This window comes from Hyaena hyaena, unplaced genomic scaffold (assembly GCF_003009895.1).
Source record: "Hyaena hyaena isolate Hyena2069 unplaced genomic scaffold, ASM300989v1 scaffold_944, whole genome shotgun sequence".
NCBI lineage: Eukaryota > Metazoa > Chordata > Mammalia > Carnivora > Hyaenidae > Hyaena > Hyaena hyaena.
In genome coordinates, this window is record NW_024081577.1 from 591,491 (window position 1) to 735,669 (window position 144,179).

The 144,179-nt window shown below is 44.6% G+C and overlaps 1 protein-coding gene, 2 long non-coding RNA genes and 1 pseudogene across 3 annotated transcripts; 1 reads left to right on the forward strand and 3 right to left on the reverse strand.

Annotated features, from left to right (window-relative positions):
• Positions 1–62,014: 62,014 nt before the first annotated feature.
• LOC120223071 lies at positions 62,015–74,118 on the reverse strand. The gene is made up of 3 exons (XR_005526185.1): positions 73,904–74,118; positions 63,283–63,416; positions 62,015–62,993 (listed from the first exon to the last, which is right to left on the reverse strand). It is a non-coding gene; the product is annotated as an uncharacterized LOC120223071 (long non-coding RNA).
• Positions 74,119–74,222: 104 nt separating this feature from the next.
• LOC120223070 lies at positions 74,223–75,001 on the forward strand. The gene is made up of 2 exons (XR_005526184.1): positions 74,223–74,365; positions 74,716–75,001. It is a non-coding gene; the product is annotated as an uncharacterized LOC120223070 (long non-coding RNA).
• Positions 75,002–91,352: 16,351 nt separating this feature from the next.
• On the reverse strand, positions 91,353–121,124 carry LOC120223064 (arachidonate 5-lipoxygenase activating protein). Its single transcript, XM_039221111.1, has 5 exons — positions 121,007–121,124; positions 114,040–114,139; positions 103,772–103,842; positions 99,229–99,310; positions 91,353–91,830 (listed from the first exon to the last, which is right to left on the reverse strand). The coding sequence occupies exons 1-5, from the start codon at positions 121,074–121,076 to the stop codon at positions 91,668–91,670; spliced, it is 486 nt and encodes a 161-aa protein (XP_039077042.1). The 5' UTR covers positions 121,077–121,124; the 3' UTR covers positions 91,353–91,667.
• A 16,678-nt stretch (positions 121,125–137,802) lies between these two features.
• On the reverse strand, positions 137,803–140,136 carry LOC120223067 (annotated as a pseudogene).
• Positions 140,137–144,179: the final 4,043 nt, after the last annotated feature.

A 144,179-nucleotide genomic window follows, 5' to 3' on the forward strand; every position in this document is an offset into this window, starting at 1 on the left:
GTAGTTCTGAGAGCAGGGCCCGTAGGACAGGGACACAGCTGTGGACCCCACGTGCCCATCATCTCGTGGTCTGCAGATCTTTGCAAAAGTGGAAGGCACAGGGAAGCAACCAAAGACAAAGCTCGGGGTCCGGGTTCAGTGAGAGGGAGGCGGCACTCTCAGGAAGGGAGAGAGGGAGCAAACCAGGAGCAGAGGTCTGGGGCCTTTTGGGGACTTTGGACATCCCAGCTGTCTAAGAGGTGGCTTGAGGCAATCTTATCGTAACGTTCAGGGAGCCCTGATAATGAAATGAAAGCCTGGAGGGTTTGAGGACTTGCCCAGATCATCACACCCCCAAGCCAGTACTCTTTGCCATATCATGAATGTACATGACACCCCAGATCACTCCACTCTGTGAGACTTCCCCAGCAGCCTCTGGGTGACAGCCTGACAGTCACATGATAAACGCCCAGCCCTGTCTGCCCCAGCTCTCTCTATCTTGAGTACCAGTTTCTGCCTGTCCTCTCCCTGTTGCCTCAGTCTAAGGGAGAGCTCATTTTCTAAAGGTTCACTCTCATATAGTCAGTGATAGGACTTCGCAGATCCATCCCTGACTTATTGATTGTGACAGCATGTTCCAAGGAGCGCGCAGTGAACGGGGATCTCCCCTGGGAGGATCACCCCAGAGCAGCCTCGGTGCTCTCTGGCAGTGCCTTCCTGCCCAGAGCAGGCAGGCACAGAGCAGAGACGCAGGTCATGAGGCCCTTCTTGGACCCTTTACAGGAGGCTGGAAACAAGTTTAAATCACCCTGCAAAGCGGAAACATTCACAGTAGCTCTTTGTGACTTCCTTCATCACATGCTTATCACACAGAAGTATGTGCCAAGCACTGAGTTACATGCCTAGAATTCAGTGGCGAGCAAGATTGACACACGGTCTTGTCTCCAGGCAGGAATGTGGGGAAGACAGACACGTAGCGGTTATAGCAAACTGCAGAAGCTGTGTGGGGGAAGCACACAGCCCAGGTACTGACAGAGGGGCTGGGGGCCAGGCTGGCGACAGTTAGCTGTGACAGGAAAAGTTGAAGGTGCCAACACAGGGGTCAGCAGTTGGTTTGTTGGCTATGTCAGGCTGTGAAGAAGTTGGTTCTCTGAGAATCAAGAGTCGGTCTTCAACCCTAACTCCGGGGAACCCTTCAGCAAATGGCTACAGAAATGACATATACTTGAGCATTCATCCCTCCAGAGATCCCTGGCTGGGTTTGTTTCACCTCATTGAGCCTGGTAAAACCATGCATCATAGTATTGAAACCACTGATCCGGGAAACAGACCCAAGTAGGCCTCTTGCTAGCTGGGTGATTGGGCAGGTTCCATAATCACATTGCCCCTAGACTCAAATTCCTCAACCACAAAAATGGAGATAATGATAGGATTGCCAGTAGGATATGTCAGTCAGGGTTCTCCAGAAAAACAATCTATCTCTACCTCTTTCTATCTCCTTCATGTATATCAAGAGATTTATTTGAAGATGTTGGCCCATCCAATGTGGGGGTTGACAAATCAGAAACCCATGAGGTATGCTGGAAACTTAGGCAGGAGTTGATGTTACAGTCTTGAGGCAGAATTTCTTCTCCTCCAGGAAACCTCAGTTTTTGTCCATAAGGCCTTTCGACTGATTGGGTGAGACCCACCCATGTTATGGAGGGTAATCTCCCTTTACTTAAAATCAACTGACATTATGATGAGCACTGGGTATTGTACGTAATGAACTCTTAAATTATACACCTGAAATTAATATTATACTGTATGTTAACCAACTGGAATTTAAATAAAAACTTGAGGAAAGAGGGGAAAAAATAAAATAAAATCAACCAATAGTAGATGTTAACCATATTTACCAAGTACTGTCACAGCAACACCTACATTTGTCTTTGATTAAAGAGCTGGGTGCTAGCTTCTGCACAGCCAAGGAAACAACCCAGAAAATTAATAGGCAACCAACGGAATGGGAAAAGATAGTTGCAAATGACATATCAGATAAAGGGTTAATATCCAGAATCTATAAGGAACTCACCAAACTACATGCCCGAAAAACAAACAACCCAGTGAAGAAATGGGCAGAAGACATGAACAGACACTTCTCCAAAGAGGACATCCAGATGGCCAAGAGACACATGAAACAATGCTCAGCATCCCTCCTCATCAGGGAAATACACATCAAAACCACACTGAGATACCACCTCACGCCAGTCAGAGTGGATAAAATGAGCAAATCAGAGAACTCGAGATGCTGGCGAGGATGTGGAGAAACGGGCACCCTCCTACACTGTTGGTGGGAATGTAAACTGGTACAGCCCCTCTGGAAAACAGTGTGGAGGTTCCTCAGGAAACTAACAATAGAACTCCCTTATGACCCAGCAATAGCACTGCTAGGAATTTACCCAAGGGATACAGAAATGCTGAGGCATAGGAGCACATGTACCCCAATGTTCATAGCAGCACTCTCCACAATAGCTAAAACATGGAAAGAGCCTAAGTGTCCATCAACAGATGATTGGATCAAGAAGATGTGGATTATCTATACCATGGAATACTACATGGCAATGAGAAACAATGAAATCTGGCCATGTGTAGCAACATGGATGGACCTTGAGGGTGTTATGCTGAGCGAAATAAGTCAGGCAGAGAAGGACAAATATCATATGTTTGCACGTATAGGAGGAATAGGAGGAACTTGACGGAGGAACAAGGGGAAGAAGAAGGGCGGAAATGGGGGAAAGGGAGAGAGGCAAACCATGAGACACTCTTGAATGCTGACAAAAACTGAGGACTGATGGATGAGGGGGGGTGGGGGGGATGGGCATGGAGGAGGGCACTTTGGGGATGAGCACTGAGTGTTATGTAGAAACTAATTTGACAATAAACTATTTGTAAAAAAATAATAATAATAATAAAAAAAAATAAAGAGCTGGGTGCTATAGCCTGGTCAAGTCAAGACATAAAGCTAACCATCACAGAGCATTAAAATGAGGTAAGGTAAGCGTAACACTTATCCTGCCACCGAGAGTGTTCAATATGTTGAAGAGAGATTCTTATTTGAAGAAGGAGAGAGAGAATCTCAAACAATCTCTATGCTGTCAGTGCAAAGCCCTAGGTGGGGCTTGAACTCAGGAACCATGAGATCGTGACCTGAGCTGAAATGAAGAGGCAAACTCATCCAACTAAGCCACCCAGGTGCCCCAAGAGATTGTTAATTTTAATTTATTCAGAAATATTTGAGCATTGGGGCGCCTGGGTGGCTCAGTCGGTTGAGCGTCCGACTTCAGCTCAGGACATGATCTCACAGTTCGTGGGTTCGAGCCCCGCGTCGGTCTCTGTGCTGACAGCTCAGAGCCTTGAGCCTGTTTCAGATTCTGTCCCTCTCCTGCTCATGCTGTCTCTCTCTCTCTCGGAAATAAATTAAACGCTAAAAAAAAAAAAAAAAATACAGAAATATTTGAGCATGTACTATGGTTGTTGAAAGTACATCTGATTTCTCACAGATTGTGAGAGAATAATAGTACACCCAAACACTACTTAGTTTGGTGTCCAGGTTTAGTACCCTGGTCTACTCTGAGCCAGCTCCTGACTGTCTGTGCCTCTGAAAACCTCTCTTTGTACTGGCCAAAGGGTATCTCTTCATCACAAACTTTGCTGCCACAGAAAACTATTAATAAAGGACTCTGTAAATGCTGCCAGAATTCTAATCTTCACTCAGACATTTAGGGAAGCTCAGCACTATGTATCTCAATATTAGAGCCAATATGAGTGCCTTTATTTTTAACCAAGACCTTTATTAGCATTTTTATGAGATGTAATTCTTCAATATCTTAAAGAAAAGCTGAATCTTATTTCTTCTTACTGGATGAAATTCCTTTTATCTTCTTTTTTTTTTTTAGTTTTATTTATTTATTTGAGACTGAGAGAGAATAAGAGCTGGGGAGGGGCAGAGAGAAGAAGAGAGAATTACCATGCTGTCAGCATGGAACCAGACATGGGGCTCCATCCTACAAACCTGAGCCAAAATCCAGAGACTCAAGGGAGTCTCTTCTGGCTCAGTGAGCAGAGATTGCAACTCTAAATCCTGAGGTTGTACGTTACAGCCCCATGCTGGGTGTGGGGATTACTTAAAAATCAAATCTTAAGGGGCACCTGGGTGGTTCAGTCCCAACTCGGCTCAGGTCATGACCTCAGAGTTGGTAAGCTCAAGCCCCGCATCAGGCTCTGCTCTCAGTGCAGAGCCTTCTCCGGATTCTCTGTCTTCCTCCCTCTCTGCCCTTCCCATTCCACTCTGTCTCCAAAATAAATGTTTTTTAAAAAAGTTTTTAAAAATCTTTTTTAAAAAAAAGAAGTGAAGCTTATTCACCAAAGCAAAACTCAAGAATGACGATGATCTGCTTGGCAATTGGGAAGCCACATTAGAAATTAGAAATATTTAGAACAGGCAGTTGGACATGCTTGAAATCAAAAGTTACCAGAAAAAGGAGAGGAGAATCTTAGGAAGGTGTTCGTTAGTGGATGTTGTGAACTGAGGAGAATGTCATCTCTTGAGAGGCCCGAGCTGCCCTGGGAACAATCTGGTCCAAACTCAGGACCAGGATGTGGAGAAACCGGCAGATTTAAGCTTCCTCGTGAGCAGGGAGGCTATGCGATCAGAAACTCAGTGGTGTCTAGAGAATGGACCCAAGGACGGAGTGAAATGAGAGACAATGTGCAGACATGTTCAGCACCAAGACTGAGGCAGCCCAGCCAAGCAATTGGCAGTGCCTGGTGATTCGCCTTCCCAGCTGTAGTCTATGCGCCACGCTTCCTTCCATTCTGCTTTGAAACAGCTCTAAGAATCAAAACATATCTAGGACTCAAAACACACCAACAAAACATATCAGAGAGAAGAAGGTAAGAGAATGAAAATGCAGGGGCACCTAGGTGGCTCAATTGGTTAAGCATCGACTCTTGATCTCAGCTCAGGTCATGATCTCATTGTTCATGGGATGGAGCCCCACATCGGGCTCTGTGACAGCATGGAGCCTGCTTGGGATTCTCTCTCCCTCTCTCTCTGCCTCTCCCCTGCTAGTTCTCTCTCTCTCTCTCAAAATAGATAAAATTTTTTTTAAAAAAAAGAATCAAATTGCAGACATTCTACTCACAGAGAAGCCAGTGATCCCCTTGTGAGGTGGCCAAAGATACTGAAGATAGTTGTGATTTGATTTCTTTTGTTTTGAGGGCTCTTGATCCAGTACTATCCAAAATGAAAGAAAGAGGTAATAAAACTACCAATTTCTATAACAAATGTTTATTGTCTGTGGTGTTCTAGGAGTTGAGGATACAGCCGTGGACAAAAAGACAAAACTGTGTGACCTCATGAAACTTACTTTCTGGCTGGGAAAGATTTACAAAAAGAATTAGCATGGTATCTATGCTGTTGGAAAGCCGTGCATCCTGTGTAGCAAATAGAGCAGAGGATGGAGGCTGAGTGCTGCTGGGGGAAGGTTTGAGATTTTAAGAAAAGAGGTCAGGGAACCCTTTGCCACAAGGGCGACCTTTGAGTAAAACCCTAGAGCAAACAAGGTGTGAGCCAATTATCCATCTGGAGAAATGAGGTCCCAGATACAGAGAAACAGGATGAGGAAAGGCCCTCAAGTAGAGCCCCCTTGGTGAGCTGAGGTGCAAGGAGGCGATGGCGATGAAGGTTGGTAGGCTTACCAAGGAGAGACCAGAGGAGATGCAGGGTTGTGGGTGCAAATCGTGTGGGCACTAGTTGCCCCATATAAGGATCTTAAAATGACCCCCTGAGATCCCCTCTTGTGAGCCCCAGAGAGGCCAAGTCACAGCCAGCACGTGAAGGGGTCAAGACACACACACGTGTGAGTGTGCGGTTCCAATGTCAAGCTCTTCCTGCTGCTGCCGGCTCATGTCCCTCTGCCACACTTCACAGGGCACCACTCTACAGGGACGAGGCGTGTGAGCATGGGAGTCAGCCACAGCTCCACGTGCACCACTGTGTGGCCCTGGGCAACTTACTTCACCCCTATGAGTCTCAGTTTCTCATCTGTAGAATGAGTCTGCTAATACTTCATAGGCCCATTGCAGGGTCAGGTAAGCACGGAGAGGGCGAAGAGCCAAGGATGCTTGTGTGTTTCCGAGGTACTCTGGGGCTTTTTATCTAATCGCATGGAATAAAAAAAAATTTTTTTTTAACTTATGATTCACACATAGAAACAGGTACACAAAGAACTCAAACCAGATCATAAAAAGCAATAGAAAGAACAAAAGGACAGAAACAGGCACAGAAACGGGAGATGTGACTAAGAAGGAAGCAGAGAAGGAGGCCCTGAGTAAGACAGCAGGCAGGAGTCCCAGAGTGGGGATGCAGACATTCAGGAAGGTGGGACAAGCATCAAGCAGACAGGGACAGACGCCGCCAAGCGTGGGAACCCACCAGCAGAGCGTGCCTGGCATTTGCAGCCCACATGTGGCCTCTCCTATTGCATGCCACTTTCACCACATCTGAGGAGCCCCTTAAGCTCTGTCCTCGCTTTATTCTGCAGCAATCAGAGGCCACCTTGCAGGCTGACAGGGTTCTGGGGGCTTTGGGGTTTGTTGTTCATTTGTTCCCAGGCAAAGATGTATAGAAGGACTACTTATTTAAACATCATAAAAGCCATCTGTGAGAAGCCCTCAGCTAACATCATCCTCAGTGGGGAAAAACTGAGAGCTTTCCCCCTGAGATCAGGAACACGACAGGGATGTCCACTCTCACCACTGCTGCTTAACATAGTGTTGGAAGTCCTAGCATCAACCATCAGACAAGAGGAAATAAAAGGCATCAGAATTGGCAAAGAAGAAGTCAAACTTTCACTTTTTGCAGACGACATGATACTCTACATAGAAAACCCGATAGACTCTACTAAAAGCCTACCAGAACTGATCCATGAATTCAGCAACGTTGCAGAATACAAAATCAACGTACAGAAATCGGTTACATTTTTATACACCAATAATGAAACAACAGAAAGAGAAATCAAGAAGCTGATCCCATTCACAATTGCACAAAAAACCATAAAATACCTAGGAATAAATCTAACCAAAGATATAGGAGATCTGTATGATGAAAACTATAGAAAACTTATGAAGGAAATTGAAGAAGACACAAAGAAATGGAAAAACATTCCATGCTCATGGGTCAGAAGAATAATATTAAAATATCATTACTACCCAAAGCAATCTACACATTCAATGCAATTCCAATCAAAATTGCACCAGCATTTTTCTCAAAACCAGAACAAACTATCCTAAAATTTGTATGGAACCACAAAAGACCCCGAATAGCCAAAGTAATATTGAAGAAGAAAACCAAAACAGGAGGCATCACCATCCCAGACTTTAGCACTACAAAGCTGTCATCATCAAGATAGTATGGTATTGGCACAAAAACAGACACAGACCAATGGAATAGAATTGAGAACTCAGAATTGGACCCACAAATGTATGGCCAACTAATCTTTGACAAAGCAGGAAAGAGTATCCAATGGAAAAAAGATAGCCTCTTTAACAGATGGTGCTGGGAGAACTGGACAACAACATGCAGAAGAATGAAACTAGATCATTTCCTCACACCATACACAAAAATAAACTCAAAATGGATAAAGGACCTGAATGTGAGACAGGAAACCATCAAAACCCTAGAAGAGAAAGCAGGAAACAATCTCCTTGACCTCAACCACAGCAATTTCTTACTCGACACATCCTCAAAGGCAAGGGAATCAAGAGCAAAAATGAACTACTGGGACCTTATCAAGATTAAAATTTCTGCACGGCAAAGGAAACAATCCATAAAACTAATAGGCAACTGACGGAATGGGAAAAGATAGTTGCAAATGACATATCAGATAATGGGCTAGTATCCAAAATCTATAGGAAACTCATCAAACTCCACACCTGAAAAACAAATAATCCAGTGAATAAATGGGCAAAAGATATGAACAGACACTCTCCAAAGAGGACATCCAGATGGCCAACACACACATGAAACGATGCTCAGCGTCCCTCCTTATCAGGGAAATACAAATCAAAACCACACGAGATACCACCTCACGCTGGTCAGAGTGGCTAAAATGAACAAATCAGGAGACTCTAGATGCTGGCAAGGATGTGGAGAAAGGGGCACCCTCCTACACTGTTGGTGGGAATGTAAACTGATGCAACCCCTCTGGAAAACAGTATGGAGGTTTCTCAAAAAATTAACAATAGAACTCCCCTATGACCCAGCAGTAGTACTGCTAGGAATTTACCCAAGGGATACAGGAGTGCTGTTGCGTAGGGGCACATAGACCTCAATGTTCATAGCAGGACTCTCAACAATAGCCAAAACATGGAAAGAACCTAAGTGTCCATCAACTGACGAATGGATCAAGAAGATGTGGCATATTTATACAATGGATACTACATGGCAATAAGAAAGAATGAAATCTGGCCATGTGTAGCAACATGGATGGAACTTGAGAGTGTTATGCTGAGAGAAATAAGTCGGGCAGAGAAGATACAGAAGAACTGATACCATATGTTTGCACATATAGGTGAATTAAGAGGAAGCTAATGGAGGATCATGCGGGAGAAGAGGGGAAAAATAGTTGGGGAGAGGGAGGGAGGCAAACCATGAGAGATTCTTTTTTTTTTTTTTTTTTTTATTTTTTTTTTTTATGTTTTATTTATTTCTAGGAGAGAGAGAGAGACAGCGTGAGCAGGGGAGGGTCAGAGAGAGAGGGAGTCACAGACTGAAACAGGCTCCAGGCTCTGAGCTGGCAGTCAGCACAGAGCCCGACGCGGGGCTCGAACCCACGAACCGCGAGATCATGACCTAAGCGAAAGTCGGACGCTTAACCGACTAAGCCACCCTGGCGCCCCAAACCATGAGAGATTCTTGAATGCTGAGAACAAACTGAGGGCTGATGGGAGTGGGGGAGAGACGAAGGGGGGTTGATGGGCATGGGGGAGGGCATTTGTGGGATGAGCACTGGGTGTTATATGTAAACCAACTTGACAATAAACTATTTAAGAAAAAAAGATTAAAAAATTAATAAATAAAACAAAGCATCATTAATTTGCCAGGAACATTGTAATTACAAGAAATGCTTAAGAAAAACAAACAAATCCAAGAGCATTCTGACTACATTTTGGTTCTTTCTTTCAATGTCATCTTATTTATGCCCAAAAGCATAAGATCCAAATTAAATCGAAGCTGGTGTTCTTTGTTAAATGAGCCATTAGTGTTCATCACCAGGTATCCTTCTCACCAAAGCACAAGTTCTCTTCTTAGGGGACCGATGATTGCTTTGTAACACACGCTAGTGATACTTGAAAACAAGAGCTGCATTCTCATGTCAGGACCTGGGGAGGGGCTGAGATTTTTACCTCCGTGTGAGCAAAGACCTTTCACAGATGCTGACAGAACACATGGGTCTCCTGGGTCAGAGATGGAGAAACCCTGTTACTCCCAGCAGCCTCACTCACAATGTCAGTATGTTTGCACCAGCTCTCTGCCCCAAGGCTACAGAGCAACACCACGGCCTGGATGGTGCTGGGCACCCACTGAGTGGCACAGCAGCAGGGGGACCCAGGGCCAAGGGCTGGCACTTTTGAGTGAGCAGAAAACCTTGTAGCAAGCTGCTGACAAGCTTTTCTCCCTCCTCCTTGGGGAGTGAACGGTCGCAGTTGTGTGGTAGTCACGCCATAGGCACCTTGACCTACTTAGGTGTCTCTGATAAGCTCAGAAGCCCTGCGGCCTGGCACACACAGCGAGAACGTGCAGGGAGGCTCACACCCATGCATCTGCCTCCCCAACACCCTCATCTATTCAAGTGACCTCCTCTCCAGTCATCACATTATACAGGAACTTTAACTAATGTCCACGCCACTTGGTAGACAACGGAGATGCTGGCCTGAGAACCATATCTCCCAGGCAACCCATTTCTCTCTCTCTCTCTTGAGAATCTAACACTTCTCAGAAGAGCAAATTAGAATTAAGTATAAAACCAAGGCTTTTGAATCATATTCATTTGTTTGGCCTATGCTAGCTTCATTTATAGAGTCACCGAGGCCAGGAGATGTACTTGTTCTATGGCAGGGCAGTGGGAGGTGGGAGGGTGGGGGCAGCTATGTGCGCCTTGTGGTTATGTGTAGCTCTTAGAGCAGACGACTAACCAAAGTGTTGGCTGGTAAGTGTTCTGGGATCTCTATTAACAACATAGCGTACAAATGCTTTTTAAAATGTCGTTAAACATCTTTCCTCTAAGCGCGGTTGAACTTAGGTCCCCTTGATGTGCACAGTGTGGAAATGCGTTATGCAAGGTGGCAGTTCATTACCCAGGTCTATTATTTGCCTGCATTCTGATGCTTTGACTCGTGGGGACTTGCTGGCCCTAGAGGGTCTGACCCCATCTCTGAAGGTTTAATCAACTCCTAATGTTAGTAAATAACCAGCCCAGAAAGATGCTTTTTGAAGGCCAGCTAATCCAGAGCCCACACAGATTCCACCTCCTCTACTGGGCTCTTGCACCCTGGGCCCCCCTCCACCTGCACAAATCACCCCAGAGCCAAGGACCAGACAACTGGGGTCAGCCTTATGTCCCAGAGCCTGCTGAAATTACTCAAACTAGCCTCACGTCTTCCTTCCCATGGAAGCTACAGTGGAGACCCTTGCTCACAGTTCTCCCCTCCACCCTCTGTCTCCTGACTGATGCTGGTGCTTTCCTGTGTGGCCTAGCATGGTGTGGCTGGCCTGTTCTTGGATACCGGGTCTGATACTTTGCCTTTTAATGGCTGATATCTCCTGATCTGTTGGACTTACCGTGACCTAAATTTTCTATTAATACACTATATTTAAATTTTTTAATGTTTATTTATTTTTGAGAGACAGAGCAGGGGAGAAGCAGAGAGAGAGACAGACAGACAGAATCCAAAGCAGGTTCCAGGCTCCAAGCTATCAGCGCAGAGCCCGACGTGGAGCTCAAACCCAAGAACAGTGACATCATGACCCAAGCCAAAGTCGGACACTTAACCGACTTAGCCACCCAGGTGCCCCAATATGCTATATTTTAAAACAGTCAGTAACATTTGTACTTGGCCTTTGAGTGAGAGAGAATACAGTGTTGTGTTAGAGTCCCCTGCTTCTCTATAGGTGCAATAGGTAGATTTCGCTCAGCTGGTCTTAATATCCCAGAGATCCAGATGTTATACCCACCTGGCACTTCTGCTGGGTGTTCCACAGGTAGCTCTACCCGCACTGTATAAAACTAAACCCTGAAGCTCCCCCAAAGCATGTGCGCGCGCGCGCGCACACACACACACACACACACACACACACACACAGCCTCTTCCTCCCACAGCCTCCCTGTCTTCGTACATGGCAACTCCACTTGTTAAGCTGCTTAAGCCAGAAAATGTACTGTCATCCTTTGTCGGAGACCGGATCCAGCAGGTCCAGGGGTCCCTGAAGGATGGACGGTGTGGGCAAGAGGGAGAGTGAGAGAGCCCCGGAGATTCTTTCTGATCACCAGGCAGACATCTCTGCCCTGACTGGGGCTCAACTTTATTTCATAAGTGTTTGGGGGATGGCACAGAAGTGGCATTTGCCTTAGACAATGATTTCTGATGACAAACGTCTTTGATATGTAAGAATTTCCTAGAAATCTAGAAGACTCCTGCATAACCTTTATCAATAGTGATTGAGATGCTTATCCTATGGGGAAGAAGGTATCTTTCGACAAAGTTTTTAGCATAAAAAGGGTGAAGTTACTTCTTTTAAGGTGGAAGTATCAAGAAAAACAGGTCTTCCAGGAAACACCTTTGCTCCCATAATGACAAAAGTAGTTCCTTAATAGGTTCCTTCACAGGGAGTAATCAGCATATACAAGGCCAGAAAATGCTCCAAGCAGAAACAAAGGGGTGAGGGTGGATATCTGCCCTTAACTCTAAATTAGGCTCTTTGTCTCAGGGCCAGACTCAAGTCCCTTTTATTATGTTAAGTCTTGGATCTGCGAGGCCCATAGGAAGAGCCTTTTATCCACAATGTTTTCATCTGAAATCTCTTTGGAAAAGGCAGGGACACGTCTTTCCTTATGAGCAATCTGTGTGGGGAATATCAGTCTGATCTGGAATATTGTGAGGCCTGGTCAATACCAGCAGCCTCATTTCCAACATGAGCCAGTAGTAGCAGAAGGAGATACCAGTTTTCATTTCTCATGGCAGGAGCTGTGCAAACGCTACCATATCCTTGCACAACTGCCATCCAGAGAGGCCGGTGCGACTCCCGGCAGTCTGCCTTTTAGCCATCAGAGAAGTGTCAACATCCAGGAGCAGATGCTTCTCACCTCTCACTGTCAAGATGAAGCTTAGCGTTTACTTCGCTCTTCCTTCTCAGGGTAAGTGAGGAGGTGCATGCCTCTTCCATGCTGTTTCTGTTCCTCCTCCATCACGGAAGCTTGGACAGGTCGGCGCCCCACCTCACCCTTTCCATTGCTAGCCTTGTTTGCCGACAAGTTTCTGGGATATTGTGGGGGAAGGAGAAAACTAACTCAATTTGCAGAACGGTGTGAAACCTTGGACTACCGACTCGTACAGCTAGTTAGGGTACTTGCAATCAAACTCAGAATTATCCAACCAATGCATGACTACATGGCCATATTTCCCCCAGATTCATTGTCGCTTATGTTTCCTCCCATCTCCATAATGACCTATAACCCCAAAAGAGTCACAGAGAGCCATAATCAACAGAAGTGGAATGAGGGTGCTCTTGGTACTTATGTATGTGGGTTTCTTATCTCCTTCTTGTAAGCCCTTGAAGTGTGACACTTGCATCTGGCCCCAAAAATGGGCCCAGGTGGATCTACTATGGTCTCCCAGCATTCTTGGCACTTAGGTCCCTGGGACTACATCCCAACAGCTAGGCCCCAACAGCCAGTATCCGTGCATCACCGTGCACAAGGCAAACATGAGGATACACAGCCCTGCACAGAGAACATGGGGGGGGGGGGAGGTGAGGGTGTGAGTGGGAAGAAGAGCACCAAGGCGACGGTGCCCACACTCAGGTTCCAGATGTCCTCTGACTCCAGCTCCCAGGTTCTTCAGAATTGTCCTTTTCCTCCCGGAATCTTGCAGGTGTTCCTTAACTTCTGCCCCAAAACAGCCCACACAGAAGACAGACTCCTCCCTCTCTTTTTTTGAATAAGAGGGGCAGTAGGGGACAGGCAGAGAGAGGGGGAGACACAGAATCCGAAGCAGGCTCCAGTCTCTGAGCTGTCAGCACAGAGCCCCGCACGGCGCTCAAACTCAGGAACTGTGAGATCATGACCTGAGCTCAAGTCGGAGGCTGAACTGACTGAGCCACCCAGGCGCCCCAAGAAGGCGCCTCCCTCTTGATTTCCCTGCAGCATCTGCCCCTCACCCCACCCCATCATCAAATACACCAAACATTTCTCTTGAAAATTGAGGCCACACAGCCAAACATGGCAGCAACACACATCAGATCTTGAAATAGACATATTAAGCTTTCTGTGCGTAAAAGATCTTTTGGCCATTTCCACCACTACCTACTTTAGCCTCTCATGGTGTCATATCCCTGCTGGGGCATCCTCCCCTCCAGTGTCTTCTTGCCCCAGACTCCCACTCACAGGAAGTTGTGACCAGGAGGGGACCATGAGGGGAGAGCCCTTGAGATCCTGCTCATGTTCTGTCTTGACTTTGGTAATGGTTACACAGGGGTTTGCTTTATAATTATTTTTAAAATGTTTATTTATTTTGCGGGGGAGGGAGAGAGAATCCCAAGCAGGTTCTGCACTGTCAGTACAGATCCAGACAAAGGGCTCAATCCCACAGACTGTGAGATCATGACCTGAGCAGAAATCAAGAATCCAAAACTTGTAGGTCGCTCAGTCAGTTAGGTGTCCGACTTTGGCTCAGGTCATGATCTTGCAGTTCATGGGTTTGAGCCCCACGTAGGGTTCTGTACTGACAGCTCAGCTCAGAGCCTGGAGCCTGTTTCAGATTTTGTGTCTCCCTCTCTCTCTGCCCCTCCCCCGCTCATGCTCTGTCTCTCTCTGTCTCAAAAATAAATAAAAACCATTAAAAATTAAAAAAAAAAAAGAATCCGATGCTCAACCACCTGAGCCACCCAGGTGCCCCAAGTAACTATTTTTGAAATGGAACATAAATGACTTGCTCACTCTTCTATATGTGCAATACATCTTACATGGAAAAAAGGGAGGAAAAAGATTCCCATTCATTTTTTATATAGAAATCAGCTATTTCTTGTTTACTTCCTCTAACCACATCTTAGAGCCTAATCTTCCATTCCATAGCAGTGTAACTGGGCAATTTGCTAAGTGAAGGCAGTTCTTCCCTAAAGAGGAATGTCTTAAGATAAGATAAAATTTGGTGGGATGGGCACACTGTTTTGACAGCAGCCTGGGTCCGGTATGGCCAGGATGTTGGGTGTGAGGGGCAAAGGCAAGGGACGAAGATGACGAGGTCAGCTGTCAGCTGGGCTCAGTCTGAAGGGCATTGTGGGCCAGGCTGTGGGATGCGGGTCTTATCTTAGGGGCAGAGGAGCTGGGGATCTAAGCGGAGGTGTGCCCGATCAGGCTGGATCAGGGGCTACGATGGGGTTAGTTTAGAGGATGGGGGGCCAGTTGGGAGGGGATGCAATGAGTTCGGGTAAGAGAGTGGGCATGAGCTGGTGCAGCAGGATGCAGAGAAAGGGATGGACAGGATTTGGGCTTCGGGACTAGAGTGTGCAGGGCTGAGTGACCTATTCAGTGTGGTGTAGAGGGGAGAGCCTGAGACACTCACTGTCAGATTTCTAGTTGGTCCTGTCACTCTCTGAGATGGAGAAGGTAGAGGGGGGTAGTTGCAGATGGGCACACAGGCAGAACGCAAAGGAAACAGGGACTGGAGACTCTCCCTCAGCCCCGAGGCAATAGCGAGAACAGGCTGCTAGCTCTTTCCCTTTTCACTCATCTAGGGAGCAAAATCTACCTCTGGGTTAGTTCAGACGGCAAGGAAGCAATCCTGCCCCTCGGTCCCTATCACCATCCTAGGCAGGGATGAAAGTGGAGAAACGGCAAGAAAGAGAAGAAGAGAAAAGAAAGGAGCCCCAGGCAGTACAGGCAGAGGTAGGCTGGAACCAGGAGAGGGAAAGGGGAAGGGTGGACTTGGGGAGGATGGATAACAGCTGCTGTGGCTGCCATAGGAAGCAATTCTTTCCAAAGAGTGTTTGTTCACTCATTCACTCTTTCATTCAACCCTCCATTAATTCAGGAAGTGTTGGTTGAGTACCTACTATGTGCAAGCTCTGTGCACAGACTCCATGGATGTTCCCCAAAAAACAGATCAGACATGGTTCTGACCGAGGTGAGGTTCATAATCCATTAGGTGAGGCAAGTCATGAGCAAATAAATGCAAATTAAAAATATAATTTCAAATTTTGATAAAGGCTATCTATCCTTTAGGCTATGGGAGTAACAGGATTTTGAGACGTGTGTGTGATGCTCGAAGGCAGAGTCTGGGAAAGCTTCTTAATGGAAGGATAAAAATTTCCTAGCCAGGCTGTGATAGTCAAAATAGGTAGTAACTACCGACCCCAGATCTCTATAGCTTAACATTAAAAGTTAACCTTTTAGTCACATTAAATTGGCTGAGGATCCGGGTAACCCTTCAGGACAGCTGCCCCCCACATGTGACTCAGCGGGTCTACAAGGCTTTGATTTTATGACAACTCCACATTAACTTGTCTCCCAAGACCACTGCGGGGGGAACAAAGCATGGAAACATGCACGCCATCTCTGACTGCTGCTGAAGTGTCATGCATCCACTGACATTTCACTGCCAAAGCAAATCTCATGACCACACCTAATTTCAAGGAGACATGAGCCTGGAAGGAGAGAGAACCAGAAATCTTGGTGAGTACCAGTAATGTCTATCTACCACGTAGGCCAGCAATGGGGAGAAGGGTATTCAAGGGGGGCAAAGAGCTCAAGAAACATGGGGTGGATTGCCGGGAGCCGCACTGGCCTCTCTGGATGGCAGTCACAGCAAGGAAATGGCAGTGTTTGCAGCTTCTGCCATGAGAAACGAAAACTGGTATCTCTTTCTGCTACTACTGGCTCATGTTGGAAATGAGGCTGCTGGTATTAACCAGGCCTCACATTATTCCATATCAGACCAATATTCCAAACACAGATACCTCATAAGGAAAAGCATATTCCTGCCTTTACAAAAGAGATTTTAGATGAAAGTTCTGTGGATGATTGTAAAAAGCCTCTTCCTATGGACCTTGCATATCAAAGACAATTGAGTCTGGCCCTGAGACTAGAGTTAAGGGCAAATATCCACCCACACCCATTTGTTTCTGCTTAGAGCATTTTCTGGCCTTGTATATGCTGATTGCTCCCTGTGAAGGAACCTGTTGAGGAACTTCTTCTTTTGTGATTATGAGAACAGAGGTGTTCCCTGAAAGACCTGTTTTTCTTGATACTTCCACCTTAAATAAACAAGCTGTTGACCCCTGCCCAGAGAGAAGTAACTTCACCCTTTTTATGCTGAAAACTTTGTCTGGTATGCTAAAGACACCTTCCTTCCCAATAGGATAGGCATCTAAATCCCTTACCTCAATCACTATTGTAAACGTTATGCATGAGTCTTCTACATATCTATGTTCTGGGAAATTTCTTACATATCTAAGAAGTTTGTTATCAGAAACCATTGTCTAAGGCAAATGCCACTTCTGTGCCATCCCCCAAACACTTATAAAATAAAGCTGAGCCCCAGTCAGGGCAGAGATGCCTGCCTAGTGATCAGAAAGAATCTCTGGGGCTCTCTCACTCTCTCTCGCCGACACCATCCATCCTTCAGGGACCCCTGGGCATGCTGGAGCCAGCCTCCAGCAGTGGATGGAGTGTAGTGAGCGAAGGTTGAGGCAGTGAGAGCTGATTGAAGAGGTGGTCAGGCTCAGCTCGTATACAGGAGGATTACATGTTCTATTCGAAGTACAAATGAATATTTTAAAGCAAGGGATTTGGGTGTATGATTCATTGTTTAAGAAAGTGGTTTGGGCTATTCTATGGAAAAGTGGGGAAAGAAGCTATTTGAAACAGTCAAGGCTAGCAACAATAGTGGCTCACAGTAGAGTAGTAGAGAGGGAGAGACGTGATACACAGGAGAGGTGGTAGAAGTGGTGAAGTTGGATGGTAGATAGGAATGGAGGAAGAAGAAAGGTCAAGGATTGCCGGGAGCCGCACCGGCCTCTCTGGATGGCAGTTGTGCAAGGATATGGCAGCGTTTGCACAGCTCCTGCCATGAGAAATGAAAACTGGTATCTCCTTCTGCTACTACTGGCTCATGTTGGAAATGAGGCTGCTGGTATTGACCAGGCCTCACAATATTCCAGATCAGACTGATATTCCCCACACAGATTGCTCATAAGGAAAGACGTGTCCCTGCCTTTTCCAAAGAGATTTCAGATGAAAACATTGTGGATAAAAGGCTCTTCCTATGGGCCTCGCAGATCCAAGACTTAACATAATAAAAGGGACTTGAGTCTGGCCCTGAGACAAAGAGCCTAATTTAGAGTTAAGGGCAGATATCCACCCTCACCCCTTTGTTTCTGCTTGGAGCATTTTCTGGCCTTGTATATGCTGATTACTCCCTGTGAAGGAACCTATTGAGGAACTACTTTTGTCATTATGAGAGCAAAGGAGTTTCCTGGAAAACCTGTTTTTCTTGATACTTCCACCTTAAAAGAAGTAACTTCACCCTTTTTATGCTAAAAACTTTGTCAAAAGATACCTTCTTCCCCATAGGATAAGCATCTCAATCACTATTGATAAAGGTTATGCAGGAGTCTTCTAGATTTCTAGGAAATTCTTACATATCAAAGACGTTTGTCATCAGAAATCATTGTCTAAGGCAAATGCCACTTCTGTGCCATCCCCCAAACACTTATGAAATAAAGTTGAGCCCCAGTCAGGGCAGAGATGTCTGCCTGGTGATCGGAAAGAATCTCCGGGGCTCTCTCACTCTCCCTCTTGCCCACACCGTCCATCCTTCAGGGACCCCTGGACCTGCCGGATCTGGTCTCCGACAGCAGACACCGCCAGAATTCCTATCTGCAGAACCTCAAGGGCTCCCACATGGGGTTGCAAGTTTGAAAGGCTAAGTGTGCACCCCACCAGAGGCACAGCTGTTCAGGTGGAGGCTGCCATTGTGGTCATCTCAAGGGTCATTGCCACAGTCCTATACAACCTGCATCAGCACGGGGGCCTTGGGAGTCAGTCAGGAGCTGGAGGCTCCAGGAGGGCCCACAGCCTCTCACTTCCCCAAACAGAGTTCTTCCTCCACCCAGGGACACGGGGTTTGCAGGGCACCTCCCCAGAGCGGCAGAGGGGTCTGGAGCAAAGCATCAGTCTCTTGAGAGGGTTCTGCTGGAAAATGATGGGCGCGACCTGAAACAAGGTTAGGCCTTCGGTCCCAGAGCCTGGAACCATGGCCGTGGCAAGAGGTAAAATGCTAGATCCTGCTAACCTTTGAAGGAGGTAGGAGAATGGAACAGACCACAGATGTCTAATCCTTTGTACTTTTAATGTTTTTTTCTTACAGACCTCTAGGAGCCTTTTGCCACATCCAAGCCAACTTTTCCCCCTGAGTTAATCCCCGTGCTGTGTGAGGGGTTTGGGTTTGGTGCTGTGGGGGAGACAGCAGTGCCTCAGTTATGGTTGTGCCCTACAGAAGCCCAAAGTCCAACGGGACAGATGAAACGGGGCCGTGGTTGTGACAGTGTCTGAGAGAAAGTGATAAATAGAGCTAAAATGTTATGTCGTTGAGAGGAAAGAAAGGTTTATGGATAAGATTGTCAGATAAAATCAAGATACCCAGTTAAATTTGCATTTCATATAAACAATACTTTTTTTTTAGTATAAGTAAGACAAATATTTATGCCATATTGTACTAAAAAATTATGCATTGTTTAGCATTGTTTATCTGAAAATCAAATTTCACTGTGTGTCCTGGGTTTTTATGTGCCCAACCTGTCTCCCCTATTTATGGAAGACTCCATGGTGTAAATATTTTATCTAGGTTTTCAAACACGGGCAGGACAGGGACATGTGGAGAACCATGGTCAGCCACACAATCGGATGCTCTCTGACTCACTGCACAGTTGCAAAGGGAAACTCTGCAGGCTCAACAAGAAGAAATTTTATTCCTGCTCCCTGTCACTGAGACCTGCAAGCAGCTGGGAGGGGCAGGTCAGTGCTGCAGTCCCCAAGGGTTGGGTTGTGCTGAGGTGGCAAATAACCCTCAGCGTCAGCCTCTCAGGTCCTCACTCCAGGACCCAGGCTGATGGGGGAAGGGGGGGAGGGGAGGGGGGAGCAGGAGGGGGAGGCCACTATCTAGGACATTGCCAGTTGCCATGGCAAAGGGAAAGAATGTTGCAAAGCATAGGCTTTTAAAACTTATAGTCACTCCCATGCAGATGCCTGAGCTCAACATGACCAGAAAATGCCAGCCCACCTCATGCCTGGGACAAGAACAGCCCTAAAGATTCCCTCTGTCAGCCTGTTCCCATTTCCATTTGTACTGACAAGGTGGCTTCAAATGTACCTGCACACCCCCCTCTGTAAGCACTCCTCCCCCCCCCCCCCCACCTAGCTAAAGGCTGTCACATTCTGACACGCAGGGCAAAGAGCTTTAGTCCCATTGTGCCTGTCCTAAAGGCAAACATGGTACCCTCAGCCTCGGATGGCATCCTAGAGATGACCAGCAGTCTCGAGCATCTCCAAGGTGCTGGTGCGAACCCTCGAGGCAGCGGCCTGCTCCTGGAACAAAGGGGCTGGCTTCAAGTGATGCTCTGAAGAATCCAAGGGCAACCCTGGAGATTGGTGTTCATGTTCTGGGCCCTCAGGTCCCCAGTGGCCATGGGAGCTCTTGTTCAGCTCCGCAGGGGTCCTGACCCTCCCTCCCCAGGAGCATCAGGGAGCAGATCCAAGCCTGACCCCGAGAGTCTCTGGCACCAAAATGCAGCCCTGCATTTAAAAATCAACACGGAAAGGAAATGAAAACCACTTGCCCAGGGCCACCCAGACCCAGAAACGGTTTACGAGGCGGTTTCTGGAAGAGGCATGACTAATGTTATTGCTGAAAGTGCCCTGGCTGCGTGCCAGGAGCGCAGTCACCGTCACCTCCGCCGCAGCGGACAGGTGCGTCCCACACAAAGGGGCCTTCTGTGCGCAGGGGGGACAGCAAGGGGGACAACAGGGCGTAAGGAGTCAGACAATGGTGTGTATGTGGGAGCCTGGGGGAGGCAGCCCCTGAGGGCGGAGGGGCGACGGCCGGGGGCGGGGAGAGCAACGGGAGGCAGAACCTTGGCCTTCCCCTGCCCCTCCCCCTTGGTCACCCTGGCCCAGCAGGGGGAAACCTGGAGCCGTCCTTGGGCTGCCAAGGATCCTTCACACCCGAAAAGAGGAGAGGAGAGGCAGATCTGAGCCGCAGGGAACAAAAGGCTGGGTGCAGGGGCCCTGGCGGGGTAGCCCCGTCTGTCTGCCCTTCGAGACTGATGTGCCAGCAAACGTGGCTGATGCAGGACCAGGTCATGAAACAGCGGCCCTTGTACTCATCACGTACTAGGCCGCGAGGTACCCACTGCGCTTACATCACCTTCGTTCCTTTCGCCCTCACAGCAAACCCTACCGGTAGGGATTTATTCGCCCCCAGGTACGCCCCCAGTTACAGAGGATGAAGCTGAGGTTCAAAGAGGTTAAGGATCTGTCCAAGGTCACCCAGCTGAGGGTGAGGTTCATATCCAAGACTTCCCTACAGGAAAGCTGGGTCCCACAGCCGTAAGTCACACCCACTAATGCTGCCTTGAATGCCATCCCCTTCCCAGAGCAGGGCCGCTGGAGAAAGGACAGTGGGTCTCCCAGGCACCTGTCATAAAATTGAACCAAATGCCAAAAAACTTAGCAATCAGGAAACATAATATTTTAATGCAATGTTTTAAAAAACCAAAATTAATAAAATATCCATGATGAACAAAAATATCAAAATTGTGAATAAAGGCAGGCTCCAGCCTGCGTTTGTGGGGCCTGAGAGTAAATCCTCCCTCACCTTCCCTTGCACTGGCCCCTCCCCCTGCACTGGCCCTGCCACAGAGGGAGGTTCCTTCCACCTGCCCCCTAGTAGTGCAATGCGCACCCTCGGATACATATCCCCCAAAGTATCTTTATCCCAACAGACAGGATCCCTGGACCCCGCCTCTCCTGCCAGTTAGATCATAAGAGCTGTTGCAGTTTCTAGAGCCTCCTCCACCTGTGTGGCCAGCACTGGACAAAACTATAAAGCTCTTCAGCATTCTGGTTTCCCCTCTCAATTCTCATGTCTGCCTCTACCCCAGGCACCCATTTTGCTCATAGCTGGGTCTCCATGAACAGATTAAACCGATGGAGGTTTCAGCCAGTGGCACTCTTGGGTCTCGGCCCCAATTGCCATTGGCCAACGGAACAGGAGCTCTGGGGTGGCCCAGGTGTCTGTGTTCTAAGGCTCTCCTGCTGATTGCCAAGTGCAGCCAAGATTAAGAGCCAAAGACTGAAGGAATTACTTATTCCTGGGGCTGGATTTGCATTTTCATAGTGGACACTTAAAAACAATATATCCTGGGGTGGCCTGGTTGGCTCAGTCCCCTGAGTCCCCAACTCTTGCTTGCGGCTCAGGTCACGATCAGGAGATCGTGGGTTTGATTCATGGGTTTGAGCCCAGTGTGGGGCCCTCTCTCCCTCTCTGCCCCTCCCCTGCTCATGCTCTCTCTCTCTCTCAAAACTAAACATTAAAAAATTTTCTTTTTAAAAAGCAAAAAATCCTTTAAGACCCATCTCTGAACTCAAATTATGATATTCAGGGTCCAGTGTGTTAGAAGATCCTTCCAGCATTCCTCAAGCATTGCCCATAGGCTGGTTCTTACTCAGAATAGCACCTGTGTCTTCTATCTCATTTATCTGTCAGCAACACTGGGGCAGCTCCCAAGCCTTTCTTCATCCAGTGGCTTACTCTTCAGAATGCCCAACAAGGAACAAAGTTACCACTTGCTCATCTTTGCATCTCCAGCACCTAGCACTATGCTGACTACAAAAAATATTTGCTGAGTCAACCAATAAAAGATGAATTGTTATTTATTTCTTTCTTCAGCTGCTTATGTGACCTTGGGTTACATCTGACTTTCACAAACAGGGCATTGTGCGGCTGCCGTCCCCACCCCCAGGCCGCTCAGCATCCCCCCTCCCTGTCATGGGAAACTCACCTGTCTGACCACATGAGGGGCTGCCTTACCCTCTGATCTTTGGTTGGGTGTGGTCAGTGGGAGCTCTAGCAGATTAGACAGATTGAGGTCACCCTGCTCGGCCAAAGTGGGTTTATTATGCCAATTTGGGGGCGATGGTTGGAAAGATCTGGGATCTTGAAATCTGGGATGTCCTCTAGTATTTCAGCCCTGCTGACCCCCCGAATGCTCAGCACTTACAGAGGTGACTCAGAACCGGCACTTCCCCTGAGGGGCAAGATAGTGCGTCAGCCTTGCACCCACACCACTGTAGTAGGCAGAGAAAGGGCCCCCCAAAGATGTCCATGTCCCAGTCCCCAGGACCTGTGAATAGGTTACCTTAAATAGCAAAAAGGACTTTGCAGATAGAATCAAGTCAAGGACCATGAGTTGGGGAGATTGTCCTGGGTTATCTAGTAATCACATGGTCATATGGGTCCTTAGAGTTGAATGATAGTTCCTAGCTAGGGTCAGAGGGCCATGTGACTGTGAAAGAATGGTCTGAGAGATCAATGTCACTTGTTTTAAAGACAGAGGAAGGGGCCACGAGCCAAGGGACGTGAGTGGCCTCTAGAAGATGAAGAAGTTAAGAAAACAGATTCTCCCCTAGAACCTCCAGAAAGATTTATGGCCCTGTCAGTGATCTCAGCCCAGTGAGACCTATGTTGAGCTTCTGATTGACAGACAGAACTGTAAGAAAATGAATTTCTGTTGCTTTCAGCTACTAAGTTTGAGGTAATTAGTTATAGCAAATAGAAAACCCACTTACCATTATACCCAATGCCCTGCTTGGGATCTGCCTTAGTCCTTTCGGTGGCAGTAACCAAATACTGGAGAGGGGTGGCTTCTAAGCAACAGAAATTTGGTTCTCATGTTTCTGGAGGCTGCAAATCCGAAGTCAGGGTGCCAGCGTGGTCAGGCGAGGGCCCTCTTCTGCATCACACACTTCTCGTTATGTTCCTATATGGCAGAAGGGCCAAGGATTTCTTTAGAGCCTTTTTTATCAGAGAATTCATCTAATTTATAAGTCTCCACCCTCATGACCTACTCACCCCCCAAAGTTCTCACTTCTGAATACCTATGTTGGGCATTAGGATTTGGTACTGTAATTTATTATATGTGGTCATCTTCCATGATTCCCGGCATTTTTGTAACTTCCTAAGTGATAAGAGCTATAGGGACATCTTTGTTCCCAGCTCCTATGCCTGGGTGGCTCAGTCAGTTAAGCATACAACTTGATTTCAGCTCAGGTTGTGATCTCATGGTTCATGGGATCAAGACTTGAGTCAGACTCTACACTGAGCATGGAGTCTGCTTGAGATTCTCTCTCTCCTTCTCCCTCTGCCCCTCCCTTGCTTGCGTGTATGCACTTGCCCTCTCTTTCTCTCTCTCTCTCTAAACAGAAAAGGAAAAAAATGACAATAAAATAGTCCGAAGAGATAAAACTGAAGTGGGTGTCTTTGATATTCATAACAAGCCTTTTTCCTCCACATCTGAGTTTATGTCAATGAGGTGACTTTTGGAAAGGTGCCAGGAACCTGACCATGCAATAAGATGGCTAAAAATTGAGATCAGTAACCAATAGCCAATGATTTAATGATTGCATCAATGCAATGAAGCTTCCATAAAAACCCCAAAAGAATAGGGCTCAGAAGGCTTCTGGGCTGGTGAACAAGAATGCATCCACATGTCAGGAGGGGGGTACACATCCCAAACTCAGACCTTTCTAGACTTTGTCTTGTGTATCCCTTCACCTGTTGAAGGGAAGGAAAAATTTTTCTTCTGCCCTACACATCTTCCAGCTGGACTAAGAATTAAGTTGACATGAGACAGAGTAACTGGAGGAAAAAAAACGGTTTTATTATGTGCACAAGTAGGTTCAATATAATGAGATTGAGTCCCAAAGAAATAACCAAAGTAGGCAGTTTTTCTACTTTTTAGACAAGACAGTAAATCTGTGAAAAGTTGACAGGACAAAGAAAATTGAACTTTGGGAGCTTCAATTAGTAAGGACTTCTGAAAAGAATTTGCACTGGGGGAGTAAATTAGTGAAAGTAACAAGAGTGGTTTATATAGCCTCCTCTGCTATAGATTTCTTACCTCTAGTGATAAGGATGTCTCTTACCTCCTGGTCCAGGGAAGGCACCTTTCACATAGGAGATTTATCTCCTGCTTCTAGGGAGACAGAAGGGAGTGTCCTTTTTGTACAGGCTGGCTCTTAAACAACTTTTATTTTAAATAGCCAATATGCTGGGGCACCTGGGTGGTTCAGTCAGTTGGGTGTCTGACTTTTTGACTTAGGTCATGATCTCACAGTCTGTGAGTTCAAGCCCCGCGTCAGGCTCTGTGCTGACAGCTCAGAGCCTGAAGCCTGCTTCAGATTTTGTGTTTCACTTTCTCTGCCCCACCTCTGCTCACACTCTGTCTTTCTCTCTCTCAAAAATAAATAAACATTAAAAAATTGGAAAAAAAATAGGCAATGTGTCAAAGTGACACATTTGGAGGCAGCCTGCCCTTGGTCTGTACATGGTGCATTTGTTTTCTTAAATATCCTTTGTAATAGACCGGTAATCTAGTAAATAAATTGTGTGGGATTTTTTTTTTTCTGAGTTCTGTGAGCTGCTCGCAATTTAATCAAACCAAGAAGGGAGTCTTTTAGCTCATGGGTCAGAAGGACAGTTGACAACTTGTACTGGCATCTGAAGACATGGGGCAGTCTTGTGGGACTGAGCCTACTACCCGTAGGATCTGACGCTTGCTCCAGGTGGATAGCGTCTGAATTGAGTTAAATTGGAAGACAAAATCGGAGGACACCCAGCTGCTGTTGCAGGATGGCTTAACGTTCAGGAAGCCCACACGTCTGGAGTCAGAGGCAAGGTAGCATTGTGGGAGAGGGCTCAGAGTAGAGGAGGCACAGGAGTGTCACTTTCCCTAGATTTCAGCACATACATTTTTAGGGGACACATAGGGACACAAAGGCCATAGAAGGGACTTTGTGCTTTCTGTCCCTACAACTCTGGCTTCTGCAGGGTTAGAGATCTTGGACCCCAAAGGGGATGTGCTCTGGCCAGGGGACATTACAAGGGGGCCTTTGAAGTACAAGTTATGGCTGCAGCCAGGACACTTTGGACACCTTGTGTCCACTGGCCAACAGGAAGAAGAATGGCCATCGTGGCGGGGGTAACTGACACTTGTCAGCAGGGGGAGATGGGACCGCCTTTATTCAGTAAGGATGGGCTGGAACATGGGCGGAACTCAGATGCGCCCCTGGGGTGTCTCTTGGCTCTCTCTTGCCCTATTGCTACTGTGAGTGAGCACATGCAGCATCTGTCCTGGCCCGATGAGGCTGTGGTCACCAAGGGCCCCAGGAATGACGAGATGGGTCACAAGACCTATTGAGCTGATAGCTTAGGGAGAGGGAACATTTTAAAGAAATGTTTTAAGTTTATTCATTTTTTAAGAGAGAGACAGAGTGCAAGCAGGGGAGTGGCAGATAGAGAGGGAGACATAGAATCCAAAGCAGGCTCCAGGCTCAGGGCTGTCAGCACAGAGCTCGCCATGGGGCTCAAACTCACAAATATGAGATCCTGACCTGAGCTAAAGTTGGATGCTTTAGTCACTGAGCCACACAGGTGCCCTGGGAGAGGGGAATTTAAAAAGCAGAGCAAAGAAAAAAAGACACTGGTAGTGCTGGTGTGGCTTGCATCGCACTAATAGAAAAGGACGTTCTTCCCACTAACCTCCTTCTCCTAAGTTTCTCCTTAGGAAGAAAGGCCCACAAGAACCATGTTTCCCACACCTGCTTGGAGAAGGAATTCAGCCTGGCATGGAGATGGGGTGGGCGGGGGGTGGGGGTGGGGGGAGACCGTGGCAGTCAGGGAGTGTGCCGTTCAGCTCAGCCTCCAAGTTCAGACCTGCCTCCCGTCTGCAGGCTCTGCCCACTTTTACTCTTTCCCCCTTTGTGCTTTACACATATTTTCCCCAACACATCTCTTGCACGTGTCACCCATCTGCTTCTCAGAACACCTAAAATGGACCAAGGGTGGAAGTGGACCTTTCCTTGAAAGGAACTAATGTCCCTACCAGCCAGTCATGCATGGAGGCAGCCAACCCTGGACAGGAAAGGAAATGTCCCCCTCACGTCCAAGCCCAAGGCCCACCTCGGTCCTTATTCTGAGGCATAGAGATCTGGGGAACATTCATGATGGTCCCTTGAAGACAAGTCTAGAAGCATGCAGGAAGCTTGCCTTGTAAGATATGCCACTGTGGATCTGGATCTACAGGATAAGTGACATTTTCTGTGTTTTGCTTTCCTTCTATTTACCACAGAGCCATAGGTAGAGCCCCATTTGTAATTTCAGCCTGGTCTCTGCTCTACAAAGAGGCATTAAGTGAGGGACTTGCTCTACACTCGGAAGGGCAATGTCCCTCCCCACCCTGTGGTCAGAGTAAGGTAATAGCTGTGCCGCAAAACGGGTCCCACAAGGGGCCTCAGCGGCAGGTGGCAGCACAGTGGCAGGATGAGGAAATGGGCTGGGGACCCTGAGACCTCTCCCTAAGGCCAGCTCTCAGGGGAATGTTGCAAGAGGTACCAAGGTCCAGCGGGAAAGCCATTGGGAGCTTGTGATACCATAACTGAGGTTAAACAGAAACGTACAGGAGTTAAAGGGCCCCTAAAGCCTCCAACCAGAGGGTCAAAAATTCACCACATTCATGCTACTTGGCTACCCAATACTTGTCTGGGTTTTTTCCTTGTTTCTTGTGGTTGGAACAACTCAGATTTTTCCAAGCCTTCCAGGCCCTGACTCTCAGCTTTCCATCAGTGTTTCTGCAAACTTTAATGACCGTAGAATCTCCAGGGGGCATTTATTAAAATGGAGATTCTTGGTGGAGCTCAGAGACTCTAATCTACTAGGTCTGAGGTTGGTCTCAAAATGTGAGGTTTTTGGGGCTCCTGGGTGGCTTAGTCGGTTAAGTGTCCGACTTTCGCTTGGGTCATGATCTCGCAGTTCGTGGGTTCGAGCCCCGCGTCGGGCTCTGTGCTGACTGCCGGCTCAGAGCCTGGAGCCTGTTTCAATCTGTGACTCCCTCTCTCTCTGACCCTCCCCTGCTCATGCTGTCTCTGTCTCTCTCTCCTAGAAATAAATAAAACATTAAAAAAATTTTTTTTTAAAAATGTGAGGTTTTTTTAATGTATTCATTTATTTTGAGAGAGAGAGAGAGAAAGCGCAAGTGGGGGAGGGACAGAGAGAAGGAGAGAGAGAATCCCAAGCAGGCTCCACAGCAGTGTGGAGCCTGATGCAGGGCTTGAACCCACGAACTGTGAGATCATAACCTGAGCCAAAGTCAGACACTTAACTGACTGGAGCCACCCAGATGCCCCACAGCGGGGTATGAGTTTTAAAAGGCCACCCAAGAGCTTCAAATGCACAAGACTGAAGACCAAACTCAGTTGAAGCCAGTGGTTCTCAAACTTTGGCGTGCATCAGAATTTCCCACAGGGCTTGTTAAAGCACAGATTTCTGCCTCCTGATCTCCAGAGTTTTCTCAGCAGGTCTAGGGAAGGCCCAAGAATTTATATGTCCAACAAGTTCTCAGATGGCAATGATGCTGCTGGTCCAGGGACCACACTTTGAGGACCTTTGCTTTAAGAGATACACCCCACTCTCCTCTCAGTCTTACTTTTACTGGGAAAAAGTGATCATATTATGTTTAATTCTCCGGACCTTTCCAAAAAGACACAACTGTCAGAGGCTGGACTCCTGCAGATCTGCCCTTGTCAAGTTGATTGGGGTCAGGCCACAGCTCTGTCAGGCCATCAGACCAAAGTGTTAAGTAACTGAGTCCTGGAGCAGATGTGGACACATTTATCTATCAAAGAGGCCTTAAAAGTGATAACCTGTTTGGAATGAGGGTCTAGAAGACCTGTCTGAGGTGTTGACTTCTTAGCAGGTACACTAGTTTTATTTAGATAGAATTTTATTTGGACGGGGTTGGTGGTGAAGGGTAGAGTTGAGGAAGACTATGGTGGGGAATCTAAACTCCAAGCCACCTCTGAGAGCTGTCCTTGGAATGGGGTGACTATCAGCCCAGGGTCAGAAAGGGAGAGGTAAGCTGAAAGAGAACAAGAGGTAAGAATCAGCACACAGGAGACTCCCATCCAGTGGCTGAAATCACAGGGGGACAGGAACAAACAGGAGAGGGGTGGGTTTCAACTCACAGGATAAAACAGGGCAACAGACCTTTGTAGAGATGGCCTGAGCCTTAAAGCCCCAGCTGGCCCAGGGGCCCTCAGCTCCGCTGACTTGTATTCCCACCACGCTAGATTCCCTCCCTCCTGTCCCCACCTCCGTCACCACAGTAAATCGGGGGGGGGGGTTGATAAATATAAATGATAAAGGAAAGTCCGGGATAGCCTCCCCCCCTTGTAGAAGGTGGTTCTCAAGGTCTGAGTATTTGGACAGAAGGTAAGGAAAATCCTAGGTGTCACCTTCATTTTGGGTTTCCTTTTGTAGCAGGAGATATTAAGGGGGTCAGAAAACCTGGAGCAAAGGACCCCCAGCATAATAAGGTGAAATTCAGCAAGATAGGAAGCAAGGCAGTAAGTCCCAACCTGTCCCACACACAAGTACACACTCACACACACCCACACACCCACACACACACACAGACATAACTGTTCAAGCTGTAGTAATTACGAGTACCTTTTACCAAAAATTTTCAGTTTTCCTCTTGGGCAGATGACAGAATTGCATTTCCTAAAGGCCCCTCCACCAGAAATTTTGTGTGACTGTGTGACTTGATTTGAACAGTGAAACGCAAACACTTCTCACACTTCTGTGAGAAAATTTCAAGAGCCAGAGAGAGATTCCCTGCAGTATTTTTACCTCTGTCTTATTGATCAGATCAGCTTCTCCATCACACGGGTCCCAGAGAGAGGACCAGACAACCAGTGATAAACATTTAGAGTGAGAAATAAAAAAAAAAAAAAAAAAAAAAAGACAATGCTTTGTTGTTTTAAGCAGTGAGTTGGTGGTGGGCCGGGGGGGGGGGGGTGCTCCTCATCACAGCATCATGTCATGTCATCTCTGCTACCTGATGCAGGGTATGTTGCTGGCCTTCTCGCCCACACCTGTCATGGGTGCCCTAGGGACTAAGGACGACTAGCAGAGATCTGAAGTTTAGAGACAGACTCTGTATGAGCTCAGTGGGGACTGGTCACAGACAAGGAGATTGAAAATCAAATGTGACAACTGTCAGAGAGGAGTCCCACGCCACCAGCACCCATATCCTCTCATTTATGCATCAGTTGTTTGTACAACAAACATGAAATAAAAGCTATGCCATCCACGCCAAGAGTTGTTCTAATGTTCAAAAAACAAGGATGAATCACCACAGCCTCCATCCTGGGGAAGCCCATGGTCTGCTGGGGTGACAGGCGTGAAAACAAATGGTCACTATGCAAGTACGATCAAAGACCCAAGCCAAAGCACCAAGGGGAGCACCAGGAAAGAGTGGCCTTCTGCACAGGGCAGCTGGAGAGGGCTTTGCAAAAAGCCTGGGGGTGCGCTGGGCTCCGGGGAGAGATGGGCATTGTCCAGGTGTATACAGAGTAGGAATCCATTAGCATCACGGGGTCAGGCCCCACCTGTAGTGAACCTCCATGTGAACCCAGGGCCCAGCCTCTTCTGACAGTGCAGGCCTCTGGCCCCTGGAGGTCACTGACCGGCCGTCATTAGCTGTGCCAGGGAACAGCCTGTCCACAGGAATGTCACAAGTAGAATTGCTTTCCAGCTGGGGAACTGACAGGTTGTTCCCAAGACAAGTCTCATTGACCATGTCAAACGGAGTCAATTTTAGCACAGCCCTCGCTGAGGTGTTGATTGGCTGGGCCTCAGCTTTCAGTGTTTTCCAGGTCTAAACACCGAGGAATAAGCCCACAGTCTGGAGGAATAATGTAAGGATTACAAACCATTGCCACAATCTGAGATGTGATGTGAGGGCATTATGCAGAGTTTCCCAGAGCCTGGGGGAGAGCTTGCTGTGCAGAAATGAATGCCACAAAGATAGATAGCTGATAGATAGAGATAGATAGATAGATAGATAGATAGATAGATAGATAGATAATATATGTGATAGATAGGCAAGATTAATAGGTGATTGATAGATAAATAGATGATAGGTAGAATAGATGGATAGGTAAAATGATAGGTATATGATAGATGGTTGACAGATAAGTGATAGATAATTGATAGATTAGGTATAGATAGATAGATACATAGATACATAGATGACCAAGGTAAGAGTACATAGCCTAAGATTTCTGGGGTCTCTTGGAGTGACCCAGTTTCTAAAACAAAAGTCTTAGCACAGACTGCCATCATCTTTTAAATTTGTTTTATCATCACGTTTTTCAAAAGTATGAAAATGAAGTATTTTATTTTGTCATATAATAATTGCTTTTACTTAAAATATTAAGTGACAGCAGATCAGGAAATTCCAGGTGTACAGGTGGCCAGAAACTCACACTGGACTCCATCCAGACACAGGTCTGACTTTTGCCCTGGTAGGATGTGGTGGCATCTCTGTTGAAAGGAAATCAGAACGTCAATATATTTGAAAATACTTGGAGTATGACAGCAGGGGACACATTATTTCCCTGCCTCTCCCAGCCCTACCCGTCCCTGAACATCAGAGGATAGACCATTTGTTGAAACTGAATCCATTTTACTAATGCCTCAAAATAATGACCCAAACTTCACCAAGACACCCTTTGCTGGGAGGAATGACTTGAACTCTGGTGAATGACTTAGATGAAGCATGGGGGCTTGGTGATCTGCAGTCACATGCCAAGGACTCCAGGGACAGCAGTAGAACAATCAGCTCCCAATATAAGAGAAACCAACGTGAAACAAAGTACTGTCATTTCGATAGCAATTTGCCTAGCAAAATTTGCCTTCGCGGGTGACAATCACCCTTTTATTCAGGGACAACCACAAGGTCAAAGCAACTAAGCGATTCTTTACATGAATACATACATTGGTTCTCTTCTTTGATAAATGGAAAACTATCCAAACCTAAGGCTTTCTCTGCTTCTCTCCACCTTTCCTCCTGATCTCCGCTTGGACTAATTTCTCTCCCTTTGTTCTCTCATTCATATCTCTCTCTCTCCCTCTCTCTCTCTCTCTCTCTCTCTCTCTGATTTTCATTCCTACTTGAAGACATGGGAGTTTGGATCAAGTGCCTTCTACAATGTAAAATCCTGTTCCCCAAAGTGACAGTAATGGTCTGTGGAACCTCTCTGGCCCTAATTACTTGGCAGTAGAAACCTCTGTGGGCTGCTTCTCCTGCAGTCAGTCCAGACCATAATTATCACAAGCCCAAGCGACTGAAGCCATGTACTGAGAAAAGCATAGCACTGGGCCCCTGATATGCCTGCTGCTGACTTTATGTGTGCGCAGAAAGAGAACAGGAAGGTGAAATGTGGAGCAGGAAGGACCCACAGATTCCACACATTTTGAAAACCAAAGTCAGTTTATAGAAAAAGAGAATTCATTTCTGCAAAAACAATATTATGATTTGTTTGGGCCAAATCATCGAGTCTTCGTTGGTTTTAGATCAACCTGCCCAGAGAGAGATCTTGACATCTGGGCTCTAGAACTCTGCCACAAAGGGACAAGACATCAGAGGACACCAGTGGCCCGTGGACAGGACTTGGCTTTGTCTAGCCACAGAGCTAAACTTTTAACATAAAACACATCAGATTTAAAGTGAGTAACAGTACTAGTTTGCTGAGGCCTCTACTGCTCTGAAAGTGTGGTGATGAAGGCCCTGAAGAGAAGAAAACTAGCTTTCTCTGTGGCTCTGTTCTAGTACATTGGGCTACTTTTGGCTAGAATTTTGCAAAATCCAATCATGGGCCCTGGATTGTCATCCTGTGTTTTTCCGGGTTATGATTATTATTGAGCTGATCTCAATCCTGTGTTTCTTTCATAGCTTCTAGAACTTGGAAGAGAAAGTCCACTTTCAAAAGCTTTTAATTTGCCCTTTTTTAAAAGGTAACACATACTGCCTGATAAAAGACATTCATTGCTGTATCCCCAGCACTTAGGACAGTACCAGGCACTGCATGGGTATTTGGTACATATCTATTAAAAGCTGATTTAATGAAATAGAATAGACATGTTAGGGAGTAATTTGTTCATAGGTCTTGGTTTTCTTACTAAGTGTTCCGGCAGTCATTCCCTCACCAGATCCATTAATTCAACAAATGTTCATGGAGAACCATCTTCATGCCGATTTGGGACTCCCCAGCCAGGGTGGTGAGCCAAGCAGGCAACCAGCCTTGTTAAAGTCACTGCAAACGATGGTCTCCACCCTTAAGCTGCTTATAATAGGGTGAGGGAACGGAACAGATCAGAAGCAATTAGAAAACAATTAAGTGTTAAATTATATGCTTCTGAGTAGCCCAGGGTATTCTCACAGGGAGAAGATGCTAATGCAGTCATTGCTGTTTTTGTGGAAGAAGTGGGCTTTGGCGGGGGCCCTTGAAGAATGCTCTGGATTTGGGAAGCACAGGGGCTGGAGTGGAACATACCTATTAGGAGGCAGTTACCTGGGAGCCACCCAAGGAAAGCTGAAGCCTTGAACATCCAGTTACACATTGGACCAGAATCACTCCCAGTTAAATAGCCAGAAAATGCTTTAAAGATTTAGAAGAGTTTGAAGCGGACTTGGAGAGAATAGTCACCTGCTGCCACAGAGGCTAATTTCTCTTTCTCTAAAATACCAGAACATGACCCTAGGGGTTTTGCCTTCAGGTCACTCTACTGGGGGAGTCGCTGGAGGCCTCCCCCAATTGCTGGCCCAGGCTGACTGTTCAGGAAGCTCCTGGGGACATTCTTTCCCGGTCCCACCCATGGTCTCTTCTTCAGTAGCTCTGGGATGGGATCCAGGAATCTGTATGTTTTTAAAGTCCCCCAGGTGATTCTATTCATCAGCTGGGTTTAGGAACTACTTTCTTAGATTTATTTCAAAGCCATTCCCTTTCAGGATGAAAGGGAAGGCATCTAATAACCAAAAAAAATAGATACAACTTCTATCTGCGAATCCCGGTACAATGAACTTCCTGGAGAAGTCCCAGGGGAAAGAAATCAATCCAACACAATCCACTTCCTTGACCTTCTAAATGAGTCAAAATGGTCACAATTTGGCTAAAATGAATTAAATTTTGCTTTTATGGCATAGGCGCAGCCTGATGAATGAAAATGAGAGATTTTTCTTTTTATTTAAAATATTAGGAAGATGAAATTGTGAGCAAATTGGAGCAAAACTAGATTAAGGTACTAGTTTTTCTTATTTAGTTATGTCAGTTTGTGCCTCCAGTTCCAGAAAAACATCCATTGGTGTGTAAGGTGTTCCAAGCATAAAAATCAGGAACAGCGTATCTCTTCAGTCACACACACAACTTGGAGAATAAAGCCATATCTGTTAGCATTAAAAGGGTTAAACGCATGGCTTTGGATCCTGTGTGACATGTTCCATGTCTCCATCTCTCCATTTTTTAATGGGTGATGATTATTAATGTTTGAAGATATGTTCCTCTTCTTGGACTCACCTGGCAAGTCCCTGGTTCTATTTTCTTTTATGTAGCTAATATACACTCTGCACTGGGGATTGGTTTGCATTTTTCTCTTTGGGTGTTCAATTCCTATTAATATTGATGGGAGTTATGTGCTCAAAATATACCCTCAAATTTTTTCTTGGCCAACACGCATGTACACACCACACACACACACACACACACACACACACACACACACCTCCTCCTCTTCCCACTGTGTTCTTGACCCTTGCTTAATCCAAGACATCAGCGTTCAATTTATTTGTGACATTTCTAAAATCTGACTGAGGTTCCCTGAGGTCATCCATCTATGTGGAAATTAACTAGTTTCTCCCATTCTGAAGGAGTACTGATTTCAGAGGTGTTAATGGCTCAGAGGATGTACTTAGTCTCTGTAGACCTAACTGCATGACCTAGTTTATTATTCATTCAGGATTAGTTCTGAATCGCTGGGAGCAAATCTCAATGTATTCATTATTTTCTGCTTAGAGCACGTGATCATGTAATGGTACCCAGTTCTTGCCTGAAATGTGTCTCCACATTGTTTTAACAAATAACCAGCTCAATAATTATCATGGAGTTATAGTAACACTGAGCAGAGGAGACATTGCAAGTGTGCGCATCAGAAAGCTGAGTTGTAAATATTCCCATCATTGTTGCTATGATGTCATCACAATTTTAGCGTCTACTTTAATGATAGACTAGGATTCAAGATTTACTTCCACAGAAACTGATAAGTGCAAAAGGTAAGGCACAAACACCAAGGCTAATTATGTCTACAGTCATGTTACATTCGTCACAATCCTACAGAAAAAGAAACATCAAACTAATCATTAAACTGACAAGCTAGACTCCGTCTCCCCCATATACGTGCCTTAGAAGGTTCAGAGCCTTCTTTTCTGTTAGAATTCTTCTCTGTAACATCAAATATACACTTTTCCCCAGAGCTGCCTATGTTAGATTATTCTGATGAGTTGGCACAGACATCAAAGGCCCTTTCTGGAGGCAACTTCGTGGCTTTATTCACTCAATGAGCATGTATAGAGCAGGGACTTTGTGCCTGGCACCTTGCAAGTGGCTGAGGGTACACTGGATAAAAATGGACATAGTTTCTGGTCTCATGAAGGCCCAGACTAGCAAGGGAGACTCAGGAAAATCAAGTAATGACAGATCAGCGTATATCCAGAGTTACGTAACACTGCGCTGAGTGTTAGTGCAGATGAGCAGCTCTCTGAGACAAATGACAAGACATGTGGCCTCGATTGAAGGTCAGGGAAGGTGTGAATGAGAAAGGGGTGTGCCTGAGCTCAGACATGAGGGATGAGCAGGATCAAGAATGCCACACAGGTGACATGTGCCAAGAACGGGCGGAAGCCACAGCCCTGAGATCTTATGTGCAAAGAAGACAAGTGTGGCTCAAGCCAGAGCTGAGAGGACCTGGTGTTAAAGAGCCTTGAGAGCCCCCTTCAAGAATGCTTTCTTTATCCTCAATGCAAATGGAACCTATCAAAGGTTTTAAGGAAGATTGATGCAATCAGATGTACACCCAGGAGAAATGTTCAGAGAGCTATGTGGGAATACACTGAAGAAGTGCAAAAGCAAAGGGAGACACGGAGACTAGTTAGGAAGCCAGTTTAGCCATGAGTAGTTGGCATCAGACTAGGAAAGTGGGTAAAGGGCAGCTGCAAAAAAGGGGACCGATGCAAGGGCTATACAGGAGGTAGAAGAAGCAGGCTTTGGGAATAATCAGATTTCTGGGAAGGAACTGGGGTGTCTAAAAGAACTTCTACACTTTTGACTTGCATAATGTGATGAAAGTGGTGTCAGTGGATGAGACTCTCTGTATGAGGTGGCCACAAAGCATCTGAATGGTGATGTTGAGCAGCCACAGATGAGAGATGTGAACCAGAAGACACTTAGAATTCATCATTGTCTAGCTGGTCGTTGACATCATGGGTGTGAAGGAGTAAGCCAAAAGAGAGAATAAATCTATGGCCATACCACCCTGATGGGGTGCCTGGGTGGCTCAGTTGGTTAAGCGTCCAACTCCTCCTTTCACCTCAGGTCATGATCTCAAAGTTTGTGGGTTCAAAGCCTGTGTTAGTGTTATACCCAGATCGCAGTATCCTCACCGACCAGAGACCACCAGGGAGACCGAGTCATGCATGCAAAGGCAAAGGGCTTTATTACGGGCTTAAGCTCGGGCTCACAGACTTCACCAGCGTATGGGTCCGTCCTGAGAGCCTCGAACAAGGGCAGAGTAGGGTTTATATGGGGTTTGAGACGGGGGAGTTACAGAAGTTGTGACATGGGAACAGTGATCCAATCATAATAATTCAACATCATTGACAGCGGGTTTGACCATACACATTGTCTAGAGTATTCGTTACTTTTGGCAGGATCCAATTACAACATTTAGAGTACCTTTAAATTCAACCAATCACAGAGCGAGCCTAGGGTCTTGTTCGGCGACTAACAGGTTAACTTTAACATTAGGTAACAGGGTCCTATCTATAGTTTCTATCTCCAGGCCTCTCCCTTAGTAATGTAGAGGGTGGTCGCTGGCCTTTCCTGATTGGGTGTTGCAAGGGTGGTTTCTCCTGCCTTGGGCAATGTGTAACTGCCTGATAGTTTCGGGAAAGCTGAAACTCAGGCCTTCTAGTTCAGAGGGGAAACTTAAAGCCTGTCATGGAGTCAGTTTGGTTTAGACATTTAGACTTGTGGCCTTACATTAGCATCAGACGGGGCCTTGACTCAGGCCCCGAGTAGGGCTCCACACTGACAGCTCGGGGCCTGCTTGGGATTTTTCTCTCCCTCTTTCTCTCTCTCTGCCCCTCTTCCACTTGTGCTCTCTCTCATGCCCAAAATAAATGAATAAAAACTAAAAGAGAGAGAGAGAGAGAGAGAGAGAGAGAGAGAATAGAAGGAACCTTGTGTTCTGGAAAATAATTCTGCAATGTAGAAACGATATTAGTCATGGAACTCCAAATCAACATTCCTATATTTAATATGCACACCGATTCGTTGTTCTATGCAATCCATCTATGATTTTAACAGCTAAATTAAAGGGTCATTGCTATTTCTTCATAGTAGAAGCCTTCAGAAATAGGTTTCGTTATGGCAGGCCACTAATAACTCAGGATTCCAATTTTTTAAAAGTCATTTATCACAAAGTTTCACTCAAATACGCTTACTTGTGCGCTGGTGCATTCTGAGAGATCAGGCTGACGCAGCGAAGTAGGAGGCTGGCTCAGTGTCTGTCGTGATTAAGATGGAATGGGCCCCCGAGTTCTATTTTCATGGCTCTCTCATCCAAAATCAACGACGCGTGCTCCAGTCTCTCTGTTCATTTATCTTCCTCACTAATTTTATTAACCTCAATCAAGGAGGTCCGGGATACATATGATCTTAGGGAAAAGATCTCTATTTTTATTTATCAGCCCCCTGAGAACATGTTGATCGAGGTACAGTATAATTATCAGTCCATTAACTCACAAGCCAACTTTTTGTTCTCATAAACAAATGCAAATTCAGGTTCTTGAACACTCTTGAAAAGCACACCTCTCTCTTCCCAGAGAAACTCTCTTCTTGAGTTTTTCTATAAACAAAGTGCTGTTTAACCTGCATGTTTTTGTGTTGCCTTTCACTGGTAGGCCAGCATTCAGTTTCCCAGCGCACCCACTCACTACCAAATTTGGTCCATCTTGGCTCGTGCCGGGCTGGGAGAAAAAAAGATATAAAGCGATAGGTATCTCTTCCTAAGCCAGAGTGTTCCAAGGGGGTAACACCATGCCCAGACAGTGGTAGAATGTAAGGTATGTACAATCATATCATGGATGTGAATGTCCAAAACCTGGTAGCCCAGAAGTTGCTGCCAGACTTCCAAGGAAGTCTGCAATTCTGATAACTGTATCCACACAGACTACAATTTACAGTCCTTTAGCAATCCTTTCCATTTCCTCAATGCCTCAGCTTAGCTCTCCCTTCTGGGAATCCCCTTGGGCTCTCTCCTTTGAAGCTCCTCTCACATTGTTTCCATGGTACCCTCCACTCCCTTCATCCTAACTTACACTCCCTTGTGAATGTGTTCTTACTTAAGTGTATCCCCTCTACACTGAAAAGGCTGGGTCAGCCTCCACAGGACCATCGTTGTCACTGTTGTATGCCTCTTTCCTGGAGTCATTTGGTAAATACATGAATGAACAAATTAATTGCCAACCTTCCCTGCCAGGTCCATATCCTCACTCTCAGATTCTATGTGGGAGAAGAGAATCCAGCCAAAAACAAAACAAAGAAACACAAAGAGATGTTTATTGGGTGCAAATCCTATACCTCATCTAATCTATTTCTCTCCTTCTCTTGCCAAAGGGCAGAGAGGACTGAGTCTGCAACCCTCCCGAGGGGCACTTTGTTCTTTGTATAAACGTTCACATGAGGTAGGGGTGGGGAATGTTCCATGAGGTTCATGTGAGGAGCTGGTCCATGAGTGTGAAGGGCTCTAGGGATATGGCCCCAAAGGGAACCACCAGGCCAGGCCATGTAAGATGAGAGTGTGACTATACCTCTGAGAAGTGGTCCATCTCTGAATTCAGGAGCCTCCCTTAAGCTGGACAATTCCAAGTACATAACTAATGGGTCACTTAGCCTTTGAGGAGGGCATTTAGACAATCAAGGCCACCTAGGCAAGTGGATTGGCATTGCCACTAGATCCTGGGGCATTCTCCTAGGCTTTATACCTAGAAGACCCCATGTCCAATGGCTCCTTTTCAGACACCGAAGAAAGATCATAACACCATGAGCAAACATCTTCTTGACCAAGGAATACTGAGGCCAGTCCAGAGCCACAGCCCTATCCCTATACCAGTGATGAGGAACTTATGGTCCCATTCCAGACATAGCCTTGTAGCTCATACAAAGCAATGGTTGGGGCTGTCAGGGCTGGGGTAAGGCTGGAGACTCTCTAGAGAAACATTACAGAGTGGTCCTTGATAAAATTGAACTTCCTGGCACATCTGCTCCAGGAGTGTGATGTGACCCTGGTTAGAGGACAATGGATTGGCTATGGGATGGCCCCATAGGACTGGGGGACTGTGTCCCAGGGAAGCCAAAGTCCCAGGGAATGCTACATTCTACACAATAAGACCTCCAGGTGCTAGAGGCACAGTTCAGGATGGCTCAGAGCTGGATAGATGCTCTTTCTGTCTAGTCTGGGCTTCCCCAGAAACAAAGCCTACATCAGAGACGTGGGTCCAGTTCACTTATTTGGAAAGTGATCCCAGGAAGAAGGAGGGAGGGAGACAGGAAGGAAGGCACGTCAAGTATCTCACACTTCTAATCTGAACTGGAATAATACTTGGCAAATTCCAGTAGCTTCCAGGAGGCAGGCAAGTAGACAGCCACTGGGCATAGAGGCAGGACACTGTGTCTTGCCCAAGGGTCCTTTGGGGCTACGCACACAATCAGAGCCACATCAACTTATTACTTGTGTGTGGGACACTTCAGCTCCCTGGAGCCCCTGTTCCCTGACTGGGGAACATCTCTAAGTCAGGGTGAGAATAACACCTAACTCTTGGGGCTATTTCCAGGATAAAACAAAATATAAGAAAATATGTAACATGCCGGGACACACATTACAAAGAAGCTTCAAGGTTGGGTATCGGATTCTTTTTTCCAGTAAAATGCAAAATAATACAATCTCTGCAGGGGGGATTTGGCAGTATTAGCTAAATCACACGTGTATTTGCTTTTTGAAGCAGTGATTTCGCTTTTAGGAATCCATTCCAAAGATAAGCTAGCAAAAATATTTAATATGAAAGGACAAATATACTATTTTTTAAATACCTGAATTTTTAAAAAGCAAAAGCAAGTTGAAGTACACTTCACTCCACACCACACAAACAGGAACTATGCCAGCACGTTTCATACACCATTATTTTATTGTAGATGTCTAATGAGGTATACCCTAAGGACAAGGGCTGGAAAAGAGAAAAAAAAAAAAAACTAAACTGTTTTCAATGAACATTGTCATTCTGAGATTACGCACGCATATGGTAGGATAAAGCAATTCCAGCGTGGAAGAAAGAAAAGACATCTACAGAACCAACAGGATTAAGTAAAAACCTTATAGTTCTAAAATGATCATATCAATATAAACTCATGCTATATTTTATCTTTAACAAATAAAATGTATGATTCCTGGTTCTGTCCACTGAAAAGGCAGGAAGGCATATCTTGGTGGCTTCTAAACACCTGGGCTCCTTGGAGAAGTGGCTGATCACAGGTCAGAGGAAGAATCTGGACCATCCTGTCACATAAGGAAATTAAAAAAAAACTATTGAAGACCAACCTGTTGTGTCAGATGTCAATTGAAAAGACCCCCATTGCCAACGGGACACTTTGAGCACCATTAAGGATATGAAATGTAATAGATTTAAATACAGAAAATGTTTTTCATGATAAAAACTCATTGGTTAATATTGGAGGTATTAGGGAACCACTCCAAAACTTTAGAAAACTTTGGTAAATCAAGTGAAAGAATCAAGCATTTATCCTTTCTTTCCTAAATGCTCCATATGTCTGAATAGCCAAAGAGTTGATGAGAGGAATTTTTCTATATGAAAGTGTGTCAGCTAATAAATGAAGAAGGAATGATAGAACACAACCATTCCTCAACTCCTAAAAAATGAATGGATGAATGAACAATTGAATTGTGAAGTTAAACATGTGATCTCATTTACATTAGCACCAAGAAGACATAATAGGTACAAATCTAACACAATACACACAGGAACCATATGAGGACAGCGACAAAACTCAAATGACAAATCAAAGAACGTCTAAATAAATGAGAGATATATCATGTTCACAGGTAAGAAGAATCAATATTATTAAGTCAATTCATCCCAGCTTGATCTATAGAGTCAATTCGATCCCAATCAAAATTCCAGCAGGTTAAGTTGTGGATATCAAAAACCAGATCCTAAAGTTTTTATGGAAAGGCAAAAGACCCCGAAGAGCTAACAAAGTGCCGAAGAAGAACACAGTTGGAGGACTCATGCTACCTGACTTCAAGACATACTAGAAAGCCATGCTAATCAAGACAATGTGGTATTGGTGAGAAAATAGATAATAAAATGGAATACAGTGTCCAGAAATAGACCCACATAAATACAGTTAGTTGATCCTTGACAAAGCAGTGAAATAACTTAATGAGGAAAGGAATCTTTTCCACAAGTGATACTGAAATAGTTGGACATCCACATGCAAAAGAATAAACCCAGAATTTACACCTCTCTGAGAAATGAGCTCTAAATTAATTATGGGCCTAAATGTAAAACATGGAATTATACAACTCCTAGAAGACAGCAAAGAAAATCTAAATAACCTTGGGTTTGGTGATGAGTTTTTAGATACAACATGAAAAGCATGATCCATGGGGGAAAAATCAATAAGCAGGGCTTTATTTATTTTTTTATTTATTCAGCTGTGGGTGAATGTAAATTTTTTTTTTTTTTTTTACAAATAGTTTATTGTCAAGTTGGTTTCCATGTAACACCCAGTGCTCATCCCCACAAGTGCCCCCCTCCATGCCCATCTCCTCCCTCCTCCCACATCCATCAGTCCTCAGTTTGTTCTCAGCATTCAAGAGTCTCTCATGGTTTGCCTCTCTCCCTTTCCCCTACCTTTTCCACACTTCTTCTCCCCCATGGTCCTCCGTTAAGATCCTCCTAATCCTCCTATACGTGCAAACATATGATATTTGTCTTTCTCTGCCTGTCTTATTTTGGTTAGCATAACTCCCTGAAGGTCCATCCATGTTGCTACACATGGCCAGATTTCATTCTTTCTCATTGCCATGTAGTATTCCATTGTATAGATAAACCACATAGTCTTGATCCATTCTGCTGTTGATGGACACTTAGGCTCTTTCCATGTTTTGGCTATTGTTGAGAGTGCTGCTGTGAACATTGGGGTACATGTGCTCCTATGCATCAGCACTCCTATATCCCTTGGGTAAATTCCTAGCAGTGCTATTGCTGGGTCCTAGGGGAGTTCTATTGTTAGTTTCCTGAGGAACCTCCACACTGTTTTCCAGAGGGGCTATACCAGCTTACATTCCCACCAACAGTGTGGTAGGGTGCCCATTTCTCCACATCCTCGTCAGCATGTAGAGTTCTCTGATTTGCTCATTTTAGCCACTCTGACTGGTGTGAGGTGGTAGTTCAGTGTGATTTTGATTTGTATTTCCCTGATGAGGAGGGATGCTGAGCATCGTTTCATGCCATCTGGATGTCCTCTTTGGAGAAGTGTCTATTCATATCTTCTGCCCATTTCTTCACTGGGTTGTTTGTTTTTCGGGCGTGTAGTTTGGTGAGTTCCTTATAGATTTTGGATATTAACCCTTTATCTGATATGTCATTTGCAACTATCGTTTCCCATTCCGTCAGTTGCCTATTAGTTTTGTGGATTGTTTCCTTCGCCGTGCAGAATCTTTTGATCTTGATGAGGTCCCAATAGTTTATTTTTGCTCTTGATTCCCTTGTTTTTGGGGATGTGTTAAGTAAGAAGTTGCTGCAGTGGAGGTCAAGGAGGTTGTTTCCTGCTTTCTCCTCTAGGGTTTTGGTGGTTTTCTGTCTCACGTTCAGGTCCTTTGTCCATTTTGAGTTTATTTTTGTGTATGGTATGAGAAAATGATCTAGTTTCATTCTTCTGCATGTTGTTGTCCAGTTCTCCCAGCACCATCTGTTAAAGAGGCTGTCTTTTTTCCATTGGATAGTCTTTCCTGCTTTGTCAAAGGTTAGTTGGCTGTATACTTTGGGTCCACTTCTGAGTTCTCAATTCTGTTCCATTGGTCTATGTGTCTGTTTTTGTGCCAATACCATACTGTCTTGATGATGACAGCTTTGTAGTAGAGGCTAAAGTCTGGGATGGTGATATCTCCCGTTTTGGTTTTATTTTTCAGTATTACTTTGGCTATTCGGGGTCTTTTGTGGTTCCATACAAATTTTGGGATAGTTTGTTCTAGTTTTGAGAAGTATGCTGGTGCAATTTTGATTGGGACTGCATTGAATTGTAGATTGCTTTGGGTAGTAATGACATTTTAACTATATTTATTCTTCCTATCCATGAGAATGGAAATGGAAAACCATTTCTTTGTGTCTTCTTCAATTTCCTTCATAAGTTTTCTATAGTTTTCATCATACAGATCTCTTGTATCCTTGGTTAGGTTTATTCCTAGGTATTTTATGGTTTTTTGTGCAATTGTGAATGGGATCAGCTTCTTGATTTCTCTTTATGTTGCTTCATTATTGGTGTATAAAAATGCAACCGATTTCTGTACGTTGATTTTGTACCCTGCAACTTGGCTGAATTCTTGGATCAGTTCTAGTAGGCTTCTGGTGGAGTCTGTCGGGTTTTCTATGTAGAGTATCATGTCATCTGCGAAGAGTGAAAGTTTGACTTCCTCTTTGCCAATTCTGATGCCTTTGATTTCCTTTTGTTGTCTGATGGCTGATGCTAGGACTTCCAGCACTATGTTAAACAACAGTGGTGAGAGTGGACATCCCTGTCGTGTTCCTGATCTCAGGGGGAAAGCTCTCAGTTTTTCCCCGTTGAGGATGATGTTAGCTGAAGGCTTCTCATAGATGGCTTTGATGATGTTTAAGTAGGTTCCTTCTATCCCAACTTTCTCGAGAGTCTTTATTAAGAAGGGATGCTGTATTTTGTCAAATGCTTTTTCTGCATCTATTGACAGGATCATATGGTTTTTATCTTTTCTTTTATTGATATGATGGATCACATTGATTGATTTGCGAATGTTGAACCAGCCCTGTAACCCAGGAATGAATCCCACTTGATCTTGGTGGATGATTCTTTTGATATGCTGCTGGATTCGATTTGCAAGGATCTTGTTGAGAATTTTTGCATCCGTATTCATCAAGGATATTGGCCTATAGTTCTCTTTTTTTGTTGGATCTCTGTCTGGCTTGGGAATCAGAGTGATGCTGGCTTCATAAAATGAGTCCGGGAGTTTTCCTTCGACTTCTATTTTTTGGAATAGCTTGAGAAGAATTGGGATTAATTCTGTTTTAAATGTCTGGTAGAATTCCCCAGGGAAACCATCAGGTCCAGGGCTCTTATTTGTTGGGAGATTTTTGATCACTGATTCGATTTCTTCACTCGTTATGGGTCTGTTCAGGTTTTCTATTTCTTCCCGTGTGAATTTTGGTAGTGAGTGTGTGTTTAGGAATTTGTCCATTTCTTCTAAGTTGTCCAATTTGTTGGCATATAATTTTTCATAGTATTCCCTGATAATTGCTTGTATTTCTGAGGGGTTGGTTGTAATAAGTCCATTTTCATTCATAATTTTGTCTATTTGGGTGCTCTCTCTTTTCTTTTTGATAAGCCTGGCTAGAGGTTTGTCAATTTTGTTTACTTTTTCAAAAAACCAACTCTTGGTTTCATTGATCTGTTCAATTGTTTCTTTGGTCTCTATGTTGTTTATTTCTGCTCTAATTTTTACTATTTCTCTTCTTCTACTGGGTTTAGGGCGTTCTTGTTGCTCTGCCTCTAGCTCCTTTAGGTGAGCTGTTAGATTTTGGACTTGTGCTTTTTCTAATCTCTTGAAATAGGCCTGGAGAGCAATGTACTTTCCTCTTAGGACTGCCTTGGCCGCATCCCATAGATTTTGAATTGTTGTGTTTTCATTTTCATTTGTTTCCATATATTTTTTAATTTCCTCTCTAATTGCCTGATTGGCCCATTCATTCTTTAGAAGGGTGTTCTTTAACCTCCATGTTTTTGGCGGTTTTCCAGACTTCTTCCTGTAATTGATTTCAAGTTTCAAAGCATTGTGATCTGACAGTGTGCATGGTATGATCTCTATTCTTTTATATTTATTGAGGGCTGCTTTATGTCCCAGTATGTGATCTATCTTGGAGAATGTGCCATGCGCACTTGAGAAGAAAGTAAATTCCCTGGCCTCAGGATGTAAAGTTCTAAATATATCCGTCAGATCCATCTGGTCCAATGTGTCTTTCAAGTCCATTATTTCTTTAGTGATTTTCTGTCTGGTTGACCTATCCATTGCTGTAAGCGGAGTATTAAAGTCCCCTGCTATTAGCACATTCTTATCTATAAGCTTGTTTCTGTTTGTGATTAATTGTTTTAGATATTTAGGTGCTCCCATATTCGGTGCATAGACATTTATGATTGTTAGTTCTTCCTGATGGATAGACCCTGTAATTATTATGTAATGCCCTTCTTCATTTCTTGTTATTGTCTTGAATTTAAAGTCCAGTTTGTCTGATATAAGTATAGCTTTCTTTTGATTTCCAGTAGCATGATATATATTTCTCCATTCCCTTACTCTTAATCTGAAGGTATGTTCCAGTCTAAGATGAGTTTCTTGTAGACAGCATATAGATGGATTTTATTTTTTTATCCATTCTGCTACCCTATGTCTTTTATTGGATCATTCAGCCCATTTACATTGTGTTATTATTGAAATATATGGGTTTAGACTCATTGTGTCCTTTGTGGGCTTCATGTTTGTGGTGGTGTCCATGGTATCTTTGTTCCTTGCAAAATTTCCTTCAGAGCGTCCCCCTCAGGATTTCTTGTAGGGCTGGCTTAGTGGTGACAAATTCTTTCAATTTCTGTTTATTTGGAAAGACTTTTATCTCTCCTTCTATTCTGGATGACAGGCTTGCTGGATAGAGGATTCTTGGCTGCATATTTTTTCTGTTCATCACATTGAAGACCTCCAGTCATTCCTTTCTGGCCTGCCAAGTTTCAGTAGATAGGTCTGTCACCACCCTGATAGGTTTCCCTTTGTATGTTAGGGCCCTTTTCTCCCTAGCTGCTTTTAAAATTCTCTTTGTCCTTTTATTTTGCAATTTTTACTCTAATATGCCATGCTGAAGATCGATTCAAGTTACGTCTGTGGGGAGTCCTCTGAGCCTCTTGTATTTCAACTTTTACTTCCTTCTCCAGGTTGGGGAAGTTCTCTGTTATAATCTGTTCCAGGACTCCTTCAGCACCTTTCCCTCTCTCTTCCTCTTTTGGGATTCCTATGATATGGATATTGTTGTGTTTGACCATATCGCTGAGCTCTCGAACTCTTCTTTCATGTTCCTGGATCAGTTTGTCTCTTTTTTTCTCAGTATCTTCTTTTTCTATAATGGTGTCTTCTAAATCACTTATTCTCTTTCCTGCCTCTTCAATCCGTGCATTGGAGGCCTCTAATTTATTATGTATCTCATTTATTGCATTTTTTAATTAATCATGCCTATTTTTATTCTCCATGTTGCTTGTAGCCATAGTTTCTTTGATGTCCCCTATGCTTTTTCAAGTCCAGCTATTAATTTTATGATTATTCTTCTAAAATCTTGTTCAGTTATGCAGCTTATATCCGTTTTGAGCAGTTCATTAGCTGTCTATTCTTCTTGGAATTTCTTTGGAGGAGAGCTCTTTCATTCGTCATTTTAGTTAGTTTTCTGTCTCTTGTTAAAGACTTGTTATGCTCTCTGCACCTGTGAGTGCTGCTGTACCCAAGAAAACTCTTTGACTGTCTAGGGCCTATCCTTTTGGAGAGTGTTTTTTGAATGGTATCTTTTGGTCTCTCTTGTTTTGACTTTGGTTAGTTTATTTTCCTACTTTTGGTGATATTTGGGACTCTCTACCATGTGTACTTTGGCTTGTTTCTTGAGGTAGCCCTGGAGAAGAAAACAGACAGACAAACACACAGTGAGCAGAGGCACACAAGCGCACAGACAAATCCAACTAACCTGCAAACCGAGAGGGAAAACACAAAAGTTAAGAGAAAAGATGGAGAAGGGAAGGTGAATAATAGAAAATTAAAAAATACATAAAAAGGTCAAAAAGAAGAAAAGAAAAGGAAAAAAGAAGAAAACTGATGGACAAAGAATGGTTTAAAGCATATAACCATATTTCTCAGCTACAATTAAATAGCCCGGTGTATGCAGTGCTGGTTGAAGAGCATAGAGAAAGAGAGAGAAGACAGGGCAGGGATGAGGCAAAATTGGAAATAGAACAAACAGGCAGAAGGGATAAAAAGCTTTTTTCAAAGAGCTAAAGGGTGGAATATGGTTGGATAGGTGAGAGAAGGATGCTGGTGTTACCCAGAGAAATTATATAGTCTAATTACTCCTGAAAGACAGAGATGAAAAGGTCGGTAGGTGTAGAATTTAAATCTACCGAATGGACTAAATGTGATTGTTTAAGCAAGCTGGTGACCAGAGTTAGTCAGGTCAGTGTTCCAGAGGGGGAAAAAAAAAAGAAAAAAGGGGAGGGCAGCTCTCAAGCAGGGATGGGCATGGTGCATCAGGCAGGAGTTCTGCTTTGGGGGTTGTTGGGAGGAGAGTGGCGGCGCTGCAATCCCTTCTTGAACCAAGCACTGCACCTCACTTTTCTGGGTGTGTAAACTCCCTGTGCCGGGGGCGCAGTCAAAGTGGGTTGCCCTCTTTAACCCAGGCCAGGCCTCGTTTCCAAGTCCCAGTCCACATGTCCCACTGAAATTGCCGTAGACACAACCTCGCAGGCGATCCAATCAGGGCAATTCCAAGCCTCTTGCCTGGCCCTGGAGGTGGAGCCAGAATCCCTGCTACCTTCTCCTCCAGGTCGGGTTGGCGAGCTTGGGCGTGGGTTTGCCTGCGGGGCGCGCCGGGCCCACTGGAGAGAGAGAAACCAGGTCCCTCTGTGACTCATCATCCGAAACACGAACTCGTGGGCAAATCTCCAAGTTTTTAAGCCCTTCACCTTCCCTCTAGAGTTCCAGCCTGTCAAGAGCGCAGCGACCCAGTATGCACGCCCGTGCGCGGCTCCTCCAGGAGTCTGGCCAGCCAGAAGCACAAAGAAGTGGTCCGTGCCAGCAGCCCCTCCTGGACGAGTTGGCGTGTGGGGACCTGGCACACAGGGATTTGGCACACACGGTCCTTCTGTGCCCCAAGGGGAGGTTTTTCTGTTTCCCAGTGACAGGGACCATGTCTTGAGCGGTTTCCGACACTCTCTTTTTCCCCTTTCGCTCCCACAGTGGGGGATCTCCCCCATCCCTGGAGTCTCCGATCCCGGCCCCTTTTTATCTTCCCCAGTTCGCACTCACGTTAAAAGGCTTTCTCAGTGGATTCTGTGTCCTTTTTCTCCCAATCTCTTGGGTTCTGTAAAGTTTCCTATGGCTTCAGACCTTTTCCGTGTGAGATATGGGGGCGAGTGCAATGTACAGAGCTCCCTACTTCTCCGCCATCTTGCCCCCTCCACTCTAGCAGGGCTTTATTAAATTAAAAACTGCTCTGCAAAAGACACTGTTGAGAGAATGAAAACATTAGCCACAGATTGGGACTAAATATTTGCAAAACATGTAATTGACAAAGGACTTGTACCTAAAATAGTTAAAGAACCGTTAAAACTCAATAATAAGGAAACAAACAACCCACTTTTAAAATGGGCAAAAGGGGGCGCCTGGGTGGCTTAGTCGGTTAAGCGTCTGACTTTCCCTTAGGTCATGATCTCGCGGTTCGTGAGTTCAAGCTCCGCATCAGGCTCTGTGCTGACTGCCAGCTCAGAGCCTGGAGCCTGTTTCAGAGTCTGTGACTCCCTCTCTCTGACCCTCCCCTGCTCACGCTGTCTCTCTCTCTCCTAGAAATAAAAAAAAAAAAAAAACATTAAAATGGGCAAAAGATATGAACAGACACTTAGCCAAAGAAGAGATACAGATGGCAAACAAAGATATGAAAAGATACTTCCCCTCATGTCATTAGAGAATCACAAAGTAAAACAACAGTGAGATTTTATTATGCACCTATTAGAATGGCCCAAATCAAACAATCTGACAAGATCTAAAGCTGATCAGGATATGGGACCACAGCAACTCTCTTTCTTGATGGTAAGAATGCAAAAGTGATACAACCACTTTGGAATACAGCTTGTCAGTTTCTTAAAAACTAAACATATTTTCACAAGATGATCCAGCAATAGTGCTCATTGGTATTTATCCAAGTGAGTTGAAAACTTATATCCACACAAAAACTTGCACACAAATATTTATAGCAATTTCATTCATATTGCCACAAATTGGGACCTTTAGTAGTTGAATGGGTAAACAAACTTTGGTACATCCATACAATGGAATATTATTCATCAATAAAAAGAATGTGCTAACAAGCCACAGAAAGAGATGGAAAAGACATACACATGTTGCTAAGTGACAGAAGCCAGTCTGAAAAGGCTACACACTGTATGACTCCAGCTATATAACATTCCAGAAAAGGCAACACTGTGGAGACAGTACGAAGACCTGTGGTTGCCAAGAAGGGTTTAGAGGTGTGGGGTAGGTAGAGAGGCGAGCACAGAGGATTTTTAAAGCAGTGAAATTATTCTGCACGATCCTTTAATGGTGGATCCATATCCTTATCCATTTGTCAAAACCATAGAATTGTACAAAACAAAGGGTGAACCTTACTGTAAAGTATGGACAAAATAAGCCTGTATCAATATTGGTTCATCAGTCATAACAAATGTAACACACTAAAGCACTGTGTTAATCATAGGGGAAACTGTGAAAAGCCATAAGGGGGTCTCTGGGAAACTCTGTACTGATGCTCAATTTTTCTGTAAATCTGAAACTTTTTTAAAAATAGTTTAAATTTACGGGGCGCCTGGGTGGCTTAGTCGGTTAAGCGTCCGACTTTCGCTTAGGTCATGATCTCGTGGTTCGTGGGTTCGGGCCCCGCGTCAGGCTCTGTGCTGACTGCCAGCTCAGAGCCTGGAGCCTGTTTCAGTCTGTGACTCCCTCTCTCTCTGACCCTCCCCTGCTCACGCTGTCTCTCTCTCTCTCCTAGAAATAAATAAAACATTAAAAAAAAATTAAAAAAAATAGTTTAAATTTTTTTAAAAAATAGGAATTGATCTAGGCAATAATCGTTAACAGCTGCCATCCCTACCAAAAAAGAAATAACCACACATTACGTACCTCCTGATGGAAGAATACAATACCACACATAAAGTAATCTCACCAAAAAAAAAAAAAAAAGCAAACCCAAAACAAAAGAAGACTTGAATCTCATCAAGCTCTTACCTCTAACTTGCAAATGGTTACAGAAAATACCACTGTACTGAGGAAATACGGAGAACAAAGCTTTATGTCCAACAACAACAGAGGGGTGCAATACAGACTCTAGGAAATCCTGCGGAATAAAACACAGTTTCTTCAGCAAATCATTTGTAAGGAAAAATAAGACAGTGATAGAAGGAAGAGACTTAGGAGCAGATCAAGCAATTGCCATTTAAGGATCTGATCTAGAGCCTAGCCACATAAACAAATGATGGGGAAGAAAATACAAAACCTGTAATAACAAAGATTCATGAAACAGCTGGAAAAACCTAATACTAATTCAACATTTTATGATATTAAAGAGTTACTATTGCTATTTTCAGATGTGGTAATGACATTGTGGTTTTATGTTTAAAAGTAGCGTCATCTTTTAGAGAGAAATACTGAAATACAGATATAGATGAAATAATTTTGTGATCAGAGTTTGCTCCCAAGACTGTAGCAGGGAGGAAGAAGGGATCAGAGAACAGCTAAACCAAGATCGACTGGAAATTGGATTTTTTTGTTGTTGTTAAAAATGGGTGCATGGTGGCTACAGGGAATCCTTCTATCATTTCAGGGGTCAGAAAAACAACTATTTTTGTTCTGCTGATGAGCTGAGAAGGACCTTAACATTTTTAAATGTTAGGGAAAAGCTAAAAGAAGAATATTTCATAACATGTGAAAATTATGTGAAACTCGAATGTTGGCATACACAAATAAAGTTCTATTCGAACACGGCATCACCATTTACACGCTGTCCTTGGCTACCTTTGTGTCACAGCACAAGTAGTAGAGGCAAAGAAAAATACTGCTGTCCATCTAACCCTTTCTCAAAGAATCTCCCCCTTTGGCCATTTGGCAAAACACACTCCCTGCCTCATTTACCCTCCGTGCCCCCTGCTCTGTGACTCAGAGGTGTCTATTACATCGTGAAATAGTATTTTTCACTGAATTAATCTTGACCTTAAGTTTGGTGTCGAAATTGCAACATTAGCACATATATGGCTTGGCAACCCGGCTGGATTCTCATATTAAATTCTCTACCCCGAGCTGTTCTTTGTTTCTCTGCACCCAGGCTAATGTTCAAGCAAATGAAACTGTATATTAAAGCTACGTACATTTTACGTGACCCACGGCAGTTGTATACTTGAAGATGTGTGGGGGCTTTCATGAAAGCCTGCCAATTCAGACTTGTTATTTGTGATTCTGAATTCTTCAATTGCAGGTGCTGGTGTGCGGGTCTGGGTCATCTGCTGTGCATTTCTGCTGAAGTCAGGCAAATGGCCTGCTAGGAAAGAGCGCCTTGGATCCCAGCCTTCACGCCATCGTAGCCAGCTCTGCAGATCTTGTCGCGTCAGCTCCCATGACAAATCCAGTCCTTCAGGACGGGCCTCTGGGAAGTTAATTGGCTGTGGAAGAAAAATGCCATGTGCCAGAAGAAGAGCCACGGATGAAGCCTTCCAAACCCGCCCGGTGGCTGGCGCTGGCCCTGCCATGGCCTGCCTGTCTGAAGCCATGTGGCTCTCATGACTGCTAATGGCTTGGACGGCTGTGTGAGTGCTCCTAAGGGCAGAGCTTGGCTGCTTCCAGCTAGTGTCAGAGAGAATGTCAGGGCGGGCCCCTGTCATGCCCTGGAGTGGCCTCTGTCACCCCCTGGCAGGACCTGCCCCCCTGGCCCCTTGCCCAGGTGGAGGTTTTGGGCCCACTTTGTAGTGCGCCCAGGGAACTGCCCCATTGGCTTCCCCAGTAGGTTGTGCCCCACTGATGTTGGCTTCAAGCCGTACTCCAGGAGGTGGTGCTGGTGTGGGTGCTGTGTTCCCCTGGTCCCCAAAGCATGGGGTGTGGAGGCTTCTGGCAGCAACTGGCCGGCTTGGCTCCTGGGGGAGTGAGGATGGAAAGCTCCAGCAGCCGCGACCGTGACCAGGGCGGTTACCCAGCAAGCCTGGCTCCTGCCTTTGGTGTGTCTGTGTCTGTTGCCAGCCAGCATTTGGAGGAAATGGAGAAAATGAAGCTCCGCGGGGTTTTGCTCAGCCTCGAGCAGGTGTGTTAAAGCCCCCTCCCGTGTTTATAACCTTTGGCCAATATACTCTTTGTACATAAGAAACTAGAAGATTAGAACACTGTGTACACAGCAAGCTAGCCTCATCCTTGCAAGATAAGTTTCTCAAGAACTGCACCAGGAAGTTAGGCAGGAAGCCAGAGGTTAGCACAATAACTGCACTGTCTGCCTCTGTAGCCTACTTACCACATAGACGATATTTGTATCTTAGAGAAACAAGTCCTAGTCCAGTCACGCAGATGCCTGGGTACCTAGTCCAGCCTGATAAGCTCAAGAATATAAGCTCTCCCCTGCTGCTATTTGGGGATGCTTGATTTGGGTGCTCCCCAAGCATGCCCAGAGCTGAATAAAGAAGTGTGTGATGCCAATTTGTGTTCCTGTATTCTGTTCACTGATCTTGGCTCTGGTGGCTACAACACTGAACACCACCCCACTCAGGGTAACACTGGGAAGAGGCTGACTAAAATTTCCATAGTGTTAGGATGAAGGTGAGGGTGGGCCCATTTAAACAAAAAGGCCAAGAAGTAGTGAGACACTGAAATGAGAGTAGAAGTCAAAATTCTCACCATGGCCCAGGTCCTGCTTCGTCCAGTCTTTGGTTCTTCCTACCTCATTTTGTGCCAATTTCCCTCACTCCCACCTTGTCTCATACTAGTCTGTTCAGCTGCTCAAACATATACAGCCTTACAGCCTCAGGGCCTTTGCACATGTGGCCCCTTCTGCCTGGAATGCTTCATGCCCTTCTTCTGCATCCTCTGCTTTCTCCCAGTCCTGACCTCCACCCTGCCTCTGCTTGTAGCCCACCCCTTCTCTTCCATTAGGCCCTGGGGGAGAGCTCGCCCTGCCTCCTCCTTATACTCTCCCTCAGTTATTCTGTCTCAGCCCTTTTTTTTTGGGGGGGGGGACTCTGTCATAGCCCTTGATACAACTTACAGTTGTTTCACTTATTGTTTTACCTCCTTAGTTTTTCTTTTACTGTTTATTTACTTTTGAGAGAGACAGAGACAGAGTGTGAATGGGGTGGGACACAGGGAGAGGGAGACAAAGAATCCAAAGTAGGCTCCAGGCTTGGAACTGTCAGCACAGAACCTAATGCAAGGCTGGAACCCACAAACCATGAGACCTGAGCTGAAGTCAGATGCTTGACCAACTGACTCACCCAGGCACCCCTACTCAGTTTGTTTTTATCTGTCACAACTAGATTATAATTCCTTCAGGACAAGCACCATGTCTAACTTATTTTCCACAGAGTACCCAGCACCTAGTACAGGGCATGGACTGAGTAGGTGCTCACTAAATGCTTATTGAATAAATGAATGATAGATTCAGTGGTCACTGCATTCAATTTTCTTTCTTGTTCTCAGTTGCCTATATTGATTGGCTAAGTGATGTTCTCAAGGTTGGGTTGTTCGTTCTGTGCTTTCATTTCTCCTCCCCTCCCCTTCCTGCTCCTGGTCTTTTAGTCATTTTGACGCTCATGAGCAACCCTTATTGTAGAGTGGGCAGCAGGAGCCGGGGGGTGGGGGAGATGGTCCTGGAAAAGACAACTGCTGGTTGACCAGGCACTGGAAAGTTCCTCACCCTGTTCTCCATCCTTGGAATATGGGTCCTGCTTGCTTTTCCCGCCCCCAGATGTTCCCCCAGGGACACAGCCTTGAGACAGTGATGTGGTGCTGAGAATCGCTGCACAGTACACGTGCCTGGATCCAGTTAAGGCCTTGCGGTAAAATTTTAAGGTTTACAGGTTAAGGGATCCACTCATCTTGCCACTGCCTGTGACAAACCTTGTAGGTAAGTTCTGTTTGCTTATTACAACGCCCTCAACCGAGCTGGAGTTGGTCTGTCCCCGCCCTCTGGTTTCACATCTCACCTAGGAAGCTCCTGAACAGGTTACAAACTAGGAAGGAGTCATCTGCTTCTTTTTACCTGATCCAACATGAGCCTTGGTCAGACCCGAGCTCTTCTTAGGGGCTAACCTATCTTTTGGGGATTATTTATTATTTTAATTGTCCATGAGACTTCTGTCCACTCAGAGCAGGTAGTCGTATTGGTCAGAATAGGCCAACTGCTGTACAAATAACCCCCAAATCTCAGAGGCATCCATCACTGCAGAGGCCGATAAGAATGTTCTGGATCGCACAGTCCTCCTCCAAGGAGTCCCTCAAAGATCCTTGTCATGGGACACTTCATCTTTAACACCCGGCCTCTTCATTCACCATGGGTGGGGACACCTCATCTTCTTGGTCAGCAACAACACGGCTTACACACAGTGGGACAGACAGTCCCACAGTCCCACGGGGATACAGGGTCTGACGTGGGAGGTGGCAGATGGAACTCCGGGTGGGCAGCCTCTCCAAGCAACGGCTCTCACAAGGGGAACACGAGGACCTCTGCCACGTGGCTGGTTCTACTCTGGCATTCACACCTCACCTCAGAGCCCAACACCTCTGAAAGGTTTTCCCAGGGCCCATCCCTCGGAGCCACCTACCTGAAACCAGACACTCTGCACTAGAAGACTCTGAAATCAGTTCACTCATTTCAACAATTTGGTTGTTCTTAAACTAAAACTTCAGGGGCGCCTGGAGGTGTCTGACTCTTGGTCCCACAGCTCAGGTCTTGTGGGGCTCCGTGCTGGGCCTGGAGCCTACTAAGATAGATAGAGAGATAGATAAAAACTTTCCAAAAAGCAGAAACATTGTCTGTTTTGTTCAATGTTATTTCTCCATAAAGTGCTTGGCATATCATAAGCACTGACCATTGGTGCAGTAAAAGCAAACAGAAAAGAGTAAAAATGAAAGGTATTAACTTTAGGGCAGTCTTAAAAAGCAAATTTTCCTGGGGTGTCTGTGTGGCTCAGTCAGTTGGACATCCTACTTTGGCTCAGGTCATGATCTCGCGGTTTGTGTGTTCGAGCCCTGCATCAGGCTCTGTGCTGACAGCTCAGAGTCTGGAGCCTGCTTTGGATTCTGTGTCTCCCTCTCTCTCTGCCCCTCCCCGCCCATGCTCTGTCTCCCTCTGTCTCAAAAATAAATAAAAACTATAAACAATTTTTAAAAAGAAAAAAATTAAAAACAAATGTTCCTGGTGCAGTTATAGTCAAATTGGCGGATTTAATTAAAAATCATTTGTTAGGAAAAATACATGGGCACCAGTTAATTTGTGTGGGCAGAGGGACAAAACCTCTCACGGTCCAAAGACATGAGCACCCGTGAAAGATCCTAGCTGAGTTGAGTTCCGAATCCGAAAACAGAGAAAGAAAGTTCAGGATGAAGAGACTATTTTTAGTCCTTAGAAGTAGCTCCCTGCTCCAGCTAATGTGAAAACCAGGGAGAACTTCACTGAGATGAGCCCATACTCTCTCACTCTAAATGCCACAAAGTGCCAAGGGGGAGAAGGCCTCTAAGGAGACAGGATTAATGAATTCTGAAATGAGAAGTAAAACAAAGAAGTTTAGTTCATTTAAGAGGAGCCTCCATTGAAGGCCTTTGAGTATTTGGGGTCCTATTTGATGGAACTCAAATTCTAAAATGAAATCACACGGTGTGTTTAATTATTTCATACCGTGTTTTAAAGCAAATATATAAGACAGAATTTTAAAAAATAATTTTTTACATTGGAGAAAATCCATTCCCCCTTTCTTCCCAGTGCTGCTTCTCACACCGCTGTCTGCATGGCCCCTACCCGCAGCCACTATCGTTCGTCTAATCTGCCTTTATAACCGTCTTTACAACTGCGACTCTCTTTCATCTGCCTCTAGAAATATTTTTGTGGAACTGGCGTTGAGTGCTCCCAATTGTGAGTGCATATGGCTTTACATGGAAGACTGTGTTGTAGAGAAGCTTCATATTGATTAAATTTGTATTAATCCGAGGCTCACCAGAAAGGAATCCTTTTACACAGCAAGCGACACACCTCACAGCTGCTCCGCTGTGAGTCCACAAACTGGGCAGACGTGAGGCAGGGGTACCTACACCGCCATGGGGCCTCCCCCTCCTTGGCGACTCCGGCTTCCAGGCAGCCTGGCGGGATGACAGTGTGGCCTCAGCCTTCTCACATGCGTCCTGTCTCCGTAGGAAACGACAGGATTATTAGTTCCAGTCCTGGCAGGAATGTGCTGGGGCTGGGGCAGGCTCCTGGCACGGGAGCTGTTTGAAGACAGAGCACTGAGGCAATCTGGAGAGCTGAAGCTCTGGGCCCAGTGAGGAGTCTGTGGGGAGAACCTTTCCTGGTTTCCTTAACTCTGTGGTTGGTCTTGGCCTCCTACCTCAAGGCCTTGTGTGGCCGGCCTGGGCTGGGCTGGCCTAAGGTGTCTGCGCACAAAGTACTTTAAAGAAGGTACTTTCAGGGGCACTTGGGGGGGCTCAGTTGGTTAAGTGCCTGACTTGTGATCTTGGCTCAGGTCATGATCTCACAGTTTGTGAGTTTGAGCCCTGTGTCTGGCTCTGCGCTCATGCCCTGAGGTCTGCTTGGGATTTTCTCTCCTCTCTGCCCCTCCCCTGCCTGTGCCCTCTCCATCTCTCTCTCAAAATAAATAAATAAACTTTTTAAAAAGGCACTTTGAGTTCTGTGGATGGTGAGGGTCCAAAGACCCTATACGCCACGCCATTTTGAGCATTTTTCTGTGTGCCAACAAAACCCCTTTCCACGATTGGCTCACTTAAAGCTCAGACATCTCTGGGAGGTAGGGTTAATATCACTTTTACTGTGTTGAGGAAACTGAGTCACAAAGAGGCAAGAAACCTGGTGAGATCACGCAACTAGCTACAAGAGGGGCTAGGAATGTATCCAAAGCCATTTGACAACAGTAAACTCTTGACCAGCAGCAAACACAGAGCTAGCAGAGAGGGATAAAAAACACAGACCCACACAACCTGGGTTCAAGTCCCACCTCTGCTGTGTGATTTAAGCAGGTTGACAAACTTCTCTGTGCATCAGTTACTTTAGGTATAAACTGGGAATAACGATAGGATCTATCACATGTGGTACATATGAATTAAATCAGTTACTACATGTAGGTGCTTCTCTGTGCTGGGACGTAATAAGTGCTGTGTGTCTACTGTAAGTCCTACCACGCTGCTGGTATTCCTGCCCAGTCCTGTGCTGCTGGCTCCTTTCTCCACCTGTTAATGGACACTGAATCCCCTGCAAATCCAAGCCAATTGTTTCGGGGAGCGGAACCTTCTGGACGAGGTCCTGGGAGACGTCACTTGGTAGCTGCCTTCTCCTCCCTCCCGTTGCACACTGTTCAGTGAGTCCACTTTCAAAGCCACTGCCTTGGAAGGTGCCGAAAGACTTGCGCCTCCAGGGCTGGTGTGCGCCGTGGTCTCCACAGACAATGTGGGTCCCTTCCCCCACCCCTGCCAGATGGGCAGCTGGACCCCGCTCTCCAAGGCCGGGTCAGCCTTGCTTTCTGAGTCCTCATTGTGCCACAGCCATATGGGCCCAAGCCCGGCAGCCCGCCTTCAGGGCCGTGCAAAGCACTTAAGGGAATTGGCTTCCGATTTTTTCTCACAGAATCCATGAGCTCATGGGAGGCTGGGCTGAGGGTCTGATCTGAAGCAGAAATTAGAATTAAGCCTCCTCTCCAAATGCTTGAAACCCTGCAATTATCCCTCCCCTCCCTCTTTTGCCCCTCCCCCTCCCCTACAGCCCTCACGCCCTCCCACCTCCCTCAAGTCAGGGGCTCTCAACTTGACTCAAAAGGCCCCTGGGACTCCTGGGAGGCCTGCCCTCACGCGCCTGTGAGCACACATCCCCTGGGAAGCCTTCCATAGTTACTGTTCTGTTCTCAAAAGGGGTTTGTGATCTCCCAAAATGTCATGGACTCTAGCATTTATTCCATTGGATAAGTCGATCCATTGCGCTGGGCTCTCCAGGAAAGGCCCCAAGCTGGACTCCGACATGCAGGGGGTAGCTGAGACACTCCCGTGGGAAAGACGGGGGAGAAGCGGACCCGGGGCGCAGTCAGGCAGGAGGGAAACCTAACCAGGAGCTGCCCACTGGGATTCCGGAGCGCAATCGCTAGCGGGGGTGTCCCATGCTGGGCCCCTGGACCACGACGCTGCTCTCTCATGTTGGCCTAAGAAGCGTAGGGCCAGGTTTGAAAGCTGAGGTCTACCCTGAAGGAGCTGTCAGCCCACCATGCGCATTGTGACTGGAGCCTGAGCCCTTTCTGAAAGAGGGTCCAGGTGGTGCACCCCTGCGCCACTACGTGCCCTGGGTGGCCACCACACACAGCATCTGGTGGGGCCTCCTCAGTCCATCAGACTCGCCCAGGTAGATTCAAATCCAGGTGGCCCAGCCCAAGCCACACCAGGGACCTCGCAGCCCTGACCTAGTAAATAGGAGTCCCTGAACTCAACTTGAAGAAGAGAGCTTCGGGCTTGTTGGGGAGGAGAAGCAAGTTGTAGACAAGGGAATTCTTTATCTTATGAATGGATTATATACATGATGGTTGTTTACAATTTGGGACACGTTTTCTCATGGAAATGCTATTAGAAATGGTTCCCCAGGCTCATTTGCAGAAACCTATTAAATTCATAGCTATGTTTCAATAATAGGAAGGGTCATCCCCAGGTCAGAGGCCAGGAAGACCCCCTTTGCGAGCCCTTCTGAGCTGTCCAGGGAATCTTGCAGCAGCAGCGGCAAAGGAAAAATCTGCCAGCATTGGGGGGGGGCGGGGGGGGAGGAGGGGAGAAGCAGTCTGAGGGAATCCAGGCTGCAAGGGCGTCCCAGGGCTTGGGACTTAGCTGTAGAGCTAAGACAGAACTCAGGGATGAGACCCCAAGGGTCTGCGGCAGGGCCCTGCCCCAAAGGCACGCTGTCCTGTGCAGTGAGGTTATGCCTGTTCTTTACTAACAGGGTTTCTTGCCTGCCATCTGCCCAGGCCTCTTCGCGATCACCCTCACGGAAAGGCTCAGCCAGGCTGGACGGAGTGCAAGCTCTTCGTTAACCTCTGGTATGCCGGGCGTCTTATCCCTGAGTGCCTGCAGCCGCCAAACGCGCCCGTGGGGGACGTTCTGATAGCGGCCACTAGAGGGCGCGTCCGCCCTTCCCTACTCCAGGTAATGAAACCCTCCGTTTTCAGGGCCCTTTAATGAGAAGGCAGTTCCCAAAGTACCCTCCTCCCAGGGAAAGCGCCAGGCTTCTATTAAAGGGAACCGCTTATTTATCCTCTAACATGAAGAAGCTTCCACGCAGCACCAATTAAACACATTTCATGTGAGTAAAGTGGGAAAACAGCTAAGGGATAGAAATGTAGGGTTGTTGTTGTTACCATTTTAGAACATCAAACTACTCCCTTTGGGTCTCCATTGTGTGTAGGTTAGTTCTGGAATGGGCTCAAGTTTGCATATGCCGCAGAGTCCCATCCCCTCCCCCAAACAGGCTGAAGATTGGGGTATGGTGTCCAGATACTCCAGACGGGTCAGATAGTCTGGCTTCATACTAATTTTTCTTATTAGCTCCACATGGACACTCATATTGTCAGGACCTTCGTTACAAGGTCGGGGTTGAAAAACTGGGCCACTGGTGGTATTTTCTATACTGTCTACCTAATGTGTAGGACGGATTCTGGAAGGTTCCATCGTCTGGACCACATTGAATAAATATGTTCCCAGGGATGGGGTGTTCAGGAGCACATGATGCACCGAGAAAAAGTGAACTGAAATCTTAAGCAAGAGCCACAGTTCTAAATTCTGAACTGCTGGAGGGGCTGGTCAGCCACAGGATGCCAGTAAGGTTGTGGCTTAGCATAGTAACCAGAGGGTGAGGAAAGACCCTCAGGGGAAATGTCCCCCTTTCCTTGGTTCCAAAAATAGTGATTTCCTAAGCAGTTGATCTGCTTTTATCTCCACACTCATCCGTTTCCCTTTTTTGTTTACTCCTGGTGCCTAGCCTGTGGCCCTTTGGAAGGAAATCTGTCAACTTGCTTGGTAAACTGTAGTTTTCCTCACCTCACTCCTGGCTCCAAGTTATATTTCCATTCTTCATTTTTTCTCTTGCTCTTGTTTTTAGCGTTGAAGCTTATATTTTGCGTCTCTATTGTAAACTGCTTTAAATCCTTTGTGGAACAAAGCAAAAGACAAATAAAATAAAGGAGATATCAGATACATTCTTTCCATGTAATAGCATCAGGTTGAAGTGTGGGTGTATATTTGTTACCTTTCCTTTGTAGGAAAGGAATGTTACAGTTCTCTGCCAGACTGCCTGACTGGTGATATTTTCCAATAACTTTCTACTTCCCATCAGTCTTAATTTGCTTAAGTGTGACTTGGACACCTCCAAGTTGTGTCTTCTAAACTTTTCTCTTTTGTATGCAGTACACAAGCTTATTTTTCTGATTTTAAGTATATTCTAACATCTCTGATGCCTGAAGCGACAGATTTGCTTTTTTAAAATTTACATTGATTTACAAATTTAAACTTTTTTTTACTCTCAGAAGACCCAAGTACTGCAAACCAGCAATATCATTTCACCAGTCTGGCCAATCCCTTTAAATGTATTAAAAAACAAAGGGAAAGTCACAAAAACTCAGATATTCACAAAGCAATATACGTTTTTGCTGCTGTTGCTATTACAAGGATCAATAGCCTTTTTGAAGGCCTCATTTCCTGAATCTCAAAGGTTTGACCCCAAACTGGACACAGTAGGTGCTCAACATGATTTGTTCAATGAATGAATGAGTCAACGCAATGCAACCAAGATGCTGGGGCAGAATGGATGAATGCCCCAGGTTGGGCCTGGGTAGTTCCATCACCGGGTCTTCGAATGGGGTTGACTGACTTTCAATGATGCAGGTGTTTGCTGAACTGATGTTACTGTGGTTTTCTCCAGGAGGAAGGGACTGAGCCAAAAAGGGCTGGTGTCTGGAAAGGGCATCTCTGAAGGAGAAAGGCTTGGGAAATGCCTGGAATGTCCTTTTTTTTTTTTTTTTTTTTTTAATAAAATGAACGCTTTCTCTTCTCTCTTCCACCACCTCCCCTCCCTCAACTATTAGCAACTTGCCCTGTGAATGCCCTAAGTGAAACCCCATGGTCCTGATCCACAACCCCTTCTTCCCCGCACTTCCTTCTGAATGTTTGTCCCGAGAGACTTTTTATTCTTTCTTTTACTTTTACTTTTATTTTTTTTTCTAAGAGGTTCTCATTTCTGAAGCTGTTAGGTCATTGGCCAGGCCTAAAAGTTTAAAGAGAACAGAGAGGGTAATTAGTCTGTGGGTTTGGGCTGGGGCAACAACTGATTTCTCTAATTAGGGTCTAAAAAGTGGACTTAGCTGAGGAGACGCATTTTCACCGGAAAAAAATTCATTTCTGTTAGAAAATTTCACCAATTGGCATTTTTTTCAGCTTCGCAGATGCATCTCATTCTCTCTGGCTCCTTCTTCTCTTGATTTTTCTTCGACTCCTTTTTTTGGGGGGACTTTGAAACATAGAGTGTTGTGGGGCCAGGCTTTACAAGAAGCAGACAGTGTTTGTTTGGTGAGGGACCTCTCAGCAAGCTGGAAACATTTGCTTTCCTAACCAGCTTCCCTCACTGTGAAGGACTCCACCAGCCTGGGGAAACGCTTTCCCTACTATGTTTACAAAGCACTAAATTCTCGATGTCATTAATTCCCTTCATAAAGAAAGGGGCCTAATAGAGTTTTCTGTTAGTCATTGAGATAGTGGTTATAACCCTGAAAGACCCAGAAAACAATAGAGCCTAAATTGAAGTGGGTGTGAGGTGGGGGTTGGGGGTGTGTGTGGAACAGCAAAATCAGTTCTCTTTTTTTGCCATCTGATTTCTCCCGCTGTAAAGGGAAATATTTTGAATATCTTAATCGTTACCTCACACATTTGTTTATTTTGTTTTCCTTTTCAGAACATCGCGAAGTGCTGTGTAGACACAGACCTCTTCCCCCTCCCTGCATGTGTTTCTCAAAGGAAGCCTCTTTGTCCTGAGGGTTCTGGCTAACTGTGTCCAGAGTAGAGCACCCAGTATGGGGGAAGGGAGGAGGGGGAGGCCCAGGGTCTCAGCCCCCAGGGACATCAGAGGTGCTGGCTGGTGTGCCCAAAAGGCCGGGCAGAAAGGCCCAATGCTCAAATTTCTCCTTGGAATCCAGGCTTCCGGGGAGATTGTTAATCCTGCAGGGTTACCCTTCCTGCTCTGAGCCCCTGCTTGTCCACCTCTGGGCAAGCCCAGGCCACCCACTCTGGGCTTTGGACAAAGGAAAGAGGACACTATTCTCGGTCAAGACACTGTTCCCTGCACAGCCCAGCTCCTGGGGCCTTAATGGGGGCATCCATAATTCCACAGTGATGAGTCCCCGGAAGAATGCTACGGATTTCAGCATAGATTCGTGTCTCGAGAATGTCCTGAGGCTCCAAATGGCTGAGAAGTGTCAAGTGTCACTGTGGCACCAATGGAAGCTGTGTCGGCTGGGAAAGCACAGGTTCTCAAAACATGGCCCACAGACCTCCTACATCAAAATCGCTGGCAAAGCTCGTTCCACAAGACAGACGCCCCCCACCACTTCTACCAGCAGCACTCCCCCAGACAAACTCTGAATTTCCCATGAGGTCAGGGGAGTGGTGGGACAGGCCAGGAATGGTTCCCACACCTGCCTCTGACCCCAGACGCATGCAAGCCTCCCGGCCCCCTGGGATGGTCCAGGACGCTTTCTCTCCAGGCGTAGAAATACTGGGCTCCCACAGGAGGGGGCACTCGTGGAGGCTACAGGGGACCCCAAGCTATGCTTTTTCCACGGAGCAATCAGCCAGAGGTGTGGCCAGCCTTCTGGACTCCGAATCTTCTCGTGTGCCCTGGTGTTTTCACCTCAATATTCCTGGGTAGAATCCAAGAGAGAATTAGAGTCACTCTGTAAAGTGCTCAAGAGCATGGATTTAAGTTAACACAGAGATGGCCTTTGTACCCCAGACTGCCTGTTTGACATGTGGGCCTGGCCTGATCCTATTCACATTCCTAGAGAGACACTGCATGAGCCATATTTGGCAGAAGAAATGTACAGACAGGCACGAGCATCAGGGCCACCTTTAGCAAAAAGAATTCCCAACCTCTGGCTATCAGATGAAGCCCGGGCATGTGGGCCACTGCAGCACCCATGTGGGACCCACCTCCTTGGGAGGCTTTCAGAGATGCTGGGATATTCTCCTTGTGTTAGTCTTTCCTCTGTGCCAAGCCTTTAGAGGCAATTATAGATATGCGACCTTGGGTAAATTACTCTCCTCCGAGCCACAGATGGCCTTACCTGTAAAACAGAAAAAATAATAGTCATGTTATTGCAGCATCCGTGGAGCTGGTGCCTCAGCCTGTCTGCTCCTCCTTTGCCTGCCTGTAGCATCTTGCTAGGGGTCCACACCAGGGACTTGGGCATGTATCTGGACACTCAGAGAAATGGGGTGGGGGACCATGATAACTGCCTAAGTTTGACAAGTGATCATGCCTGATATTTGTTCCTGATCTTGAGTGGAGATCATTGTTGCTCGTTTTTCAATTCAACAAGTCACCCAGTCTGTTGATGGGGCCTCCCATCAGGATGGATGCTCGACCAAGCTAGGGCTTGGATGACGCCAGAGCTGTCTTGCTTCTCAGAGTTGCTTCGAGCCCTGCCATGCTGGGGTGGCTCTGAGCGTGGTGAGCTATTTAAGGACATATCTTGTATAACTGTCATAGATCTGGGTGCACAAGGAGCCACCAAGCCACATGCTGGCACCTGCCTAAATGTACCACCTTTGAGAGACAGTGTTGGTGTAAGATGGGGAGTCTGTTGGCTACCAGTGGCTGGTAGGTAGCAGAATTCTGTGGTCCATTCATTGTCTTGGAAACGAATTCTTGCATTGAGAGAAAGAGAAAGCAATTGTAATTAAAGCTTTCCTTGCGCAGAGTTTCCCAGTGAAGGGAACTGGCACATTTCTTGTGTGCCCATTCGGCTCCAGGCACTAGGCTAGGACCTTCACATACATTGAATGTTTTAATCCTTACAACAGCCAGAGAAGGGACTATGGTTGTCACCCAGAAACAGAGGCTCAGAGAGGGTAACGAATCCCTTCAGAGTCTTACAGCTACTCAGTGTCAGAACCAGGGGACGAAGCCAGAGTTGGGAACTGTGACAATGGAGAAAGGGAACCAATGTTGCTCTTTTTAAACCTGAAGCTTTTCCAGGAACATGATCTCAGAGACTGGCCATCCCTGAGACCAGGGAGAAGGCTCTTCTCTACAGGAAATGCTTCCAAGCTTCCCTACGAGATTGAGGCTAAACCCCTTCCTGATGTCTCATGGATGTCCACTGGGAAAATATGTTCTGTCCTATCTCACAGTATAGATGAAGACTCCAGGGAATGGAAAGACATCACAGACAAAAGAAAATAGATGCAGGGTCGAGGTGCTGTGCCACCTGCAGTGAACAAATGCTAGGAAACCACATAATGATAGAGAGGGAGTCCACTCCACCTTCATCTTCAAGCCCCACCTGTTTGCAGGCATTCTCCCTCTGTTCCTCACACAGACCTCTGGATCCACCAGCCACAACAGGCCCTTCTACCCTCTGTTCCTTGGATCGCTGGCAGCCACATTTATGTCCAGAAGTTCCTTCTTACATGGGTCGGCGCCTCGGCTCTTTAGACGCGACCAGACTTGTGCAGCCTGCTTCTTCTCACTCAGTCCTACTCTTTCTGGGTGGCATCATATTTGTACATGTAAACACTTATCCCTTCTGTGAATGGTGAGCTCCTCTGAATCTCCTATGCCCATCAGCGGTCCCTCAGAACACTGTCCTAGGTTTGCACAGAGAAGATACGCTACAAATGCTAAATGGCAGGTGGAATGAATGGCCAGTGGCCTGGGAATAGAGACTTTGTGTCTCTAATCCATATTCCCAGGCAGGAGCACCTGTCCAGTCACTCTTTTCACTGCAGCTTGAATGCAATACTTTCTCATTCAGAGATGGTCAGGAAGACCTTGCTCCCTCAGAGGGTAAACAAGGTTACACTGCCTCATGGTGAGCTCCAAGGAAATAACCAGTAACTAAACAGTGGTCGAATGTTCACAAGATCATTGAAGATGAGAGGAAGAGGGCTTCGAGGATTCAAAGAGAATAAACAATGCTGGAAAACTTTTTTTTAAATTTCCGAGCAAGTGTTTCATTAGATACTGGGACAATTCATTTCACTTTTTAAGAGTCACTTCAGTAACTCAAAAGCATTCACTGAGCACCTCCCAAGTGCTTGATGCTACGGGGGAAATTAAGATCTTCTGCATAGAAAGTGCTTTATGGCCCTCAGCACATGTCACAGAATGCTTCTGTGTTTCCCGTCGGCTTTACTAGGTGGGCAGAATGGTGGCTTTGGAAGATGCCCTGATCCAACGCCTGCAGGGAGTGTGTGACCTCACATGGTAAAAGGGACCTTGCAGATGTGATTCATTGAATCGTCCTGGGAATGGGAGACCATCTTGGCTTATCTGGGTGGATTCAGTGTCATCGCCAGGGTCCTTACAAGGGGGGGTCAGCATCAGTCGTAGGGGATGAGACAAGGGAAGCTGACCATCGGGTAGCTGGAGCAATGTGGCCAGGAACTGAGGAGTTCAGACAGCCTCTCCAGAAACTGAGAGAGGCAAAGAAGGGATTCTTTCCCAGAACATCCAGAAGGAACGTAGCCTTGTGGACATGTCCATTTTGCCCTGTTAGGTTTGTGGTCATTTATTACACAAATCTTTGCAACGGAGATAAGGATAATCCTTATCTCATAGGCTCTGCCAGTAGATGATATGTGGCAAAGGTCTAGAACAGAGCCAGGCACCTGGCCATTTGGTCAGTTGTCATCATCACAGCATTGTTATTTTATTATTATTTATTTGGGAGATCTTACCCTGTGGGGTAGGCAGGTCCACTTCATATTCATAAAATGAACCTGTATGAAGTCCTTGCCAATAACCCTAGGGACCCGAGAAGAATTTAATGGGGCTCCTGGCAGGCAGGGAAGGCAGACATCTTAACAAGGAAGGCCAGCATGGAGTGACGAGACTCAGTTAGGGGTATGCCCAGGACTGGGAGTCCAGAGGGCGGGTCTCTGGTGGGAAGTGGGGATGACTGGGGTGGTCCCTCTAACGAAGAAAGCCCTGAGCAAAGAACTGCAGATAGCAGAGGCCGGCAGGCAGCGAGAGGAGGTGCAGAAGGAGCAGAGGGGGCTGTGCACGGAGGCAGCCTTCTAGAGAAGAGGGGTTGGACAGATGCCCAAGATCCCACAACCAAGACTCCAACCCAGATCTTCTGCCCAAGGCCTGTCTGCTGCCCTGGGGATTCTCTGTATGCATGTGACATAGCTACTGGCAGGTCTCAAGGATGACATGGTTTGCCCAGAGACTCCTGAATATAGAATAAAGACACCATTTAAAAACAACCATTTTAGAGAATGCTTAAAAATAAATAGTGGTGAAATTCCACCAGGAAGGTGTAAAAGAACCAGATTTGGGAAGATTTAAAGAGATAAGAACATGAGTTGGACCCTACAGGTAAGTAGGATGTGGATACTTGGGGGTGGGGGTGACAGGAGAAGCTTCTCAGCATCCTGGAGGCCAGCCAGCCCCGGGAACCCAGAAGGTAAGGGTGCCAGGCTAGCTATAGAAAGCCATGTGGGGGCCTTGAGAGCTAGTCCCAGTTAACACTTTACTTGGAGCATATTTGGGGAGTCTGCTGCAGGATCCTTGAGCAATAGGACGAAATCCGCATATTAGATGTACTAATGGGTCTGTACGTAAGATGGGAACTTACCTTTCTGTCTCCAGCATGGTGCATGCTCCACTGTTATTTGTTGTTCTGAACTGAGATTTGCTAAGTCCCCAGTAGCTCGCCATGATCGTATAGTGGTTAGTACTCTGCATTGTGAACTGAGATTTGTAGGATGGATTGGAAAGCATGGGGGACGCCTGGTCTCTGATCTAAATCCTACTGGCTTGCACCTCATTAGGGTGGAAGCTAATGGTTGTCAAACCCCACCAAGATCACAGTCCCTGATATTCACAAAAGGTTACAAAGTCATCCCAGATTTAAGTTTCCTCATTGCCTTTAACCTTTACTGGTAAGCACTAAATGTTTCACCGAGTGCAGATTGAAATAACACTTTTTAGCTCCTATTTGATATCCAAGTATTGACTATTTATAACTGACTATTGACATATAGAATTGACTATATTCTGACTATAAAACAGAAACTGAAAGTGTGATTTCAGTGCCAGATTCTGAGGTAAGACGCAAAGCCTTCTCGGTCTTCCAAGCCTTAGCATGGTGTGATTCCTGCCCACACCAATCCCGTAGATGGGGGATTGCTGAACGAAACAGGTCCTTGGCTGCCAAAATGTGCCCAAAAATTGTGCACCAGAAATAATAGTAACAATATGACATGTAGAATGCTAAGAAACTGCTGGCAAGTATAATAGCATAGAACGCAATTTGAACTTGGGTGAAACGAGGTGCGCTTAGATCCCTATAATGGCAAGGCACTCTAACCTCGGGAACTGCTTGCTGAAGCAGGGACTCTGATTCAGACAGAACCTTCCAGTCCCTTTTGCCACTTGCTTCTCCCTTACCAAATGTTAGCTTCATTCTTACCAAAAGGTAGTGGATCTTTTCCTCCAGGACGTGGGGGACACAACCACCAGCAGCTTCCAGGTTCTTTTCTCCCTCCCAGTAGGAACCCCTCTCCTCTACCAGCTACAGTGCCAATAAGTCTCAGGGAGGGACCATCTCCAATATCCTCCCCTCAAGGGGACTGAGGCCAGGGAGGCAGAGTCACAGAAAGGGATGATAGCCCTGATTTGGTCCACGTGGCTGGAGTCAGGGGACAAAACCAGCAGTTTCATCAAAGAAGGGCTTGGGTAGCAAGAACACTAAGGAATTGCTCCGGGCCAGCAAACAAACTTCAGGATTCCCACAATGGCTTATGGCAAAGCCAGGCCTGGGAGGTTTCTGTTCTCTTCTGGGAGTCTCAGCCTGTGTTCTCACGTCATCCCGTCTGGCCTCTGATTATGTGCCTCTGAGTCCTGGCAAAGCCAGGAGACCTTCCTCCACCTGGAGTCAGTCTGGGCTCTCTCCCCACCTTCCCCCTGCATGGGGTCTTCTGAAGTTCTCAGTGCCTGCAGTTAAAAGTTCAACTTTGAGGGCACCTGGGTGGCTCAGTCGGTTAAGTGTCGGACTTTGGTTCAGGTCATGATCTCAGAGCTCAGATTCTGTCTCCATATTTCTCTGCCCCTTCCCCACTCACACTCTGTCTCTCTCTGTCTCTCAAAAATAAATAAATGTTAAAAAAAATTCAGCGGGAGTTTCTGACTTTGGCTCAGGTAATGATCTCACGGTTTGTGGATTTGAGACCCACATCGGGCTCTGTGCTGACGACTAGCTCAGAGCCTGGAGCCTGTTTTGGATGCTGTGTCTCCCTCCCTCTCTGACCCTCCCCTGTTCATGCTGTCTCTCTCTCTCTCAGAAAAAAAAGAAATCAGGGGGCACCTGGGTGGCTCCGTTCTTTAAACATCTGACTTCAGCTCAGGTCATGATCTCACGGTTTGTGGGTTCAAGTCCCGCGTCAAGCTCTGCGCTGACAGCTCAGAGGCTGGATGGAGCCTGGTTCAGATTCTGTGTCTCCATCTCTGTCTCTGCCCCCTCCCCAACTTTTGTGCATGTGCTCTCTCTCTCTCTCTCTCTCTCTCTCAAAAATAAACAAATAAACATTTAAAAAAATCCAACTTTGCCATCAAGTTAACATTGCATCAGGCAGGCACAGTGAGAGAGACATATCCAGGCCTGACATTCTTGTCAAAGCTTCACAAGAACCTACAGCTAAAAATGGAAGATGTGGGTGAAATCAGATTGGGTTGGACTCAATTGTTCATCAGAAGTTGGCAGACACCTCCCCTAACAACTACGAATTTTACATCCATGGCAAAAGGTGACCAATCAGGTCATAGGTCATTGTACTGACAGGTGGCTAAACACTAGCCATGGGTGCTCTCACTTGATGAGTAAAAGGCTTTGCTGCAAGGAAAATGTTGACTTAATTCAGGGATGGCATAATTGTATCTGCACATACTTTGTTCCATTGTTGATACACCAGAGGCTGCCCTGCTGGTTACAATTGTTTCAAATCCTCTGGCACCACTGATCCCAAGTTGACCCCAGATTCCTGAGCATCAGGAGCTAGCCACGACTTGTTTGTCACTGGCCCCCATGGCCCTTGCTGGGTTTACTGCGCATGCGTCATCTGCTGGGATGCACTGGGCTCAGCCTCGAAGGCCACCCTCTAACTGTGGGTCAGCCAAGCCCATAGCCATCAGGCCAGCCTCCTTGGGGGTCAGCAATGACAGAACCTGCCTGTAGCTAAAGTATGGCTTTTTTTTTTTTTCTTAAGTAAGACTCTTTAAAACAGAAGCTTTAATTTTCTGGTTATCTGGCCAATAGAAATTCCATCCATCCTTGATTGTCAGAGAGCTGACTGAGAGTGCCTGGGCGAGTTATAACTTAAAGAAATGGTGAAGGTGGGTTCATTGCACTCAGAGGCAAAATCTGTTCCTTGGATCCTGGAGTACACCCTGGGCCTCATCCAGCTGGTTTGGAAAGTCTCCGATAGGTGAATGGGTGCCCGGCTGAGCAGAGCACAACCACTTCCCCTGTTCCCACAAGTCATCCTGATGTGCAGAGGAGAGTGAGTCAATGCACTGTGAACTCCCCCTGCATGTAAGAGCAACCCAGTCGGCTCTGTCGGATCAGGCTGGGGGTTCAGGAAGCCACATTCCGTGTGGGGCTTTGAGCAGCAATCTGGCCGAAGGTACCTGGGCGGCCTGAAGGAGATTGCATTTAAGCCCTGCACTAAAACAGCAGAGCCTTGAGGCCGGTGGTTTATTGGGTGTTTCCTGTTAGGATGCAGAGCCCCAAGCCTCCCCGCTGAATTCCTGGCACAGTAACACAGCACACATTTATCTGGCCACATTTACACTTGGGAATATCCAGAAAAGGGGCCTGTATGCCTTTCCCAGCATCATGCCCACCTGCCTCAGAAATCAGAGCTGTATGGTTGGAGTCAGATAAGAGACACAGCAGTGCTGAGCCTGGAGCAGCTTATTAAAGGCTCAGAACGGAATGGGTCCTCAGCTGCAGACAAAAGTGTGCTTTTTCTTAAACCACGAACCTGGAATATGCCCTCTGATGATGATTACAAGCCAAATCAATGCTCAAGTGATGGAAACCAGGCCCATGCTCTGGTCATGGTGTCCAGGCAGGGACAGCTGTGGCCTAATGGGATCAAGAAGTCCTACCCCACTCGCTGGCAGGTCCTCAGGGGAGGGGGCACCCAGGCGCTGTTCTGAGGGCCCCTTGCCCGGCGCAGGGGCTCAGCAGGTGTGCAGCAGAGTCAGCCCCATCCCACACATGGCCTCCTTGCTCGGGTGACAGGAAGGGGCTACGGTACTGGGGTCAGCTCATCAGGACAGACCTCCTCTGCAGCTCAAACCGAGGCCTCTCTGCCTGCAAATCTCTCATCACCACACGAACTACACCTGGAAGTACAGGTAAAGTTTGCTCTCTTTGCACTTAGTGGAAATGATGTTTCTATTTGATACACAATGAAGCCCCATGATAACGCACTCACAATAATATAAGATCTGATGAATAGACAGAGAAGGTGATCGCTTCCTGCTCTCCATGCCGACCTCCCCTGGCCATTCCACCTAACTCATTATAACTCAAGCACACATTTTATGGGACTAAGTTCCAGGGGCCCTACTTAGGAATTGATTTTGTAATCCAAATCATGCATAGAAAAATGCCAAGCATAGGGAAGACCTCCATCTGCTGCCAGGGCCACTTTGGTGAGATAAAGCAGATGAGCAGACAAAGCAGTGAGAGATCTCACTCTGGTGAGATGCTGCTGTCAAGGACATTTATACCTTGAAGAGCTTACATTTTAAATGCCCATGGGTCACTGTCACCTATTAACGGTCCCCTAGATAAAGGCTCAACCGTTAAAGATGTGCATGTGGTCCTGGTGATGATGTTTAGTCCCTCACAGAGCTGAAGGGTAGAAAGATGATTTAACAGAGAAGTCAGGGCAGAACATTTGTTCAAGTACACACAGGACAGCAGACCCAGACTTGCCCTTGTTTTATAAGCTGCCTCCTCACACAGCTCTGGAGAGGGATGTTTAATTATCCACCATTTTGGATGGCATCTGAGGCAAAGGCACCAGGTCCAGCTGTTCCTTCCAAAGCCATCTTCCCCATCACCATTACTGGCACCATTGGTCCTGAGAGATGAAGCATTCTTGAGAGGTTGGAGACCTGTTTGTCACTAATCTTGCTACGTGTCATTGTCAGTGACATTCTCAGATGTCAAGGGGCTACAACTTCTTTTTTTTTATTAAAAAAATTTTTTTTAATGTTTTATTTATTTCTAGGAGAGAGAGAGACAGCGTGAGCAGGGGAGGGTCAGAGAGAGAGGGAGTCACAGACTGAAACAGGCTCCAGGCTCTGAGCTGGCAGTCAGCACAGAGCCCGACGCGGGGCTCGAACCCACGAACCGCAAGATCATGACCCAAGCGAAAGTCTGACGCTTAACCGACTAAGCCACCCAGGCGCCCCATTTTTTTAATGTTTAATTTGAGACAGAAAGAGAGAAAGAGAGAGAGCACAAGCAGGGGAGAGACAGAGAGAGAGGGAGGCACAGAATTCGNTTTATTTATTTCTAGGAGAGAGAGAGACAGCGTGAGCAGGGGAGGGTCAGAGAGAGAGGGAGTCACAGACTGAAACAGGCTCCAGGCTCTGAGCTGGCAGTCAGCACAGAGCCGGACGTGGGGCCCGAACCCACGAACTGCGAGATCATGACCTAAGCGAAAGTCGGACGCTCAACCGACTAAGCCACCCAGGCGCCCCAAGGGGCTACAACTTCTGAACAAGAAAGAATAGTACCTTCTCAACAGCTTCAGCACAAAAGATGACCTTGAAGAGATGTCCAAGTATGGAGGGGAGAGGAGGAAGGTACCAATTTTCCACATTTAATATTACTTGGGCTTTCTGGGAAAGAAACTGGGGTAGAGTTTAGACCTGGCTACACTCTTAGAGGAAGTTTACATCATTATCTAGAGTCTGGGTCTCTTTAAAGGGGCAGAACTCCTCAGATGTGACTACAAGCCTGCTGTGGTCCTCCTTGGGTCACCCCACAAGCAGACAAGTCAACAAACCCACTCCTCACAAACACAGTTGTGTGAACTTCTCCCTGCCCTCTGGTTTCACCCACAGGAAGTGCATTCCAGAATATACTAGAATATTCCAGAACTTCCAGAGAATTCTGAAATACCTGTGCTCTCTCACCAGGCCTAGCCAGTTCTCTGCTCCAAAGCACTTGCTTTGGAGTCTAAAACGACTCTTCCACTGACAGGTTCATCTCTGACATGAACTGAACTGGAGTTCAGAGACTGCTTATACTTGGTGTCTGCTAGCTCACTACTCAAATTTGTTTGCTACTCAGTATGCTCTCACTATATTGCATTTCCTTTTTCTCTAATTTTTAATCACAGTCCACAGGGGATGTGTGAGAGCCATACCCTGGAGTTTTGTCAGCAATTGGTAGCAACTGAAGGACTTCCCTGAACCCCAGAAGCAGTTATATGCCCCTCAACCTTCATTATAAAGCTTAATACATTTGTTCACATTATACGGTGACTGTTGATATGCCTTCTCCTAGAAAATAACACCATTTACTGAGCACTTCCTAGGTGATAGTGTTTAACGTACATTATTTCCATTCTCTTAAGATAAGTATTCTTTTTTCCACTATAACAGGTGAGAAACTAGTGTTCAGAAAGGTGAACTAACTTCAACATCACACAGAAAAATATCGAGCAGAGAAATCAAACTTCTGTTGGGCAGGCCTGGCTTCAAAGCCACTTTTCTGTAGCTTCACTTGCCAGTCAACGTCCTATAAGCCAGAGGTCTGGGCTCAAACTTTCCTCTGTCCTGAAGGTTACCGCTGGGACTGAGAAGTTTTGTGAAATGTGGTACTTTTTAAAAGTACTAAAACCAGGATTGTTGGTCATCCAGGGGGTGTGGACACCTGGACCTTAAGGTGGGCCTTGCCTGGAGTGCAGATGAGGCAGGAGGTGAGGTGGGGCGGCTCAGAACCAAGGGAAAGAATGCCCACTGTGTACAAAGACGCCCCCTGGAGGACAGACTCTGCAATGACAATTCTTCCAGCTTTTTCAGAGGGTTATAGCTTTGGTCTCCAGGCCAGAACCCCAATCATGGTCATTTGGATAGTGCAGATGGGTTTTGTCAGTGGGAAAGATTTACCAAACATCAGAGAAACATCCCCAAGTTTTTCCTCACTTTATATGAATTCAAAGAATCTAAAACTAGATACAATTTTTGAAAATATTCATGGATCCATTGGACTCACCCATCTCGAATGCTCATCTCTGAGAAAGCGTCTAAGCCCATATCAGCCAAAGTTCTTAGGGTGCTCCAGATCCTATGGGATCTGCCAACAGCTCCCATGCCATTCCTCCCTGCACACACACACACACACACACTCCCCCTGCACATGACCTCATAGAAGCATCTTTGCAGCTGCACTTCACACTTCTGCACATGCCATGGCCATGGCTTAGACCAAAGCTCTCTACCCAGAGTCTTCCAGACTACCTCTCCCCTGCCTGGGTCACACAGTACTGTCCTTCTCTGCCGTAGATGTGTGTTTACCTCACCCCTTGAGGCTGGCATGCGAGGGCCAGTGACTATGTCTTATTCCTGGGTTCTCAGCATCCACGACAGTGTTTGGCAAGCAGATAATCAATAAGTGTTTGTTGGCATGTTGCTCCAGGTTGCAACCCCAGGCAATTCCAGGCTTACAAGCCCTAAGCTTGTAACCGGGCTTACTGTCAGCTTCTAACCAAGGGTACTCAGTTCCCAGCAGCTGTGGAGGCCACCCCATGGTTGCCATGGGAACCAGCCATTCACAAAGCCTCTGGGGCCCAGAACTCCACCAGTTTCCTGCTGCAGAACCTTCTCAGATGCTACCATGGGAACTGCTCAGGTGCCAGGGGCTCTCTCAAGCCCACCTCTTAGAGTTGCCTTGGGCCAGAAGATGGAGGCTGGACCTTGGCTGTGATCCCCATACCATCTGCTTTTATGGAGAAATGTACTCAAAGTTGCAAAGTGCCAGTAAGTGAACTACTCAAACATAACCTACAAGATAAAGTGGCTTTGCTCCAGGCAGCTGGTCTGAGAAGGGTGAGAATCAAGAAGCAGGCAGTTGGGAAAATGCAAAAGGGATCAGATCTCCTTTATCCCCAGAATGGGGGTGGGAAGTCTGTTGCTGGCAAAGTGGGGGGTGGGGGGGTTGCTGGGGAATGCTGTCAGACCTGCCAGTGGTGGGTCCCAGCAGACATTTTACCAACTGGCAATCAGTAGAGTATTTTGTAAATGAGGGAACTGAGGCTCAGAGAAGTTAACTGAATCTGTGTTTGTTTCTTCTTTCTGGGGACACTTTGCCTGCCCTCCCTTGCAACTAGGAGAGGCTATGTGGCTGTCCAAGGGACCTGAGAGGAAACAATGTGGGCCACTTATAAGCTTGGTCAAATCTCCCATGCGTGCCTCCATGCCCTGGTCCTCTTATAGCCGGCTGGACTGATGATGACCCCTGGGCAACCTTGGAAAAGACCAGTGGCCTGGTGAAGACCACAGAGCCTCTGCCAGTTCAAACCCACAAATGACTGTGCCGAGTGGGTTGCCCCACAAACCTCTACATCTCCCCAGAAGTATTACTTGAGCAAAAAATAAACTTCTAGTGTGATGACACATGTTGAAGTCTGTTTGTTACAACAAGTAGCCTTCCTTAACTGATAGGACAGGACAGTCCTGTCTGGCTCTCAGCTTCCCTGTACCACATATCACAGGTCAGGACTCATTCCAGGGCAACTGGCAGCATCCGAGATATCTCTATATCTCTGGCTCAGTTGGACGAGTCCAGAGGTGCTGGGATCAGAGCTGTTTTGTTCATTGCAACAGCTGCTTCCTGTGTTCTGGAGGACTTCCAAGAAGCTGGCTCTAAGACAGAGCAGAAATTGTCCACATGACATGTTCCCAGGGAGATTATGGATTTGCCGCGTGGTGTCTGATACTTAAAAGGTGTTCCATAAATACTTGTTGGATGGATGGATGGAAGGATGGATGGATAGATAGAAAATAGCTTCTACTATAGGAAAGAAGGAAATAATGCCCTAAATATAGTGCTGGGAGTTTAACTGAGACACAGGAAAGTAGGTGAAGAGAGTTGCTCACTCCCGTGACAATACCCATTTACAATCCAGCTGGGTTGAGGGAAGTGGGTGACCAGAGATGGACAGGCCCAAAGAGGCAGCCAGTGTGTGGCATTAAGTAACCTCTACTGCTGGAAATGCTTCACACCCATCCCCACCGAGGGCTGGGCTTGCCATGTCAGCAAATAAAAGCACAGATGTCCAGTTAAGTTTGAATTTCAAATAAACAAATACTATCTGTCCCTATAAAACTTGGGACATACTGATGCTAAAAAGAAATTCTTCATAATTTAAAATCTTATATTAAAATTTAACTGGATGTCCTGGACTTTCATCTGGCAACCCTAAAGCAGGCCTCCCCGTAAGTGATCTAGTATGGACCATTGGAGGAGGGAGCTGACGTGGGCTGATCAAAGATTGTTGCTTCAAGGACTTGGCTTCACTCAGGGTGGTTTGCCTTGTGTGAATAACCAGGAAGCAGAAGACCTGTAGCAACTTCATTTGGCCTCTTTCCTGCATTCTGAAAAGCATGCTAACTATGGAAAATGGTAGGTCTATAAATAGTGATATAAATTAGAACAGGAAAAAAAAAACTTTGGGCTTCAGTCCATTAGATCCAGAAAAGAAATCCTTCCAAGCTAGTGACTGTTTATTAAATGTGAAACATACAACCTCATTCATAACAGAGTTTATGGAATGGGAGTACAAGGGCCCTTTCTATTTTTAACCTTTAGAAGACGTCTCTGTGTTTTTTTTTTCAATATTCCTAAAAACAAATATCATTCACATATAGTTACTGTCATTGTCCAAAAGCTGATATTTAATAAATAGTCCACTGTCGGCACATAATTCTTGGCTGGTCTTTATTTAGACACTGTTGTTCTCTCCCTTTAGATTCAACACCAGTTTAGCTTCTCTTAAGATTCCTAGGAGTCAGAGAAGAATGTTCTAGAAGCAAAAGGAATCTAGCCTCATTCCCTTTCCCCCACACTGATCACATTACAAGTTTACAGCAAAATCTCAGAGGAAAAAAGGCAAGAGAGCTGAAGGGGTAAGGCAATCACCATCGGGGCCAGGAGGTTTGGTCTGAAACAGCCACATGCTGTCATGAGGCCTCACATTAGTAATGAGATTCCGAGCTACATCTAAGCATCACATTGTGACAGAACCTCCATCATCATCACCCTCATTGGCCACATGTTTTACTTGTCATTGTCCCCCACTGCTGTCCCTATTTTAAGGCTTGCCTAATGGCAGGCCTTTCTCAACCCAGCAGCAACCAGAGGGATCGTTTGTAAAATGTCATTCTCTCATTTTAAGCCTTCCCATGATTCCCAGCCCTCTAAAAAATTCTCAGTGTGGTCTACAGTGCTCATGACTCAACCCCTCTGACTTACTTTCTTCTTCTACTCTCCCCAATGGGATTCACCCCACTTGACCGACATGGCCTAACTTCTCCTCAAACACACCAAGCCTGATCCCTGGTGAAGGCTCTGCATGGACTGGTTACTGTGTTTGAAAAATTCTTGCCCTAGGTTTTGGCTGGCTGCTGCCTTTTGTCATTCAGGTAACAGTTTAAAATTGCCTCAGAGAGCAGCTTTTCGAGAGCATGAAACCTAAAGCAATTCCCTCCCCATCTCCTCACCCTGTTTTGTTTTTATCATTACACTTACCACTAGCTCATAATTTTTTGTTTATCTGCTCATTGTCTGCATCATCAAAACAAAACGTAAATTTCGAGAAGACAGATCCTATTTGTCCTATTCAACCCATATCTCCAGTGCCCAGAACAGCACGTAGCATTCAGTAGGCTGTCAATATATGTGTCTTGCAGAAACTTTCAAAGCTTTATCATGTCACCAGGTACCAGATCCTCATGAAGACAGCATATACACAGAGTAATAATACTAGCAAATATTTATCCACATGTCTAAGCACTTTACATGTATAATCAATTCCCTCTAATTCTCACATAGCTCTAGGAATTCTGTTATGCATTATCCCACTTTACAGACAAAGGCTTGGAGCACAGGTGGAAAAGTAACTTGCCCATGATCACACTGGGGCTGAGGAATTACTTGGATATACCCACGAAGTCCACCTCCAAACTGTGGGCACTGTTCGCTGAGTTGTGCTGCTAACCCCAAATAAAGCCCAAATCCAGGGACATAAATGAGACAGAGTCCAAGCTAGTTCTGAAAGATATTCCCTCTGAGGCTTTTTGTTGTCTCTATGGGTTTGTTTCATACCATTTGTAGAGTTCCAGTCATATGTTCAGTGTTAGGAAGAAAGAGAACTAATCGTGATTTGGCAAGAATTACGAGAGAGCCAAAGACAGAAGAGGATGAAGGCCATGAAGGCCTCAATAAAGCACTGTCTTCTGTGTCCACCCATCCGTCCGTTTGTCTCTCCCTCAACACACATGTTTTGAGCACCTAACCACTACCAGGCACTGTTCCAGGCACATTTGTCAAGAGGCAGTAAGGTCGAGGACTATGGACCACCAAGAATAGAACAATATGGCTTTATAGGCTCCATGAGGAGTCTGGAAGCAGGGTATTCCAGGTGGTGGGGACAGTGAGTGTAGAGGCCCTAAGGCAGGAATAGGCCTGGCATATCTGGAAGATCAGGAAGGAATGGGTATGAGATGGAGAGAGCAGTGGTGAGGGATGAGGTCAGAGGAAATGACAGAGGCCTCACAAGTGTAAGGTATTTGAAATTTACTCTGAGTGGATAGGAAGCAGAGATCTGACTTACCATGTTTAAAGAGTCTGGCTGCTCAGACACCATGGGTCACCAGGAAAAGCAGACCTGCTATGGTGGTGGTTCTGCCCCCTCGTGGGCACTTCACAAGGTCTGGAGATATTTTGATTGTCACAACTTATGGTGCAAGAGGCAGGTGCAACTGGAGTCAGGTTGGGTAGAGGCCAGGGGTGCGTGCTACTGACCTCTACAGCCCACACAAAGCCCCCACAACAGAGAATTACCCTGCCCAGAATGTCAGTAGTGCTGAGGCTGAGAAATCCAGAGATGGGGAATTAACTACAATAATCTAGGCAAGAACTAAGCACAGACAATGTGCCCGGTAACGTACCAGGAACCGAAGATACCACAAGGAACAAAACACAAGGTGTGCACCCTCACGGAGCTCACGTTGTGGTGATAGTGGAAGCTCAGAACAGAGTGGAGACTGGCAGGAGGGAAGGAGGGTCAGCTTTTTTTTTAATGTCTGTGGAAGGCAAAACTGACAGTTTGGTCAGAACTGGATGTGTCGAAAGCAGAGTCAGAGTGGACTCGAAGGCTTTGTCCTGAGCGATTAGTACAGTGCCGCCATGTGTTGAAATGAGGACCCCTAGAGGAGAAATTGATTTGGGGGCTGGAACTAGGGTGGTTCGGTTTCGGATATATTAAGTAGACATGTGGGCAACTGGATATTTTAGTTTGGAGGTTTGAAAAAAAAGACCTGAAGATGAAAAAAAAATAGAATCTTAGAAATTGATAAAGAATACTCAGGGATTCAGTTTATTTTATTTTATTTTTTTCAGGGATTCAGTTTAAATGCAAGAATGCATCTGAGAGATCCTCACCCCCAGCCCCACCTCTCCACCACTGGGGAGGTTGGGGAGGAGCCGGAAAAAGAGGATGAGTTAGGAAGATAGCAGACATGCAGTGTTGTGTTGGAAGACAAATGAGGAAATGATATCAGGAGAAGAGAGTGGCCAAACCATGCAAGGTAAGTGGTCCCATGCAAGGAAGAAAACCTAAATATCACCCATCGCTGTTTTCTAACACTATGAATTGTTCTGGTGAGGCCATCACAAACTTGGTCCATCCATCACTGCCTTTTCTGTTCAGTCTCTTCAAGGATAATTGTGGAGCATGTATCCTGACCAATAAATTAAACTTGATCTCACATAAGGTGCAAAAATGACTATTACATAGTTTCTGTCCTCATGAAGCTTTCTCCTAGAGAAAATACAACATCCCTGGAAGTTTCTGTCACATCAAAAGAAGGAATTAATCTACCGGTACTCATTGGGTATCTACTAAACTCATAGCACTCTCCTTGTGGCTAAAAATATACAAGAGAGGGGCACCTGGGTGGCTCAGTCAGTTAAGCATCCAACTCTTGATTTCAGCTCAGGTCATGATCTCGTATTTGATGGGTTCAAGCCCTGCATCAGGGATGGATTCTGTACTGACAGTGGGGAGCCTGCTTGGGATTCTCTCCCTCTCTCACAGCCCCTCCCCCACTTGCACATGCTCTCTCCCTCTCTCTCCAAATAAACTCTAAATGTGTGTGTGTGTATGAGAAATGTAAGACAAAGGCATTCGTCTCATGAAATTTACAATGTAGTGGAGAAAACTGGGACTAGGGTAAATACAAATGAAATATTTAGAGAAGAAATAAAGGCAAACCGTTATAGTGTAAAGTGGGAATGCCCCAGGTGTTTGAAGAAGGAGGAAACCATTCATATTAAAAGCCTCTCTCCCTGAACTCCAGCCTGAAATGCTTCCCCTTTGCTGTGGCTCACATAGGTGTGGGGGATCGGAGTTACACGGAAGTCGGGCATCAGTCAAGAGGATGTGAATGAATCAGCACCTGACCAAGACAGCCTCTGAGAAAATGGCTCCAAAACACACTGGCCACCCACTTCCAGTCAGAGGAGACTTGTTTTAAGTGCTCATGATTAAGCATCTACTGGGACTGACGGTAGAAGTGGAATTAGGACCCACCAACTTGGAGCTATCTTGGTGTCTCTTCCCATTCATTAGCTCCCAGCTGTTACTTCCCCAGAAGTAACCAGATAAAAGAGTTTTTGCATTTGAAATGTTGAGGCTTTGGAAAAATCAATTTCCACACCAATTTCTACCTCAGTCTGATAGAGTAACCCAAAATACTTCTCGATTTTGCATACCCAAACATTATAGTGGGAAGTTCATGAATTTCTGCATAATATAACCAAATCTTCATATTAGACTGAGCCAAGCTTCAGTGCTCATGGGAACTCTTTGTGTAAGGGGCAGATGAACCTCAAAGGAAAATCAAGCATTTACCTGTTTTTCCTCATCTCTGGAGTAAGGGATGGGCAGTAAGGTAGCAGATTACTGGGCCCGTGTAGGTAGAATACGCTTCAAGTTATTGTAAAAGATATGTGTTTTTTTTCTATATAAATTTTAAGCAATTTTTAAGATAAATATATATGACTTGAGTAGAGAAGGGATAAGAGAAACCATATAGTCTCTTTTTCTGCTAATTCCTGAAATACTATTTCATTACAACTCAAAAATAGCTCAGAAGGAAGATGGAAGGACAAATTGTTTCAAGAAAATATCTTGAAATATTTGAAAATATTCAAGTCAGTTTGCCTTAACAACAGTAAGATATTTCAGATATCTGTTCTGTTAACAGCCCACCAAAACCAAAGGAAACATGATCATTTTACTTTGGTCCAAATAAATACGGGAGTAGGTTATCTTTTCAAACAGTAAAAGACCATTACCTATAAAATCTGGAAAGCTGGTAAGGCCATTATCAGGAAAATGCCCTTAAGTCTCTTGTCTTTAACAGAGAAAAAATTTTTAAAAGGCCCATATTTTTATTTTTCACAGTGCAAAGCTACCTTGTCCTCTTTGAGCCCAATTCTAAACTGAAAACTCAATTGATTTCTTATGAATGTGATTTTTCTTACCTGATGTGTTTTCCATAAATTAGGATAATGTTGCTGTGTTTTTAGATGAAAAGGTCCACTTAAATATGTCTGTCCATGGAAGAGGAAAGGAAACATCTGCTTTGTGCTTCCATTAGGAAGATAACTTACAACAGGCAGTTGTCAGGCAAAGCATCTGGATTCTGATGGTGCTGGTTCAGATCATGGTGCTGAAAGTCTTCAAGAATCCAATGAAAGTCATAGAAACTTACCACAGCTCTTCCCACCCTGCATCCCCAGAAACATCATGAATGATATGGATGCTCACACATGCACAATCCTGATGATAATTTCAGGGTTTTTGAGCTTCCCCACGTCCAAGGTCCAGACCTGAATCCCATATCCATTAGCTTCAAGCTGTCTGATCTGGGTCAAATGACTTGTTCTCTTTAAGGTTCACTTTCACTTTCCCCCTTTGTTAAATGGGTGTGGAATAATGACACCTACCTCACTGGTTTGTTCTGAAGGTTAAATGATTAGATATATCTGAAGCCCTTGGCACAGTGCCTTGCCCATCATGAAAACTGGTATTTTCATGCCTGGGCCATGAGGTTAAGATTTCCTGGTCAAAAAGAACAATATAGGTACTTTATAGTTTATTGATAGGATTTTTAAAAAATCCATATCAAAGATATTATGGAATAACAGTTAAAAGTATTTGTTTACTTTAAAATGTTCATAATTTACTTTAAAATAGTTGGATATTGAGCATGAGAACATGAGTTTGTATTACTGGACGTCTCAACTCTACGGGCATTTAGTAGCCCTTGGAAATTCAGGGGCAAGAGAGAAATTCAGCCTCCAAGGGTGGTCAGCTAGTATTACATCAAAAAGATATCAGTTCTTCTGATCTCAATCACCACCTGAAGCTTTAAAAATTAAGATAGTGAGTATCAGAAGTGAGTTTCTTTAAATCCTTATTTTTGAGAGAGAGCACAAGAGAGAGAGGAGCAAAGAGGACACAAAGAGGGCTCTGTGATGAGAGCAGAGAGCCCAATGTGGGGCTCAAATTCATGAACCATGAGATCATGATCTAAGTCAAAAATAGATGCCCAACTGAGCTGCCCAGGCACCCCTATCAGAAGTAAGTTTCTATTGGTGAAATGAGAGGCTTGCTGGTCTAGGTGATGAATGTCAGAAATAGGTTCTCAATGTTAAAATTAAACGTAGTCAAATTTTGAGGACTGGGTCAATATTGGGCAGGTGCTCCCCAGCACATGTGTGAATGGGCTGTAGGAACCCAATGAGGCCTGAGGCCATGTCCCTAAGGGATGACACTGAATGTTGTTGCGTCTGACTCAAGGGAAGCTTTTAGACAAGAGGCAGAATCCCTAAGCTCACAGTTATATGAATAGTCCTGGGCCTGCTTTCTAAAGGAATGTTTGTTTAATAAAAGATCTATCTTTGTGGCCAAATTTGGTCTGAGAATTGCTTTCTTAATAACAAGACACAAGGTTAGGACAGAGCTAACTCTTACCCTCCTTAAATGTCCCAATGCCATTACATGCCCTCAAATTACCCACAAGTTTTGGTTGGACCTTTTGGATAAGGTAAGTTCACAATAACTTTAAAAAGAGATAGACTTGGAGCACCTGGATAGCTGTCAGTGAGTACCAGACTCACGATCCCAAGGTAGTGGGATTGAGACCCACATTGGGCTCTGTGTTGAATAAGGAACCTACTGAAGATTCTCTCTCTCTCAAATATAAATAATAAATAAATAAATAAATAAATAAATAAATAAATAAATAAAAGATAGATTTGAATTTGGATCCGGGATATGCTTCCTGGCAGCTCTTTGACCTTGGGCAAAGGTCCTCACCTGTGGGTTATTAAAGGATTGAATAAGAAAAGGCCTACAGAGCACATAGTACAGTACCTGACACACAATGAGAAAGTAATAAAAGCACTGCCATGGCTATTATTAAGTGTTTAGTGATTCTTTTAAAAAAAATTTTTTTTTATAGTTTATTTTTATTTTTGAGACAGAGAGACATACAGCATGAGTGGGGGAGGGGCAGAGAGAGAGGGAGACACAGAATCTGAAACAGGCTTCAGGCTCTGAGCTGTCAGCACAGAGCTCAACGCGGAGCTCGAACCCACAAACCGTGAGATCATGACCTGAGCTGAAGTCAGACGCTTAACCGACTGAGCTACCCAGGTGCCCCATAGTGACTCTTATTTCTCCTAATCATAAGTGGCTTTTCAGTGTCCTTTGAATCTCATTTTTCTGGGTGATTTACACAGAACTGTAAGTTGAAACTTCCCACTCTTATGCATTTATAACCTCTGTTGCTCTAGTGATTCTTGTACCTCTCTGACTGCTTACTGTCCCATTAGAATAAACGTTCCTCAAGGGCAATCTTGTCTCTCTTTGTCACTGCCAATGCCCAGCACTGAGCCCTAGGCCTGGGATATGGTAGGGGCACTCTAGGAATTTAATTGCATACTGATTCTCTTCTCACCCAGGCTCAACACCCAGGATTCTCTTTTACTTTCCTTCTTTCCTTGTTTCCTTGGAACCAACCATGCTCCCTCTTCATTATTTATTCATAATGTTCTATCTTCCACTCTCTTCTCCATATGCCCTGCGACCATCTTAGTCCAGGCACCATCTTGCATTTAAACCATTGAAATTGTTACCTTCCAATCATCTCCAGCTTGTTCCTCCTCCCCCATCTAGCTATTTCCATTCCTCAATTATCTTCAGTAAAACTGCCAGATTATTCTATTAAAATCATGCTTTGCACAAGTCATCATTCTCCTAAAAACAAAACAAAAACCACTTTCAACAACCCTCTACTGAGAGCATCCTAATCCCATAGACACTGAAGAGTCCACCACCTAACCCATGGACATTCCTTTTAGGCAATCTTGCACTCCAATCAAAATGGTTTACTCATTATCTCCTATTGATCCTGCTGCTCACAGTCCAGCATCTTTCATATCTTCTCACCAGTATCTCCAAGTTACAGGGAAGGTTGATTCAAGTACATAGTGGGAGATATTACTTTCAAGGCTTGTGTTTTATATGAAAAGCCATATCCATTTTGCATATATCTCTCAGTGGTAGGAGCTTTTCTGATGTGATGCTTTAAAATGCTTTAAAATGCAACAGAGGGGCACCTGGGTGGCTCAGTAGGTTAAGCATTGGACTCTTGATTTCAGCTCAGGTCATGATCCCTCAGCTTGTGAGTTTGAGTTCTGAGTTGGTCTCTGAGCTGACAGTGCAGAGTCAGTCTGGGATTCTCTACTTCTCCCTCTCTTCCCCTCCACAGCTTGTGCTTGCTTTCTCTCTCAAAATAAATAAGTAAACTTAAAAAAAAAGTAATAAAAGTAGTAAGTAATGGCTTCCTTTTAAACTAATTTTTTAGCATTTTATCAAGGTCAGAGATTTATTTGACTTGTTTCATAGTAACAGACTAGTTAAGAATCCCTCCCTAAAGTAATGTGGAACATTCTAGAAGAGTATCCATGCAACTCTTGACTTTCTGGCGATCCACACCCTTTCTCTGCCTGGCCTCCCTCACTTAATTCCTCGATAACAGCCTCAGCATAGGGAAGAATGAAGGTAGCAAACTCAGGAAAGGAAGGGCTTTGAAAGAAAGGGTTATGATGAGAGGAGTTTCAGGCATTAGCTGTTTTCTATGGTCCTCAATAACCTAGGTGATTAAAAGAGAGAGAAAGGATGTGTCAGCTGAATCACAAAATGCTCTTGTGGGTTTTGTCCTCTTGGTAGGCATGAACTAAACACACACACACACACACACACACACACACACACACACATGCATACACACACACACTTTCCCCAGCTCCTCCACCCCACCCCAGTAAGGCCTTTTGCTGACAGAAGTTACAAGAATCATCCTACTTCATGATCAATCACATCAGCTAGCACTCTTTTCATACCAGCTGATGCACTGGTAAGTTTAAATATAATTGAGGTGACAAAGCAAGGTTGTGTGCCCAGTGGGCGTGGCTCTTGGGCTCCAGGTGAGAATAGACATTTCCAGACAGTTGCTGTGACCATGTTCTAGTTGCCATAGTATTGACATCGAGGATGCAAACGTATAGGTAGGGAAGGAAGTCATCCTGCACCAAATGTTCCAACTTTTATTGTCTTGTTCATTGGCTGAGTAGTCATTTATTAGTTTGAATTCTGAGAAGGCTTATAATTCATTTTGTTTATGCAGTGGCTTCTAGGCTATTAATAGCAAGTTCATTTTTGCAACACTCTTCAACTATGAAGGTCAATTTCCATTAAAAATTGTTTCTAAAAATTATCGGAAGAGAGACACAGTGCTTGCTTTCCTATAGACAGACCTTCTGATATTCTTGAAGCCTGTGCTGACCTCTTTTAGGCAAGTATGAGTGCACCCATTTGCAGGGCCGCAGGAAATTCAAGTGCATATGCTCCATACAGACATTCTGTACTCCCTATCAGCACAGTATCTAAGTGCTTAGGCAAGGATAACAAGAAGAAAAGGAGGATAAACTTCTCCTGGGACTCTGGCCTATTGGTGTGCCAGGCCAAATTTTTAATTTGGAGAGCAATTCTGCAGAAAATGAACAGAAACTGCTATCTAAACATTTTAATACGAATAAGCCCCCAAGCCAATATGCAATCGAGTGCACTGCTTTCTAGTAATTTCATTTATGCAACAGCTCCACAAGCTGTTTCTCTCTCCATATTCAGATAACCCTCGCCTCTAGGGTGACTGTAAAAATGATATTTTAATAATGTGCCACATCTGTGATCAGAAATACTTAATGAAACACTCTCGTGATCATATGGTAACAAGCTTCAAAGAACTGTTTCCAGATTTAGATAGGACCAGTTTGCTTCCTATGGTAACTCTCATCAGCACATTTTTCAGTATTGTCTGCAAGAAATCATACCTGAAGATAAGTAAGTGCTCAGGATGACATCCAGCACTTATTTCAGCTGTGAGGCTTGCTGGCTCCCATAGACCTTTTAGATCAATAGAAATATAATGCGAGCTGAATGTGTAATTTAAAATTTCTAGTAGTCAGATTAAGAAAAGTACAAAGAAACAGGTGAAATTATTTCTTTTTTTTTTAATTTTTTAATTTTTTTATTTTTTTTTTTACAAATAGTTTATTGTCAAATTAGTTTCTACATAACACTCAGTGCTCATCCCCAAAGTGCCCTCCTCCATGCCCATCCCCCCTCCCCCCCACATCCATCAGTCCTCAGTTTTTGTCAGCATTCAAGAGTCTCTCATGGTTTGCCTCTCTCCCTTTCCCCCACCATTTCCGCCCTTCTTCTCCCGCTTGTTCCTCCGTCAAGTTCCTCCTAATCCTCCTATAAGTGCAAAAATATGATATATGTCCTTCTCTGCCTGACTTATTTCAATCAGCAAAACACCCTCAAGGTCCATCCATGTTGCTACACATGGCCAGATTTCATTGTTTCTCATTGCCATGTAGTATTCCATGGTATAGATAAACCACATCTTCTTGATCCATTCATCTGTGGATGGACACTTAGGCTCCAGGTGAAATTATTTCTAATAATACATTTTATTTAACACCTATATCCACAAGAGTATCGTTGCAACTTGTAATCCATACAAAAACATTATGAATGAGATATTCTATATTTTTAACATTAAATCTTTGAAATCTGATATGCACCTTACATTTACAGTATATCTCAGTTTAGAGGAGACATATTTTAAGGGCTAGTAGCCACCATATTGGGTGGTACAGCTATAGAGCAAAAAGCTTCTGGAAGAGTGGTCTTCAACTAGCTACATCAAGAAAATCCAGAGAATCTTATAAAGAATGTGAATACCTGAGCCCAATCCCTAATGTATCAGATCATATCTCTGGGGGTGGCATTTAGGGGTCTCTATTTTCTAATGGGTTTCATAGCTGGAGTTTTGCTTACTCAAATTTAAGACCATCTGCGAGGCTCTCTGTCCCGAATTTGTTCACAGCTCTTTAGCCATCACCACTACAACCTACCTCACAGTCACATAAGCCACTAGACACAATCATACAACCCAGTCTATTCTTCAAGCGACTCATTCAGTATGTCTGGAACACTGATTATCTGTCTCACACTGTTCTAGGCCATGGAGACAGAGGCATGAGCAATACAGCCAAATCCCTGCCCTTTGGAACCTTATATCCTGGTGCAGGAGACAGACAATGAGTAAGTAGAGGACTAAATAAGTGATCTAATTTCAGGTGACAGAAAAGAAGAAGTAAGGGAAGGATAGGAAACGGTTGGGGTGGGAAGGGCAGAGGAAGGATTGTGCTATGTAGACTCGGTGCACTGGTCTTGGAGGGGTCTGTGAGGAGGTGACCACTGGAAGACTCTACAAGGAGGGAGGAAGCCTCAGAGCACCTGGGGGAGGACCCTGTATTACAGCCAGCAGCAGGAGGGTCAGTGGGGCTGATGCTGAGGGAGCCAAGGGGGGCAGCTCAAAGAGGAACACAGCCACCAACCAAACAGTCTCTGCAAGGGCACATCAAGGCACTTGGGATTTGTCCCAAGAGCAATGAAAATCCCCTGGCAGGTTTAGCAAGGGCATGTGACATAATACCCAATGGATGTGGCTGTGGAAATGATTCAGGAGAGATATAACATCAGCTCAGACAACAAGGACAGCCAGGGGGATGTGTTTTGCATAGAGCTGGTAGAATTTGGTAAGGGATCGATGGTGGGGAAGGAATACAAGGAAGGACTGAGAGACAGTGTCTTCCTTTAGGGCCTGAACAACTGAGTGATGAGTGGGACATTGCCTGACAAGGATAAGGCATAGGTGGAGAGGGAATATAAAAGTCCAGTTGCACAGCAGGGACATTCTTATCATGAAAATAGGGTATTTTAGTCTAAATGGAAGGGGAGGGTGGAGTTCACTTACTGTTTGTCTCAGCTTCATCTGTTCTATCACTGTACTATTTCCCACAGAGGATAAAAGGTAATGAATGAAGCTTCCCAGCTCCCAAGGAGTTGGGAGGGACCCCAGACTCTCTAATAGAATTCTCATGTGTTCACACGTGCACGCGCATGCACGCACACACACACACTTCACCCTGCTTCTGCACAGAAGACTCACAATCTCACCATCCATCCAGCTCCCTTTGGCTCCTCTGACACTGGAAGATAAGGTGGGTAGTCAGAATCCTAAAAAGACCCACAATTCTGTATAATCTGCCCCTTGCCTTGAGTGTGAGCAGAGCTTGGATTGTAATTTCACTAAGTTACATTATAAGGGGAAAGTGAAAGGATTTTGCAATGTCATTATGGTGCTAAACCAGTTGATTTTAAGTTAATCAAGTTAAGAGCTTGATTTTTAAGTTGTCAAGTTAAGAGCTTGACCTGGGTGGGCCTGGCCTAATCAGGAGAACACTATAAAAGTGGGTCTACAGGTCAGAAAGGAAAAAGGCACCAATGTGGCTCTCCTGTTAACCTTATTAAAGAGATAAAATGCCATGTTGTGGAGAAGCCCATGTGTCAGGGAAGGGGCTACCAGGAGCTGAGGGCCTTTCTCCTGGAATTGCAAAGAACTGAGTTCTGCCTACAACCAGTGAGCCTGGAAGAGAACGCTGAGCCTCAGCAGACATTGCATCTAGGCCGACATGTTGATTATGGCCTGCTGAGACCCTGAACAGAGGATCCAGCTCAAGCACGATGACCTCTCACCCAAGAAAACTGTGAGGTGGCAATGTATGGAGTTATAATCAACTAACTTTGTGGGAGCTTCTTATGCAGCAGTAGAAAATGAATACAATAGGTAATGATAATAAATATAATAAATATAGCAACACTAGATGATAATATTCAACACTTAGTATATGCTAAAATTTTTCAATTGCTTTATCTCATTATTCTTTATAGCAACCCCATAAATTTGACTCTATCATTATCCCAGTTTAATTAATGCAAAACTTGAGGCTTAGGGAGAAGTCACAGAATGGAGGGGGTGACAGGGAAAGGATTGAGCCCAGGTCTAGGACTTTGAAGACAGAGTCTGACCACTAGGCAGTGAGACCTGCTCTACCTCTACCTCAACCCTTAGTGCCCTCAGTCGTGGAGTCTCCACCAAGGCCAGAGTCAGCAGAGCCTCAAATGGGTCATTATATCATTTCCTTTCTTTGCACTCCGGGGGTCTCACAGTCAGTTGGGACAGTATGGCCTCTGGGAGATCAGATGTCCCCAGGCATATTCTGGCCTAGCTCACCTTTAGAGCCACCAGCTCATCTTGGTTTTCCCAGGACTGTCCCTGTCTTCCAACTGAAAGCCTCTCCTCCCATGAAATCTCTTAGTCCCAGGCAAACTATGATGACTGCCCTCTGTCCCAAGCCCAGGCTGAGGTAGTCTTTGAAGCCACTTCTACCTCACAGTTTGCAAAAACCTTTCCTTTCTGATGCCCACTAGGACGTTTGAGTCCTGCTCTCTCCAGAGAGCTAAGAGCAGAAGCAACTCTACTTAAGTGATTGGAACCAAGAAGCTTCTGCTCGTTGTTGTCTGGCAAGAAACCCCAAGTGGGATGTTAGTCTGACCATCAGAAGGCCCAGGAAATCATGTCCACATGGGGGGACCATCAGAAGGCCCAGGAAATCATGTCCACACAGGGGTTTTCCTGTGAACTGAGAAATCTGCTTACCTTGAGCATCACGCATGAAGCACATCGATCCAAACATCGCACAGACCAGAGTCCATTTTCCATTCACTCCACTCCCCAAGCAGGCAACTTTGAGGAAACGCGGGAGAGGTTGGCCCCTGGATTTGTCTCATTCTTCCTAAGATTGTGACCATAATGAGACTCAGCTGGGGGGTGACAAGGACTCATCGATTGCTGCTCACCTCAACTGGGAGTTCAATCCTCATGGGTTGCCTCTCCTGTGGGAACTGGCTTCTCTCTGTCGAGAGTCCCGAACTCTTGACCACACCCAGCTATCTTCTCAAGTGTGACAAGGGACACCGTGTGTGTAATGGTTGGACCACCATGCATCCATCCTCAATATGGGAAATGGCTCTACAGATATATTTTATTAACTATTGCCAGCCAGTGATTTATAAACTCATCCATGCATTTATTGATTTGTTCAACCAATAATTGGGGGCCCCCACAATGGCCCTGACATTAACCTAGGCTCTGACACTGAGATACAGCCCATTTTATTTTATTTTATTTTATATTAAATATTCATTTATTTCTGACAGAGAGCATGCAAGCAACGGAGGGGCAGAGAGAGAGAGTACAGAGGATCTGAAGCAGGCCCCTGTGCTGACAGCAACGAACCCAATATGGGGCTCAAATTCACGAACCACAAGATCATGACCTCACGCTCAACTGATTGAGCCACCCAGGAGCCCAACAGCATATTTTAAGCAGAAATTATATGATAGGTGCTGGGCATGATGCTAGCACATAAAGATACCAACCTAATCCTCATGAGATGTGTGGAGGATTCTTAAGGAAGTCCACAAAAGATCCTTAAGGAAGTCTGTCTGTCAATAGGAAGGATAGTGTGGGAGCTTTTTAGCTTTGTTTTTGTTTTGACATGTCTCCACAATTAACCCCATTAAAACACTGAAAGTAAACATGTCTTAATCTCATAAAACTCACCCCACCTGTCCCCTACAATATATCACTTTACAGGACATCTGTCTGAGTTCCAAAATAGCTTGAGGCAGGATGCCTGCGATGTGACAGTCTCCGAGCTTGGCACAGGAAAAACAAAATAAATGGGACATCAGGGATATTCAAGAGCTAATGATTTAGTGGGGAAAGGCAACACATGCTCATAAACATCTTTCCATTGTAATATGGATTTGCTGTGGTTGAGATGTTCAGAGGGTGCTGTGGGAGGTCAGAAGGCAACACCAGACAGACCTAGAGTTAGGAAAGGCTTCCCAGAAAGGGCCATGTTTCTGCTGTGTCTCTTCTGGTTCTTTGTTGAGTGGTATTTATTTGGTCATCAAGAAACTTCAAATAATACATGAAAATATAAATACAGAGTAAAACTTACCCCCAAATCTCTTTAGCACAAGATAATCCTACTTGACATTTTAGTGAATGCCCTTCCAGGCACATGTGTGTAAGGATAGTATATTTTTTATTATCATCTTCGAGGTTGAAGAAATGAGATGAGTTGTTCAAATGTAGCAATAACCCCACAAAAAACTCAACCACCAGCCTGAAACCTGTCTCGGTGTTTTATTTTAGGAAAACATAAATGGTCACAAAACATCTTCAGAAAGTGGGATAACTCAAGAAACATACAGAACGGGTCTGAATAAGAAATACGGGGCCACTGCCATTCTCAAGGCAGGGAGCAGACACAAAGTTATTTTCTTCCAGGGAAAGCAAGGTTAACTTAAGCTGTGGAGCCCAGATGGTCATTAGATTTACAGCGGTCTGAAGAGGAGCTGTATCTTTTCAAGGGTTGAGTAATGATGACTTTAGGTATTGATCAGATGAGAGCGCTGACCCTGTACTCAGCAGAGAGTCAGGGGATGAGGAGTAGAGGGGAGATGGTGGTGGTTATGGTCTTTATGTAGTTTTCGAAGTCACTTCCGAAAAAGAGGATGAGGTAATAGTTGAAGATGCCAGCAAGGGACATGAGGAACAGGAACAGTATGATTCGCTTCCCAAATATGTAGCCTGGTGTGCTGGATAAGACAGAAAAAAGTAGAAGTGGCAAATGAGGTCGATTTAGCAAAGAATGTCATCACTTTGAGATACAAGGGGTTTCAGTCATAGTTCCTTTTACTCAGGAATGCTCCATTTACTTCATATGAAGAATGGAAGGGTCTCCGCTGTTATTAGTCACTGAACATATTTCAAAACCAAGCTATGAGAGCATAGACCCCAGACCCCATCATCGTAGGGCTCAACTATACAGCTTCTCTGAATTCTCCCAGTTTCTTTCTGAACTCCAGTTCCCTGAGGGTATGAAGGTGGTGGGTTTTGTGGGTCATCAGGCATTCTGACCCAGGGTTAGGAACCCCAGTGACTCTTCCAGACCCTTTCTGCAGCCACTCTGCTCCAGGAGTGCCTGTGAAGCTATGCTGGCAGCTGCATCTAACACAGGACTGAAGTACCTCTCCGAGAGAGGGCCAGGTTTCATGAACCAATAAAGCTACTGGAGTCTAAAAGGTGCTTCATGATCCAAGGGTTCAGTGTCTTCTCCTGAGGCTGCTTGGGAATAAGTTGTGTTCACACTAATGAAAGTTTGCACCTGTAGCAGTGGAAGACAGGTTCTTACATTTTAAGTGGATGGAGGAGGGGGAGAGATGTTTTAGTACATTCATATTCTTCTCTCAAAGGCTCTAAATCCTATGCTGCTTAGGCAAATCATCAGCTGGGGATCAAGAAGCACCTCCCCAGGGATATGTGACTGCTTAACTATACACAGCGGCTGCCCTTCCTTCCCTCTGCACGATCTTTCTGTGACCACAGTGTCTGGGTCCACCTGGGTAGCACTAGTGCATTTGGAAAGTCCAGCCAAATGGCTCGTTAAGGCTATAAGTAATGACCCCACTGAGGGGACCCTTTGGCAATCAAGACTGCTCAATGAGAACAGCCAATCAGCTGAACAGTGCTGCTGAGAGTCATGTTTTTTGACATAATCGAGAGGGCAGATTTTGGCATCCCCAGGTTCAACATTAGCTATTACATCTTTTTGAAATGGACCCCAAAGGTTCCTCATGTAACTCCTAGCTTTCCTGTGTCAAGAAAAACGTCCAGCAATTAAACTATTCCCTTGCTACTCAAAGTGTGGGCCATGGACCAGCAGCAGCAGCATCCACGAGGGGCTTGTTAAGAAATGCAGAATTGCAAGTCCCTCCCCGGATTTACTGGATCAGGATCTGCATTTCGGCAAGTCCCTCCGTGATTCACAGGCCATTAACATTTAAGAAACATGACCAGCTGACACAGCCCCTGCTCCTTGACCAGCTGCACTCTTCTCTCCTTGTTTCTCTGTTCACAGTCTTGCTCATGAAGTGAGACATCTTATCTCTTTACTGGGGAAAAAAATATGCTCTCTAAAGAGAGCATTATGGGCTGAATTGTGTCACCCAAATTCATATGTCGAAGTCCTAGCCCAATTCCTCAGGACATGGCTGTCTTTAGAGACAAAATCTTTATAGAGGTAATTAAAGTAAACATAATCAGCAGGGTGGATACTGACTCAATGGGACTGGTGTTCTTTTAAGAAGAGAAGATTTGGACATGGACACAGGCAGAAGGAAGACACAGGGAAAAGATGGTCACCTATGAACCAAGGAGGGAGGCCTCAGAAAAACACAGGCAACCAACACCTTCATCTCAGATTCTTAAGCTCCGGAGCTGTGAAACCATCAATCTCTGTTGTGTGAGCCACATTGTCTGCAGTACTTGATTATAGTGTCTCTGATAGACAAATACAGACAGTTACCTGCTAATGCTGATAAGGAAGTAACAGAATCTAAGTGAGGGCTATTTTTTAGTCAGAGAATAGAGGGTTCAGAGAAATTAAATTGTGAAAAGTCAAACATTGTGGTGCCTCAGATTTATCACACGAATGAGGCCACCATATGCTCATTACAGAAACAAGAAAAAGTGATTTGCAAAGCTGTTTCAGAACGCGCCTGAGATAAATCTGTGGTGAAGGATGAAATGGCAGTGCCTGCTGCTGAAATCATGGTGTTTTTGACTTTGGGCAGCATTTTTCAAAGGTCTCAAGTCATACTGCCCCCAGGGAGATGGCTGTGTGGTGCCTTAACTCTTTCCGTACCACGCAAAGGGTATGGAAGGCAGGAGTTCAGCACATGCCCACCACCTGCAGGACTAAGTGTGAATGGGGGTCTGCACCTCAGGCACTTCCTTAGCCTCATTTTGAAATCTGTCAAGACTGGTGGTGGGCATGGTGTGGCATGTGGTGGGAGCGGTGTGCGCAGGCTCAGGAAGCTCCACGAAGAGTGTAGGAGGAAGGGACAGGAGTCCCATGGGGCACACGCTGCGTAATTAGACTTTGAGACTCAAGGCATCTCCATTATTGTCTCTGAAAGTTAATACAGAGTTCTCTCTACATGGGGTGGGGAAGGTCAGAATTAAAGGAAGCCTCAGAGGGACCAGGCATATTATATCTGTGACTTCATTTAATCCTCAGATGTGAGGTATTGATAACCTGTTTTCCAGGTGGGGAAACTGAGAAGAGACAGGTGGAATGATGTGCCTGAAGTCACACAGCCAGGAAGAGGCAGAGTGGGAATTCAAACCTGTCCGTGGGAGGCCAGAGTCCTGCTCTTCTACCTTACTGAAGGCTCCTTTGGGTTTTGGAGACTAGGATTGTATTGTTAGTTTTGGAAGAAATGTATCCCCCTATCTTACATACACAGCATAAAACCTATGTGAAAATATACAAGAGGCATTATGACAGACAATTCCCATCTCGAATGTGCCTAACACTTCAAGGAAGGGGAGGTGTGGTGTGAGATAGCTGAGGCCTGAGCTCCAGCCCCAGCTCAGGGCTGTGTGACCTTGGGCAAGTCGCTGACCCTCCGCTGCCTCACACAAAAATATAATCAAAATGTGGGTGGAAAAAAAAACTTTATGATCCCATCTGGCGTTCAAATTCTGTTCTTTTCGGTAAGGAAATGTCACTTTAAACCCAGTAACTTCTAAAAGGAATAAAAATTATAAGGCCCATGAGAACCATATATTGTTTCTTCATTCACCCACATATCTCCATAAATCAGGCCCTCCAGAAAGTTTTGTCAAATGAATCATTCTTTAAAAAGAGGCACATGGGAGGCGTGGGTGGCTCCGTCAGTTGAGTGTCCGACTTCGGCTCAGGTCATGATCTTGCTGTCCTGGAGCCTGTTTCAGATTCCGTGTCTCCCTCTCTGTCTGCCCCTCCCCAGCTCGTGATCTGGCTCTGTCTCAAAAATAAATAAACATTAAACAAAAAATAAAACTAAAAAAAAAAGAAAAGAAAAGAGGCACAAATCACCTTTAGTTATTCCCACATTGTGTGTAGAAGTTGTTAAAATGTATATTCCCAGACTACCCTAGAGATTCTGATTCCATAATTCAGGGTGGGACCAGGAATCTATATTTTTAACAAGCACCCCCAGACAATTCTGGTGCAGTTGGTGGTTGGGTGGTGGGTTTCACTTTAGAAATACCAGCCTTGATACCCATATACTCACCCAGGGGTTCCCAGAAAACACATTCATTCTCTAACTCTGGTGAAGTAACCCCATAGTCCACATTTGGATTGGGGTTGGGGAGGAAGCGATTCTAAAATATTGACACTAAAGGGGAAAGTGATTGTGAGGGATCAGCACTTTTGAAAATTGTGCCCATAATTGTGTCTACGAGTTTAGTATTTTTGGTCCTGCTCCTGACTCTAGCAGACCCCGGGTCTTTTTGAGGACAAGAGTTCTGTCATGTTTATTATCATCTCAGCAAACTGGCTCTTACCTCACTGGAGACAGGAGGTCAGGAAATATTTTCTGAGTGGATGCTGAGTGAATGGGGAGTGAATGAGCAATCAGTAAAGGTTATCTTTGTCTGTCCACCACTGGGTTAAGAACTTCAAATCACACAGACGAATTTAGTGGGATCCCCAACAAGAAACAGGGCTCTGAGGGATGGGAAGAGAGAGAAGTTTGGTACCAGCTAGGATAGGTAGACGATAAAAGTCAGGTAAAGGTAGGGGAGCACCTGGGTGGCTCAGTCTGTTAAGCCTCTGTCCCTTGGTTTTGGCTTAGGTCATGATCTTGTAGTTTGTGGCTTTGAGCCCCATGTTGGGCTCTGTGCTGACAGCTCAGAGCCTGGGACCTGCTTCAGATTCTATGTCTCTCTGCCTTTCCCTTGCTCATGCTCTCTCTCTCTCTGTCTTTCAAAAATAAATAAATATTTTTTTTATGTTTTATTTATTTCTAGGAGAGAGAGAGAGACAGGGTGAGCAGGGGAGGGTCAGAGAGAGAGGGAGTCACAGACTGAAACAGGCTCCAGGCTCTNTTATTTCTAGGAGAGAGAGAGAGACAGGGTGAGCAGGGGAGGGTCAGAGAGAGAGGGAGTCACAGACTGAAACAGGCTCCAGGCTCTGAGCTGGCAGTCAGCACAGAGCCCGACACGGGGCACGAACCCACGAACCGCGAGATCATGACCTAAGCGAAAGTCGGACACTTAACCGACTAAGCCACCCAATAAATAAACATTTTAAAAAAGTAAAGTAAAGGTAGATGATAAAAGGCAAGTAGTCTTGTAATATAATGCCAACTGCCACTGAGTTTGGGACCTGATAGTAGCTTAGAATGAGAGGGGAAGAAACTAAAATTCATTTTTTTTAGAGTGAAATAGTGAGCAGGGAGAGGCAGAGAGAGAGAGAGAATCTCTAGCAGGCCCCGTGCTGTCAAGAAAGAACCTGACACAAAGCTTGATCTCACGGCCCTGAGATCTGAGATCTGAGACTTGAGCTGAAATCAAGTCAGATGCTTACCCTACTGAGCTACCCAGGTGCCCCTAAAATTTATTCTTACTTTCATGTGGTTTGAGATGCTACAAACTACCTAATTAAACAGGGAGGAAAGGGTCAGGGACTAGGATGTAGGGCTGAGAATAAGACTAATGAGTTTCTAGGAGGGACAAAGGTGGGGTCTCCAAAATCCCAGAAGGAAGAAGCTTTGGGTGGGGGGAATATCCAAAGGAACGTCATGCCTACCCACTGTACCCAAAATGACATGAGAACTTCTGAAGTGGATAGGGCCAAAATAACTTCTGGGGGAGTAGGGAGCAAAGATGATTGACAGCTCAAGGGAGAAATTCCTGGAAGGGTCTCCCTGAGCAGAATCTTCCTCTATTGGTGAGCCCAATAACTAAAGCAGATCCTGAAGACATTAGAGCATTTGCAGAGTCCGAGTGTGACACAGGCCAGGGATGGAAGTGGGTGACTGAAAGAGGGGATCCACAGTGGAGGATGGTGTTAGTACATAGTTTCTAGAAGGCAGAATTGAAAATCCTCTTGGACCTAGCCATAGAGGCTCTCAGACTTGCATCTACCCCAAAATGTATGTTGGTCTAAATTAGGATTAGACATTTCATTCTGTATATATCATTTCTCCTGATGACAGTAGCTCCGAACTCTGTGTTCAGAAGCATTGTGAGGCCACGTTTGGTCTCAGCAGGAAGGAGTGCCATGATGGATTAGTAATGAAAGCTGTGGTGCAGGAGAGGTGAGAAGGCTCTAAAAGCACCACGGACAGTGGTAAAGGGGCTGCTGGGGTCTCACAGGGAGACCAGACCAGGATTTAAGAGGTTAGGCAAACTGCATTTCAATGAGGTCCAGGGAAGTCTATCCAGTATTTTTAAGATTTTAAGTCTATATCTTATTAGTTTTTGTCACCTCGGCTCATTCCCTAACAGTGACCTTTACAATGAAAAGAGCCTGTGGGCAGATCAACAAATTTTGTCATTCTCCACAGACTGTTTTGGAATCAAAGCAACTGTAAGATCTCACATGAGTGGTGACAGACGAGAACAGTGACTGGGCCAGACCCCTGAGACTCTGGAGGAAGACAGGGATGCAGGAGGCACCCAAAAGATCAGAAACCCCTTATTTCACTGATAGACATGCCACCATTCCTCACCTCTTGACAACAGGTGATTTCCTGGGGAAAGGCAGAATAGAGGTTCTCCACGGTGGAAGAGAATAAAGAATATCATTTATGACAGTGTTGATAAGGGTAAGAGAGATAATGGATTTGTGGTTTTCAAGGGTAAATAAGAACCCCACTAGAGAGGAATGAACAGCAGACCAGCACAGGAAAGAATCAGTGAAAGAAGAGTCATTCTTTTCCCGGCTGCAGCTTGCCATCAACCCCCAGCCCTGAGCCATTTAGTTCCACAGACTCCCATGGTTCCCAAACATAATGCTGTCACCTGCAGACCTTCGAGGATGTCAATGCCTTTGTCAACCCTGCAGGTTGTTATCCAAACGGAGAATTCATTAACCACAAGAGGAGGGTGCTATTTTAAGAGACAGGGAGGGGCGTGAAACTAGACAAGGGAGAAAAATGGAATGGAAGGCTGGGATCAACACTCGGGCAGCAGCCTTCCAGAACACATGCCTGGCTTCTGGAACCCTCCTGGCACATAAAGAATTCTAAGGAACTGGGGATGCCTTCGTGGCTCAGTCGGTTAACTGTCCAGCTCTTGATTGTGGCTCAGGTCATGATCTCAATGCTTCATGAGTTAAAGCCCCCATCAGGCTCTGTGCTGACTATGCAGAGCCTGCTTCAGATTCTCTCTCTCTCCCTCTCTCTCTGCCCCTCCACTGCTTGCTTTCTCTCAAAAACTAAAATAGTAAACTAAAAAAATTCTAAAAAAGAATTCTAAGGAACAGGTGGCAGACTATAACTCGAACATGTCTTCTGTAAGTATCCTCATTTATTTTATGGAAATCCGGATTTTCCAATCCGGGTGTAGCCACAGTTATAGCTGGGGCTTTCCGTCTGGGGATTTCCTTCTGGCAGCATCTATAAGCAATGCCATAGGGACTCTATTCAAGGACTCCATCCTCTGCGTGTTCTTGCATCCTATTTTTGCAACGTTCTTCCTGCTGGTCCCTGGAAGATCTGTTACTCAAAAGAACTGATCGCAAGGTGCAAGCTTTAGTTCTCATTTCTCTAGGCAAACAATGAAACGCTTCATTCACCGGAGGCCTTGGGAAGCCAGACACAGAAAGTCATTCAAGGCCCAGACTCTGAAGGGTGGGAGTAAAGGGGGTGGGGTGGCAAGAATGTGCAGAGTGCCGCATTAAAGTATCCTTTGTGGGACTGATGCCATGTGGAGGAATTTGTTACTGGGCACTCGAGTCAAGTTCCCTCAGCTATATTTACCAAACCCACCAAGTTCAGGGGAAAAGGAGGAAGAATATTAATTAGCCTTCACCCTCTGGCCCCAAGTGACCGCCCCAGAACCTTAAATCTTGGGCAGAATATGGTGATGAATAATCACTCTTCTTGCTCAAAAAGTGTGGCTCACACCGTGGTTCTTGAACAGTCCCAGGGGCCTACCTCTGAGTTCTCTCCCCTAGGTAGCCGACGAAGTACTTTTGTCTCACGAACAGGTACATCAGTCCAGCAAAGGCAGCGGGAACTAAGTGGAGAAAGGGAAACACCCGTGTGAGTTTCACAGACACCAGAGTGTGCCAAGTTATCATAATAGAAACACGGTCACTATACAACTATGTTGGTCACAAAATCTAGCAGAAACCTCAAGCACTGGCAGCTGGGGTGGAGGTGAACTTCAGCAGAGGCCCAGGGCTGGTAGAAACCTAGGACCTTGATAATAGTAATGTTACTTTCTACGGGCATTGTGGTGCAGTTTACAAAGTGTTTTCGGGCCCATCGTCTATTCTGAATCCTTGCACATGACTAGTATCACTTTGCTTATGCATTTCAGGGGTCAAGGAGCTTATGTAAGACTGTCAGGTGGGAATAGGTGGTTTCTGTGTGTGTGTGTGTGTGTGCGCGCGCGCGTGCTTGTGCGTGTGCGCACATGTGTGATGTGACCCAGGGCACAGGGTGGGGAACCAGACCTGAGCCCCAAGCCCAGCTCTAAGTAGGCTCTCTTAAAAGTATACCCTTCCCTTCTCAGCCACCAGGCAGTGCAACCCTCGACCTTTTCTGAATGATTGCTGTCAATTCAGAAAAGATCTCTAGGGAAGGAGAATCCCTCTGCCTTCTAGTCCCATGAGGAACAGCGGTGAGCAGCAGGAGTCCTGAACCTCGAAGGTGAGAGTTAGAAAACCCAACCCCACCAGGACCATTACGGTCAGGAGCTAATACTTAACTCACTCTACATCTGGACAAAGAGCTGATTGTAGCTCAGGAATAATCATGAGGGTGATACAGATGCATGGGTATAAAAGCACTCTGAAGACCTCCCAGCAATATTCAAATGCCAAATTAATTGCATTGACAGAGTGCTTTTTATATCTCAGGCACTTTGAGTCCTTGGGTCTCCAGGCCTCCCAGCCACCTGGCAACGAATGCATTACTGTCACCATTGAGTAGATGCAGAAATTTAGGCTCAAGAAGTCAGTTTGCCCAGATTCACTTACTGGATCAAAAGACCCATGAGAACACACATCTTTGGCTAGCCAGCACCTCTGTGCTTGGCATAGTGCCTGGCACATACTGGTTTTCAAAATTATTTGTTAAGTGAATTAATAAAAATCAAGGAAGCCAAAGAAAAGATTGTTAAAAAGAAAACCACAGAGCCACAATGGCATCACTTAGGCCAAGCCCCCAAACTATGCTTCATATCTAATCTAATAGCAATTTCAATCCCCCACCCCCCGAAATGCAGTCTTAACCTGTAGTCAAGAATTTTCTGATCTGAACCAATACACTCATTGGTCACATGGGTCCTCTCCCACGTGTGGAAGATGAGGTCTGCAGAATAAGATCTCCTCCTCTCTCCTCTGAAGGAAAGCAGCCATGTCTGGAATGTTCCTTTTCTTTTGCTAACAACTTTCTTACCTCCCCCTCCTTCCTATAAAAACCTCCCATTTTGTACAGTGCCTCTGAGCTCCCCTCTTGCTTGTTTGATGAGATGCAGGATTTATGAATCCCTTAATGAAACCAATTAGATCTTCAATTTTATTCGGTGGAATTTTATTTTATAACAAGGTGGCATTTGAAACCAAGTTTGTATAATTTTAAAACCATGTTACCACCACCATTACCATCCATCAATAATCACACTTCTTGGGCTTCTATTGTTAGGCTGAACTATATGAAACTGCCATTTTTGTGGGTCCTAAAACGGTTAGGCATCAGAGGTTTTATATGGTTCAACTTATATATACCATGCATTGTGTCAGGAGCTTTATGCACATTCTCTCACTTAATCCTCCTGGGAATTATTCCTGCTTTACAAATGGGGTAACTGAGGTTTAGGAAAGATGAGTGAATAGCAGCCCAGGGTTACACCAGCAATGAATGTTCTCACCATTGTCTCCCAGGGCTTCTGAGTGGCTCATTTGATTAAGCATTTGACTCTTGATTTCAGCTTAGGTCATGATCTCACAGTTCATGAGTTAGAACCCAACATCGGGCTCTGCACTGACTGTGTGGAGCCTGCTTGGGATTCCCTCTATCTTCCTCTATCTCCCTCCTCTCCCCTGCTCATGCATGTGCTCTCTCTCTCTCTCTGTCTCTCAAAATAAAGAAAACATTAAAAAAAAACACAACTGTCTCCAGTCTGTTAGTCCCCAGATCGTCCCAAAATATTAGTGTTATGTGACAGATAAGAAAACCAAAACACAAAATAAACCATGTATGAGGTTTATGCTATTATCTGAAGGTCACAAAACTGTCACAATTCACAACCTGCCCTGAGTAACGTTTTTCCTGGTTTGTTCCATCTGGATGGCTCTGCTCTAACTTACCAGCCAGTCTCTTTTAACAGGAGCTACACTGAAAATGAGCTCGCAAGAGTCAGGAGTGGAAAATGGCTGTGCTCAAACTCCTGGACCCAGGAGGAGCACAGTGGGTTCAAATCTGGACTTGAAAATTTAGAGGTTGAGCAAACCACTCGCCCCTCTGGGGCTCCTGCTTCTCTAAAGTGAATACTCTGAGCTAAAATGATCTCCGAGGTTTCTTCTGATGAAACAGTTCAATAATTTGCTATAGAGCATAAGAAATGACGATGATCAAGGCGCCTGGGTGGCTTAGTCGGTTAAGCGTCCGACTTTCGCTTAGGTCACGATCTCGCGGTTCGTGGGTTCGAGCCCCGCGTCGGGCTCTGTGCTGACTGCCAGCTCGGAGCCTACAGCCTGTTTCAGTCTGTGACTCCCTCTCTCTCTGACCCTCCCTTGCTCACACTGTCTCTCTCTCTCTCTCTCTCTCCTAGAAATAAATAAAAATCTTTAAAAAAAAAAAATGACGATGATCGAAGAAGGTTTACTGACACTTTTCTCCCCTAGCAATGCCAACATCTTTTTGGCAGAAGGCACATAGTTCTGAGGCTCTGAAACACTTTCAAACTCCCTTTGTATTTATCTAGCTAACAGAGCTCTAGATTCATCTAAATCAAGTATCATCTAAGACATAAAAAGAATATTAACTCCTTGTATAAGCATAATTTGACTTGATTTTTCAAGTTATGCCAGACATGTTTCTTATTTCACTCAGGATAGATAGTGGTAAGTAAATAGTGAGTAATAGCCTTATGGAGCACAGAAGGAGGCCACATGGTGTCCCTGAAGGAGTTTCTGCTGCCATCCCTCACCTCTGCTCTCTGTCCCTGCACCTGATTCTTTTCCTTCATGGCACGTCTCACTCACAGCAGTAATTTATCCATTCACTTGTTTCCTTTAGGTCATCTCACCCAGCGCTATGTGCTCCGCCACTGTCTCTTACTTATTACTGTGTATCGAAGTACAGGGCTTGTCATGTAGCAGGTGCCCAATGTCTATGCATTATGTACATGAATAGTGCAGAAAAGTACTGGTGCAAAATCCAGGATTTAGCCCCAAAGACCTGGGCTCTCATTCTGACTCTGTTATTCACCAGCTAAATAACCTTGAACAAGTTATCTTATCTCCCTAAACTCAAAGATAATAGAGGGAGGGGCGCCTGGGTGGCTCAGGGGGTTAAGCGTCTGACTCAGTTTCGGCCCAGGTCATGATCTTACAGTTCAGTGTTCAAGCCCCGCATTGAACGGTGTGGAGCCTACTTGAGACTCTCTACCTCTCTCCCCATCCCCAGCTCACTCTATCTCTCTCTCCCCATCCCCAGCTCACTCTCTCTATCTCTCTCTCCCCACCGCCGACTCACTCTCTCTATCTCTCTCAAGAGTAAATAAATAAAATTTTAAAAAGATAATACAGGCAGATAATATCCCCTCTACCAACTCTACAAAGTGGGAAAAGAGGATAAGGATTAAATGGTCCCTCAGAGGACACTAGTGGCCTTTTCTTACACACCCTGCCGGAGCCACACTGTGGCAGCTGGCCAGGTCATGCCAAGCCTCCACCAGGCACAGTGCCAATCTCCGAAGGGGACCAAAAAACATGACTCTGGTTTCCTTTTCATTTTAAATAAACCCTGGGAGTCAACCTGCTGTAGTCAAGACTGTGGGCGGCTGATAACCCCGGAGAAGGCTGGAGACCCGGAATCCGGCTCCTGGCTCTGCAGACACACACCCCACAGAGGACTTGCCATGCTGGAAGCTTGTTAGCAGAAGGGCAGAGTGACAGCAGTCCCAGAATAGATCCCTCAGGCGCTCTCATTTATAATGCCCTTGTATCTGAGCTAATGCTGCTTAAGGATTCTGAGTCACATTTAGCCTTAAACCACCCTTGTCAGTGCAGAAGCTCTCAACCAGCCACCAGGGAGCAAACATTAGCAATGTATTATCACACCCGCACCACCCAGGCACAGAGCATGCCTGAAACACGACTTCCCGAGGGTGCACACCTCTCCAGGGCTTCACAGGATCGGAGCTGGAGGTCAAGCAAAGTCTTTTCAACAAAAAGCCTGCATTTGAACATCCTCAAGATGGATGCTTAGAAAGAGAGCACACAAAGAGAAGCCTCAGTTACCTTACCTTGGCTGCAGAGTAGCCCAGCGCTCCAGAGCACAACAAGGAATGTGGGGTACGCGTCTACGCAGTTTTGGCTGTAGAATAAAAAAAAAATGAGAAGAAAAATCAGAAAACAGGCTACTGCAGCACAGTCTGAAAACTACCTGAACCCCCAAATTGAGAATCACCATCACACATGAAGGACGACCCCCATTTGTAATTCCACTTCCATCTACTGATAAGACATGGTTATCAAATCAGACATAGGCAAATACATGCTCAGAATCCATTTATTCCCTTCCTCAGTGAAACCAGTAGAAGACTTAGTTTTTTGATGGATTCGTTTTGGCAGGGTTCCGCTTCTGGCTGTGCCAAAGTGCTTCTTAGAATTGAAAAATGAGCAACACAGACAGCAGGGCTGTGGCAGCTGTCAGGATTGAGGAGGGAGAGTACAGGAGAGAGGAGCCCATCTGAGGAAACCTTTGTCAGACACACAAGTCAGCTCCGACCCATAGGCTAGGCTGGGGGGAAAAAGATGAGCTTCGAGTGTTAAAGAAACCAAGGTAGATTCAGAAAAGCTGCCACTCAGAAAGTCTCTTGCTGGGGGTCTGATCGAGGTGTGCAAGGCTCAGTCTTCACTCCACTGGAGGGGGTCTCACCTCACACTGACCACCATGCTGATATTTTGCACCCTTTGTTTCCCGTAAGCTCACCACAGTTGTGTAGGTGCACAGGGTGGCTGCATGCTCTTTCTGTGGCTGCTGAAATAAGTAGCCAACACCTTAAATCATCTGGAGGTCAGGAGTCCAAAAAGCTTTCATTGCGCCATGCTCAAGGTGTGTCAGCATGGCTGCATGACTCTAAGGAAGAATCCTCTTTTCCTTGCCTTTCTCAGCTTCTAGAGATCACCTGCATTCCTTGGCTTGTGGCCCCCTTCCAACCTCAAAGGCAGCAAAGGTCAAGAGAAGGCTTCCTGACACCCACTTCTCTGCCTCCTTCTTCCACATTTAAAGGACACATGTTAGGGGCGCCTGGGTGGCTCAGTCAGTTAAGCATCCAACTTTGGCACAAGTCATAATCTCATAGTTCATGGGCTTGAGCCACAGCAGGCTCTGTGCTGTGGATTCTGTGTTTCAAAATGCTTTGGATTCTGTGTTTCCCTCTCTCTCTGCTCCCCTATCCCCACTCACTCTGTCTCTCTCTCTCTCTCAAAAATAAATATTAAAAAAATAAAAAGAACCCTTGTGATCACATCGGTTCTACCCAATAATCCAGAGTAATCTCTTGATTTTAGCATTGGCCAGTTAGCAATCTTAATTCCTCCTTGCCATGTACGGAATATACTCACAGGTTCCCAGGATTGGAGTGGGAAGATGTTTTGGGGCTCTTTATTCTGTCTACCGCAATTACTCTCACTTTCCCATGAGAAACAGAGGTTTAGAGAAGCTGAGTAATGTGCTGAACATCGTCGAGCTACACAGTGGCAGAGCCAGGATGCACATCCTGCTCAGTCCAACTCTGCCACCAGACCTGTTAGCTCTCCGACGACACTAAAAAAATAGTGAATATCCTCTTGAAAAGTTTACAGTCTTGGTCAGCACAAACAATATGCACATCCACGTTGATAAAAGTCTTCAACGAAGTAGGGACAGATGGAACATACCTCAACATCATAAAGGCCATCTATGAAACACCCACAGCTAATATACTCAAAGCGGAAAAACTGAGGCTTTTTTGTCTAAGGTCAGGAACAAGATGGAGATGTACTAAGAAGTCTTAACCACAGCAGGCAACAAAAAGAAATAAAAGGCATCCAAAGGCAAGAAAGAAATCAAACTTTCATTATTTGCAAACAACATGATACTCTATGTAGAACACTGGAAAGACTCCACCAAAAAAATTGCTAGAACTAATACGAATTCAAAGAGACCCAGATATGAAATCAATGTGCAGTAATCTGTTGCATTTCTATACACCAATAGTGAAGCAGCAGAAAAAGACATCAAGGAATTGATTACATTTACAATTGCACAAAAAACAATAACATACCTCAAAATAAACTTAACCAAAGAGGTAAAATACCTGTACTCTGAAAAATATAGAACAGTTATGAAAGAAATTAAAGAGGACACAAAGGAATGGAAAAGACATTCCATACTCATGGATTAGAAGAACAAACACTGTTAAAATGTCTATACTACCCAAAGCAATCCATACATGTAATCAATCCCTTCAAAATACCACTAGCATTTCTCACAGAGCTACAATTTAATATCTATATGGAACCACAAGAGACCCTGAATAGTGAAAGCAATCTTGAAGAAAACAAAGTTAGAGGCATCAACATTCTGGACTTCAAGCTATATTACAAAGTTGTAGGCATCAAGACAATATGGTACTGGCACAAAAAAAGACACAGAGATCAATGGAAGAGAATAGAAAATCCAGAAATTGACCTACCACTACATGGTCAACTAATCCTTGACAAAGCAGGAAAGAATATCCAATGGAAAAAAGACAATCTCCAACAAATGGTGCTGGGAAAACTGAAAAGCAAGATGCAGAAAAATGAAACTGGACCGCTTTTTTACACCATATACAAAAATAAACTCAAAATAAAAGCCATCCATAAAATAAAAGGATGGAAGACCAGGAAGAAACCGTCAAAACCTAGAGGAGAACACGGGCAACAACCTCTTTGTCCTCGGCTGTAGCAACTTCTTACCAGACAGGTTGCAAGAAGCAAAAATGAACTATTAGAGCTTCATCCAGATGAAAGTTTTCTGCACAGTGAAGGAAACAAACAACAAAACAAAAAAGCAGCCTATAGAATAGGAGAAGATATTTGCAAATGACATATATGATATAGTGTTAGTATCCAAAATCTATAAAGAAATTACCAAACTCAACACCCAAAACACAAAAGATCCAGTTAATAAATGGACAGAAAGGGGGGGAGTGCCTGTGTGGCTCAGTAGGTTTAAGTCAGTTAGGTCAGTCCAATTCTTGATGTTGGCCTAGGTCACAATCTCATGGTCATGAGATCAAGCCCCATGTTGGGCTCTGCACTGGGCAAGGAAACTGCTTAAGATCTTCTCTCTTTCTCTGCTCTCCTTCATCCTCAAAAAAGAAAAGAGAAGAAGAGAAGAGAAGAGAAGAGAAGAGAAGAGAAGAGAAAAGAGAAGAAAGGAAGAAAGAAATGGGCAGAAGACATGTATAGACATTTCTCCAAAGAAGACATCCAGATGGCTAACAGACACATGAAATGCTGTTCAACATCACTCATCATCAGGGAAATAGAAATAAAAACCACAATAAGATACCACCTCTCATCTGTCAGAATGGCTAAAATGAACAATCTGGAAACAACAGATGTTGGTGAGTATGCAGAGAAAGGGGAACCCTTTTGCATTCTTAGTAGGAATGCAAATTGGTGCAGCCACTCTGGAAAACAGTGTGGAGGTTCCTCAAAAATAGAACTATCCTATGATCCAGGAATTGCACTCCTAGGTATTTACCCAAAGGATACCAAAAATACATTTTCAAAGAAGGTACATGTACATTATCAACAATAGTCAAACTATGAAAAAAGCCCAAATGTCCATCAACTGACAAATGGATAAAGAAGATGTGTTATACATATATACAATGAAATATTACTCAGCGATCAAAAGGAGTGAAATCATGCCATTTTCAATGATGTGGACAGAGCCAGAAGACATGCTCAGTGAAATAAGACAAGCAGAGAAAGACAAATGTCATATGATTTTACTCATATGTGGAATTTGAGAAACAAAACAGATGAACATATGGGAAGGGGAGAAAAAAGACCGAGGGAAACAAATCACAAGGGACTGTTTATGACAGAGAACAAACTGAGGGTTGATGGTGGGAGGTGGGTAGGGGATGGGCTAAATGGGTGATGGGCATTAAGGAGGGGACTTGTCATATTGAGCACTGGGTGTTGTATGTAAGTGATGAATCACTAGATTCTACTCCTGAAAACAATATTACACGGAATGTGAACTAACTAGAACTTAAATAAAAACTTGAAAAAAGATAAAAAAAATACTTGCACATCCATGAAAAAACAACTTTACAAGACACGGAGGCATGGATGGGGAAGTGCGGCAATGAGATAGACTGGAAAGGGCATGTACCAGGATTTAGTCTCTGACCTGATATTGACCATCTGTTTGTCAATGGCAAAATAATCACTTTGGATGTAGTTTTCTTACCTGGAAAACAAAGAGACATAATAATTCTAAGATCCACATAAGCTTTAAGAGTTGATGCTCCAGTGAGGTGGTCCTCAAAGTGTTGTCCCTGGATGAGTAGCATCAGAAACACCTGGGAACTTGCTAGAACTACAAAAGTTAATGCCCATCTCACACCTACGGAATTAAAAACTCCGGGGGTGGAACCCAGCAATCTGAGTTTTAACAGCCCCTCTAGGTGACTCTGAAGCATGCTCAAGTTTGAAAAACACTGGTCTAACATAATTCAAACTATACAGGTAAAGCAAAAATGCAATTTTCAAAATGTATTTGGCCTTTTGTCCAAATTCCTTCTTGGATTCTTTCTTGTGGATCCTTTCTGATCTGATTCTCATGACTTTCCTCCCAAATCAGCTATGAACCCTTATTCAGACTGATGGTGTCTCATGCCTCGGTGCTACCACTGAGAGCTCTGGAATGACCAAGCCTTGGTCCATCCCCTGCAGAGAACCCAGAGAGGGTGAGCCATGTCCCTGGCCACAGGAACTTACATGTCACTTTGATGATCAAATGATCCTCTACTGAAAAAGTCAATGAAATTAAAGGTAAGAAAATCAGTGTATCCTATCCTGGAATACAGACACAGGAGAGAACAAAGCCCCGCTGACCTCACTAGGCACACAGGGGTTTCACTGATCTAGTGGACACAGTAGTACTCATGTCAGTACTTCTGTATCTCATTCCCAAAGGGGGAGAAAAACAAAAGGGAAAAATATGAGTTCTTTTCTCCATGAACACATTGATAGTGTAGTGCATCAAATTGAACACAGCACAGGGAACTGTTGACAATTTCACAAACAGCTCAGAATCAGACCTGGAGGAAGGACAGGAGCCTTGAATAAATTTATCATTTGGAGTGAAGTACTTAGTGAATAAATAGGTCTTGTATGCAACTATGCAGCAGCCCAACATCACATCTATTATGTATTACAGGAATAAAACTACAGCCTTCGTATCCATTTCCCAGTTCAAGAAAACTAGGGAGAACATTCCTTTCTTTTCATTGAATAATGCTTTTTGTTTGATGGGATCTAATACCTGAGGCTCCAACAGTTTGAAAATCTATTAATATCAAAGATTGCCCCTGCATCGTCTTCAATCTCATGCTTCTGTTTTTGTTTTCAAGTACTGGTTTGGGCTGGGTAATGCAGTTTTTTAAAATGTTTAATTATATAAGGGGTTTGCTCATTAAAAAGAACAGTACAGTAATGTGACATTGGATCAGTCATTCGATCATTCCTGCCTATTGTCTCAAGTCACCTGGGTCCCTAAGAAATCATAGTTTGTCTGGATTGGAATGAAACTCCCAGCTCCTGTCCCTTGATCTAGCTCAAGCCAGTCCTTTTCCAATCCAGTATCTCTGACCCTTCTATCCACAGCTCCACGTGCATATGTCCCTCCTTGACAGAGAGCCACTACTGGGCTGAAATCAAGTAGTGATGGTCAGTGACAAGGCTGTCTCCGGAGCTGGAGCCTCATGGATGCTCACATGGTCTTTAAAGGCACAAGGCTTGGGTCTGATGCCCAGTCTGCCACTGTGTGAGTATGGGTGCAGTTCCCAGCTTCACTGGGTCTCAATTTTCCTCATCTATAGGAGGTGAATGGAGACCTGAGTAATTACTGCCCTGGCTTGTGAAAATAAAATTAGCCCAGTTCATCACAAGCATTCAGTAAGCCATGGTTAGTATTGCTCCAATGTCTTCCTTCTTACAATACCCAGTGGAAATGTCTTTCCCACTGACAAATTATTATTATTCCAGATTTTCTTTTGTGGAGAGTTGTGTGCCATTCTGTGAGACAGAATTGACCAACCCATCTTGGTGCTCATTTTCCCAGGTCTCATTCTGAGCTGCTTGCCGGATTTGTCAACAATTCACTGTGCTGCGTTTAATTTGATGCACTTATACTACCAATGTGTTCATGCGGAAAAGGATTTGTGTTTTCCCTTCTGTTTTTCTCCACCTTTGGGAATAAGTACAAGAGAACTTATATGTGTTTTGTTAGTTTGGATTAACATAAAACAAGTAAATTATCGCTAATAATAGTAACAGTAGCAATACTAATTGATAGAATCAATGCAGATCTATTAGCTTCAAATTATTTACAAATCCACTCTACTTAGAAGTGAATCTAAAGTGGATTCTCAGGGGTGCCTAGGTGGCTCAGTCAGTTAAGCGTCTGACTTCAGCTCAGGTCATGATCTTGTGGTTCCTGGGCCCCAGCCCTGCATCAGGTTCTGTGCTGATATCTCAGAGCTTGGAGTCTGTTTCAGATTCTGTCTCCCTCTCTCTTTCTGCTCCTCCCCCACTCATACTCTCTCTCTTTCAAAAATAAATAAAGGTTAAAAATTTTTTTTTAATTAATAAATAATGTGGATTTTGAGAGGTGCAGGGGAGAAGGGGCATTAGGGTGACATTTTCCAAAAAAATGCATTTTGTGAAACACTTAACCCTGGATATGCTCTGCCCAAAAACAGACAGAGAGAGGTGTATTTGTAGTTAAAAAAGACTTCCCCCTCTTGGAGAACCAAGGATCACAGTGTTCCTCAGTACATTAAAAGTTCTCAAAAGCCTTGTTTTACAGAACTTGCTCTCCTCTGTCATACCTATTACAAGCCCACCGACTTGTAATCTATGGAACATATGTAGGAAATTATGTTTGTCCAGAGACCCAGCTCCTCTATGCAACCTGTGCTTACTGGCATTATAAGGAAGAATCTTAGGTCAGTTTAACTGAGATATTTCTCCAGAAAACTAACTGTGTCCTAGCTGTGCTCATCATGTGGGAACACAACTTTGAACTATGCTTTGCTCACAGGAAGAGTCAAGATCAAGATTCTTTATATCTCTCAAACCCCGACTCGGCCCTGCCCTCGTGGGAGGTGGGTGATGGGACAGACCATTTACCAAGGCCATGTTGGAGCTGATGGCCACTTCCAGCTGCCACACCTGGTTATCAACTGCCCCTTAATCTTGAACCACTCAGCAGGCATATTTTATCCTGAAAAATCTGCATTGGTCTTTTCAATTCACCAGCACCATTTATCCTTTAAGCTAGTTTTTCTTTACAACCATGGTCTGGAAACATTTATGATCTCACACCCCATCAACCAGAAAATTTTATCACGCAACTCTGTGACAGGGATAATTCACACACCACTCTCAACATGTATATTAAAAATAAGTAAAGCTTAATTTCTTATTTTTTAGATAACAAGAGTAAATTCCTGTTTTTTCTTTTTGCACATTCAAGCCTCAGCCTGCACCTTCTTTGGTGCTTTTGGGTGCCCCTAGACAAGCTACTGCCAGAAAAGAATCTCTACCCGCCTGACCTAGGACCCCTTGTCCATAGCTTCCTGGCAATTGCACGCACACTGGCACTGCTGGGCTTTGCCAGCATGCAGCAGTACAATTCAACAAACCACCAGAAGCACACAGAGTGCTGTCAGCTGGGTCAGGGAGGAAGTGGTCTTTGTAACAGAACCACAGCAGTGTCTGGGCAACCTCCATCTTCCAGAAGATTCTCCTTTTCTCCTCCTTAGTTGCTACAACTCTACAGACCCTGGCTCTCCTCTTGCGGAGGTGAAGTATGGACACATGAGTTTGGGAAGCTGGGCCGCGCAACCCCCAGCACGGCAAGGATGTCCAGCCACTTTCCTCTGGCACCTGCTTCCCTCACAGACCCCACAGCATTGCAGAGCTTCCAAACCACCTCTGCCAAATGTCACTTCTGCAATTTGGAGGCCAGCCCTGGGGCCAGGTGTGAGCACAGTCATTTCTTAAGTGCAGAGCCAGCCCCCTCCTGGGGGACATGGCAGAAACTGGACGGCCTGGTCTCTTCCATGTCATCTTCATTGAAGGCAAAATGGAAACTGGACCTCTCCCAAGGTGTGCCAAACTCCACACGCTGGCTGCCATGTCTTACTTCTCCAGAGAGGATGCTCTGACTGTAACTGCTGATAACACGGAGATCTGGGCAGAAAGAGGCTTCTCTTTCCAAAATAGTAAAATAGCATTAATGTTTCCTTCAGGTTATTTTCAGAGAGTATTTGGTGTCGGCCCTGATCAAAGACACCTTCTTCATACCTCTTGCACCTAAGGTGTCTGAGAAGTATTCTCATGTCTCCCCCCTGCAAACTGCACCTACTTTGTTCCTGACCCTCCTTTAAGTGTAAATGTCTAAAGTGGCTTAAACTATATCTTTACTTTTTCAGTTGATTTTAAGAATTAATACACTGACAAACGGGCACCCTCCTACACTGTTGGTGGGGATGTAAACTGGTACAGCCCCTCTGGAAAACAGTGTGGAGGTTCCTCAGGAAACTAACAATAGAACTCCCCTAGGACCCAGCAATAGCACTGCTAGGAATTTACCCAAGGGATACAGAAATGCTGAGGCATAGGAGCACATGTACCCCAATGTTCATAGCAGCACTATCAACAATAGCAAAAACATGGAAAGAGACAAAGTGTCCATCAAAAGAAGAATGGATCAAAAAGATGTGGTTTATCTATACCATGGAATACTACATGGCAATGAGAAACAATGAAATCTGGCCATGTGTAGCAACATGGATGGACCTTGAGGGTGTTATGCTGAGCGAAATAAGTCAGGCAGAGAAGGACAAATATCATATGTGTGCACGTATAGGAGGAATAGGAGGAACTTGATGGAGGAACAAGGGGGAGAAGAAGGGCGGAAATGGTGGGGGAAAGGGAGAGAGGCAAACCATGAGAGACTCTTGAATGCTGACAAAAACTGAGGACTGATGGATGTGGGGGGAAGGGGGATGGGCATGGAGGAGGGCACTTGTGGGGATGAGCACTGGGTGTTATGTGGAAACTAATTTGACAATAAACTATTTGTAAAAAAAAAAACAAAACCAGAATTAATACACTGACGGTCCAAATGTTAAAATAGAAATGTCCCTGTAGATAGTTTAGCCAAAAATTTCCTTGAGACCAGACTGCTGGAATTACCCTGCTCAGGACTGCTTAGTATGAGTGAAGGGGACCCAGAGCAGGTTGTGAGGACCCGAGTGAAGGGGAGGTCTTGGAGGGATATCAAGCACTTTGGAGCAGCCTGAAGCCCTAAGCACAAATGGTAAAGGGTCCAAACAGGGTGATGGACCTCGGATATCAGCCTGTGACAATCTCTTTGGGTATCCATGAACACCCCTTTGGAAAGATCTCTGTGGCCATCAGAGCCACCTGAGAATTGAGACTGAAGGCCAGCTCCTAGGCTCACTCACATTCAAAGACTTTTCCCCGACAGGTACATAGGCACAAAGAAGCAGACAGGTCACTGCCTGACACTGCTGTTCAAATACATTCTGCATAAGGAAAAATGAGTGTTTGAATAATATCCATTCAGATTTGCATCCCAAATAGCTCCCATCTCCTTCGCTGAGCTGCTCAAGTGTTTTCAAACAGCTTTTTTAATCAGGAGTAAAGAAATGGGGGTGGGGAGGGAGGAATTGCACAGCTCCCCCGTTCTTCCTCTTCTGTTCTAGTTGCTCAAGGAGAGGAGGCATTTACGAAAGGCCTTGGCACACCTCCAGAGTCCACCACAGGGACGTAAGGGGCAGTGAGCTGAAGACTGCCACCTTCACATCCCTTCTGCTGCTTCCAAAGCCAGCCAATGAGTAATGGCTGGTTTTCGTGTTAGTGCCTTTGGACTAATTCCCCAGGAAATCAGTAACGCTGTGACTATATGACTGGCTCAGAAGTTTCTGGAGCAAACGGGGAGCTGTAGTGATTGCACATGTCCCCACTCCCAACCCCACTGTCCCCAATTCCTTTCTTTCTTTAAGGATGACATATAAGGATGATCAATGACTCCCCCAAAGCACCCCACCACCCAGCTGAGGTTTAATCCTTCTTGGGAGCTCTGCCTTACTGGCATCCGAAGGTTGACCCAGAGACCCTCGAGGGTGGTGTTCACTCCAGTAGGGAGCCCCCCCCCCTTACCCAGGGCCCCACTCTGCTAGTTTGCAATATCAGGGTTTGGACTCACTTGGCAGTGTAGACACGTTCAAAGGCAAGCGTCCCGGTCCTCTGGAAGCTCCGCCCATTCTGTGTCTTGCTTTCATGCTCCACCTTGTGAGCAAAGAACCCTGGCAGATGGAAAGGTTTGGATCTGGTTTATCATGGGCACGATCATGAGCCTGTTGTCCCATTTTTTTAGTAAGATATTAAATGTCCCTCTCTGTGCCCTCCAAACAGCCCTAAATGTCTTCTAGAAAATATCATTTGCCAAAAATTCATTCGGCAGCTCTCTCTACTAACTACTGCACTTGGTGATGGTGATGTGATGGTTAGCAAAGCATGGTCTCCACTTTGGATCTCATAGTTGAAGTAACTAGACAAACAAGGAGAGCAGAAACTGCAGTCTAGTGACTCATGTTAAGAGGAAGCTGAGTGAGAACACAGAGCCATCCAGGGTCCAAAGACAACTATAATAAAGTGTTGGGTAGAGTATAATAATAGAGTACAGTATAATAGGTAAACATAATAGAATGTTGGGATCATGGAGGAATCCTAGAAGAGGTATCATCCAGGATAAGATCTGCAGAACATGTAGGAATTAGCCACATAGAGGGAAGGGGCAGGGGACCACAGAAGTGACCACCCCACTGATGTGGAATGGAAAAGGCAAAAGTGCAGAGGCAAGAACTGTCTTCATTTGGTATGTCCAGCTTCTGCTGGGGGAAATAAGGAGTAGACAGTAGAAACCAGCAGAATTACAAAGGAAACGAAAGAGGTAGATGGTGTATTGTTCTGTGAAAGACGTTTCCCTTTGTGGCTTGCCACGTGCTAGACACTTATCTTGCCTCTGAGAATGAAACACATGAAGATCATTGGCCTGAGGAGCTTCTGTTCTAGTGAGGGTGGAAGAGGAGGAGGCAGACCATATACCGTGAAAGAAACACTTAGATGAGAATTATACAGTGTGTTGCACTGTGGGTGGAAGAGGACGCGGAGCATGGTGAGGGACCCTGTGCAGTACTCACACGGTGGAAAGAGCGAAAAAGCACTGAGAGAGCCCAAGCTTAGAGGAGAGTTGAGAAGTGCCTACCGGATTTGACCGTGTGACTGTGACCTTTGTGAGCCTCAGTAAGAAAATCAGAATTTGTTCCCATCTCATGAGCAACAAAGAGTCACATTAGCAGGGATAAGCTGAGCAGTTGCTGTAATGAAAGCCACTCTGTCTTCTGCATGGGGAGTGTCTGAAGGGGTCACCCCCAGGACGGGAAGCAGGAAGATAGGGAGCCCAGTAAGGTGAGGCGGTGGGCTATGTGGGATGCTGAGGAGCCAGAATCTCAAGAGTTTGTCTCTAGATAGGAGAGGGGGATGGGGGAAGAATGAAGGTCTTTCTCCCCTCCACTCCTGTTTTACTCCTCTACTTTTGTTTCCTGAATATTAGGGGTCCCTGTGAGATTCCTTTTCATCAGCTTCATATGAACCTCCTCAGAAAGATGTGAAATGGATGCCTTATCAGCCATGTATTCATGTTTTCTTTTGGGCAAAAGCATAGCCCTCCACCAGCAATGTGTCTGTCTGAAGCAAGGTCACTGGTAGCCACAGGGTTGCTTGTAAGAAGGGGGTGTCACCCCCACTTTGGGCCCTTCAGCAGAAACCTGACATCTCTTCCCTCCCTGGGCCTTGTGCCAACTCTGCCAAGCTGGCCATGCTGTCTCCACTATGTAGACAAGGCCCCAGTGTCTCAGAGAGGTTGGATGGTTTTCTCAGAGTCACACCACTGGTGAGCAGTGAAGCTAGGGGTTCAAATCTAAGGAGGCAGATGAGGATGTTTTCCCTTGTTGCTGTCACATTGAAGCTCACCGAAGGGATCCCATCAGGTACACTGGGTTTAAATACACATCTGTCTGCTCTGACAGTCTCTTCTTAGCACAAAGGACAGTAGGAAATTCTGCTCACTGCCTTCCCAGAACATAAGGGGATGGCCCTCACCTTTGAACATGTAGCAGAGACAGCATTAAGAAAGTCAGAGGTGATTTCTGCCACCAGCAGTCAGCAGTACAACGTGGCTGTCCTTTGCACCTGCCTTTCTTCTTCCTCTCCTTGCTCAGAGAGACAGACTCCTTCCTCTTTTCCAAGGCTTGCTCTCTACCTGTGACCTTGACTCCATTCCTCCTGCCTCTCTAGGCCTTTGTCTCATCAGTGTTCTCTCCAGTTCCTGAACCTTCCTTCTCCTTTTCCCTCTTTCTCTTGACCCTAGAAACATACTCAGATCTTTCTTACCCAACAAACAGAAAACCAAACCTGCCCCAGTCTATGATGCTTTACGTCTCCCTCCTTCTTAGCTAAACTTGAAAGAATTTTGCTTCCTTTGCCCACTCCTCACCATCCATTCATGCTCCACCCCTGGGTTATTTTCCATCATGTTACAGAAACCTTAGGTGCAAAGACCATTGACACACTTATCTTGGCTACCTGTTGACAGTAGGCCAAACTGGAGAGAGAGTGCCAGAGCCAGAGAGACAGAGACAAAAGGCTGCAGACCATTATGGAGCACACACCGTATGCTGGGCACTAGAAGCTACTTTCCTGGATAATTCTTGGCAGTTTTGTTTTGTTTGTTTGTTTATTTGTTTGTTTTTTAAGTAGGCTTCATGCGCAGTGTGGGGCCTGAACTCACAGCCCTGAGATCAAGACCTGAGCTGAGATCAAAGGCTGGACGCTTGACCAGCTGAGCCACCCAGACACCCCTCTGTGCAATATATTCAACAGACACTTAAGGAAGTTTTCTTAGCCCCACTTTTAAGTTGAGGAAGCTGAGAGTCAGAGAAGCCAAACAATTCTCTCAGGATCACATAAAAAATCTTGAGATTTTAGTTAGGCACAAAGTTACTAAGAGCCAGCCATGCAATATGAGTGTTCAAAGGAATAATACTCCCATGATTATCTTAATAGAATTGATGTCTGGGTCTCAGGAACAGTGAGTTTCCCGGCAGAGTGTCTACCTGCATCTTAGAAAAGCTCGGGGCAAGAATGGTGGGAGGGTATAACCAATGACAAGGGACACTGGAAACCAAGTCACAAAAGAAATGATACATTGATGACAAGATGCTATAGCTGACTCTGTAAACCTAGAAGCCACCAGGATAGTACAGAATTTTCCAAAGAATAGAAACAAAACCAGTGCATAGAAATTATAGGGCAGCAGATTTCAGCACACATAGGAAAGAACTTCTTGAGTAAGGAGCTTTTAAATAAATGAAATTGAGACAATATACATAGCATAAGTGTCTACATTTTAGAATTGGTTTGAATCTCAGTTCAACCATTGTTCTAGCCTTTCCAAGCCCCACTTTGTTTATCTGTAAAATAGAACTAATTACATGTATATATATATACAGACAGACAGACACACACATAATTCACAGGTCGGAGAGATTCAGTGAAATAATATTATGCCCAATACAAAGCTCTGTGCTTGAAACAAAGCAAACTTCCAATGAGAAGGGCGATCTCAGTAGGTTGTGAGCTCTCCATCTCCAGAGGGTTCAGGCAGGAGCTGCTAAGAATGGTGTAAATATGATTTTCGCTTTGGGGTGCGACATGGGTCCTGTTTCTAGAGCCCATTTAACCCTAAGTTTGTTGTTAGATCTTCCAAAATGGTGCAAATGAGATTCACTTTGAGTGTGCATGTTGGGGTGGGAGTACCAGGGATGGCATGGAAAGGTAGAAGCTCCCTACTAGCTCTCTATCCCTCCTCATCTTATTCTCAGAAACCCTTTGAGTGCAAGGCCATCATGTCTACCTTCCTTGCTTCACAGCAAGAAGAGAGTTGAGGCAAGAGAAGATGCCAATTCCCACCACCTTTCCCAATGCCCAGAAAGACTGTAGGAGTTGTTCTTCCACTGGAGGACACTTTTTCTCTGTTGCTCCTCTTTGGGTTCCCATACACAGCCTCGGTGCCCATTCCCCTCAGCTCAACGTCTCCTCTCAATCTAATTAGTCTGGTTTCTTATGGAACTCACTTTCTCTAAACCTGTGTTTCTTAGGTTTGCTGCATGTCAACACTGCTGGTACATTGGCAGGAGAGGCTGGAGGCTCAAGATGCTATTTATGGGAAATGCTTCTATCTGTACTTCCTGGGAAACCAGGCTTTGGTGGTTCTGGCCCAGCTTTCTTGGAATGATGTATTTTAAACTTGCTCTGTGCTTCCAGATCTGTGTTTTAGCTGGATCGAGCTGGAAGAGAGCCACAACTTCAAAGATCTGATGACTAAACAATGTTTAAGGGTCAGAGGAGGAAGTTCCAGCAGGCAAGCTGGGCTCTGGCCTCTTTCTGGGAAATGAGGTTCTCACACAGTGTACAGAGAGCATAACCCTGGACACCATCATGCACACATGCGGACGGGACCTCTTTGTCTCGGGACAAAGACCAAGTATACAGTGCCTGGCAACAGCATGTAAATATTTCTTAAAACTCAGAAGAAGGGTTTGAAATGGCATTTGGCAGGGCAGGGGGAGAAAGGTACAGCTTTTGCATATATTCTGAGCTCTCTAAGGAAGACCTATGGTTGCAACGTCGGGGCTAATTAGAATTGCAAAGAGAGGCTCTGGACGCGGACTTGAACCTTTGTGTTTGCCTGGAAACTCACGGTGTAAGTGAGTACAGATGTTCTTTCCTGAGTCATTTGAATTTTTCTTGTTCCCTGACACGGGCATATTTAGCAGTTACAAAAAGGCCTCACACGGGAGTCTCCACATCACATGGCAGTCGGGGTCTCTGCCTCAGAGGGAAAGCATTGAGGGATTGCTTCTGTGGCTTCAAAAGAACAACAGTCTGTCCTTCCTCCAAGCACGGGGGCAACATCATTGTGCAAAGTCATTCTGCCCCAAGTTACCCTAGCTGCTCACAAGGGGCTGGGAGGTCAGAGGCCATGATGTGGCGACCATGTAGGGTGTGCCCAGCCTGAAGAAGCCTCCAGCCCCAAACAGTAGCTCCACTGTGGTCCATGTTTATATCTCTCACTAGGAAGCTTCCATCCCACTCGTCAGTGGCTGGAACTCTATTAGTGAGGCCACTGGATTGTGTCACTATCTATCCAAAATGACCTTTCAAAAGTCAGGGCCCTTACACTGTGGTTGTTACAACTCAGGCCTTTGCCTTGCTATCATCTTTCCATCCACACTGTAAAAAAGAAGAAGACTTAACTCATCTGCCAAAAATAATTAGGAACTTCACTATACCCCTCATGTCTGATCAGGGCTTGCTCTACCACTAAGGGAAAGGCCCAGGACCCACTTGACAGGCCAAGACCAGGTTCTGCATCTCATCTTAGGAGAGATGAAGAGACTCTATTCTCACAACAGGAGACTGTGCAGCCTCCCGCAGCTCGGCTTTGAACTGAGAGGGAGCACTTCAGGGTGATCTTCAGCCCTTCAGCTAGCTTAGCCCCAACCACACAGGCCAGTGACAAGGTACTGGTTCCTCTGTCCACTGATACTTGTCAGCTACACTGACATTCACAAGGGGAAGGGCCAGAGGGGAGACCCTACACAGAGCTGGGGAGGACCGCCCACTCAGTCACCCATGCAAGTGTCCACAAACACCAGAAGGGTCTTTGAAGCCTTCTTACTGACCTTGTCAGATCATCTCTTCTCCCTATCCTTTCTTTTCCCAGGAGACCCACCCCACAGCTATATCCCCATAAAGCTGGGACATTGACCATCTCAAAGGGGTCCCTGCAGGTGTCTACACGTTGAATAAATGAAACCCTTGCTGATTGCAAGGCCAAGGGAGCTCATGATACCTGCATGAAATAGCAATGGCTGGAGGAATAGCCGTCTAAACAATCCATCTGTTCCCTCTCTGAGCTGCAATATATGTGTGAATTTAGTACGAAAATATTTGGGTCAAAAAGTGGCCAAATGTTGTTCTGAAAAATACTCAGAAGATGCAAAGGTAGGTCTTTCTGGTGTGGGGAGGTCTCAGGGAAGAACTACAGGGCTCAGAAGGCTAATTCTCAGCCTCTCTGGCCAGGTTCAAGTTGGGGGGAAATAACAGTATCCCAAATTGGTTAAACATTCAAATTTCCAACGTATGATGACAGTGTGTGAACATGTAATAGTTACCATTAAGTTATAGCAGCTACCCTTGGTAATTACTTTCATTTTTTCTCTATCTTAATAAACCATGAAACACAAAGCCACTGGAAATACTTAGAAAAAGAATCTGTGGCAGTCCTAACCCAGAGCTTTAAAAAGAAAATTCTACATGGTCTTGTCTTTCTGAGGTCTGCGTAGTTTGCATTTTTCTTTTTTCCTTGCTCGGTTTTCTTAAGAGATAGAAAGGTTAATGGAAATGCAAACCCCACAAGAAGAAAAATGTGTCCTCTCCCTCTGTATGTTAATATGCATATGAAAAATGCTTCAAAATTATACATTGCCAGGAAAAAAGAAATACACAAAGAATCTCTTTCTTCAAAAGAAAAAAGAAGCAATACAGAGATATAGTAAGAGTAAGGTGATTTCTCCCTCCCACTGTCCAAAAATCTTTTTTTCTTCTCACTTACCGGTGACAGGTAACATCACTTTCACTGAAGTCAACCAGCTGCCCTTAACAAAAGCCCAGTGTGTTGAGTCAGTATGTATTTCCCTTTCCCTTTCTGGGCTTCTTGCCTCCCATCCCGTCTCTATCCATAGTAATTAATAGTTAAGCAAACACTTCAACAAGAATTATTATATAAAGCTCTTAGGTTGCTGCCCCGGCTCTGCAAACATGGTTAGTCACCAACATTAAAGTGAAAGAAATACCAGAAGGAAAACCCCCAAAGTCATACATAAATGCATATATCTTATCCATTCAAAGAAAAAGAAACAAATACAAATAAGGTGATGGTGGGTACAAGTGTGCACAGACACAGAGAACAGTGTAAACCTCTGACGTTCAAACAACTGGCAAACAAAATCTGCTGTGTGTTCCCTCTGAGTGAGGTATTCCCTTACCGTTCTGGACCACGCTGATGAGGGTGACGATGACCAACAGGACAATATTGCCCACTGTTTCCTGGTCCATGTTTGCTTCGGGCTCCCCAGCAAGGACTGCTCAATGTGCTGGCACCCCGTGCTGTGCAGGAAGAGGAAGTGAGGGCCCTGCCTTTCATCATTAGAATTTCCGAAGGTCCCATCAGTTACACAGTGACTTCTTCTTTTTCCTCTTCTTCTTCTTTTTTTTTTTTTTAACTAGCCACCAAAGTGTCCTGGCTCAGTATGACCTGCCAGGGGAAGAAGAGCTTGGAAGAGGAGCAGAAAGGGAAGAAAAGAATAAAACTTATGTTTTAGCGGCACCTGGGTGGCTCAGTGGGTTGAGGGTCTGACCCTTGTTTTCATTCCGTTCAGGTCATGATCTCTAGATTCCTGAGAGGGGACCCCACTTTGGGCTCTGTGCTGATAACCTGGAGCCTGCTTGGATTCTCTCTCTCTTTCTCTGTCCCTGTACCACTCACTCACTCTTGCTCTCTCTCTTTCTAAAAAAATAAACTTAAAAAAAACCCCTCAAACTTGGGTTTTATTTATAGAGCACCAAAAAGATCTGTGTTTTGAGTACTGTTTTCCTTTTCTTGATTTCCTGGGGGAAAAAAACCCTGAATGCATAACACACAGCAGGGCCCAGGGTAACAGCCACAGAATAAGGCCTGGATGGGTGAATATATGGATGAAAGAGTAAGAGGGGGAAGCTGACATCTCTATTTCCACAAAAAAGGGGGGGGCAAGAGATTACACTAACCCAAAAAATTTAGATAAGGAACAGAAATGAGGTTCCTTATGACCCTTAAGGAAACTTGTGAACAGGAAGTATTATTAAACACCATGGCTGGCCCTCAGAGCTGATTGTTAAGCACCTTCCTGGAATGGTCTCAATGTGGTAAGAGGAGAGAGAAGGTGTAAGAAGGAGTCTGCTGGGGAAGCTAGGTGGTGACACAGCATTTTACAGGACAGCTTTCTCCTAGAAAATGGCAATCCCCCTGAGGCCATACAGAAAATGTGAGATTCCTACAACCTTCAGCCCAGAACCAAAAACTCTTTGGCAGTGACAGAGAGGAAATTTTATCAAAATCTCACTTTGAGAGAGAAGGTCAGCCACTATACATGGTAGCATGAAAGAGGTGGGCTTGAGTGTCCTCCATTCAGCTGAGAAGAGACAGACATCCATGGAGGCAGTGTCCAGAGATTGGAAGCAAGGAAGCCAGTAACTAGGGCAGTCCAGTTATAGTCTGGACACTCCTGAGTACTTTCTGAAGACCTGGAGCACTCTGCCAAGCGTGATGTCACAAGACTGCTCAGGAGCTCAACACCAGCAAGATTTGTGTATTCACCTTAATGATATCTGATTTGTATGGGAAAGTTTGGTAAGTTACAGAAGATGCTCATGGCCCATATATAAGAGTCTGCACCTCTAATGATGGGGACATCATAAGTTAGAGATAATGCACAGAAGTGAATGCCAGTCCCTTTTTAAAGTACTCCAGTTGCAAACAATGGAAATTTAGCTCAAATTACCTTGGGGGGGAAAAACGGTGGAGGTAAGAGGGGTGAGGAGTGGGGAAATGATTGGCTCAAAAAAATCCAAGGACCCAAACAACCAGAAGCTGAAAAGAACAGAGCTGTGGTTGGGCTTTGGAGACCGAGCATATTCTCTCTCTCTCTCTCTCTCTCTCTCTCTCTCAAAAAGAGTCCTCTCTTTCTTTCAATTCCCTCTTTCTTTCTCAAGTTTCTCTTGGTTTGTCAGCTTTATTCTGTCTGCAGACCACTTTACTCCACACTACAAAAGACTGACTTTGTAGTGTAGTCTCATCTAAGTTCTTACAAAGAACTCATTGGCCCTGGCTAGTCACATATCATTCCTTGGACAACCAGATGGCAAGAAAATGAGAGAACTTGGAAGTCCATAGTTGTCATATCGTCCCCTAAAGAAAGATTGGGAGGACTGGAGGCATGTCAGGTATATATATCCTATCACACTGTGACTGTCCTCTACTTACAATTCCAGACTGAAACACCCTTTTACTAAAGAAGTGTTTCTATCATACGGTCTGATGTTTTTAAGGCTCAGCTTAGTCTCTTTCCTGCTTGGGTGTTTGTGTTTATGGTATGTATGTGTGTGTCATCAACTGCAGGCACACACAAAACAGCATGAACAGAATCCAACAATGTCTTTGAAAATCATTCCAGCTGGGGTTCCTGCAATCCAAGAAGGGCAGCTTCTCTGCTGGCTTCCCAAGTGCCCAGGAGCCCCACAAATTCGGACTGGAGTGGGGTGGGGGGTTGGGGGTGCGGATTCGGGGGATGGGAGGTGGGGGTGGGTAATGCCCAACCATTTTCACTTTAAGAAGATAGAAGTCCCCAGCAGGAGGTTCAGGAGCTACAATCCCCCCTCCCTTGAGGGCCCTCTACATCCGAGCTCCCCGGAGTCACCCTGCCAGGGTGGAGAGCATGTGCCGATGGAGGGAGTCCACTTTACCGGGGAAGAGAGTTTTAATAGTCAGCCGAGATGGCCATTAAATTACAGTGCGCACATTAAGATTCTGGCTGCTGCAGCGGAGGAACACTTACCAGAGGTGAAGCCTCTGAAAATGTCATTCATCTCAATTGAGAGCTGCTGAGACAGAACAAAAAGATGGACACCAGGGGAGCCGGGGGAGGGGAGGGCAGAAGCTGGCTCTCCATTTCCCACTACTAACAAGAAGTTCCAGTGCCCCGCAGTTGGGGCTGGCAGGGCTCAGACCAGACCATGAACAGGACCCGCAACCCTGAGAGGTCTGTGCTTTTGCTCCTCAACACAGCCCTCTGGAGACAGGGATCTCCTCCCATTGCCCAAGGGAAGAAACTGAGGTTGCAGGACGAGGATTCAAGTCCAAGCTTGTCTAGCTTCAAAGTCTAGGTCCTCAACCACTCTGCTGCTTCTGGAAGAGTTTGGGACTCCCTCGTCCTTCTGCATCGTGATTGGTGACCCCCTCAGAGGCTAGTGAATTAATCAATGGCTCCTGGCCCCTAAAGAGATATTTTTTAAATGTTATGTTATTTTATTTTTGAGACACAAAGAGAGAAAGAGTGTGAGCAAAAACGGGGGAGGGGCAGAGACAGAGGGACACACAGAATCTGAAGCAAACTTCAGGCTCTGAGCTGCCAGCCAAAAGCCTGACTCCGGGTTGGAACACATGAACCTCATGACCTGAGCTGAAGTCAGATGTTTAGGCAATTGAGCCATCCAGGCACCCAAGAAAGATTTTTTTTTTAAAGAAAGGAAAGGAAAGAAAATGCATGTCACAGGAAATAACATATTCCCCAGACATCTTGTTGTTGTAAAGGTTAAATTAGCTAGACTATTCCACAGCTCCAAGCTGTGAGCCCACCTCTATGTCCCCAGATCCCTGCTCTCAGACCCCACCTGATATGTCTATGCTGCATTATAGCATGTGACAGGTTAGTTAGACAAATGTGCTGGGAATAGGGAAAGATAATTAGCACATTCATTAATTTAGAGTACTGCTAGTGGTTTGACTGTGAAGGACAACCATTTGTCAAAAGTGATCAGGACAGCTGGGGCCAAACAGCCACTAAGGGGGGAAGCAATTCAGAGAAGGCAATGGCACTGACCAGCTGTTATAAAAAACATGAGAGCTAGCTGGTCATATGCTTAGCATCAACTGGACTCCATCACCATGGCAGCAAGGGGCCACTTCGTTGCCTGTCAAGCAACAACATTCATATATCCTTCATCTCAGCTCCTGTGCATGTTGCCATTTCATGACATCACTTCCTTTCACTTTCCAGGCAGGGGTGCCCTCCCTTTTCATCAAGATGAGTACTTCCTTCATAAATGCTGGGAGTAAGGGAGCAAGCACAGAATTCTGGGCTGGGGCCATCAACTCTAGCTAGGACCTAAAGATATAGCTTATGCCCATGCCCATGCCTACAAGCACATACTGTATAGATGCATACAAAAGAGTTCCTTTATTTTCAGCTAATCTAAAAACTATTCAGAACACACTGATCTGAAAGATAGATGATATGAACAGAGACCAGGCCATGTTCTGTTCTAGATATCACACACCAATAGTCTCCAAGAGAACCAAATCAGACTGATTAAAATGCTCAAGTCTCCTTCCCCAGCTACTATCAGATGGTCTTTCTTTACATGAAGAGCCCGTGGTCCTGAATGAAATGGAATTAAATAAAGATAGGCTTTCATGACAATAAATAGATGAGGAAACAGAGGTATAGTTAATTGGCTGTAACCTCAGTCCAATTGATAACATTGCACATTTGCTCAGGGCATTGAGAGTGCTTTACAAATCAAAATGACATTTACAGATATGACTTCCATCTTCTAGAGTCTTAAGCTAAAAGCTGATAAGACCAGTGCAAAGAAACAAACAGAAGCTGAAGTCCACAGGAACACAGACTGCAAGAAACCGAGGTGGCATAGGGGAAGCATCTTCCTTCCCATATCACAAACACATGAAACACAGTGTAATGCTATGAGCTTGTGGAAAGATTAAGCAAGTCACCCATAAGTGCAGAAAACATCATGCTGTTTGTGTACAAACACAGATATTTCATGTGGGTTCCTTTCCCCCAAGTATCAGCTTCACTTTCTATGGTCAGTAGTGAGCCTGGCCAGATATAGGAGCATTCAGTTCTAATAGAATTAAAAATTGCAAGGTTCCAATATGCTCATTTAATTTTTGACAGAGTAATTCAATGAAGAGAGGAACATCTTTCAAACAAAGCATGCTAGAACAACAGGCCATTCATGTGGGGAATGAACCTTGACCCTATGCCCAAATCACACAAATATAACTAGAAATGGGTCTTCAACCGAAACATAAGAAACTAAAACTATAAAAATTCTAGAAGAAAAAATAAAAGTATCGCCATATGGAGGGCAAAGTGTTTTTATCTTTAAATTCTTTTTTATGTCTATAGTTGAGACACAACATTACATGAGTTTCAGGTGTACCACACGGTGATTTACTTCTCTGTACATTATGTTGTGCTCACCACAAGTGTAGCTGCCATCTGTTACCCAGACAACGCTATTGCAAAGTCATTGACTAGATTCCCTGTGCCATAAAAAGTTGGTTTTTTAAGACACAAAAAGTGTGAGCTGGGTAAAGAAGAAAAATCAAAATTTAAAACATTTGTTCTTCAAAAGACACCAGTAAGAAAACAAATGGGCAAGCAACAGACAGGGAGAAAATAATTGTCATACATAAACTTGATGAAGGATGGAGTATATAGAGAATATATAAAGAACTTATTCCCATTGCTCAGAAGATGAACGATCTCCATTTTTAAAAAATGGGTGAATGACTTAAACAGACAAGTCACAAAAAAAGATCTACAAATGGCCGATAAGTGCATGAAAAGATGCTCGGGGTCCTTAGCCATCAGGGAACAACTAAGCAAAAAAACCACCATAAACTTCCTAGAATGGTTAACAAAGATGTGGAGAAAATGGGACTTTAATCTGTTGCTGGTCAGAGTGTAAAGTGGTAAAAGTAAGAATGGCAAAATAGAAATAAAAGCACTTCCAAAAAGTTTGGTAGTTTCTTAAAAAGCTAAATACGCATTTACTCTATGAACTGGCAATCCTCTCTTAGGGATTTTTCCAAAAGAAATAAAAACACATGTCTTGTAGCCATCAGGGTTTTGTCAGAGATGCAGAACTGCTAGAAGAGTATCCATATATTTATATATTTTCATTTATATATATAATCCATACACAAATATTAATGTGTCAGAGGAATCTGAGCTTACACAACGGTCTATATGAATGTTTTTGTTTTTTAGGGTTGCTGTAAAGATATTTGAAACAGTAGAAACCTATTGTGACACAGTTTTGGAGTAGAAGAAATCTAAAATCAAGGGGTCGGCAGGGCATTGCAGCGTCTGAAACCCACTGGGGGAATATTCTTCTGTGCTACCGCTAGCTTCTGGCAGTCACCAAAAGTCCTTGGTGCCCGTTAGCCTGCAGCTGCAACCCTTCAGTCTCTGTACCTGTCACCACATAGTGGCAACCCTTATGTCTCTGTCTTCACATGGCCATCTTCTCATGAGGAAGACAGTCATATTGGATCAAAAGCCCGCCCTATTCCAGTATGACCCTTTTAATTCATTATATTTGCAGTGACACAATTTCCAAACAAGGTCACTTTCTAGGGCACGAGAGGTTAGGACTTCAACAGGTCTTCTGGAGAATAGAGTTCAACCCCTGACAGTACAGCTGCTGTTCTACACTGCTGGTGCTGAAGCCTAAATTCCAGAGGGCAAGCTGACAGGCAAAAAAGGACAGATAAGACGGACATGAAGCAGGGGAAGCAAGAACTGACTGACGCTAAAATCTGTGAGGAAACCATGAGGACAGGCTGGAACCCATGTCTGTCACACACTGACTTTAAGCCCAAACCTCAATAACCAGAGATTTCTGGAAGAGAATCTGGTAGTCTCGTCACAGTCCAGTCAGAGAAGCTGGAGGAGTTCCTAGCACAAGTTGGAACATGTGAGGGCCCCAACCAACTGCACTAAGTCAACTGATTGAGCCAGCAGATAAGCAAGAATGTGTGTGTCCTCTGCTAGGAATTTATCCAAGGGATACAGGAGTGCTGATGCATAGGGGCACTTGGACCCAAAGTACATAGCAACAGTCAAACATAGCCAAAACATGGAAAGAGCCTAAGTGTCCATCAACGGATGAATGGATCAAGGTGTGGTTTATCTATACAATGGAATACTACATGGCAATGAGAAATAATGAAATCTGGCCAGGTGTAGCAACATGGATGGAACCTGAGGGTGATATGCTGAGCAAAATAAGTCAGGCAGAGAAGGACAGCTATCATATGTTTGCACATATAGGAGGATTAGGAGGAACTTAACAGAGGACCATGGGGGAGAAGAAGGGGGGAAATAGAGGGGGAGAGGGAGGGAAACAAACCACGAGAGACTCTTGAATGCTGAAAACATACTGAGGACTGATGGGAGGAGGGGAAGGGGGTGATGAGCATGGAGGAGGGCCCTTTGGGGATGAGTACTGGGTGTTATATGGAAACCAACTGGACAATAAACTATTTAAAAAAAAGTTTGTGCCCTGCCTAACTGTTAAGCATAAAAAGATTGTTGCTGGGGGGAGGGGCGGCCTGGGTGGCTCAGTCGGTTAAGCGTCCGACTTTCGCTTAGGTCATGATCTCGTGGTTCATGGGTTTGAGCCCTGTGTCAGGCTCTGTACTGACTGCCAGCTCAGAGCCTGGAGCCTGTTTCAGTCTGTGACTCCCTCTCTCTCTGACCTTCCCTTGTTCAAGCTGTCTCTCTCTCCCTCCTAGAAATAAATAAAACATAAAAAATAAATAAAACTTTAAAAAAAAGATGGTTGCTTGTTCGCTTCTTCCTTCTAACCTCATGTAAAATGTCTCCTGTTGTCCTCACTAACCCAGAATTACACAAGGAAATGAAATGAGGAAAACATGGCTCCAGTTTAGGTAAACTGACACAATACAAATCGACCACAGTCCACCCCATGTAAACTTAGCACCTTTACTAAACTGAAGTTAACTTCCAAAAGAAACAATGCTAAAATCATACTTCCTTGTAACATAATGAAACTTTTTCTCATAAAATAGAAAATGCAGTTACCCTCTCCCCGAAAAAAGGATACAACTCTCTCTTCATCTTTGGGTTTTGCTTATCCTGATTCAGATTCACATTCCCCTCAAGTACCTCAAAGATACTGCAGGTTGGATTCCAGATCACCACAATAAAGCACATATTTCAATAAAGTTAGTCAAATGAATTTTTTGACTCCCAGTGCATTTAAAGTTACATTTATACTATACATCTATTAAATAGGATTATGTCTTTTAAAAACAATGTATATACTTAATTAAAATATACTTTATCACCAGGTGCCTTGGTAGCTAACTTACCTTAGTTCATGTGTTGGGCCTTGTACGGACAGCATGGAGACTGCCTGAGATTTTTCTCTCTCCCTCTCTTTTTGGCTTCCCCCCACTCACGTACTCTCATGCACATACATACACACTCTCTCTCAAAATAAATAAATAAACTTTCAAAAATACTTTATTGTTCTGTATTACAAAGCTGTAATCATCAGGACTGTAAGGAACCAGCATAAAAACAGGCACATATATCAATGGAACAGAATGGACCAGAAATGGACCTACAAATGTGTGGCAACTAATCTTTTAAAAAGCAGGGAAGAATATCCAATGGGGAAAAGATAAAAAGATGGTGGTGTCTTCAACAAATGCTATGGGAAAAGTGGAGAGTGCAGTCTGAAAGAATGAAGCTGAACCATTTTCTTACACCATACACAAAAGTAAATTCAAAATGGGTGAAAGACCTCAAGTAAGATAGGAAATCATTAAAATCCTAGAGGAGAAAACAGGCGACAACTTCTTTGACCTCGCTGGAGCAACTTCCAACTTGACATGTCTCAGGAAGAAAGGGAAAGAAAAGCAAAAGTGAAGAGGGGGCAAGATGGTGGAGAAGTAAAGAGCTTTGTACTTGCACTCGCACCCATACATCACACGGAAAACATCTGAAGCCATTGGAAACCTTACAAAACCAGAGAGATTGGGAGAAAAAGGATGCAGAATCCACTGAGAAAGCCTTATAACGGCTACCTCAAGAAATAAGCCAGAGTACACAAGGTGGAGAGTCCCAAATATCACTATGAATAGGAAAATGAAATAACCAAGGTCCTAACAAGAGAGACGAAGAGATACCATTCAAAAAACACTCTCTGAAAAGATAGACCCTGGACAAGTCAGAGTCTTCTTGGATATAGCAGCTCTCATTGATACAGAGAGCATTAACAGGACTTTAAAACCAAAAAGAGCCATGAGGCTAACTAAAATGACGAAACGAAAGAGCTCTCCTCCAAAGAAACTCCAAGAAGAAATGACAGCTAATGAACTGCTCAAAACAGATATCAGAAGCATAACTGAAAAGATTTTAGAATAATAATGGTAAAATTAATAGCTGGGCTTGAAAAAAACATAAGGGACATCAAAGAAACTATGGCTACAGACAGAATGGAAAATAAAAATAGGCATGAAGAATTTAAAAATGCGATAAATGAAGTACATAACAAATTAGAGGCCTCCAATGCACAGATTGAAGAGGTAGAAAGGAGAATAAGTGATTTAGAAGACACCATAATAGAAAAACAAGAAGCTGACAAAAAAAGACAAACTGATCCAAGAACATGAAAGAAGAGTTCGAGAGCTCTGTGATACGGTCAAATGCAACAATATCCGTGTCATAGGAATCCCAGAAGAGGAAGAGAGAAGGAAAGGTGCTGAAGGAGTCCTGGAACAAATTATAGAAGAGAACTTCCCAGACCAGGGGAAGGAAGTAAATGTTGAAATACAAGAGGCTCAGAGGACTCCCCCTTAGAGGTAACTTGAATCAATCTGCACGGCATATGATAGTAAAAATGGCAAAATACAAGGACAAAGAGAGAATTTTGAAAGCAGCTAGGGAGAAAAGGGCCCTAACATACAAAGGGAAACCTATCAGAGTGGTGACAGACCTATCAACTGAAACTTGGCAGGCCAAAAAGGAATGGCAGGAGATCTTCAATGTGATGAACAGAAAAAATATGCAGCCAAGAATCATCTATCCAGCAAGCCTGTCATTCAAAATAGAAGGAGAGATAAAAACCTTTCCAAATAAACAGAAATTGAAAGAAGAATTTGTCACCACGAAGCAAGCCCTACAAGAAATCCTGGGAGGGACGCTCTGAAGGAAAGGTTGCAAGGAACAAAGATAACAGAGACACCACCACAAACATGAACCCTACAAAAGATACAAAGACACTAAACCCACATATTTCAAAAACACTGAATGTAAATAGGCTGAATGCTCCAATCAAAAAACATAGAGTAGCAGAATGGATTAAAAAAACAAAATTCATCTATATACTGTCTACAAGAAACTCATTTTAGACTGGAAGATACCTTCAGATTAAAAGTAAAGGGATGGAGAAATATATATGGTGCTACAGGAAATCAAAAGAAAGCCAGTGTAGATATATCAGACAAACTGGACTTTAAATTAAAGACAATAACGAGAGATGAAGAAGGGAACTACATAATAATTACAGGGTCTATCCATCAGGGAAAACTAACTATCATAAATGTTTATGCACCGAATATGGAAACACCTAAATATCTAAAACAATTAATCACAAACAGAAGCAAGCTTATAGATAAGAATGTACTAATAGCAGGGGACTTTAATACTTCGCTTACAGCAATGGGTAGGTCAACCAGAAAGAAAATCACTAAAGAAATAATGGAATTGAAAGACACATTGGACCAAATAGATCTGACGGATATATTTAGAACTTTACATCCTGCGGCCAGAGAATTTACTGCCTTCTCAAGTGCGCTAGGCACATTCTCCAAGATAAATCTCATACTGGGACATAAAGCAGCCCTCAATAAATATAAAAGAATTGAGATCATACCATGCACACTCTCAGATCATAATGCTTTGAAACTTGAAATCAATCACAGGAAGAAGTCTGGAAAACCTCCAAAAACATGGAGGTTAAAGAATACCCTACTAAAGAATGAATGGGCCAATCAGGCAATTAGAGAGGAAATTTAAAAATATATAGAAACAAATGAAAACGAAAACACAACAACCCAAACTCTATAGGATGCGGCAAAGGCAGTCCTAAGAGGAAAGTACATTGCATTCCAGATCTATTTCAAGAAATTAGAAAAAGCGCAAGTCCAAAATCTAACAGCTCACCTAAAGGAACTAGAGGCAGAGCAAAAAGAACACCCTAAACCCAGTAGAAGAAGAGAAATAGTAAAAATCAGAGCAGAAATAAACACCATAGAGACCAAAGAAACCATTGAACAGATCAATGAAACCAGGAGTTGGTTTTTTGAAAAAATACACAAAATTGAAAAACTTCTAGCCAGGCTTCTCAAAAAGAAAAGAGAGAGCACCCAAATAGACAAAATTATGAATGAAAATGGACTTATTACAACCAACCCCTCAGAAATACAAGCAATTATCAGGGAATACTATGAAAAGTTATATGCCAACAAATTGGACAACTTACAAGAAATGGACAAATTCTTAAACACACACTCACTACCAAAATTCACACGGGAAGAAATAGAAAATCTGAACAGACCCATAACGAGTGAAGAAATCGAATCAGTAATCAAAATTCTCCCAACAAATAAGAGTCCTGGACCTGATGGCTTCCCTGGGGAATTCTACCAGACATTTAAAACAGAATTAATCCCAATTCTTCTCAAGCTATTCCAAAATATAGAAATCGAAAGAAAACTCCCGGACTCGATTTATGAAGCCAGCATCACTCTGAGTCCCAAGCCAGACAGAGATCCAGCAAAAAAAAGAGAACTACAGGCCAATATCCTTGATGAATATGGATGCAAAATTTCTCAACAAGATACTTGCAAATCGAATCCAGCAGCACATAAAAACAATCATCCACCAAGATCAAGTGGGATTCATTCCTGGGTTACAGGGCTGGTTCAACATTCGCAAATCAAAACAATGTGATACATCACATCAATAAAAGAAAAGATAAAAACCATATGATCCTGTCAATAGATTGCAGAAAAAGCATTTGACAAAATACAGCATCCCTTCTTAATAAAGACTCTGGAGAAAGTCGGGATAGAAGGAACCTACTTAAACATCATAAAAGTCATATATGAGAAGTCTTCAGCTAACATCCTCAACGGGGAAAAACTGAGTGCTTTCCCCCTGAGATCAGGAGCACGACAGGGATGTCCACTCTCACCACTATTGTTTAACATATTGCTGGAAGGGTGCCTGGGTGGCTTATTAGGTTAATTGTCCGACCTTCGTTTAGGTCATGATCTCGCGGTTCGTGGGTTCGAGCCCCGAGTCGGGCTAAGTGCTGACTGCCAACTCAGAGCCTGGAGCCTGCTTCAGATTCTGTGAGTCCCTCTCTCTCTGACCCTTCCCTGCTCACTCTCTCTCTCTCTCTCTTAGAAATAAATAAAACATTAAAAAAAAAAACCATAGTGCTGGAAGTCCTAGCATCAGCCATCAGACAACAAAAGGAAATCAAAGGCATCAGAATTGGCAAAAAGGAATTCAAACTTTCACTCTTTGCAGATGACATGATACTCCACCAGACAAACTCCAAGCCAGACAAACTCCACCAGAAGCCTACTAGAACTGATCCAAGAATTCAGCCAAGTTGCAGGGTACAAAATCAACGTACAAAAGTCGGTTGCATTTTTATACACCAACAATGAAGCAACAGAAAGAGAAATCAAGAAACTGATCCCATTCACAATTGCACAAAAAACCATAAAATACCTCGGAATAAACCTAATCAAGGATACAAGAGAACTGTATGATGAAAACTATAGAAAACTTAAGAAGGAAATTGAAGAAAACATAAAGAAATGGAAAAACATTCCATGTTCATGGCTAGGAAGAATAAATATAGTTAAGATATCATTAATACCCAAAGCACTCGACACATTCAATGCAATTCCAATCAGAATTGCACCAGCATACTTCTCAAAACTAGAACAAACTATCCTAAACTCTGTATGGAGCCACAAAAGACGCCGAATAGCCAAAATAATAGGGAAAAATAAAACCAAAACGGGAGGGATCCCCATCCCAGTCTTTAGCCTCTTCTACAAAGCTGTCGTCATCAAGACAGTATGGTATTGGCACAAAAACAGACACATAGACTAATGGAACAGAATTGTGAACTCAGTAGTGGACCCAAAAGTATACAGCCAATTAATCTTTGACAAGGCAGGAAAGAATATCCAACGGAAAAAAGCCTCTTTAACAGATGGTGCTGGGAGAACTGGACAGCAACATGCAGAAGAATGAAACTCGATCATTTTCTCACACCGTGCACAAAAATAAACTCCAAATGGATAAAAGACTTGAACGTGAGACAGGAAACTATCAACACCCTAGAGGAGAAAGCAGGAAACAACCTCCTTGACCTCCACTGCAGCAACTTCTTACTTGACACATCCCCAAAAGCAAGGGAATCAAGAACAAAAATGAACGATTGGGACCTCATCAAGATTAAAAGCTTCTGCACAGCCAAGGAAACCACCCACAAAACTAATAGGCAAACAACGGAATGGGAAAAGATAGTTTCAAATGACATATCAGATAAAGGGTTAATATCCAGAATCTATAAGGAACTCACCAAACTTCCCACCCGAAAAACAAACAACCCAGTGCAGAAATGGGCAGAAGATATGAACAGACACTTCTCCAAAGAGGACATCCAGATGGCCAACAAACACATGAAACGACGCTCAGCATCCTTCCTCATCAGGGAAATACACATCAAAACCACACTGAGATACCACTTCAATCCAGTCAGAGTGGCAAAATGAGCAAATCAGAGAACTCTAGATGCTAGCGAGGATGTGGAGAAACCGGCACCCTCCTACACTGTTCGTGGGAATGTAAACTGGTACAGCCCCTCTGGAAGGTTCCTCAGGAAACTTACAATAGAAATCGACTATGACTCAGCAATAGCACTGCTAGGAATTTACCCAAGGGATACAGAAATGTTGAAGCATAGGAGCACATGTACCCCAATGTTCATAGCAGCACTCTCCACAATAGCTAAAACATGGAAAGAACCTAAGTGTCCATCAACGGATGAATGGATCAAGACGATGTGGTTTGTCTATATGATGGAATACTACATGGCAAAGAGAAACAATGAAATCTGGCCATGTGTAGCAACATGGATGGACCTTGAGGGTGTTATGCTGAGCAAAATTCAGGCAGAGAAGGACAAATATCATATGTTTGCACGGGTAGAGGGATTAGGAGGAACTTGACGGAGGACCAAGGAGGAGAAGAAGGGGGGAAATGGTGGGGGAAAGGGAAAGAGGCAAACCATGAGAGACTCTTGAATGCTGAGTACAAACTGAGGACTGATGGGTGTCGGGGGGGGCAGGAGATGGGCATGGAGGAGGGCACTTGTGGGGATGAGCACTGAGTGTTATGTGGAAACTAATTTGACAATAAACTATATGTAAAAAAAATAAAATAAATTTTAAAAAAAGAAAAGCAAAAGTGAACTATTGGGACCTCATCAAGAAAAAACTTCGACACTGCTAAGACAACAATCAACAAAACTAAGAGGCAACTGACAGAATGAGAGAAGATATTTGTAAATGACATACCTGATGAAGGGTTCGTATCCAAACTCGATAAAGAACTTACCAAAGTCAACACCCAAAAAAACAAATAATCCAGTTAAGAAATGAGCAGAGGACATGAATATACACTTATCCCAAACATCCAGATGGCTAACCAACACATGAAAAATGCTCAATATCCATCATCATCAGGGAAAAAAAGATCAAACCCACAATGAGATAGCACCTCATACCTGTCAGAATGGCTAAAATGAACAACTCTAGAAACAACAAATGTTGGTAAATATGTGGCAAAAAGGTTTTTTTTTTGCAATTCCCACAATTTGCACTGTTGGTGGGAATGAAAACTGGTGCAGAATTGAGGAACAATATGAAGGTTCCTCAAAAAGTTCAAAATAAAACTACCCAATGACACAGCCATTGTACTACTAGGTATTATTCCAAAGGATTAAAAATACTAATTCAAAGAGGCACATGTACTCCAATGTTTATAACAGCACTCTAAACAATAGCCAAACTATGGAAAGAGCATAAATATCCATCAACTGATGAATGGATAATGAAGATGTGGTGTATACATATAATGAAATATTATTCAGCTATCAAAATGAAATTACACCATTTGCAACAACATGGATGGAACTAGTGTATTATGTTAAGTGAAATAAGCCAATCAGAAAAAGAAATATATTATTTTACTCATATGTGGAATTTAAGAAAAAAAATAGATGAACAGAGGGGAAGGGAAGAAAAAATAAAATAATTCAAAGAGAGGGAGACAAAACATAAGAGACTCAACAATAGAGAATAAATTGAGTCGCTGGAGAGGAAGTGAAAGGAGATAATGAGCTAAATGAGTGATGGGAATTAAAGAGAGCATTTGTTGGGATGAACGCTGGGTGTTGTGTGTACATAATGAATCATTAGATTCTACTCCTGAAACCAATATTACACTTTATGTTAACTAACTTGAATCTAGAAAAATAAAATAAAACAAAACATAACATCAAATGAGTACTTCAATTAGTGAGATCTTGTCACTGTGTCTAGAATGCAGACTGCATGGGTCAGGCAGAAATCCTAACAAGATAGTTATGGAAAGTTTTTAGTTTACATACCAGAATTGGTTTCAGAGGTAGGAATATAGTGGCAATCTGTGCCTAACATTCAGAGAACTGTAAGTAAAGGAATGGATGGAATGAACCCTGTAGAAGCCGAAGACTGTCCACTGCACTGTATAACTGTGACCTCATGGAAAAGACTAAGAGTACGGACAGATTCTAGAATTATATGGTCATTTACGAATATAAATTTTTTCCTTTAGGAATTCACTATTAATTATTATCACTGTCGTTGTTGTTTGTCAGTGTCATAAATGATGTCACTATTTTTAATTCCAAAAAATGTATTGCTTACAAAAAAAGTTAACCATAGTCTGAGCTTTCAATAAGTCATAATCTTGCTGGTAGAAGATCTTGCCTCACTGTCTAGCTGCTGACTGATCAGAATCGTGATTGCTGGAGGTTGGAGTAACTGCAGCAATTTCTTAAAATAAAACCACACTAAAATTTTCTTCATTGACTGACTTTTCCTTTCACTAGTGACTGCTCTGTAGCTTGTGGTGCTGTGTGAGAGCATTTCACCCATTGTAGAACTTCTTTCAAACATGGAGTCAGTCCTCTCAAACCCTGATGTGGCTTTCACCACTAAGTCTGTATAACATTCCAAATCCTTCGTGGTCATCTCACCAACCTTCACAGCGTCTTCACTAGGAGCAGATTCCATCTGAAGAAACCACACTCTTCGCTTAGCCATGAGATGCAGTCCTCACCCAATCACATTCCCTCACAAGATCGCAGCCATGCAATCCACCTGAAAGCCCCACTTCTAGTTCTGGTTCCCTCACTGTTTCCACCACATCCATAGTGACTGCCTCTACGGATGTCCTCTACCAACCCAAAGTCATCCCCTAGGGTGGGAATCAACTTCTGCCAAATGCCTGTGTGTGTTATTTTGACCTCTTCCCGCAAAACAAGATTATTCTTAATTACATCTAGAATCGTGAATCTTTACCAGATTTTCAATGGACATTTCCCAGACCCATCAGAGAGATCACTATTATGGCAGCCATGGCTTCACAAATTATTTCTTGAGACTTCTAAGTCAAAATTACTCCTTGATCAATGAACTACAAAAACGGGTGTTGCATTAAAATGTCTGAAAACAGCATTAATCTCAAAAAAAATTAACTTCTTTTACAACTCCTTCAGACCTCTTGAATGACCAGAGGAATTGTTATACATTTTGGAAGGTATCTGTTATTCTGAGCAGAAGATCTCAACAGTAGCTTCAAATATTCAGTAAACCATGCTGTAAAAAGATGCGCTGTCATCCAGGCTTTGTTTTTCCATTTATAGAGTACAGATAGAGTAGATAACATAGGGTACCATTTAATTTTTTAAACAAAAATTTATTCAAAAAAGTTTTCCTACCTTATTCACAGTTTTTCAGTTTACAGGAAGGAACGAGGAGCAGTACCTATTCTTGATCAGCTATCTTAGCCTGTCAGAGAGAAACAGCTGCCCTCAGCTCATCCCGAACACACCACCGCAGAGCCCCGCCCATCCGAGAAATCGAAAAGCATCGTAGACGAAGGACGTTTCTTCAACCTGCCTGAATGAACCACTAAGTGATCTGGATGAAATTTCCCCTGACCAAAGTATCATCAACCAAAATAATTCTATCTTAACCCTGTGGAGCCTAACAGACTTGAAACCTGTTTACGAGTGTACCTGTGTCAGAGCCAGTGTGGGGACCCTGAGGTCGCACATATGTCTCCGGGAAACAAAGCTGGGGGCATTCTGTCTGAATCTGACTTTGCTTCAAATGAAGCAATGAACTCAACCAAGATCTGTCGGTCATGGGGAGTGTGAGAACTGTATTTCCTCTGTTGTTCCTGTTTTCAGTGACAATTTCCCTCCTATTTAATCAAATAAACACAGAATGGACACCCCAGTCCCCAACAGCAGAAGGCACTGACAGAGACTCTGCGGATGGAGCCTCAGACCCGAGTCACGAACATGCTGTTTAAGCAAGTGGATGAGAACGTGGATTCTTTCCAAAAGAGTTGCGTGCCTGTTGTCCGTAGCTCTCAGAAGCTGGGAGTAAGTCTGCTTGTTGGTTTTGAGGACTGAGTCTTCTTCAGTGTTACTCCTTGTTTTCTTCTTAGTGGAAAGCAGTTTGATAGACTGAAAGAGAACGAATGACAACAGAGATTCAAATATACTGAGGAGTTTGATCACTTCTCGATTGAGACTGGGCAAAGAGTCAGCTGCTGGAGCGCCCTCCTCACGCTTCGTCTGGTCAAATTCCTCAACAAGCTCCTTTCTGAAGAACTGGAATGCATATTTAGTTCTCACTTACATCAAGAGCCTTAAACCGTGTTTTCAATTTTCCAGCATTGCTGTTCTGACTGGTCATTTGAAACTCTGCAAACGTCACTCTTTCTAACTGCACTCGAAGTAGTTCACAAGGAGCATCTTTCAGAAGGTGAAAAAGCTTAAAGGCTTTGCTGTAATGAAGATCTACCAGCACCCGGTGCTGCGTCTTATGATGTTCATCAACAACCTGTTTCCTCAGACAACAGTGGTACATGGACACCAGCCTGTGATGAATGGTTGCTGCGCGGTACTGACAGAAAAGCTGGCGATCATGCACGGAGTCCACGTCACAGTGTTTCAGAGAATTTATCATAGCCTTGCTGACTTCTTTCTCAATCGGCTCCTTTGCTTTTCTAGATAACGGAGGGTAGTCTTGCTATAGCGTCGCCATAGTGAAATACGTAGTGAATATTTCCCAACTCACCAACTCCCAAACAGCTAGGTCCATGTCTCACATTCCCAGCTACCTTAGAGCATTCAAGTAGTATTCAACAGCCTTATTATAATACAAGATTTCTTCAGGAGAAAACTCACGCTGACATTCATTGTCAGCATCACAGTGGGCCTGTGCACAAATTCGCGTGAGCTTCCCCTGCTACAAAACAGAAAGGGAGCGTTTGTACCGTCATCAATTGACTCAAAGTTATGAATTCCTTTTTCAAAAAAGAAAAGCTTTTTTCCCCACAGATGTTGCTTCGCAATAGACACGATCGTGCTCACTGTTCATTCACTCTGCAGCACAGAAGTCTGGTTCATGTAGAACAAGACAATCTCATTTCTAATATTACCTGTTCTCTTCAACACCTGTACATATTGTGCTGGGTTTGGGCTCTTTAGTCACTAAATTGCAAGATTTCTTTAGCAGTTTCAATAACATTTACAACTAACTGAAAACTGACTCTCTAAGTCTGTAGACAGATCAGTACCCATGCAAATTCTTGACAAAGGGATTCTCTGTGAGGTTGTGCAAGATCTCCTGCTCTTCTTTTGTTTGGTAATTAACTCGTCAAGATGCGCCTCTCTGTTGTTTGCTTTCTGGGCCACTATTATCTGGATGTCACTGCAGAGTATCACGTACTGAGAGAGAAATAGCAGCACTTCTGAAAGAATGTTGTTGAAGAGGCAGCAGTAAGTTTTTGCTCGCAAAGTTAATTTAAGGTATCATAACACTATTCTGAATTTCTGAAGACGTGTCGAAGCATCAGACAAAACATAAGCCTTTAATGACTTGAGAATCGCTAGAATTTCATTTTATGTTACCAAAAACTAGAGATCATTCCATATTGACTGGAATAATTACCCTTCTGAAGAGAGCCCATTTTGTCCAAAAACAAGGCTATCTGTTTCTACAGACCATCAGGACCCCCTCTTATGGATTCATCTTCATATTTAATGGGATCGGGATGTTTGGGTCAGCTTCAGGAAGGTCCATATACCTAAGGGCTTTGGATTTTTGGAATGGTCAATGTGCACTGACTTCAAGTCAGCAGCTGCATTAGCCCACAGCAAGAGAGTCAGCCTGTCTTTTGAAGCCAAGCATTGGCTTCTCCTCTCTAGTTCTGAAAGTCCTCAATGGGATCTTCCTCCAAAGGAAGGCTGTTTTGTCTACATTAAATGTCTGTTGTATAATATACTCACCTTCAATGAATATTGAATGCAACTATTCTTTTCATATGAAAATTTAGAGGTCGCTGTAGGGTTACTTACTGGTCTAATTTCAATTTTGTTTCATCTCAAGGAAGAGGGAGCCCTTAGGAAAGGGAGAGAGACAGAAAATGGTTGGTTTGTGGAGCATTCAGAACATACAAATTTATCCATAATTTCACTTTCTTTTTTTCATCTTCTTATATTAGCATTGTTCCCAACACCCCAAAACCAATTAATATAATAACATCAAAGAGCACTAATCACAGATCGTCGTAACAAATGTGATAATAATGAATAAGTTTAAAATATTATGAGAGGAGAGCCTGGGTGGCTCAGTTGGTTTAACAGCCGACTTCAGCTCAGGTCATGATCGTGCAGCTTTTGAATTTGAGCTCCTTGTCGCGCTCTGTGCAAACAACTCAGAGCCTGAAGCCTGTTTTAATTTCTGTGTCTCCCTCTGTCTCTGCCCTTCTTCTGCTCACACTCTGTCTGAATCTCTCTCACAAAATAAAAAACATTAAAATAATTTTCTAACAAAATAAAATAATAAAATATCATGAGAATTACCAAAATGTGACAAAGAGGCACTAAGTGAGGAAATATTGTTGGAAAATTGACACCCATAGCCTTAATCATGGCAGTGTTGACCAAAACTTCAACTTGTAAACAAACAAAAAGAGTATCCGCAAAATTCAATTAAATAAGTTTGGCCTGTAGTCTTCCAAATGGGCAGATGCTTTCCCTGAACAGATCTCTGGATGAATGGAAAATGGAGACTGGTTCGACAATTTCAATCCTTTTTACAGAGGCTACTGGGGAAAATTTCCAGAAGAGGTGACATCTACTTTAAAACCTGAAGCATGAGTAGAAATCAGCTCAACAGAGAGAGGAAGAAAGAGGAAATGATGTGTTCAAAATCCTAACAAGAGAAAGATCACAATCCAGTTGAGGAATTGAAACATTTTGCATTTAGATGGAAACTAGATTGAGGAGATGTTATGGGAAGGGTCTGGGGAATCACTCCACCAAGGGCCCCGCCAGTGCAGTCAGGAATTTCAAAATGATCCTGAGAACAGAGAGAAGCCACCCAGGACATTAGGGAGAGTGGTCTCAAAATAGGATTTGCATTTGCTGTCAGCTGACTAGGGAGGAGAACAGCTCTGAGGGGACAGCATGCAGACAAGGAAAGCAGCTGGGAGACAGCTTTTTTCTTTCTATGGAAAAAAGGGGATGAATTAGTCTTGGACTGGTGGCAGTGACCTTGGGCAGAAGTTGGTGAATTCGAGGACAGTTTACTGAGTAATCACTAGAAGGGTTAGTGAAGGATGGGCGATAATGAAGGGGAGTGAAGAATGACTCAGGGGTCCGACCACCTTCCAGATGAATTTTGGTGTAATTCCCCGAGAAGTTCCTCAAGACTCTTATTCTTACAGCCCTTTACTGGGGGTCATGTGGGCATACAGGTGAAGTTCCCGGTGCGGAGTTGACTTTGGCTACCATTGAGTGAATGTGTAATAAGAACACTAGCCTGCATTACTACAGTGACATGGCAATATTAGACCTACTGCAGATATGTTTGCGTTAAAATGAATGCTCACCTTCTGTGATCTTAGACAGAAAACGAGTAGAGGGAGGCATGTGTAGTTCGAAGAAGGGGGGTATGTGGAGTAAACTCATTGAAGCGTAGAGGAACCTTGTGCAATCACAAAAAGTGGAATTAAAAGCTTCATTTCTCCTCAAGTACATGGCCACCGGGGGGGGTCTCAGCTCTAGATTAAGAGTGCAGCATCCACACAGATTTGCAATCCCTGGAACCAGAGAGCCCGCAGAGAAACAGAGGTACAAATTAGAAGGGCAACTCTGCTCCCAAGAGAATGCTTTCAGCAGCAGATAACACGTATCTTCGCCAGTGAAAAAGGAGAAGAGAGGAAAAGCCCTGTAGGTGTTGTTCTGCCTTATTTTATTGGCAGAAATTATGCAACAAGCAAGGAAATAGAATACTCAAATTTAATGACTGGGCATTTACAGTTTCAGAAGTTAAACTCCTACCCCAAGCAAAATTAGCCTGAACACAGTAAGAGAATATATATAATATTAGAGTAGCTTTGTTCCTGTTTTCTTTTGAATAAACCAAACTGAAAACATTGCAGTGTTAAATGGATTTCGTAACCAATAAAGGATGTGGCTAAACTAATATTACTGTGATAATTTTCATTGAATTTCCTGACATTTACATGCTTGTCAAATTTTAACACTGCATTAAACATGTTTCCAATGTTATTAATATGAATTCCTCACATTCCCTTAAGACAGTGATTATATTTTGCTTATCTTTCCTGCATGTTGTATTGCCTATCTAAATATGTCTAGAGACACTTACATGTGTACTGTGCTAGAAGACAAACAGATGTTCTCTCATACCTTAAGAGATACTGTATTTTACATTGTATATGAATGTTGCTTAGAACCACTAAGAGATTTATCTTAGTTGGACAAAGGGCTTAAGTTTTAAGTAACACATAACATCTGATAGTGTGTGATACTATAAAATCCAAAAAAAAAAATGACAGTCACATTTTCCCAATGCAGGCACACATTTTGAAAGTACCGTTGGAAAGAAGTAAAACAAAGCATTTGAACAACAGTTGTATTTTTCTCAGTCTGTGTTTGAACTACAGGCACAAGAGAACAATTGCCACAAGCTTACCTCCTGAACTGCCCAAACTGTCCCTCTTCACCCACTAAGAACTTAGTCCATGATCCCGACTTGTCCAGCACACACCGTGAAGTATGACACAGCAAATATAACTCTGAGAAACTCAAATAGATTTAACAGAGACTATTCACTAAACAGTATTTGACTCTCCGAAATGTCATAAGAACCCTGATCATTTTATATAGGATTATAACAGGCTTAGTAGTCTGAAGTCTACACTGCAAACAAGAGAATAAAAAGCAAGAATAAGGAAACCTGTCAGTAGGTGGGAAGAGTTATTGAATGCAGCTAAATGCAAGGAGTCTTGCACATGTTACTTTATTTACCTTTATAATAAACCTATTAAGATGTATTATTGTCCCTTTTTCCGGATAAGAACATTGAGACCAAGGGGTCACATGGTGACCATGAGGTGAAACTGAAGTCCTCGTCAGGGTTACAATAAAGTAATTACTAACAAGTTACAGCTGAGTTTTCACAGCAGAGTACTGACAGAGAAGCACCCAGGTTCATGAGCAAGTCAGGATGCACAAGGCCTTAACCCTAACCCTTATCCACACCCATTGCCTCAGAAGGTACTCACTACATTCACCTTGACAAGTGCAGTGTGGCACAGCTATAAATCATCGAATCAGACTTTCCCTAATAGCAAAAGGTAACATAGATCAGGTATGGTAAGTATACCAGGCACTGTACGAAAGGGTTTGTACGCAATGTCTCATTTAATATGGACATATTCCCTATTATTGTTGCCTTTTATACAGATGTGGAAATTGAAGCTCAGAGAGCCCCAGCAAATTGTCCATGGTCACAGAACAAGTTAGAAAGTGGTACCCAAAACCCTACCTGTCAGTCTCCAAAAGCAGTGAAACCTAGTTGTTTTATGAAGGCACAGGAGGCTCAGGCACCCAGTCATGGCCATACATCAACCTGGAGACGGAGCAAGGTGGCAAACCTGAGAAAGAGGGCAGCCCTCTTGCATCTTGTGATATGCCATCAGACCCTGATAAATTATATGATGTCAGAAGTGCCCACGCACCAGCAAAAAGCTAGTTTCTCACGACCTTAATGCAGTCTTGGAAGGGGGAATATGGCACAAGACTGCAGGGAGT

Coding starts and splice junctions, on each gene's coding strand:
- LOC120223064 (XM_039221111.1), bottom strand. CDS start 121,076: ATGGACCAGGAAACAGTGGGCAATATTGTCCTGTTGGTCATCGTCACC. Junction 114,140..121,006: donor CATCAGCGTGGTCCAGAACG/GTAAGGGAATAC, acceptor TCCATCTGCCAG/GGTTCTTTGCTCACAAGGTG. Junction 103,843..114,039: donor GAACGTGTCTACACTGCCAA/GTGAGTCCAAAC, acceptor TTTATTCTACAG/CCAAAACTGCGTAGACGCGT.